This window comes from Pholis gunnellus (genome assembly GCF_910591455.1).
Source record: "Pholis gunnellus genome assembly, chromosome: 18".
NCBI classification, from domain to species: Eukaryota; Metazoa; Chordata; class Actinopteri; order Perciformes; family Pholidae; genus Pholis; species Pholis gunnellus.
The window spans coordinates 7,368,731-7,503,213 of NC_136545.1; the positions used below are offsets into that span (position 1 = coordinate 7,368,731).

Here is a 134,483-nt window from a genome sequence, read left to right on the forward strand (position 1 = left end):
CAGACTGAGATCTCATCAATGCAGAGATACTTGTGTGTAGAAGTCCAGTGTGAGACTTTCCTCTCGAGGAACCATGCAGAGGTCCCTCGGTGCTGCCTGCAGGGGTTGACATGAGATGTATTCCACAGACGGAGAGCTAAATATACATTCTGTAATGTCAGGTCTGAGTCTGGACCTGTGAGCAGCCAGAGGAGGGTTTGGGTGGAGGCCCCGCACATCTGCCACCTACTACTACTGTGTGTGTGGTATTCTGGCTTTAGGACAAAGATGAAACTTCACACTTGATGCAGGTTGAGGTGAAGTTTATCTACAGCTGTTGTGTTTGAATGTTTAAGATCTGGTCTTAAAAAAAACACATCAACTAAGTTACAGAGATGGAAAATGAGATCTCGTGCAAACAAGTTACCTGAATCAGTTATTTGTCAATTTCTCTACTTTCCATCACATTAATTTGTTAATTGACAAGTATGCCGTTTATATTATTAACTGCTCCATGCAGTGCAGAGTGAGAGCTTTTCAGAGATTAGCTTCCTGCTTAACACTAGACGGGTCACACTGTAATGGTGTTTACAGGACAAACTCAGCGTGTAAAAGTTTCATGAGAGGAAACACTGTCTTTTGTTGGTGGGTTTTATTGGGTTTTCCCCATTTTATTTGATGCTGTACTGGCTCCACAAAGCCACCATTTTAATCACTGATGGCTTTCTAGTTGGGCTTTCTTCAATTTCCTGAATTTTAGCAAAGCTTGTGAAAATCTTTTTTTAAGAGCTTGAGAAGATACGAGGAGAGAGAGAGGGGGAGAGGGACGAAACGGTGAGGTTGAAAAGGGGAGAGGTGGATGGATCTCATTTGACACATTGCAGGTGCTGAGCGGCTCCAGTATGTTTGCATTAAAAGTGAAACAAATTTGACAAATTGTTAAAGTAATTCTTTTATAATTTGACACTTATTGGGGTGTTTCTTTGCCATCCCAGGTCCCGCCTCTTCCTGCTCTCCTGCAGTAAGCCCTTTCCCACCTGATATTCCCCGCCCACTACTCACCTGCTGCTCGTTTCCTAAGTTAGTCCCGCTGTATAAGGCTAACTAACATTAACTCTTCCTGACAGGCTCTGTGTCGTGCATTGGGATTCTAGTCCGCTCTGTGTACAATAATATTGTTATAGTTCATTTTCATCGCTGCTGTTGTTGTAATTTAACATTGTACTGTTCCAGCTTATATTCTTTTATCGGACCGTCCTGAAGCTCTGTTAAGTTTTGGGTTTTGCACAAAACTGGAACTTTTTGAAGTGATCTGGAAATTTAAAAAAACATTTGAAAGCCGTGTGCGTATTGAGGTCTACCTCTAGCATTTGTAGAGTATACAAAGTACATATTGTCATCCCTGTCTAAATTGTCTGAGTGAATCATTTGACTGCATAGACATGCATAGTCTGCATGAAGTAGTGTTGAAGTTGTGTAATTAGCTAGTGTGGAGTTCATGTAATTTGCCACTAGATGAGGCTATTTTTTAGTTCTACGTTGACTTTTCTATTTGCTGTTCATGGGAAAAGTTGTATTCTTTTGGGCCTTATACCCCATTTGCCACCAGAGGGGAGCATCCACCTCTTCACAGCTCCCAGAGACCTCAGTAACCTGGTCAAACAAATCATGTGGGTTGAATGAACATTGTTACTCAAAATGTATTGTTTCAAAAACATTATATGATCCACCTAAAGGCAATAACTTCACATACTTTTGTCATGTTGCCGGTGTGAACTAAACTTTCTTCAAGTGTGAAGTTCATGTAGTGTGAGCGGAATTAAATTTCCTCCGTCAGCCTAATCTTATAGTCGGAAGTGAGACAAAAATCTGAATCTGGCGTGAAATTCCACCTGGGGCAAAGGTCGCTAATATACTAACAATAGGCTGGTGTGGTTTTTATGCAAGGAAACACTGAAACAACAACTCAAACTACCCAAATTCTTCTAAATACCCCTTTTCACATTTTTGTTCTGTTAATCAGTGGAAAGTAAATCACTAATAAGGAGTATTCTTGCTGTGATGCTTAAAACTTTATGGCATTGACGCATTTAGACCTCCAGAAATCCTGTCCACCACATTAACAACGAGCTGGAAGGAGAGTTTACTATCAGATGTGTTACATATCATGAAGAACAAAACTGTTTTCGTTAATGAGCACTCATATCCACATAGAGAGCAGCTCCTCCTCACTCCGTGTTTCACCGCCATGTTTCTATTCTTCTTCTTTTGCACCAATTTAAGCAGAGAAAGTATAAAATAAAACATTTCACCCTCACAGAGTATGCTCCAATGAAGGAGTCCTATTCTCTCCTTACTGAAAAAGCAACAACATATTACTACTTTTCTAAACTATTCAACTTTATTTTAGAATAAGAAAAACACAAATATCTGCACTTATAATCTTTATCAACTTTAAAGGCAGACAGAATCTACATCTGTTTTTTAACTCTTGTCATTTACATATTAACATATGTGACTGCACACTGATACTATTTACTAATCCCCCAGTACAAGTGTCCTACAAGTGCCCAGAAAGTTCTCCTGCTGGGGACTGAGGTCGCATTTGCGTTGTGAAAATAAGGAATATTTGAAACACTTGTGTATTACACTGTACAAACACCAAACAAACAACTTCCCAAAAGGCTACTGGTCACAATAGGTTACCTCAAACCTCGCATCTATAACAAAATGATGCACAAATCACTGAGGTGAGCTATTTTAGGAGGGGGACTCAGTTGGTTAGTAAATGAGAAAAAAGTTGTTTCAACATTTGGGCTTGGTGTTGAGCCATTGAAATGTATCCTTTATTTCAATTTGATGCTTTGTTCACCACAAACTAATTGAATTTGAGGTGGTACTGTCGCCTTTCAGCTGAAGGACACAGAAGATGGATGGATGGACAGATGGATATATTCAGGTGGCAGAAAGAAGCCTCACAGGCGGATATCTCTAACCATCAACAATCAACAAGGAAGTACAGCGAGGGGCATTTTGAGTTACGGTAAAAGAAACATGACCGACAAAAAGTAGACACACAGAATGTATTAAGAGAGATACAAAGATGAAGGGGGGAGATAAGCTTTCTGATAAACAGAAAGTCACAGAGGCAGAAAGACAGAGAGAAGGGCATCAGCCAAACAACAGAAAGGAAGAGATGAGTCAGAGACCGAGAGACAAAGACACCGAGTGAGAGTCGGCTGAGTTCGCTGGTGTGGTTCAGCATGTTTCCTGTCAGTGATAATAATAGCACTGTGTGTTCCTCTATGCGAGAAGCGTGGGAGGAGGAGCGGCGATGTGACGACGTGGGACGGCCGCTGGTTGCTGTCACTATAGGGGAAACAGCAACATCCTTTTTAACGCACACACACATACACACACACATACAGTACGTACGTACACACGCAAAGACACACAGGCTCTATGCTCTGACACGCTCACATGTTTATTTTTATGCAGCTTCTTCGGAATACCAGAATGCTCATGCTGATGTGGTTTTATGCAAGGAAACACTGAAACAACAACTCAAACTACCAAAACTCTTATTCTTGCTGTGATGCTTAAAACCTCTAAACACGAATCACGCACATACATTTATTTTTAATGCAGCTTCTTTGGAATCCCAGAATGCTCAGGGTTTTTTTTTCCTGAATGCATCATACGTCAATTAAAGGAGCAATACACAACCTTGGTTGGGTTAAATGATTATAAAGTAGTTGTCAAATGCACGATATAGTTCAGTCACATCAGAAGTGTAAATGAGTTGTGGGTTTAGAACAAGTTTATATTCAGCCTCCTGTGTTGGGAAGGCCAGCGCAGAAGAGCGTTTATTGTCTGAAGAGGCCACTGGGGGTTACACTTGTGACTTGTAACATGTTTGCAGCGGTTGTTAGCGAGCATGTCAGAAGTGAAAGATCATTGTTGGACCACAAGAGTCTTAAGAGAAAGACAAACTTTAAAACATGGAGAGGAGAGCATATAGTGGTGTGACAATTTTCAAGGTGGTGCATTTTTCTGCTTGGGCACCTTCATTTAGGCCGGTGTGAAAGCTGTCAGTTCAACTCTGAGGCGAACCAACCAACCGAATCAACCTGAGAGGTTGGTTCTCGGTTTGGTTCCAGGTGACGGGACCTTGCATTCTAGGCTGAACTTAACGACACATGTTTTGCACACAACAAGCCTGGTTCCAGATCTCTGAATCATGACTTACATATCCGATTTCTTTCAGTGATTCAAATAGAGAGGCCAAGTCCTGATGTCCCTTCCTGTCCGGCCTCTGTTCCACTTGCTGGTGTGCCTCAATGCGATCTCTCATTTAGCATTTCTTTCATTGGTAAAAAATAAAGCGTGATCATGATGTTTACTTCCCGCATTACAAGACACATTGTTACCCTTCAGCAGTTGCTATTAGAGGTTGAAATCTTTGTGATTTTAACAATTACTTTGTTGAGCCATAGACTGTACATAAGATGCATGTATCACAACACCTTAATTATGCTGCTCTACATATTTTATCTGTCGTTGTAACTACACTATCACTCTGTAAAGTTTTGTACTTTGGAAAATATATATGCACCATGCATGAATTCACATACACTTCTTTAAAAAGATGGACGGATGGCCAGATTGATAAAGGCCTCAGTGGTCAGAATCTGACACAGCAGACATTTTCGAGTACGGGAAGTCAACAGTTCTGCGGTTATTTTGGTGCCGTATGTCTTCTTGTGTACGTGGAAACACTCAAACACTCAACCACACGCGAATACATATATCAACCTGCCCCCGCCCCCCCCCCCCGCACACAGAAATGACCTTCAGACAACTATGTTGGCACTAAGAATACCTTTGAAATTTGAAAGCAACTTGTCAAACTGATGCAGATGTCATCCCATCCAGCTGTGTACATACATTTTAAAACTGAAGGTGATTTTAAAACCATTTAACCAATTTTTTTGTTCATGTTAGTTCAAACCGGCAAAATGATGCCTACAGTATATTTACCTTCCCATTCAATTCTCAATTTGTCTTTCTTAAACTTAATCTAGTTAAATATAAGAACAGTTAAATAATGTTTCTTCAAGATGGATCAAAAACAGTCTTGACGGTGCAGCTATGACAAATTGTTCAGCCATAGAAATGAATGGCAAACATCCATAAAACATGTTGTGTGTGGGCCGGACCAACAAGCAACATTTTAATCATCTGAGCATTCAAATATGAATTAAATTGGAGTGATGGACTTCTGACAAGCTGTTCTCTTTTTTCAATAGCTGCAAGGAGTCATTTGCCGTTACAGGAAGACGTCTCGTCATCATAGAAATGATAATCTATGTAACATTTCCTCAAAATGTGACAAAGAAGCAACGCGTACACGCACAGAACAAAAGTGGTCCAAGTATTGATCCCTGTGGTGTTTAAAGGTTAGAACTGGAAGCTACAGCATCAATCTATGTGCTGTAAGAAAAAAGTGGTGACGCTGCATTTTCAGGTCCAGCTGAGGATGCACAGTGGGTTTATTCAGAGGGCTTGTTGTAGTGTTTTGTTCAGCCTGCGTACAGTAAGTTGAAATATGTTTCATTTCAGTGTTTTAACTGCTTGTGGCGCTTTTGCCTTTTTGTAACTGCATTTTCAATTAGGTTTAGGGTTTAGGCAACAAAACTACTTGGTTAGGTTCAATAAATGATCCTGGTTTGGGTTCAAATAGGTTCAGCTGACAATTAAGCCTTATTGAATACATTACTGTTTCAACCAGCATACAGGAGGAATTGTAGGAGTCAAAGTGAATGAAAAGCAATACGTCACAATCCTCCTGCAGAACAGACAACATAGAAGGTCATCGTTAGAAACTGAAGTTCATCAAGTTTCTGTTAAATGCCTAAATAGTAAATTGCACCATGCACAAATAAACAAACATGGGCATAAATCATCACCATACTGTACAAATGCAGTCCTTATTAAACAACAATGAGAAACATGAGCAGTTTCTATACCCACCTGTTCCCATACCTACAGTACCTCTACATACACCCACCTCCCCACATGTTTGCATATACACCTACACCTTTCTATCTCCCAGAGCCCCTTCTTCAGAAAAAAAACTGCAACATGCAAATCAGTCATTGCATGGTAACTCCCACACACAAATATGTTGCTTTTTTTAATCTTTCAAAGCAACAATTTATTTGAATATTGTTTTGTCTCATCAAAGAAGCCGTAGTCACACCACCAGTGGTGCCCCCATAACTCCCATGACAGGTGTGTGGTTGACACTGACCTCGATCCCGTGGCAGTCGATTTAAACACTCAGAGTGGGAAACTACAGCAGTCAATAAGGGGACAGGATAGAGGCCACAAATGATGGAGCAACATTGATTTGACAACGTTATTAACGTTTACATTTTACATTTTGGTTCCTGTGTGGACTTTGAAATAGTTGAAGCCCAAGAACATATTGCGTCTGACTGATATCTCCACTGATTTTACGCTTCATAGTCTCTCTACAGGTCTTGCGGGGGCTAACATTTAGGTTAGCACAACACACCGGGGGTTTCCATAATACAGCTACGAAGCCGCTTTGCAATATGTTGGAAGTTTGAGATTCATCAAACTGCAATTAGCACTTGTCGTCTGTAGCTAAAGATTATGAAAATTTGGCTAAAAAATGAAAAACTCACTCCCTTCATTTATTATTATAACACAAACCTAAAAAGTAATTCACAATTTATCTTTCTAATTACAGTGTAACAGCTTTACATTATTGTCATTAACAGCCCAGGTGACATTGCCAGCACCTTCACTGTGAAACATATGCACAAAACATGCACATCCACATTTTATAAATGTAGGATGTACGTCTGTATTATATTACCATCAGCAACTAGATAAAAAATTGGGGTTGCATAGTTTTGCGGTAAAAACACAAGACTTCTCTGTGAGAATACCGTAATAATGAAAAGTAAGTGAAGTCTGCATATGTGGAATTTCCCTGTGTGAGGATGAAAGTGGGCTCTCTTTCTTGCGTTCCCATGAAGCCTCATTGCACACACACGGCAGAGAGAGCTGTGCACCAAAGAGGGGGAAACTAAATAAAACCGAGAGGCTTATGGGTTACCACTTTGATTCTGAGGCAGTGAGGTTCATACGGTGGAGTAGACTGGCAGACGTTACTGCAGAGCTGTAGGACGTATAATGACTGGTTGTAATGCCATGTGCTGTGTCTACTCTGGCTGGTCAGGCCGGTTCTGTCGTGGAGCTGTTTTCCAAATGGTTGAACGAAAATGAAACCGTTCCAAAAACCACAACATTTTACAGGGATCGTTGGCAGTGCTTCCCACAAAGCAAACAAGATAAGCCCGGCCGGAACACATTTGTGACCGGTAACTGCAGTGGAGATTCTTAGGTGTACTTTGCTCTTGCTTTTATCACTGCTGTCCTCTTTTTATTGCTCCTGAAGCAGCTGTGGTCACCATGCTGTGTTGGGCGTGTCCATGGTTTGCTCTAGAAGTCTCTGGCTTTCTGTTAAATCAAGCCGCTACATGAGGCAGGAGCTTAAACCCAGCAAGTCAGTATCCCCACATGTTTGCTCATCCAAGCAAAGGTATTTAAATCTATCATTTTAGCTTCTTAGCAGTTAGGATTTGTGTGCGTGTGTGTGTGTGAGTGTGTGTGTGAGAGAGAGAGAGAGAGAGAGAGAGAGAGAGAGAGGTAAATATGGCTTCAAGTCAATATTTAAAGGGTTTGCTTGGCATTTGCAGTACACTAGCTCGACTTTTTCTTTAAATCGTATTGCTTTAGAAGATGGATATGTTTATCCTGTGGCAAAGTGATCCAATTTCTCTAAACCAGCACAAAGGCCAGACGAGACAGCCGCTGCACGCAGCCGAGCTGCGGTGGAGGAGAGTTCAGCTTCGTTCACTGTATAGCTGCGCTCACATGGACTGTGTGATTACTCCCTTTGCTCTGACAAAGAAGTAAATATACGCTTCCTGTCAAATGACTGCTTTTAAAATTCTACAGTGACAAAAATTGACCCCATAAATGGTACCGAAGGATGTGCAGTCTGCCTTTTACACAAACCAGCGGAATTCATGGTCGACGCAACCGGCTGAAGTTATGAGGAACTTTGAACTGGTTATGAAATGTAATACTCGTGCCTCTTTATGACCTACATAAATGATCAAGACCACCAGCGACAAGATTGGCTCTATAGTTATCCTTCATGCTTGCCGTCGGTGCCACCGGATCAGATTACGCACAACATCAGACGAAATCATGCTGCTTCATCAGATACTGCTTCAGCTCAGACTCCAGCAGGCCTCCGGTAGCAAACAGCCGCCATCCACTTTCACCGCCGCCTGCACCAGAAAAGAAAAAAATACATTGAAGTAAATAATGCGTTTTTTTTACTTTTATATGCACTTTTAGACAAGTGCTTTTACTTTTACTCGAGTCACAAGACATGTGAGTTATAGCAGGCTGTAGAAGACAAAAAAAAGCACGTTATTTCATTTCAGTTGGACTTTCATGGAAAAACTTGATTCATGGCTCCCCAGAGGATGAACCTCACTGATTTTTAATGACTATAGTGCCACTTTTAGGGCAAACTTTATGTTTTAAAATTTTTTTGCATCAATGCGTTTTAGTCACCACACACACATACACACGTGGTCATAAACTACAGGTTAACTATTGTGTGTGTGAATGTGTGTGTGTGTGTGTGTGTGTGTGTGTGTGTGTGTGTGTGTGTGTGTGTGTGTGTGTGTGTGACATAATTGCTGACCAGATGTTGGAAGGAGTGGTCCGTTTACTCTGCAAAGGGGAAGTTAGTCATGATGTTCTGGCTGCAGTCATACAGACAGTGAAACTTGATCCACGGATATACAAAATGTGCGCACAGCTTTTTGATATGTGGTGAGGATTCAAGTCACCTCAGTAACAAAATGGGGGGCAAAGTGTTGTTAAACAGTTAATGCGGCTGAGGAGTGCTGTTCAGCCATGTTTCTTATTTGTGTGCTCAATGGTTTGTGTGTCTGCCTGTCTGTGTTTATAAGAGCGCTGCAGTCAGTTTCTCTTGTGGTTGGAGGGAGGGTGTCATGACACTTCATACAGTAGCTCTGAAGCGCCACGCCAGGAAGTGAACCGGACAGAAGCCTGAAGCGGAGTTCAGCAGGGCTCAAACCACTGATGACACAGACGGACACAGACAGAAGAGCTACACAGCTGACGCAGCACTCCATGGGTGAGTTTAATTCAACATTTTTACAAGACTTTATTCAAGACGTGTGCTTTTTATTTTCAGTTTCAAAGGGTAGCTAATGGCTTCTAGGTGTTCTAAAGCACTTGCTGTGTGAAGCACACTCTCTACAGATGCAGGTTGAATAGTTCATGTTCTGTCTTTGAACCAATTCTTGGACCCGGAGAGAAAAGCTACACAATAAAGTTCGGTAGACATGTCAGTGCTGTATTTAATCTGCCCAAAAATGATGCTGTTAGCTAATGATATGACAATGACTGGATAATCATTACATTACAGTCATTTAGCAGACGCTTTCATCCAAAGCGACTTACAATTCAGATACTTTGGGGTGAGGTGTCTTGCTCAAGGACACATCTGCATGCGACTATAGCGGAGCTGGAGCCGGGGATCAAACCGCCGACCCTCTGATTGAAGGATGGCCCTGCTCTCCACTTAGCCACAGTCGCCCACTACTGAACGGGGATCAGCTTTGAACCTCCGATTATTTTATATTTTTGCACCCATTTATCATACTGTGTTATATATTGATGTCACAAAACATCCTTGTTCATATTTCTGATGACGATTTTCCCGTGCCCTGCTGAAGTGTCACTCAAAGCGGTTTGTTTGTTGCCATGCTAAACTATACTGGTGGACGCACTGGGGTCACAGTTGTGTGTTGATCTGTTTTCACTCTCTCTTTTTTGTATTGAATAGTTTGTGGTAACAAGGTTATAAAGTTCTGGTTTATATGGAGCCATGTAAAGCCAGTTAAAGTGCAGGGTTGTGTGTTTCAGTGGCGATCATTCTGTTGCTGCCTCTTTTAAAAATGGAAGCCATATGTTTTGTGGGCATAGGCCTTTTTTTTATGTTAAGTGGTAAAATGTATGTAGGGTTGATTAAGTCATAAACCCCAGTAGGCTACTTTTTAATATACAATTCAAATGAATATGAGCGTGTAAGTTACTTTTTACATTTGGGAATAGTGCGTAAGAAAATAATCTAAGCTCTCAAGTCCACTTACTGTTTTTCTGAGCTTTCAGCCGCGTCAACCTGTGGAACGTCAGTCACATGACAACAAGTAGTCGTGTACTGTATTGGGAGGGGAATCATTAGCCTTGTCTCTGTTCATAGACGTTAGATGCGGTCAACTGACTCCTGGTCAGTTAATGCTGTTCTGGTCTGGACAGTGTGTACAACAGTGTCCCCATTTTTAAACAAATGTCACCCTCCAGAATCTCTCTGCTGAAGTTAAAGCTTGGATAGGTAACATTGCAGCCTGATTATTAATGGCCAACAGATGTGAACCACCCTGCATCTGAAACCCCTCACAAAAAACAATACGGTGTCCAATTTGTTTTGCCTCTTTTTATCTAGTTTGACACCCTCTACGACATGTTTCCTCAATGTAAACATGGAGAAGCCACGAAGAATGGTGTAGTATTTGAATGAGGCAGAGTTCTCCACGTATCCTCCGGCTGAATCAAGTGGTTCTCTGTTCGAGGACAGCAATGCCGTGGCCAGGTCACAATAACAATGTACGTCTCTACGATGGCCTAATTTGACCTGGTGGCCATCTCAAAAGACAAAAAATAATATGTGTGCTACACACATACAGTTAGGAAAAGAGAGGAGGAAGTAGAGAGGGAGTAAAAAAAACAACAGTATTAGGTGAGGTGGAAAAGAGAAGGGGGATTAAAAGGAAGGAAAGAAAACAAAAGAGAAGCTGTGTCCAGTTCCACCAGCAGGACTCTGTCACCTCTCTGAACTGTTTGTAACTTTGAGCTTCATGCTTTGATGATTACTTACTGTATTTTTCCATTTGTAAGAAAAAATGCAAGACAGATTGTTGTTAGAGGTTTGGTAAAATGGAGAATGAACACCAGCAGGAGAACACCAGTGACTGCACTGCCAGCTTTCTCGCTGACAAACATACAGCTTGTGGTTCCAGACTGGGCAGATGGCTCACTGTAACAGGAACCAGTAGTCCTCACTAATATGGTAAATCATATATCACACTGAACACTCCACGTGTCTCTGCTGTGTGTTCCTGCAAATCTTCCAAGTGGGCTCATACTGTAACGCTGTAATCTGAACTGAACATGTTTACCTTTATTAGTTTGATCATAGGTGGTGTGTGATGCCAAAGCATATGTGGGTCATTGCAGTAACACTCTCATCAGTTAAAGACAAACAAAGCCAGAGGTGCTTTTGCTTCATCGATATGCTGCAAAAAAACCATATCAGGTTTTAAAGTCAAAAATTGCTGGTCGAGGCTTTGCTTCCGCTTTTGAGCTGAATGATCGCAACGTCAGTTTACTTGACATAAAAAAAAAAAGAAACTGTAATGCCCAAATATGGGCCTGCAATTCTTTTCCAAATATGGAACCGACTGACCGATCAACTCCCTCCAGTTCAACATTTTAACAAGACTCTTTCTAAGAAGTGCGCTTTTTATTTTCTGTTTTAAAGGGTGGCTTATGATTTCAAGTTTTTCTAAAGCGCTTGCTGTGTGAAGCACGCTCTCTCTACAGATGTTCCGTTTTTGTTTTCATGGACCGATTGTTGGATCCGGAGAGATAAGCTGGACAACCAGACAAGCTCGGTAGACATGTCAGTCCCGAACAAGGCTTTACTTAACCTCCCCAATTATGACGCTGTTACTGTTAGGTTTACTTGACGTAAAAGAGAAAGAGCTGCAATGCCCAAATATGGGCCAGCAATTATTTTCTAAATATGGAAACGTTTAATTGATCTTGAAAAAGAGACCGATCAACCCCCTCCAGCAACAATCTTAACGCAATCTAACTGTATTTGAACAGGACGATTAAGGCAGGATGCAGAAAGCACTGGGTACCATGTCTCTTCAAACTTCCGATGAAACTTCCTCTCGGTCAACCGGCGTACGCAAATACATGACAGTGGCTTTTTTTTAAACTTGCATTTGACGAAGTCGATTGTCAGCCATGTGCAAAACAATCTGTGAAACTGTGCGAGTAGTCGCTGATGGTGATCTTTCCCAGGTGTTACCACAGACGACCACATGATCTAGAAACGCAATGCAACCACACACAGCCTGATTCGTCCACCGTAGCGTGCTGGCCGTGTGACCCTCATAAAGAAAGGTTACACGAGGAGTGACATAACATAGCCTTTCTGAACACTTGTTTAGTTGACTCATGATAGCGTCACAAGATACCCCACATTGGATGAGGCTTCTAACGCACCTCAATGCCCTCTTAACAAACATAATGAGGCTTCAAAAAATTGACATGACACACATGAGAGGACTTTTTTTCTATCAAGTAGTTGTGGTTGAATCACACTAAAAAGATGCTCAAATTTGGCAATGGATGACATGAATAAAACTCTATCTCTATGAATAAATGTTCTCCCTTCCCTCCCACAACGATCGGCATTCTGTTGCTTTATAGCAGGCGCCATAAAGCAACTTCTGTTAGAAGTTGCTGTAAAAAGGACTGTATTCTATCTGACACAGTCTCTGTTGGCCCTTAATGTCAAACCTGGTGATTCAGCTCAGCAGCAGCAGCAGCAGCAAGAGAACCTGCTCTTTATGTGGTTTCCAAGTCTAACTTTAGTGTGACACCTCACACTAAAGTTAGACTTGGAAACCTTAGAGGTCTTGCAATCAAAATAAGACTTTGCGCTGCTGTGTTGTTCTTTGTAATTTAACAGAGGTCCACTCTCATTGTGCAAACGGCAAAAAAAACTGAGTCGCTATTATGGTTTGAAGAGAAAAAAACGGTACAAATTCCATCACACGTACGCACACAGTGAGCACAATGTCAAACTGGGTCAATTAAACAAACTGTCTTCTTCACACTGGCAGTCTGCTAGGGATTCAGTATAAGACCACTGGTCTGCCAGCCTAATGACTCCATTCCCAGTTTTTAAGATGTTAGATATTTATAAGTTTTATATGCTTTTAAAATGTTGAGGGTGTACAGAAGATTGTTGGATGCATATAAAGCAAGGCAAATGTATTTGTATAGCACCTGTCATTCAAAGTGCTTAACATAAGACAGAAAGGCAATAAGAAAATATATACCAAAAAACACATGGCAATATCAAAATACAAATATATTAACAGGATTTAAAAGGATAAAATAAGATAAAAATATATGACTGGAGTCAACTAAAACAGAATAAGATGGATTAGTAGGTAGAATACAATTACAGTTTAGTGCAGGACTGCAATAAGTCCGTCGGATCATTTCATTTGGCTTGGAAGAAATGATTTGACGGGATACCTACCTGTCTACCTACCTACCTGTGCGCTCTCTGCCCGAGCACTCGTTGCTCTTCCCAAGCTGCTAACCTAACAGCTGTGAGCACTGACAATAGCCATGTTCATCGTTTCTATTCATAATGGTTTTGGGGGAGTGGGGAGGTCTGAAGGGACTCGCTGTCAGTGCTGCTGACTTGGTGACTTTCTCAACACAGTCTCACCCCTAACTCGTCAAATACCGACACTTGGTCAATGAACCCAAGCTTATGACGCTCTACGTACCCCTCATGCATCAGTTTTGCACGTGTCAGCAACGGCGTGTCACTTTTCTACTAGTTTCGTGCATAGTGTCTTTTCAAAATAAACTTCTGTGTTAACCGACAGTTGCAGCACTCATTTCAGATCTCCTGCAGCCTAACGCAGGTACGGTTCAGGTCATGTTTGTAACCATGTCGATAGAAGTGAATGTGTGTGTGTGTGTGTGTGTGGGTGTGGGTGTGGGTGCGTGTGTGTAGGACCTCTGTATTGTTCCGCTCTTAAGGGATGGAAACTCCCCCGACCTCTTTCTCAGGAACGCTGTGTCCGACTGTGCGAGGCATGTGTGTGTGTGTGTGTGTAGTGGTGTGGGTTGTATCCGGCAGCCAATCACATACTAGCTCTGAGGAAACAGGAAGGAACATGCTGCAGCCATGTCGACCAATGAGAAGTCGGGGCTAAAGGAGGAGGCCCCTTCAGGAAACCACTGGCAGAGTATCAGGGGTTCAGACCTCCAACAGACTTCCTTCAGACATCAGACCAACACGACTCATTGTTCTAACTTCCCATCCGTCCACTACTACTTGCATTTATTTTTCTATTTCCAGTCACTCTGTTCATATTTACTTCAATCTTTTCTTTGCATTCATCTCTATTCTTGCCAGTTTTTTTTCAAACCTTGCCAGTCGAAACCTAATCTTGAATCTGCATCCGCTCCGACACCTGCATCTGTTTGCCATCGTTTAAAAAGTATGGTGGTAAATTGCGCCGTGCCGCCGCCGACATGTCCGCCAACATGTCCGCTCCATCCATGAGGAAGAAGAAGTCGTTTGCGCGGAGCTGCAAGCCGAGCGTCAGGATGTGTATTCAAGAACAGAGGGATTTCATGTAAGTTCAATCTTCACTCTCACACTTTGTGTTGTTGACTTCATCTTGTGTTGTTGGTCTCGTCTCTGATGTGCACTCGTTGTTACTTTATGTATCGGTGTAGTCCCAGAAAAGTTGACCGGAGGTTGTCCTTATAACTGCCAGTTGTAAGACCTGTTTGTAGGTTGGTTTCTTTCTGTATCTGGGATAGCTTCTGGTTTCAGGAATCATTTAGTGGTTCTTTCGTTATCAACGTAGGTGTGTGCTTTGCAAAACCGTTCCGCTCCAATCTGTATTGGTAATTGTTTGATTTGGTAAAGTTTCTTCCCCTTTACAAAAGGTCAATGAAGCAACTGAAGGATGTCCTGTCATGACCTGTTGATCAAGACAGGTGAAACCTGTACATTTCAGTTTGAGATTCTCCTCAGTGAAGTTATCTTTCAATCTTTTCACATGACTATTTCATCCTCTTGTGCGCTGATGCTGTTGACCCACATTGTTCATTTGATGGCTGCTGTTTCTATCTTGGCACCTCTCAGTCTACAGTAGTGAGAACCAGATCAGCCTTTTAGGAAGTCATGTGGTCAGAAGTAAACAGTCACACATTTTCTCACAGCGCATATAGCGGCACGCTGACAGCTTTCACCGGACGTGAAACTTTGCTCAAAACAGTACCGAGCGATGTCCATTTCAAGCAGTGCCTACACTGCAGCAGCAACAGGGATACATACTGTATTTGATTTACTCCGTCAGTGTGCCGACAAACAGAAACACTGTATAGAAGCTAAAATAATAAGTCATGGTCAAGAAAAGTCAATTTATTTTGTTCCAAAACACTCCAGGAAACGGTTTGTTGTTATAGACGGCATTTATACAGAATCTACCGCAGCAGAGCGGAAAGGCACAAACACCAAAAGGGGAAGGTAAGAGGGCATTCAACCTGTGTACGTTTTGGTCATTATTCTAAATCAGGCCTGATTACAGGAGGCCGAATTTCACCACATTGCAAAGTACATTATTTCACACACAAGTATAGGCTGTGCAGTTGGTCATATCCTCATTTTGGATCTACCAGATGTTAGTGGGCATATTAATGAATGGTCGTCATTTTGTTCTGCCCAGTTTAATCCAAAGGGAGCCGTTATCTCTAAGAGACCCATGTAGACCAGGTTTTTATGTTGTATTTTATTTTATACATCCTCTAAAGGTTAGAACCTGAGGATAGAGTTGAGATAAAGCTCAGCGGTTTTTAAAGTTGTTCTAGTCATAGATCTGAATAAATCAGGAGGGCTTAAAGAGACAGGCGCTAAAACGGAGCATTTCCGTAGTTTATTGAAAATTAAAGCATGTAAACATGTTCCAGGAGAAACCCAAAACACAAGTATGAACCTAAAAATCAGCACGATATGTCTCCTAGAAGACCCTGAAGACGAGAATTCATGTCTGAGATGTGAGCAGCAGGTTAATTGAGGGAAAATACTCTTTACACTTTGGGGAGTTCACAGCTTTGTTTCCCACAGTAGAGGCACACATTTGGGCAGTTTGGACAGTTGACATCTGTGTGACCACTAAAATACCTTTGAAGGTGCTATATTTAATTCTCCCCCTAACGCAGTGTCCTGATTGAGTAAAGTACAAAGTGGCAATGTCACAATGGGGTTTGGTTCATATATGCACCAAAAAGTTGGGCGAAAACTGGAATATCTAAACAAAGCCTGAGGCAGGCATCAGACACAAATCACGTCAGTCTGGTGGTTTTTCAACTCAAGGACACACACATTTTATTTTCCAGTGGTGATAAGACTCCATGATGGGACTCCAATCACGTCAGCTGTCAGTTATTGTCAGCAAGGTTCATTTACAGGAAATGTGTTCTCATTCTCGACCCTGTGTCGGGGGGGAGGGAGGGTGGGCATGCAGTGAGGGCACTCTCTTCCTGCCTCTGATTCGCTCTTTCTCTGCCTGTTTACAGATCTCTCTCTAATTTACCGTCCGAGTATTTTTCTTATCTTTGTGGTTTTTATTTCAGACAGATTTCTTTTCATCTTTGTACAGTGTGTGTGTGTGTGTGTGTGTTTGTGCTGAAAGGAATCCTTACTCTAGCCAGCAGTGTGACAGTTCCTGTGGAGTAGAATTGCATTTGGACACAGGTAGTGATGATGCGTAGGGGAAGCCACTGGTACTATTTCAGATTGCAATAGCCCAGTGCTGCAGGTGTGTGTGTGTGCGTGTGTAAAGTCAAATTTAACTTTCTGTTCTGTTTTTGTGTTTTTGAGAGAGAACCAAAGATTCCCAAACACTGTGGGTCACTTCACTTATTAACGCTCCTCTAAATTCATTCAGTCAAACAGCACCGCCAGCGTACAAACTAAAGGTATTTGCAAATACAGTCCAACACCAAAATCACAATTTTGGGTGATTAAAAAAAACAAGGTATGGACTTCTTGTGATTCTTGCAAAACTTTGCTGGCACAAATGGGCACGAAATCTGTGTCTTGTTTGATGAATTATCTGACTCATAACCACAGGCTGGCATTACCTGCAACAACAACAATCAACACCGGTATTTTCGATACCATGAAAATGTATTTAAAAAGTAATTATTCAGATTTTCGGATTATTTTCCTTCAGTGCCTTCAGTGTGCAGACGTTCTGTCGCAAGGGTGTCAATCATCCATCTGGGTGAATAAACCAAAGTGAAATAGCAAACACTCCAGAGTTCAGATAAACGTCTCTAAACCTCCAAACTCCTTAGTTTCTATTCATGTGTTCAAAGTGTCAGTGAACGTGTGAAGCTGAACAGCAGTGGAGGAACCGTTGTGGTCAGCCGTCGAGGGGGAACACGACGAAAAAGCAAGCTCTGTCTGGCGGTTTCAGTTTCCTGGACCGGAGTTTTTACTGCATGCGCTGCAGCTCGGACCGCGGTTTACCTGAGACCTTTAGATCTGCTCGGGGTTTGTGTGTTTTGCGCATGTTGATTCGGGGAGGCAGTGTGTGCTTGAACATCAGCACTGAGCTTTAAAGCACACACTTTGCTCTTTGCACTGAAAGGGAATTGGTTAGCCACACACACACACCTGGCAGCTGTGTGTCATACCATCACAGATGTTGAACTTCAATAGATGTTTGGCCCATTAGTAATTAGATACACATTCATATACACACAGTTGGGAGATCCTAAACACTCCACTTCAGAGCTTTCTGCCGTATCACGCAGACTTAATGGTGATGGATCAGCTGATTGGTGATTCTGAATCTATAAAACAAAACCTTGACATGTGTGTGCTCATGTTTCCCGAAACGCTTTACAATCTTTGTTACAAGTTTTTAAAATGTAGTGTTTTTATGAGTTTTGTATGCTGTACGTCCAAAAAGATGCTAGAATCAGTCAAAATCGATTTATGGTTAAAGATGGAAATAATAAAATATCTACAGTTACATGCAAAGTCTTTGTCAATGGAGCGAAATGGGATTTTCCGTAGAGGTAGTGCATTGATCATTGGCCTACAGACGTCCTGCTACTCATACAGTGCACTGTATCTTTATATGTTACAATGAGATAATACAGGCTTAAATGTATGTCTTGTGCCCCATCCGGCCAATGTCATGCTGTCATTCAACAGTAATACTGTCCTGCGATGTGATTCATCAGGGGTTTTCCATCACTCAGCTGTCCAAGTTTCTATTTCAGTTTTTCTGGTCAGTCAACTGTTCCAAGGCGGTCTTCTTTCTTCTTTGTAAGAGACAACAGACACAGATAAGAGGTCTGCAAACTCAAAAAAAGCCTTTTTTCAAAAACACAACATCACTGGGTTGTGAAGTGTTTCGTGGCCTCTGTAGGGACTTCCAGGCTCCGTAGCCTCTCAGAAAGGCTCTTAGGAATGGGAAGACGTGTCAGAAATTGAGGTTTCTCTTGTCGGGAGTCCGAGTCACACCCCATCACCTGCCCGTCATTACTGACAAGCTGTCATCTAGCTTGTTATTACAGTTAATCAGTAGTCGATCTGGCCGTCTGCTCTGCAGCCACATCACAGAATTAAAAATCTCAAAAATAAACGCCGCTTTCAATCCCTGTTGAACCCAGACATTGTTTTACGTCTGTGTCTGTGTGTCCAGGGAGGAAACGTGTTTGAATGGGTCTGGTATGTGCTTCCCTTCCTGACAAACAGCTGCTCTCTGATTAGCATCTCTGGCTCACAAACGTCAGTTCAGGATGGAGAACTTCAAGAAAATTTAAAAAAAAACTAATTCTGTGTGGTGAGAGGGTTCAAAGCCTTAACGTACTTTTACACTCTTCAATCTAGATCAGTGGTTTTCAACCTGGGGGTCCCGAGAGATAATGCGAGATGAATTACGATATTTACCGATTAATGGTTTTCACATTGCATCGCCTGTACCAGTGGTATTATTTGCCTCAGAATAGATTTTGTAGAGTGTGTTTGTGAGAGTAAAACACACTCAACAAAATCTATTCTGGAGGGTCTCCGACACCAGCCTGATCATTCTTTGGAAAGTAAATGCACCAAAGTTTAATCATTTCTTACCGTTGTTGTTTCCGACATGGAGTTTCTCAGCATATTAAGAGTATATACGATGAATTACGAATGTAAGGAGAAGTAAATGTGACCTGCGGAATGTATAAGCTTTACGTGCAGCAGCTTCTCACGGTGGTGGCTTCATGTTGCAGTCAGAAGAAATTGTTTGGGTGAAGAATTCCAGTAACTCTACTGACAGAGACAGATTGCATGTCACTGTTTAATTTAGCGTTTCCTCTGAGTGGAGGAAGTGACCTCATCTTACACAAGAGCTTATTTGGGCAAACAAGAGTGAATCTACATGGATCTCATTCACAGGGTTCCCTTTTCTGTTTCCGCCCTATTCTGTTTTCCAAATATGTTTTTGTTTTGTATTTTTCGGGTTTTTGCACGTTGCCAGAAATTTACATTTTTATTATTATTTTATTATTAATTAATATTATTATTCAGAACAAAGACAAACATACTATGAGAAAATACAAAACATACAAAAAATATTTAAAGGAAAAAGTCAGGAGAGAATGGAGTCATAGTTTAAAAATATCAAATATTATAAAACAATATTATGATTATTTCTGATTATTGTAAAAGAATACACATAGATCATAATTGCAATGTAATTGTAATACTATTATTAGTTTCTTTCTCATATATTCTTAAAAATGTAAATCAATTTAAATAGTGACTCTGACAACAATAGGCTATCATTCAAAAAAAATATCAGTTGAAGCACTGAAATGGATCGAAGCGTAAGAACCAAAAGCATTTGGAATTTGAATTTAAAGGATAAGTATGTACACACTGAAGCAGTTGAACGATCAGTTGAACTGTAAACAGTGAAAGACACTGACATTACAGTTGAAAAGTAACAGATAGCGTGTGCACTGTAAGCAGTGACAGCAGTTGAGGTGTCATGAATGTAACTGTGACTCCTTCAGAAGTCCCTCCTGACCGCATCTCCCCTCATCTGTCGATGGAAAAGTTGCTGCGGCGTAGACTTTCAGGCCACTTCCTATAGAAAACATGGAAGTTGCACGGTCAGAATGCCATCATGTTGCTTCACTAGGACTCCAGGAAATCTTTGTATCGATGATAAGCAGCTGGTGAACTTTGACCTCCCTCAGACTGAAATGAAGTTTACTTAACTTTAAATGATCTGTGTGTATGTGTGTGTTGTGGCCTGCGTTCGCTGGTTATCAGTAACAAACCCACATGATAGCCTCCGGACACCTTCTTGAAGTCCTCACACACACACGCGCACACGCACACAGTTCACTCAGGGGTGACAAGCAGCAGCTCCACCCCTGTGATGTATTATATCTTTCTGTTCTCACTCCCTCTCTCTGTACACACTCCCATGTTTCTTATTTCTTTTTCCCTCTGTTTTAATTCTCGAAGCATGACGCAACATTGCACATTTTGCCAACAACTCAAAATGAGAGTGCTTGGTTTGAATCTTTGGAGCAGGGTGTAAGACTTGCCAGACTTGGTGAATATAATCGGTCTGAAAATGATTCGATGATTTTTTTTATTGCATATTCATTGCCAAGTGACTTGTTCAACAGCACAAACTTGCATGTAAAAGTTCACGAAAGTGGAACCAAGGGTAGCAAAGCCACTGGTTGCACAATTCCATTGAAAAAAGTTTATTTTGCTCAGAAATGCTGTTTCAAATGCTGATGTGGCTTTTGTGCTTCTTCACAGTTGGGGGAATTGCAAACTGCAACAGACTGTTGAAAGAGAGATCGAATTAGAAACAGAAAGGGGATTGTCGTGACTTTTTGTGTGTACAGCCAAGCGCAACAACATGAATGTTTTTGAGGACGGACCGTCCACAAGCTGTTATCCCCATCTGTACGAGCTCTTCGCGTAAACTGACTTTGACATGAAGAATCACTGAAGGGCAGTCGTATCACATGTCAGCCTGCCAGTCGCTGCATGTCAAGGTCACTTCACACATGAAACCGGTGTGGAGAAGGCAGATGTGTTTCAGTGTACAGCCAAACAACCGTCCCTGCAGGTTTTTATCTCAGGGAAAGGGAGTGGAATTTGGCAAGAAATCCGGGTAAATGTGGAGTTCCTCATTCCTGGGTTTAACACACACACACAAACCACTCCCTCTCTCTCCCTCTGAGGTCGGTAGATGCTGTTGATACATTGGAAGTAACACATAAACACATTAGAGGAGGAAGAGCTTTACTTGAGATGTTTATTTTGACAACTGCTCTCTCTGTCACACACACACACACACACCTACAGAAGCTTTGAACACATGATGTGTTTCCTGTCTGAACTAAATGTGTGTGTGTGTGTGTGTGTGTGTGTGTGTGTGTGTGTGTGTGTGTGTGTGTGTGTGTGTGTGTGTGTGTGTGTGTGTGTGTGTGTGTGTGTGTGTGTGTGTGTGAAAACGTAAGTACACTATCTCAGTTTGAGTGTGTTTATATGCAAGGGAGGGCGAGAGAGATGAAAATCAACAAAGGCAGCCAGAGAGAGAGAGAGAGAGAGAGAGAGAGAGAATTGAAAAAGAGAGCGTGATCAGATGAGGCAGAGAACCAGACAGACAGTTCCCTCACAGTTTTTGTTTTTTGATGAGACGCACTGAGGACAGAGAGAAAAGGAGTCTGATTCGTCTCTGTCATGGACCTACTGCCCGGGTTAGCGTCCACAGTGTTAGCCTCCACAGTCAGCCTGTTGAGGGAGAGCGCTGCCATTCAGAGCATCAGCAGGAGGCTCAACAGGAGGTAGGCAACACCTGAGCAGGTCACGCCCGAACAGGACGGTGTAAGTAGATGACTTTCATGAGAAAAAAATTATTTTGAGATTGAGAGAAAAATAAAAGGGTATCCCACTTTTAAGAGAATGTAATGAATACCGTGTTATGTATTTTTTCCTACAGTGTATATAAGGTAACTGTTCATAGCACCAGCCATTGTTCAAATTGGATTATAGAAAAGCTCCTGCTTTCCATGATAAGCATTTATGAATTCACTCAGCTTACAGTAGCAAACACCTGATGGGTGAATCATGCATGCTGGATTTCTGACGTCTCACATTTTATCAAAACAAAAGAATGAAAACAAAGTCACTTCAGATTTTGTTTGTGTTGTGAGAGACATTATGTGGACACGGTCGTAGCAGCTGCCGCATTGTGAGAATTTGGTCCTAAACGTCAAAGCAGTTTGTGTTTGGTCTTGGCCGTCGTTGGATGTGGTCTAAGGTCTGGGGATTTGGATTTTTTTGGAGTTTTCACCAACTTTCAGTCTTCCATGTGGGACAGCCCAAAATGATGGTGTACAAGGGGCCTGTAAGGATGTATACAACACTTTCATAGGCAGCACACTGTTCCCTGATACAGGGATGGGTCAAATGCAGAGAAAAATGTCCCCCTTAACAGGATAAATATAGTGTATAAAATAACTACTGCGCTTAATTGAATAAAATGTATGTAGCTAAGCTGGTAAGGAAGCAGATTTAAACCCACAACAGAGAGGTTGTGGGTTTGAATCCTCTCCGGCTCTTCAAATATCTTGTTTTTCTTATTTTATCCTGAAGATTTTGTGCGACTCCTGAGCCGACTGCCTTAACTGGTAGATCTGTCACGCAGCGATTCAACAATTATAACAACCGCTCCTCTCTTTTCCTCTCTGGCAGAACCATGTCGTCTCCAGAGATGTGCTGGCCGGTGCCGATGCCGGCCATCGGGGCTCAGAACCTCCTCACCATGCCGGGAGGAGTTTCCACTTCAGGATACCTCCACAAGAAGGGAGGCAGCCAGTTCAGCCTCATGAAATGTGAGTTCACAATAACAAGACCAAGTGTGGGTGGACAGAATAGACAGCATGTCCGAGACTGTGTTTTAACCCCAGATTATCTCAATGACTATTGCCTGTTTTACAGGGCCGCTGAGGTACATCATCATCCACAAGGGCTGCGTGTACTACTTTAAGAGCAGTACCTCTCCTGCACCACAGGGGGCGTTCTCGCTCAATGGCTACAACAGGTCAGTGCATATCTGATGAGAGTCCACATTCAGCAATGTTGTTTTTCAGCATACTTCCAGACTCCCAGTTTGTAAACCACCTGTGTAAGTGGTTACCGCTGTATACTTCGATACAAGTCTCCAAAATATCCTTTTTTATTAGTTTTATGTGATTGTACCTACATACATTGAATTCATATTCAAGGAACTTGGCTTGAGTTGCAGGCGTGAGCTTGTAGGTGTGTTTGCATTTAAATGTAAAGCATTTGTACAGGGCTTTTATCCTGAAGCGCTTTACACATTTGTCTGAGCATAACTCATTCGTCCTCTTCCACAGAGTGATGAGAGCAGCAGAGGAGACGACGTCCAGCAATGTGTTTCCCTTCAAGATCGTCCACTTCAGCAAGAAACACAGGACGTGGCTTTTCTCTGCGGCCAGCGAGGACGAGAGGAGGGTGAGAACAGCCACGCACGCACTCTGCACATTTATAAATATATGTATTGACACCTTGTGAGAATACGTTTAAACTGCCAGAGATGCTTTTATGCCTTGAGTTATTTAAGTGTCAGATAGACATATATGAGCCATTATTGGCTCACAGAGTGTACACTGGCAAAGGTCACTACCTGTCCTCTCATCTGCTCAAAATCTTTACACTCTGTATTGTTATTGCTTTCACAGAAATGGATGCGATCCCTGCGGAGGGAGATAGATCACTATAACGAGAGAAAAGAGTCCCACATTCCGAGGTAATGCACACTGTAGACTCTTAAGTGTCACACTGTGATATACAGAACGTTTTTGTATTGTTTTTAAGTCATAACACATACTGTTATCAGGGACATTTAATAGCTTTTCATTATACTGAGTGCCTGTGCTGCTCAGAGAGCCAGATCTCGCAGGGATGTCTTGAATTTAATTATATAAGAATAAAATCAGGTGTTCTTCCCTAAACTTAACTAAAGTGATCTTATTAAAAGTTTTTTGTAATTTGATAGAAATACGTTTTGTTTTTGTGGTTCAAGAAAACATATTTTAATGGGATATGATGCCAACTTCTTTGCATTTCATAATGGACTGCAGCATTTATGGCTGCATCTTATAAAGTAGTTATAAATAACAATGCAATAAAAAGAAGCCCAAATGTTTTCGGATGACATGTGAGCTTTCGGCGAGCTTGCAAACTGGCAGAGTAAATGACACAATGAATAACAAAATAAACATTTAAATTACAAAAACAACGAGATGACCATCATAATGTTTGAAGCTCAGCTAACTGGCTACCTCGAAAACTAGCTTTTAGCAATGACGGCTAGTTTGAAGGAGCAGATGGGCTAAAAAGCTTTCAGATTGCATGTTAACATTTATTTACTCAATGTCATGAACCTACAGCCAATAAAATCCACTTTAACTCGATATTGAAACCTTTTTCTGAATATCACGTTTTCATGATAGCCTTTTCTTTGTTGTCACAGTGACTCAGATTCAGATGCCGACAGTTTCTATGGCACGATTGAGAAGCTCATGGATATCAAACACCACGTCGATAACGCGGCAGATGGTGAGACCATGCAAATGACTAGATACAGTGACTCACACGTTGTACTTGTGTGTCATTACACTGTGGTATCTGTTCTTTCTGTGTGCAGAATACGGAGATGACGATGATGACGATGAGGAGGACTATCTGGAGCCAGACAGCGACTGTTCGTCGACATCGACAGGTGAGCCACCCAGCACACACACACACACACACACACACACACACACCGCTCTAGCTGACTCGTTCGTATACAGTCCGTTATAATGGAGGAAACAGCACAGTGTACTTCGACTGTTACATCAGTGACCTCAGAACTGATAGTAATGAGGTCAAAGGTCACAGCCGGACGCCGAGACCCCACAGTGTTTGTGTTACTTATCATATGAACGTGGAGTTCTTGAAAATGTTTTACAAGCTGAATTGAAAGTGACAAATAGAGGAAAAACAACTGTGTTGAAGGAAGCGAGGACAAAAGTGGGAAATGCTACTAGAAGTACACTTATAATGGAGTTTGTAATTTCCTGTGTGTGTGTTTGTTTTAAACACATCCAGAAAGTTAATGGGGTTTATGTCAATACAAAAGAATTAGTGAAGAAAAAATGCTACGTGAACAAAATTATACCTCTAAGGATGGACTGTGCGATAAACATATATGGAAAGAAATCCCCAACGAAGAAACCAGCCTGATTTCTTTTTTTTTTTCACATTTTTAGGTCGACCTACGGGGCCGCCCCCCTCTTACCCACCTCCCCCGGTGCCGGTATCATTTAATCTCCGTCAAGACTCCAGCCCAGGTTTCCACAAGGCCCCACCTCCTCCCATCCCGCCGCTACACAGAATCCCAACCAGCCCGCTCCCCAAAAAGCCCCCGCCCTGTTTCCCCCCTCCCTCCATACTGAAGGACTCTCGCAAAGGCTCGCCTCCTCCACTCCCCTTCGCCCCCCACCTGCAAAAGTCATTGTCTCCCACCCCCCCGCCTCCTCCTCCCCCCAACGCAAAGAGAGCCCCCCAGGGCAGGGTGACGTCCGTCGGGGGGCCTGGGAACGACAAGAGAGACTGGAGGCCTGTGCCGGCCGTGTCGGTCCAGTCCCCCGCCACTGTGCTTATCTGTGACCAATTAGAGACCAGGATGGTCTTAAATGGTCCCGCCCACTGCTCCCATAATGCTGGAGGTAGCAAATCAGTGGGCAACAACTACCAGGGGCCGGGGAGCAACCACCGCAGCAAGCCGAGCCTACCTCCTCAGTATAACGTCGGTGGGTCGTCCCTCAAGCCTGTGACGTCGGACTCCCTGTCCCTCAGCAAGTCGTCCTTCAGTCACCCACCACTGCCTAGCCACCCTCCGCGCTCTCCTATACTTAGACCTGGACTTCACAACAAGCCAGTGCCACCCAAACCTCCTCCGTCCATAGTCAAACCCCCGCTGCCTTCAGCCAAGTCCAAGCCGCCGGGAACCCCGCTGCAGTAAGTTGGACTCAAACGCACAAAACACTCGACACAGAATTCTTTAGGGTGCAATCATGTAAAAAAAACAAAGGTCAATCAGGTTGAAGCTACCACACTAAGGTGCATTTCCCCCCCAGAAGAGCATCTCCAGACGGCCAGAGCTTCCGTTCGTCGGGAGATGAGGTGCCCGCAGAGTTCAGGAGGAAGCGAGACTCGAACAAACACAGCGGAGGAGAGGAGTCCGACGACGACTACGAGAACGTAAGTGATGTCACAACCGATATTGACCTGCAGGCCGCACAATCACTGCGCATATAGATGCTTTAAGCCCTCCTGCAGACACTATCACCAACATCGGCACTCCAATAAACACAACGTGTTTAACCAGGTGTTTCTATCTGCAGGTGCAGCTGCCGGACTCCGTGTTCATTGATACGACCGAAACCAGCTTCATAGAAAAGTAAGACGGATACATTTTTTTCTTGTAATACAGAAGTTGAAACTGAAATATCCCTTCAGCAGGCCTCAGCCCTGCTGCTTTGCAGAGCATTTCTGCCATCTAGTGCTTTCTTTCATTTTATAGACGTGGTCTTTATTTATGAAGCAGATATGCCGTAACATTAGTCTCTACATTGTTCAGTCGTTAGTCATTTGCAGCATTAGTTCTCCATGGTTCATATCAATGATGTCAACATTATGTGTCTCTATTGATAACCTGTAACCTGAGCTGATGTTTGTACCCGCAGGTTGTTCAGAGAGAGCCCCATCCCTCCACAGGACGGACTGTACTGCATCCGAAACTCAGGATCCAAAACATCAAGGGTAATGTTATAATAATTCTTTTATTATATTATTATAATAAATAATTCTAATATGATAAGTTAAGTAGTCTTATTGTATTCAAATGATAATAATAATATGATAAGTCACAAGCTATGGATAGGACTTTTCTCAACCAAGTACCCTATGTGGGCATTCTTATGTTATATCTTTAGATAAGTCGACTAATGAAGGGGAATGCAGGTGTAAGACTAAATTAGTATTATGCAATAATCAAATATTTGTTGTAGTCCCACAGCAGTCGTGCAGTTTAGATGAAAGGTCATTACAGGTTAATAACAGAAACAGGAAATCTTATGTTCTGATATATTGTATCTTAATAACTAAAGTCTGTGTTACAAATAGGACATTTAAGTCACCTGATCCTGACAACTAATACAATCTGTCCGGTGTGTTTGCCAGGTGTTGGTGGTGTGGGATGTCAGTATAGGCAAAGCCAGGAACTACCGACTGTTTGAAGAGGTGAGAAGCTCGCCGTTGTATTCATACAATTATAATCATTCATGTGCAGAGATTAGGCAGAACGACAGCGTATCATTTTTCAATATTGAAGTCCTTTGGTTCGCTGTTGGTGTTTTTGCCAGGTGGACCGCATGTTTCTGGACAACGAAGCCACCTTCCCCACTCTGTCTGCTGTGATCGAACACTACTACAGCCACCCTCTTCCTCACCACGGCTCGCTCTGCCTGCAGAAGCCCTACACAAAGCCCTACACAAAGACGCTGAGCCTCTGATCAACGCAGTCAAACCGAAGAGTAGCGGAGAGCCGGGGCCTTCTCTGCGAGTGAAATCCATCTCCGTCGACCAACGGCGCGTGGAGATAGACTCACTCACACGGATGAAATAACTGCCACAGTAAATCAGAACAGACACACAGACTCACACTGTTCAGTGGAAAAGACCTGCTGTCGCACCAGAATATGCCATGAAGCTTCATGTTTAACAGCAACCACAGTAACCTTTCTAGAATTCTATATATTGAAGTAATTATGAGAAGAAGAAAGAAACAACAGTTAATGGAACATTATTTACCTTACTTTAACACACAAGTCTCTTATCTTAACACAGCAAGCCGTCCTAATCCTCTTCTGTGCACTGAAAACATCAGTTACTGTAAATGCTCTGTTTCTGAAACATTCCTGCTGCTTTATGCAAAGTGACTCAGTGTCATCGGGAAAGCGTGTCATGATAGTGATGAAGCACAATCCACGAGCCAGTGTGATGTAATTTGTCCTCAATGGGGCGCTGTGACACCATATGGCAAAAAAAAAAGAAAAGAAAATTCCCCCAGCTTCATGTGGGATGTGGGTTTGCCTGTGGTTCCTTTGGGTCTGTCCCATTGTGCCCACACAAGTCCCTGATTGTGTGAAGTATATCAACTGCTAAAAGCGAGTTGATGCGACACAGCGAGACCAGCTCATGACGAAACTCGGTTCCATTTCATTTTCATAAAGGACAATTAGGTAGAATCCACCAATCAGCATTACTGTTAGATTCAGATGACAGTCAAAGACAAACTAACATTCAGAATCATCTGTGTCTATGTATCTAATTATCTAATATATATATATATATATATATATATATGATATATATATGATTTATTAATCTAGAATAAAACGATTATCAATGAAACTATTCCACACAAAAAGTAGAATAATAGAACATGGTAACATATTACTCAACCAAAAAAGATAGCAATTGAAAAGGGAGGTTGAATCAACTGAAATAAACTTACAATCAAATCCATTTCGATGTTTGGAAAAGAAAGGAAAAGTGTCAATCAATTCAACTTTGACCGTTGAATTCTAATCAGTCAACCTAAATCATTTTCATAAGGATGTTGTTGATGTCCCCTCCACTTCTGGGGGTTGTCACGTGTCCAATCCAAGTGTATCTCAGAGTTAATGGGTGATGTTTTAGTGAGTTGTTCAAATGCACAGCCACAGGGTTATTTTCATCGTTACTACGTGTGTTACTACGTGTGTTACTACGTGTGTTACTACGTGTGTTACTACGTGTGTTACTACGTGTGTTACTACGTGTGTTACTCTGAAACACGGGTCTTGAGACAGCGTGTTGTTTTCAACATGTATTTGCTCATATAGATGGCTCTATTTGTGTTACAAGTAATGATACTGTTGATATTGAATGTTTTTGCCGGAACCTGGATGAGTAAATGAATGAGATTTAAAAGTGAAGTTACATCGTGCGCACTGTGCACACTTGTATTTACAATCTGGAATGACCAACACAATGCGTAGAGAATAAAAAAAAAAAAACGGATTTGATGATTTGGATCAGAATTCAAAATATGCCAGTGTTGCCGCCCGATCTCTTTTAATTCTGTTCCCAAAGGAGAGTAGTTTATAATGCAGAGGGTGCTTATATTAGCTGGATCATTCCTTCAGACCAGAATAATGTTCAGGCTGAATCCAACGTGTCATAACGAACTTTTTTTTTTATTGTGTTTATTGTCGGCAGACCTAAAACTGACTTGTGGGTGTTACTGCCAACAACTGGACCAGTATGGGACTGTTATGAGAGGACGGCAGCGTCTTTATATATTTCACAAATGTTAAACAAGCCTGTCGTCCAGACTTCAGTTGTCTCTGTGTAATCAATGGGCAACACGTATTTATTTACACATGCACCAAGTCCAAAAACTGTAACTGCGATGTAAGCATCCCAGGGGCTTGTAACGCTTCGATATGTTGTACTTTCTCTTGCAAAGTCCTTGGAGGGTAGAAAACATCTCACCTATTAACAAGAAATGAAACCAGACTGTAAGTGGTGCAAATTGTCAGATTGATCATGAAGAAATTCATTCTCAAATGCTTAAACGTTGACATTAATGCTGTAAATCACTATATATTTATATGTAAATGCTGTAAGTACTGTAAAAAAAATGTAAATATATTGTTTTCTACAGAAATATATGTTGAGAGTGTATAAAGGATTACTCGGAGCCTCCTGTTGTTTTGTCTTTTTTTAATTTGTGTCTAAACTTTGAGGTTGCAGCTGTCACAGGTTTGAGCTTCATAATGTACATAGACTGCGGATTGATCTGAGTAAGACACCACTAATAACTCGTCGAATGATAGAGTATTATTTATTTTGTATTTAAAAAAAATGATTATTCTATTTTATCTATCTATTTTTATTAATCAATTGTTTATTTAATCTGTAATATGTCAGCACTTCAAAAAGTGTCTCCAAACCCAAAGATATTCGATTTACAAATGTACAATCCTCACATTTAAGGGGATGAAACCAAACCAGTAAAGTACGTTAGCTTTTTTTCATATATTTCTTGCAAAACCATGTGTAGGAATGAAGACAGTGTAGTGAATATGATTACTTTTAAAATTAAATATTGCCCTCGTACATTTTGGGGTACCACCTTAAATAAATAAAAGGAATTCAACAGATTGATAACCAATGAATAAATCAGTCTCCATGTCTCTGAGTTCATTGATCTTTAGTTCCTATTTTAAAAGAATATGACAGAAAACGACACAAAGATAAATGTGTGATTTATTTATAATCAAGTCAAATCAAAGAATAAATGTGTTGACAAATGAACAGGGATACTAATGAATAAATGAACTTAGTTTTGAAATTGCAAATGGGAATGATTTGGGACAGTGAAGGAAGGATGTCATTTCCTATAAGATACCGACACTCTAACTTATAAATGTTAATATTTATAATTCAGAGCGCTATCCGACACCATCTCTTAATCATATTAGAAGATGTTAGAAGTTTCCTACTTCATGCAGCGTAGTCCCAAAAGCCCTTTGTTTCTGCTCCAGTTGGGGTCGACTCAAGTCTCTCAAGCGATGGATTCTGGTTGAAAGAGTCGGTGGTCCTCAGCCGGCCTCAGATGCCCTCCCAGTGGGACTGGCAACTGTCTTTGAAGTCGATACACTGCTGTTGCAAAGTGGGAAGCAGGCTCACGATATGGCCTTGCACTTCAGGTCTCGATCCGTGGCAGATGAATATTGGTCCGTCGATGAGCCGGGGTTAAATAATACTAATAATACTTCTTCAACTATATGTGAAATTTTAGGGTGAAGACAAACATGCAAACAAATTAAAGCATAATAATAAAGAATCGTATATACTGTGCTTTAGAATACCCATACTTATACACTATTTAGTATGCCAGAAAAATATTTAGTACGTCCCAACACATAGACAAATGGAAATGCAGTATGTCAAAAATACCAGGATGTCCTACCGCATCCGGTCGCAATTTGCAGTATGCAAGCCAGCATGCTTTTCATCTGATCCACAATCCTCTGCACAGTGGATAAATAAGCAAGAGGGTCAAAGTTCAAGGTGCCACGTTGTGACGAAGTACTATGTCGAAATTGAATGCATACTGCATGCAACAGTGCATACTTTGTAAGGGCAGCTGCATTGCGTGCACACAACTTCAGTTCCTTGCTGCTTGCTTCATTAGGAAGTAGCAACAACCCGAGAAGATGCTAAATTTCCAGATGAGCGTAACCAGCTTTGAGTGTCGCTGTCTGTGGTGCTGAACAGCAATTATGAGGCCACACAGAGACCACAGCAGTTTCCAAACTGATCACTAGTGAAATCAATGCAATCTAAATATGGTCCACCGATCCATGAATTAAACTTCGTGGATATATAAGCGACTGTGCATTCTTTTTTTGCCATTTTCCATGTTTCTGTTTTATTCCACCATCACTGTGCTCTATAGTAGACTTTTTTTTGTTATCTACTTATCATTTAAGTGAAAGACATTACTTTATATATTTCAATGTTGTGGTACCAATCATTGTACTCATTTTTTATAAGGTTGCGGCTCATTTTGCACACGATGAATCAGTCCGGTGTGGTATTAAGTCTCAGCATCACCTCCTCTTCCTTCTGCCGTCTCGCAGGGCTAAGTAGAGAAAATAAAAATGCTAAATGCCCCCCCCCCCCCCCACAGAGAGATAAAGAAGCTCCCCCAAACGTCTTCAGAAACCTGGCCCTGATCTGGGCATGATTAAATATCTGCTTGCAGCCAGTGGTTAGAGCCCCCGCAGCCTCCCGGTGAGACGAGGATAAAGCTGTTTGGTGTGAGGAAGTGTTGATATCTGTGGGCTGTGTGCAGTTCTCTGCCTTAAAAGTGTCGCTTCACTGCTGGATTTTAACATGATGAGATGAAAATGAAAACCTAAAACCCTGCCGGGCCTTGTTTTATAATCCATCTGAAGCTGAGTTGCTTCGTTTTTTTTCCCCCCTTTTGTAAGAGATGACTCTCTGTTTCAGCTTGTTTTTTTTTATATAACCAACCATAAAGTTTCATTGCAATGCTGGACGCTTACTCGACATTCTTCTCCGCTGTCCAGCTGGGACAGGCATTACAAAACCAACTGTTTCCAGTAGTATTAACGTGTAAAGCCTTGAAGCTAAAATATGTTGCTCTGGTCCTTTGAAAGACAGAATCACCTTGGTGACTATAGTCCTTAAAGGAACATTGTCATCGAGCAAGTAACTGGGATGTCTTACATAGAAAACCAAATTCTTCTTTTTGTGTTCCCACACGACACTGACACTAATTACAGTTTAACATGCATGTGGGAGAAAAAGTGGCTTAAATGGAGCCATCTGGTACTGTACATGTTCACCTTGGGTTGTGTGCAGGTTGATACTATGCTGTGACATCTAGCTGCCATGTTTAATTAGAGATTTTTGACAGCCACAAAATCATTAGCTTCTCTAAAAACAACCAATCAGCTTGCAGCCACCACAGACTGGTTAGTCACAGTGGTGTGCTCCGTTTTTTTCTTCTTCCTTTTATTTGAAAGCATTTTCTAAAGGTGATAAATTCAGAACAAATCTATCGCCTTCACACAGCTATCAACGTGGCGACGGCTGAGCTGGCAGCTATCGGTGCTGAAAACAGTGCTGACAGAGCTAACGGCATTTAACCGAGGGTGAAACATTATGTTTGTAGAGTTTTTGGTGTCTGACAGGCCTTGAAACTCATGGATTTAATAAAATAAACTAGGCTTTCTGGGTTGGATTTCATTGCATCTGTTTTATCTGTAGCAGCACACCCGCGCATATGCTGTTTTTGTTCTGAACACCCAATCAATGACAAAAGAGTTGTTGGTTTCACAAAATTCTGGTATGTTTTACTGATCAACAACCGCATCTCATATGCAGATCTATTGTGACCATTGTTTTCCATGGGAAATTAAAAGCACTCTTGTTTCTTCAACGCTCTTATTCTTCCCTGCAGTTACAGAGCTGAAATAAGAAGAATGGTTGGATTTAGATTTCTAGAATCATCCTCACTGTTCAGGTCCCTGACAGTGAGCTTGCAAATAATGATTTTCCACAGTTGTATTTTATAAGAGACTGGATTTCCAACCGTTAAGTCTGCCATCGGTGTGTGTGTGTGTGTGTGTGTATGTGTGTGTGTGTATGTGTGTTTTGAGGTGACTGCAAGAAAGAGATACTGACGGAGATGGAGACTCTTCCTCATAGAGAATTTTACAGCAGTTTGTGTGTGTGTTTTTTCGGGGGATGTAAAAATCTGGGACAGAATGAGCCTTGGGGTGTATCAGCAGGCATCAGCCATCACTGAAGATGAGGCTCAATCCTCTGATAAGAAGTGATGCGAGCCTATGAAACCTGGCAGCACGCAGCCCTCTGGAAAATCCAAAAGGCCTGGTGATCAAAATGGGGAGAAATGGCATCAGACAAACAGAGGGAAGAACATGTAAGAGCTGAGTTTGGTTACGAGATTTTCACCCTTTGAAAAATGAGACATCGGCAATAAAATCAAAGCTAAACACACGCTTTTGAACTCTTATAGATACTTTAACTCTATAGTTGCCAAAATGATAACTTGATCTTCTTTAATTTGGACATATTGGTGGTAGTTGTGATTGTTTTCTTATACATAATGCCTGATGAAAAAAAAAACTTGTACCTCTGTCCAGTCTTCGCTTTTGATGAATAATAGAGTAAAACTCAATCAGCCTCAGTTGTCCTTACTGGAATATATGTTTATTTCAACAACATAAATCTGTCTGTCACAGAAGTCCTCAGTATGGAGAGCACACATTGATACTGTCTCTCCACCAAAACAATTACATTCCTCTTACACCTGTTTCCACCTAAGCCTTGAAGACAGTGTCTCTGACGACCAATTGTTCTCATCCTTTTATGAAGATATTGCATATCCAAGGTCTTTTGCTTTTCCGCCAGACAGCCTGAGCCTCCTCACACAAAGTGTGCCAAGTGTGACGGTCCCTGAGTGTATGCCCGCAAGTCCTGTTTGACAGGAAAGTCAGAGAATCTTGGGAAATGTGGATTTCACCTTGTCCTTTAATTAACACTTCTGGTCACAGTGGCTACTGTTTAGCGAAACATAGGGCTCACTTAATTGTGGTTACGTATGTTCATGTTTGTGGATATTTTAGTTTAGAAAAGGAACTAAAGTCATCAAATGAGTAGGAAATGTTTATGGAAAACTAATTCTGTCCCGGTGGAGCTATAGTATGCAATTACAGTACAGTATATCGCTGCTGTGTGAATGTTTACAGATTTCCACCACAAGTAAGTGCACCTTTGTGGCTGAAGGTGATGCAATGTTATTAGTATGCAAATCAGGAAATGAAAAAAGTCCCTTTGGGTAGAAGCAGTTTAATCACGCCCTGTACATTGCTGGTCCTGAGTAATTGATAAATTAACTAAATGAATTAAATCTATTTCAATGTCAGAATAGATTGGATTGCTAAACGATGTAATTATTTACTTACACTTCCTTTAAGATTTTCCCTATCTATATGTGAGTAAAGTCTACTTTATTATTTTATTATTTCATGCGGACAGTGAAGGGTTAACAATGTTCCAAGACGTAGCCTACTGAAGGAGGAAAAATAAAACCGTCCTCAGCTGTGACGGGCTCTGTGTAGCACCACTCACAAACCGGTTACCGGGGCCGCTCGTCAACGTCAACTTTAGATAATGGATTTCAGCTTGAGAGGAGTGACCGGGAGCTCGGACGGCCCCTACGGCGCGTGGTTGTAGAGCGAGATCAAAAGGCGCGTGGTCTGCGCGGCTGCCGTGTCTCCGTTTCATTCTCACTGCCCCTCTTTGAGCACAGCCCTGTTCACAGCGCGTGCTGCTGATCGGTCGGGTTGCGTCTGCAGGAGCGGCGGTTCTCTTCTCTGCATGTGTGGTTTGCGCGTGAACCGACCGAATCAAAGACGAAAGCAGGCCAGCGCGAGCTAGCAAGAAAGAAAGAAAGGCAGGCAGGGCAGAGAGGCAGTCCGCGAGCGCTCAGCTAGCAACCCGCACGTTACGCTGCGAGAAATGGTTACGTCCGCACCGGGGATCCTTCTGCTGCCGATGCTAATATGTCTCCAGCACTGCATTGACGTCCACGGTAAGTCTCGAGTCCTCGTCTGTTTGTGTATCTGTGCCCTTATGCGTGTCTATTTGTGCGCTTATGCGTGCGTATTTGCGCGTGTGTGTTTGTTGAGAATCAAGGCGCTGGGAAACACGCACCATGTCTCCTGTGAGGTTGGCTAACATTACCCAGCTTGTACACCTGCCTTGGCTGCTTCTGAAGGAATGACCGTGCTTGGCTACACCTTGGGCTAGGCAACCTTGCGCCTCTTCCTTAGCAAAGAACCCCCCCCCCCCCCCCCCCCCCCCCCCAAATAACGTCTTTTGGGGGGCTAAAATGAGACCTGTTCTGCTTTGTGTGAGATTATAATGCATTTCAAATAAATGTGTTAGTCTTTTAAATTAGTAATTTATTATGCTCTGTCTCTGGAAATGAAAAGGGGGGGGGGATGGAGAGGCCCGTGTGGTTTGTGTCGCCTGCTGTATATCTAACGTTAGTGCTTGTCGCCACTCATCCATGGTCAATTAGCCCAGTGGTTAATTAATTTCACCCTGAAACAGACACGCAGCCCTTATGAATAAACCCATGCTTCTTGTGCCGTCTCAGCTTTTGTAGCATGTCCTGATTTATCATTCACTTCCACTGTGGGATTCTCTACTGCCTTCACCACCCCCAGCGATGCTGCTAATTTATTTATTTATTCCTGAAGTGGAAGCCGACAGAGGGAGAGGGATGGCAGGGGGAAAAAAGGGGGAGTTACAGTGGATTGACATAGAGCTATAAAACAAGGGTAGGTTGGCGCACCGCAGTCCCGGTAGTGTAGCGTCAGTTGAGGGCATGGAGGGCGAGGAGTTACCGCGCGGCCAATTACTGGCCGCAGGTGATCCCAATGAGGGCCTAATTAAGTGACCAAGGTTAATGTAAGTATTGCCAGCTGGCTGTTATTGAAGAGCAGTTTGCAGCAGTGCTACAGATATCAATTCATATCCGTTAACCACAAATATCAGAACATTATAGTTTGACTAGTCAGTGAAATTATCTAACAATATTAGTTCCAGCTTTACAAATATTAAGTTTTGCTGACTTCCTCCACAATATTATTGTTCATTTAATGGATTTTAACTGCTGTTTGATCAAAATACCACTTTGGGTTGTGACTAACTGGGATTTGTTTTTTCTTTTAACTCTTGTATTTCTCATAACTAATAAACTATACTGACTAGTTGTTTATGCAGCCCTTCAGAAATCTTCACATTTGAGAACCTGGAAGAACATTTTCTTTTTTTTTAATAATAGATTTGTTTTTATTTTCTTTTTTTTTACTTGATTGATTTAAGCAATTAATTGGTTCAGAACCAATTCACATCCTAAAACTTTACTCGCCTTATCTTAAGTATCAATCATGTCATTTTGCTGACTAACCCTTCTCCAGAACTGTTTATCGCTTGGTAAAAAAAAAGACATGATTTGTATTTCCTGTAAATATAAAAGATCTTTCTGGGTCTAGTTAAATCATGATCTTTAGTTAGCTTGCACTTGCCTATAATGTTATTTCCCCCTACCTTATGCCACAAATATTGTCCAGTCTATTGAGTTTGGTAGTACTGTAACAGATTTTATGAGCTGTTAAGTGACTCAATGTCAGAGTTCTTGGAGATAGAATTGCAGGACTGTGATATGTAGTATGATGGTCCTTGCTCAGGCCTGATTGCTCACATCGTGGAGGTTCCTTTCTGGCCCCCAATACATGGGATCTGTACAAAACATTGGCTCAGTTCTATTACTGCAGTTAATAATAATTTCAGCAGTAGTTTGCAGGCAGGCTAAATTATGAAACGGCTCCGAGAGGCAGAGACCTGTGTTGAGCTACTTGTGTCTTGCAGAGATTTCAGGCTTTTCAATTCCTACTGTAGAAAAATGTCCTTTGGATGAAACGGAATCAAAACTGTAGTGCTTGTAATGTGAACACTCTCCTCGTAGCATACACCCACCACCTGCTTCTCCGCTCCAAACACACACAGACAAAGATTGTGTGAGCCTATTTGAACAAGACGTAACACAAATTAGATAGCGGCAAGAGCAGCAGCAACGCTGGCCTGATTAAAATGGATGTATTTTTCCTCCACGGTTACTGTGATACGATGCGAGACCCAGATTCTCAGCTATGAGGGGGGGGGGGGGGGGTGCGCTCGGTTCTTGAAGTGGGCGGAGTGGTGGACACACACACACGCAGAGAGAGAGAGGGGGGGGGGGGGGGGGGTGGGGGTGTGAGGAGTACACTGCAACCATTTCTGTTACTGGGGAAAATTGCATTACCATGACCTCCAGTGTGACAGCATTTCTATAGCACACAATGATCTACTATTTTGGGAGATAGACGGTTCATTGCAGCCCCACTCCTGTTGAATCTACGGGTTCAAACACACGGGGAGTACTACCAGGGGAAATGGTATCTTTTGAAATGATCTGTGATTTTAAAGTCACACCTTCCATTAATGGCTGTCTCAAGATAATTGGCCTTTTAGGTTAATGTATACCTTTTTGATCAACATATTTACTTGCATGCAACAGTGAGTGTACTAGGGTCACTGTCAGCAAGAAGATCATTTAATTTTGAGTCATAATGAGAAAATGTTTTTATTTTAAGAAGTCATAACATTGCGGGAACATTTTTTAATATTTCAACAAATGCCAGCATACATTTAGAGTGATTCTGATATTATTACTGTCTTGCTATCCGACCAAGTGCATAACCTGGAAAATAAAGAAAATGGACCCAAACATCCACCCATACAAACCTGTTGTCTAAATATGTTTGTAGATCACATTTTTGAGGTTTCAACTTTGCAAATGGTAGTCTGCAGTCACGGGAGAAATAGTGATGTCTCTAGTTATGTGTTCTAACACGTCATGAACTAATCTTACAATAATTTATGCAAACCCACAACAAAAAAGACAGAAAGAAATTGAAGGCATAGAAGCAATGCCGTTCATTCTTTTGCAAGACAAAGGGCTGAAAGCTTCCTCAGTCCTTATGTGGGATCAGTATGTACAGTTTGAAAGTTCAGCCAACAATTGAGTGTGACACTGCAGGGAGAAGGAAAATACTCTTGTACAAGTTTTATACAGCCTACTTCAAGTTACTATTGAAGTCTGTTATTTTGCTGATTGGCTCAAAGTGCAGGGTGTGCAGTTTTCCAGACAGCAAGTCAATGGGTTTCTGTAGAGACGCTAAGATGGTAACCCCAGAGAGTCCACCCTTAAAGAAACAAAACGCAGTAACCTATACCGTTCTCGGTTACAGCGCTTTGCATGTTGCTTTGCACATTTACTTGTTCAAACCGTGCTTTTGTATTAGGCTGGATTTCTAGATGTATTTTTCAGGACAGGGAATTGGTAGAGTGTGACATAAACATCATTAGGGACGTTGGTCTGCATTCTACAACATGATGTAACTTTGGCAAATTAACAGGAATTACAATAAAAGCCTTTTAATGCAGCAAGAAACTGGTAAAAACTCAAAAAGGAATTGTTCCAGTAAGTAATATATTTTTTATAACTGACTTGGATAGCTTGACCACATTGTCATCGATACCAATCCAGATATTGTCGTCATTATCGACCAGATATTGATATTGATGTGTCTTTTAAGTAGTAATTTTAATATCGGTGAACCACAACAGGTGCTAACTCAAGACTTGAGCGTGAAATGCATCCCTGTTTAGTGTAGTAGTATTATGTAGACTGTCTGTTCACTAAACTCTGTTGTTTTGTAATGATGACTGTTGTTTAGACCTCCAAATGTTTTGATTAAACTAATTCATTAAAAAAATCCAAATATTGAAAGCTGGCATTCACTGTCAGATTTCTTGTGTACCGACACTCAGAAACTATCAACGTTAAAGTATCAAAGTTTAGATTGCATGTTATTTAGGCAACATCTTTCCTAAATGGCTGCTTGGTTTAGACAACATTTTTTAAACTGGCTTTAGTTAAATGACAAGGTTTAGCACAGCTCTAATAGCTGTCGTTGTGAACTATAAAAACAAGGGTGAATATCAATGGATCGACTCAGCAAAATGAACTGCTGAAAAACTGACCGATATTTGTTCCATCTGAAAAAGGCTGCTTTACACGTACAATACTTCTGTAGTTCACACGGGGATTTGTTTTTGATCAGCACAGGACTAAGTCACTGGGTGCCTGAGGCTGTCTTTATATGATCATTATCGCTCCGTCAGCACTAAATGTGCGTCAGCAGGTCAGGCTGAGATGAGTCAGGACTTTTATGGTTGAAGTGAAATATTTCCCTTATGTAACGACTCATGAAGATGACTAGTTTGTTTGCTTCTGGCTTGTCTAATATGTGTAAGTTTGTGCTTTTTGCAGCATAACTGTCAGTGGTCCTTTTCCTCAGTTTTTAGTTTGTTTCTGGCTTATTTGCATCATGTGGAGTTTGAATTGTGGCAGTAGGGAAATGTAGATTGCATCTGTGGATCTTTGAGCCGTTTCCCAGTGTTTCTGGCACCCTGGCAAACTTTTTCTCAAATTTACAAGATCCACCAGATTTTTTTTTTTTTTAATTGGCCCAGTGTGTCTGGAGAAGTCTAGATCATCGTAAAACCACAACAAGTTGCTGGATGAGGCCCAGCTTACATTAACAGTGGGATACTCTGATCAAAAGCTTGCAAAACTGTACTTCAGTTCAATTACTGTAACATTTTTGTTTGGCAATGCTTTTTACGTATTTCAGTGAAATCCCAGAGCACCTCTGAGCTCAACCCACTGCATGAATGGCAGAGAGCCTCTCCAAGCCCTTTATTTTTAAAACTAAAAAGACAACACTAATTAAATAAAGGAAGTTTCTCATTGTGCTTTGACTCATTTGTCTGTTTCCTCTTTACATGGAAAGGTCTTGGTCAGATAATTCTCTTTTTACAAAACATCATAATGTAAATAGAGTTTAGAAGGAGTTGTTGGAGTTGGCTGAATCCATATTTTTTGGCTTATGGGTAATCTTATCTGTAGCATATATCTGCTAACACACAGTTGTGCTGTATGGATGTTGGGACCGACTCGCTGGCCACAACAAAGGAGGGCGATGCACTTGTCAATGACTGACATTTTTTTAAAGTTAGGATAATTACAATGATCTAGTGGTTAATGAGAGGATATTGCTCATCATCAATGTAAAATAAGAAAAGAATGAAGTAGTAAAATCTTCCACACAACCTTTGATTCTGTTCTAACTTGTTTGGCCCTGTAGTTCCCTCTCTGCCCCAACGCTTTGGTCTTTGATAATTGCTGACTGCTCTGTTTCATTGTTTTGCGGAACCCAGCCTCTTGTATTGCAATTTTACCCAAACCCTCGTGTGCGTGTGTGTGTATACTCAAAAACTTGAGCAACCAGTCATCTATGTCTTGCATTTAATTTTGGTTGACATCATCAAAAAGTTCATTGTAAAAGTAATGACTCAAATGACAAAGCCAACATTCCAACTTATCCAGTGTGAGGATTTTCACATTAATTGTCACTTTTTGGCTTTTTAACTTCTGCTCAGGATATAAATAAGCAGTTGGAAGATGGCTCTCTGCGCTCCAGGAATTTGTTATGGGCAACTCTTCATATTTTATTTTCTGACATGTTTGAATAATGAAAGCCAGCATCTGTTGCAGCCAGTCAGCCATATTTAGCTGCAGCACTCTTTGCTATTTTGTTTATTTACTGGTCAGAGGGTCACATGGTGAGCAGGATGAACTTTCTTACTGAGGAAGGACTTCCTGACCTGTGGCGGTAATCGACAAGTTTGGTGTCCCATTTAGTCCCGATTCAAAATGCTGGTAGGTATGCTGTGATACATAATGCTTTGATTGTGGTGATTGAAATGGTTAATGTGGATGAAAGGTCAGCACACTCTCTCCTCTGTAACATGACCGTGGTGTACAGCTGGTGTAGTCTCGGTTGAATGGAAGTCTGCTGGCTGTGTGCTCTGTTGGCTCTAGATCTACCTCCTGTGCTGTGAAGTAAGTGGACTTGTATCAGGCGTACCAGCCAACAGTCCTAAACCCAAACATGGTCTCTGTACAGTGGTGTTAGTGAAGCTGAAACCAGATTTTATGACTAGAGGTTCCAAAGTGGCTCCAGTTACAGTCAGCATAACCATAGATTGTATAACGTGGGCACCATTTCATTAATGCAGGACTTCAGTTGTGTGTTGCTGGCTCAGTTAAAGGCCCGAGGCTCCTCAGGTTCAAATCGAATCAAGAGAGAATGTTTCTCTCCCTAAAGGAACTGCTGACCCACTTAAAACAGTTTCCTTCATAACGGCGTTTCAGAGACTAAATGCAGTTTTAAAAAGCCTTTTCCATCCTGACAATAACAATCGGTTTAGTACAGTTTACTCCTTTTGGCCCCCAAATCATTTTTGTGGCTCCCTGCAGCCAAAAAGTTTTGACAGGCAACATATGACCTCTTCAGTGGCACAGTGATTCAGCTGCATCTGCGAACTCTGCTGGGATTTTATTATCAGTGTGCTTCAGTTACCCACCTGGACAGACACACAGTCCAGACTAACACGACTGTCAAGGTCAGACGGTGTTATTTGAAGGCTGCACTACAAAAGCTACCTTCCTTCTTGTTGCAGGGGAATTACATCTTGTGACAATTTAGTTTCTACTGTAGTTTCACTGTTTTGTATTTACCAGACGATCGATTGGTGCTGTGACTGAGATCGACAATAGCTGCGTTTTCTTTCTCCCTCCCTTGAGTATTGTTTATTCAGCTGACAGTTGAACAGATGTTAGCCTTTTCAGGACACTGAGCTTTAGCTCTCCACTAAAATATGGATGTCACGTCGTCTTCAGTTGCAAATGCAAACACAGGGGAGTGTTCAGACATCAGCAGTGTGTGTTTCTAAGTGCTCTGACACAACAGGAGGATGCTTTTTCTCTCCTGCGCATTGTTTATAAAGAGATGTTTCAGCCAGTATGATGTAAGTGGAGCTGGATGGGAAGTTATTTCACCACAATTCTTGATTGTTAATGTGTTGGTTAACAGAGGTACTGCTGTAAAATTGTAAAGCATGTTTTGTCAAGAGACGAGAAGGACTTTTTTTGGAAATCCAACTCGTGGAGCTGCCTCAGTGATAACTGAGATCTGCTCTGAGTGCCAGCTGGTTATTTTAAAAGCAGTTTGTTTTGTTTTTAGCTACAGCACTGCAGGGAATCTTTCCAGGACTAAACAAAAATCTAATTACTTGAAACAAATGGATGATTATGAATACATTTTGCACTATAATCACTTGAGTTTTCCCTCATACCCCCCCTCTCTGTGTGTCTTCCTCTGCAGGTACGAGGACAGAATGTGAGGCCAGCCAGTTTCAGTGTGGGAACGGTCGCTGCATCCCGTCCGTCTGGCAGTGTGACGGAGACGAGGACTGCACCGATGGCAGTGACGAGAACTCCTGTGGTGAGATGCTAAACACGCGCTGCTCACACGCACACCACCTGCTATGTTCCTTCATTACCATGAACACACACACACTGTAGTATTACTCCATGTTGTAATACTTGCTAAAACACTAAATGTGTACTAGTCCACAACTGAAAATAGTCCCCATCAAATGCACTATTTACTCCTGTTTGATTAAAAACTACAATACAATGCTGAGCTGCAGTTTTGAAATCACTGAGCCTCAAAGTGAAACTCTATAGGTTTGTGAGCAGTTTGTCTTCGGTAGGAACACAAACAGGGGGACGTATTAAGAGGACTTACACATTGTTGGTTTGTTCATTTCTTGGGATTTTTTGACAATAATACAAATTTAACATATCCTTTTTACTTATCGTTAATGCCTCTTTTTACTTATTTGCCTCTTAAAAGTTGTGACGAATCATGAAACATGTTACAGTTTGTGCTGTTCTTGTGGATCAGTTGCCCTTTCCATTGCTGCTGTGCTGTATGTGAGCTGGAAATGTATCGTATTAACACAGTTAATGTGGCCTTTGATGGAGTGTGGGCGAATTGATGACAATCCATCATGGTCACCATTGAGCATGGTTTCCTGAGTGCCAAAGGGAACAATGTGTAAATTAAGTAGGAAATGGTGTCGGACTTGTATCTTGAAAGGTCAACTCAGAGTGCCAGATTAAGTTTCTACTTCGGTAAGACTGATGCAAGGAGTCTTTTTTTTTTTTCTCCCTCTAGTTATTGGCGCACCACAGTATAGGGTATTTTAAGTCTTTAAGCCTCTTCTTACCACCAGCAGCAACAAAGGCCTTTAGCTCCCATTTTAAACTAACTTAAAACTCAAGAGTCTGTCCTGGTATTTATCTGTGGTCATAAACCGAACATTAATGTAGTTAAAAGCATCTAGTGACTTGTTATTTCTCACTGATGTAATTTTACATGGTAGATTTCTCCACCAAATGCATGTATAGATCTGGTCACTAATGCTGGGACTTCAGGTTGCATTCTTGATGTTTGGTGGTTAATGCCCTCGCATAGTTTGACAAGCTGTTGCTCTCGGCCATACTTTCAGTACTAAACTTTACATTTATTTACGTCCTAATTTAGAAACTTCAAAAGGCTATACAGGCTTGCAGATGCAATCAAGCACAACATATTATATCTTTTTTTTTTTATTTAATTCAGTATTAATTGCCAACGAATAGAATAGCATGTTTTTTTCCACATTTACACACACAGATGTCGGCTGACATTCAGTATGAGAACCCACCATGGTAGCTTGGCCCCATCAGGAGACTTCCCAGCATCCCTTGGGACAGAATGACCTGGTGAGGGGAAGGTAGCAGGCAGAGCTAAATATGGATATGACAGAGTTGTGTGTCCAATAGATTTCAGATCTTTCTCCATTTTCTTTCATCCCTCATCTATCTGGGTCATATGAGACTGGGAGGGAGGAAGAACAAGTGAAGGAAATGAGTGAGGATAAAGGAAGAAAAAACAGCTGATCATACTGCAGGGCTGAAGGAGGGAAAAATCCTGATAAGCAGAAGACCCCCCTCTGATACAGGATTTCCTTCAGGAAATGAATGTGAAGTTTCCACAGCAGTTCCTGAAGTTAATGTTAATGAAGCCCAACAAGCGTGCCCGAAATTGGAGTAATTAGTGATGTTGAAACTAACATCTTATCTTACTAAATGTATCAAGACGTAAACGTGGAGGATGCTGAGTTTGCACCAAAAGCCAATCAAATGACTGAAGTGATGATGGACTAAAACAGATCGTGGCCTTCTCTGCCCATAATCTGTTTCACCCAATCACACTCTCACAGCCACGGACATATTGCTGCGTTTGAGTCTCTGTCTGCTATTCGCTCAGTGGGAGATCAGAGGTGCTTTGACTTTCAACTGAGACGTGTAAAAGATAAGAATCCAAAATGAATTCACAAAAGAAGGTTGTTAATGAGGCCCGCTGTCGTGGTGCAAATTGGTAGTTTGTGGTTTCTTGGGTTCTTATATTTGTATTCTGGTCAGACTGAGGGAAGGCTTCGAGGAGACACCAAAGCCCAGTGTGGAGGAGATTCGCTTGTGTTATGGACAACTTGAAATCTCTCAAGTTTGTCTTGATAAGCTGCAGGAGGTGGAGGGTTTGGTTGTTGGTGATTAAGTTTGCAGCTCCATATATGCTGTAGCAGACTTATTTACTTACCTGTAGTTCATTTTGCGAGTTGGCTGAACAACAACAAAACCTGTCGGTCGTCGCTGTACAACAGGAAGCTCAATATTTGAGCCTAATGGCCAACGGCAAAACAGAGTTGTCAGAATCTCCAATTTACTTTGAAGCACTGTGAAGCTAACGTTAGCTTAAGCTGCTTCAGTACAGTTATGTCAATAGTATGTTGACATAACTATGTTTAACAAGATATGAAAGCAGAAAAAAACTATTTCAATGCAAACATAATCTACCTTATGGTCAAGACTGAGTTTCTTTTTGTCACTTATATGTTTCATGCGTTTTCAATGATCTTCCTCCTTTTGATGGAAAATTCATACAGCAATCAAATCTCCAGAGGATAGTTTTGAATGTGTTTTGATTGCAAATGTGGAGCTTGGGCTCTTCTTAATCAGATTGCAACAGATTCTAAACTTGTGACCTTTTCACCTGATGGAGGCTCTGGTTCGGTGTAGTGCCATTCATATTAATGAGGTGTGGAGAGTATGGCTTTGGTCTTTTCCCCGTTCTCTTCCTATTATTCATGAGTTTGTTTCTTTGATGTGAGATGTTTTATTAAAGAACATGTCTGTCTCCTCTTCTCAGTTTTTAATGAATCTCCTTTCTCGCCCATTCCAGTTAGAAAGACTTGTGTGGAGGTGGACTTTGTTTGTCGCAACGGCCAATGTGTCCCGAAACGGTGGCACTGTGATGGGGAGCCAGACTGCGAGGATGGGTCCGACGAGAGCGTAGAAATCTGCCGTGAGTAGACCGTTTCCTCTTCTAAAAGCCTTGCATGTTTCATGTCAGAGTTTGATGATTGAAACTTGTTCACAGCAGTCTTCATATATCTATCATGCTTGAATATTTTTCCCATTACTAAATGTACATTACTGCTTTCCAAGACGAACTTGGGAACTTAAATTTTGCATTTGTTTTCAACCTTTCTGTTAATCTTTGAGTTCTATTAATTTCAGTACACTCTGTCAATCCACTTGTTGGCGGCTTGTAGGCTTTTGCCAATATACTTCATCTTGGTTGAAGTCCTTATTTATTAAATCCAGCCTTGAACTATAATGCTAAAAACAATATATATTTTTTTTCCTCAATTGTATTTTGCAATCATTTTTCATACCTCATACAGTAGGTGTGAACCAAAAGCAATGGCTTCCTAGAATATAAGAATGGAGGTATGCTTCTGGGTTGGGAAATGGTCCAAATATATCACCAGCAGGTTGAATATATGGCCTTTCTTTTTGCTGATTTTAATGGTGCTGTATAAAAGATTGTCTGCATATCTTTTGCCTCCACGTGGCTCAACATGGCGACTGCTGAGCCGGCGACTCGCAGCTAATGGTGCAAACAGCAACAGTGGTGACGGAGCTAAGCAGTGGGGCACGCTCTTATGGCTGGCTCACAAGATACAGAGTTCATTCTGCTTAGGTAGACATTACTCCACTATATCTTTACATGGTCATGCTCTGAATATCAAACTTAGTGCTTTTTGAAGGATAAGCCGTCATTATTCAAAATTGTTCTTGTTATATTATAATGTTAAATAGTCTTTTTGTAGCCATAGATGGATAGATAGACTGAAGCTATAACGTCACCCAGTGAAAGTGTTTTTAATGGTAGTAATAGATTTTGGGCAACAATGGAGTAGGGAATAGGATTTATCAGGCTTTGGCTACACATAGAGTACTTGTTTGTCGGCTACATTCATTGTTTTGTGTTTCATAGTATTTGTAAGACTGTAAGAAATATATGGCACATATCCTCAAAACGAGTGCCTTATCTTTCAAAGGCAAGTATTTAACTGTAATGCTATTGCTGCATCACACACTCCTAGATTTTAGGTATTTATACTTGAATGTTATGCTATTTTATACTTCCACTAAATTTCATAGGGAAATATTGTACATGTTACACCAAATGCAGCTTTTACTCTCAGACATTTACCTGATAGCTGTAGTTATTGGTTACTTACAGATTAAGATTTAACATCCAAAAACGCATCGCCTTATACAATGAGATGTATTGTTAATAGATCAAATCAGCCAAGTGTGTATAAAGTACAATTGGCACCTCATTGACCAGTTAGGCAGCAGTAATGATAAAATGCTAATATACAAAGGAATGTAAGGGTTTGAAAGGAGAGATACTGCATAATGAGTACTTTCACTTGCTGATAATAAATAGCTGCTGAACTGATGGCAGGACTTTTACTATTTTATTTGGTAAATTCAAATTTCAGAACACTTCTATGATTGACAGATTGCCTCCCGAGGGCTCCCGCATGGCAATGGCGGAGCTGCTATATTAATGCTCTGCATTTTGAAGTAAAGTTTTTGAACACTTCTTCCACAACTGAGATAATTTACTCTTAAAAACTTTTTTCCGTGAGGCCGAAAGCTGCGTAATCCATACGGCTGATTACTCCTGGAGTTGGCTTAGCAAGCAGCAATGTTTTCTAACCATCTGAGTGCGTAGTAGAGATTTCATGCAGCTTCTCACCGTAGCAGAAATTCAGAGAGCCACTTAAAAGCAGTCATGTTGGGTGTCCTGTGAGCTGCCCTGTCAAATGTATACTGCAAGTGGTTTAAACGGAACCAAGGAGAGCTGTTGAGCTTTAAATGTTCTCGCTGTGATGTGAGGTCTTGCCGGGGTGCTTGTAGGAATCAAAGAGATGAGCGATGATAGAAAGTGTTTACTGAAGTCTTTTTTAATGAGAATCTCTCGTCTGCGTTGTGAAGACAAATGGACTAGGGCGTCTCCTCAGGTACAAAGACAAACATCAGAGGGAAAATGAAAGCACTTCATAAAACTCATGTTGGTTTGATATTCATGTCTCTATCTTCAATGCTTAAAACATTTTTTAAGTCAACTAAAGGTACTGTAAGTAAATAATGAAGCTCATGATGAAACATGTACCAGTAGAAAAAAAAAGATGGGCTCTCTGGAGGGTTGAGATGATTTTGTTTTATTTATTTTTTTTATTACATACATCTTAGCAGTAGAAACCAACTGCCTGCAGCTTTCTTTAAAAAACATTTCAGTAGGGTTTCTTTTTGGGTGCAGAAGCTTTACTGTGTGCCAGTTCAACATACAGCTGATTGAGTTGATGACAATCAAACAAATGTTTGCTGTTTATACAGACTGATCAAAGAAAAGTCATTTTGGCTCACCATAGTGTAATTAAAGAGAAAAGAAATCTAGCGCACTGTAAGTACTCATAGTAGCTATATTGAATAGCTTTAGTGCAGCAGTCTTCATCAGGCATTTCATTTAACAAGTGACAGTGAGCACATACAAGGAGATCAACTGGTGACTATTGACCCAAACCATGAAGTGGAAATGAGGCAATCTCAACTAAGTTTTGGCGCCAGATCCATTTTCTTTTTTAAAATTTGGTCAAGTGAATAAATAAATTGCGGTCGATATTGACGGTATCTTGGCTATTTAAAAACAGCTGGTTTGTGTAGGATGATCACTTGTCTGCAGTGTCCTAACTCTTCCTCTTTAGTATTTGCTCAGCTAGCCTGAAATCTAAGATGCTGTTTCAGTTAGGAGAGAATGAGAACAAATGCAAAGATAATGCAACCAATTCTTGAGCCAGACATGGAATATGAAGTAGAACCTGAGAGTTATCCACACTGTGTGTGTGTGTGTGTGTGTGGGTGGGGTACTCCAGCTGTTTGTCACAGAGCAGTCCACCTGCAACAGGTTGAGTGCACAAACTTGAAAACAAAGCAAAAATATTTTTTTTACCCCCTGGCAGAAAACAAAACAAACCTTTCTTTGAGTCGGGGCTAATCCCTCCTGCACTCTTGGATGACTATCTTTGCTGCCAAAATGAGAGCAGTGCAGTCTGGGGAGTTGATTAAGAGTTATTCAAAGCCGTTGGCTGTGTATGGTTGCCAAGATCTACCCAGGTTTTAGTGTGAGAAAGACCGAATGAACTGGGTACTGTGCAAGATCAGTAGCTGGTGGATAAGCAATAGTGTTTCTATTCTTCTATTAATATACCAGATGATGGTTCGTCCCATATCTGCTCAAAGCCTTGGGGAGGAATTTGTATTATCCTTGAAAACCTCTGATTTGCGTCAGTCCTGCCTTCTGTCATCTTGATTTGAATGGTTGTTTTTCACTTTTTGAGCCTGTTGATGTTTGAGTTGAACACCTTTGTATGATCCACCCTTTGTCAAACAAGACCCAGCTGACTACCTGCTTGGAACAATCTGAATGACTAAAGTCCTCAGAGGCAAAGGATGACCTGATTGTTAAACCAAATTACTTTTGATAAAGCTTTTAATAGTTCAGCATGTGCGTGACGGTGTGTGGCTTCACCAGCAGCATAAATGCAATAAGTGACATCTCCCAATGCCACAGATTAAGGTTTATTCACCCAATTCACTACAAACATGGCTATCTGAGTTGGAATTTTGCATCTCACTTGTAAATCCGTGTCAATGCAATGCAAAGGGTTTTACTTATTAACTGCTTTTGCAGTTCATATTGTCGTTAAATGGCCATGAGATGTAGAACCTAAATAGTTCTCAAAATGCTTTTAATAGGTTATAATCTAAAGTTTAAATCAAATTCATCCCAATTTTAAACAGACTAACAATACGAGCCTTTATCAGTTTATTATGGCTTCTCCTGATTATCTTTTCCTCTAACAATCCGAGTTTACCATTTTCCCCTTTTGTTTCTGGTTTAATGTCATGTATGTACATTATTCTACGATAATGAAGTTGCCTGCTGAGCACTTCAGAGAATGAATGTGCCATTTGACCTTTCCCTCTTTTAGAGATGTTGACTTTGACATAAGTCTGTGCTTATTGTATTAAATAATACAACCTGTGTTTCCGCTTGCACTTGGAAGTGTGTGGGTTAACTAAAGGTAATCACCAGCATTCCAGTTCGTAGTCCACGGTGTGTGTATTTTAAGAGGTTGTGTTAAGTTCCAGCCATAGCTGCAGTGGTGTACGTGCAGGTCAACCGAGCTACTATAGCAGTTATATCACCGTAGTGTTTGATCAGCTGTTACACATGACTTGGCAGCTGGGAATGGAATCGTGCGTGTGTGCGCGTGTGTGTGTGGTAGAGGACTCGTGCCGTGGTTGCGTTCACGTCAGTTGTCTTGCGTCAGTGTTGAATGAAGGCAGTGAGCCTCAGCTTCTGTTCACTTAGTCCTCGATAGAAATACAAGCTGGATGTCAGTCCTCTAGTTTAAACCTGGGTTTTAGCTGACCATCTGTTTGTTTACAGTCTCACACAGTTGCTGCCCGGATGAAATCTAAGTATCAAAAGTTGAAGTCTCATTTTATTTTTTTCGCTTATACTTTGATCATATATTTAATACATACATCTGCAAACATTTTCTGACTAGAGAAACATCAGATACATGTGTCCAGTTAGACGAGATAGGTGTGATGCAGAGTAAGCAGTAGTGTCCTACCGTGACTTGATTGTAAGTACTGCACCAAACTGGATTCAGAAATATGGCAGCCTATTGTTACCTGGCTGTTATCAACAAAACTACATCCTCGTAGTCAATAATACTGCTTTTCTATTCCCGTTCATGTGGCGCTCCATTGAGCCGCTCTTATCACGGTGCCGTCTGATGTTCTGTGGCTCGCTGCTCGTTATCTCCCTCCACTGTGTACAATTGCTGGGATAAGAGGCAACCCGGGTCTGGAAGCTGAAACTTTATGGAAACCAGCACTGTGGGATGATTATGTATGCTCAGATAAAATGTTTGTTAATGATGCAGGAAGACCTCCAGTTTAACCTGCAGGTGACTTATATTAAACACGGATTTTATGTCCCTTAACTGGACAGAAAATCCTTTCGACCTTTTTTAATTAACAAATATAAAATCCGAAGTTAAATACCATTTACTGGAGAGAAACCTCGTTGTATAAATATGATTTTCTCGACCTCAGCTGTTGATGCTCCAGCAAACTGGATCACGTAACGGCTTGCAGTTCTTGTTGTCTGAATATTGAGTGAACAGAAGTGAGGAGTTTATGTTCTCCATCACTTTCTGTGTGACGGGTAACTCAACATCACCATTAATCTGCCAAAAGCTGCTTGTTATTTCCAACTTTTTCCAAAAGTCACATATGCTGTGTCCTTGTTCTGTCTTATTTTTGGCACTGCTATCATGGGAGGAAATGCACTCGATAGGCAACAAGTAGAGCCACTGCAGCTGTGAGACGACTCCAAATATGATGCTGCTTGAACATGTTTCTTAATTTTATTTATTTTATTAGCTCTATTTGATACAGCTGCAGTCAGTTCACTTTGGCCTAGAATCTATATCTGTTAGAATATATCTGTGTGCAAAAAGACTTCTAGATTCTGAGTTTTTATCTGATTGACACAATGACGTTTGTACTTTAAACTCTGCTTAGAATAAAGTATGAAGAAGCTTTTTGTACAGCCAGCCCAACAAGCCGTGTAGTGTCAGTTGAGAGATGTGTTCGAGCGGAGAGCTTGCTATATTCCACAAGCTTAGTGTTTTTTTTTAGTCTGAATAAACAAAATACACTCTCAAAATGTCAAGAAAATATTCGTCCACTTGTCCTACCCTAGTGGCCAGTTCTTTTTAGATCTGCATTACATGGCTTCTCTTAAATGCATTTCCTTTTTTTATGCATCCAATCGAACAATGCATACATAGTTTTGTGTTTTTGTCCGTGCAGACATGAGGACGTGTCGTGTGAACGAGTTTAGCTGCGGAGCGGGCTCCACTCAGTGTATCCCCGTCTTCTGGAAATGTGACGGAGAGAAGGACTGTGACAACGGAGAGGACGAGTTCAACTGTGGTAGGTGGACAAGCACACATCAACATGGGAGGACATTTGTCCACTAGTCTGTCTTACCATTTTCAGCTACACTAACCTTTTTTATATCACTTGACTTAATTCCTGGATTTTAACTTAAACGTATGTATGTGTTTTGATTATCTGGAATGCCTTATGATTAATATGGACAACTACTAGCGCTTATGCCAGACTCCCATTATTTACATGCATTTTGATTGAAAGATGAGCACTTGAAGGCAAAGGCATGTGCTGACCTACGATGTGGTCACGTGATACTTCAGTGACCTTTAGTTGAAGCAGATTGCCTGAACCACTTTCAAACAATTGACCTGCCCATTGGCACCACAGATAATGGGATGAGAGCTGCAAAACAATGCCACATAATTATAGTTGCTGCATTTGGACAAAACTTTGAAATGTAACTGTCCCTCTGACTCCTTTGTTCCAAAAATGCTGACGTCTTAGGGCGAGGCCTCTGTATTAGAATGCAGAAACGGAACCTAACTTCTCCGTAGCGCGTTATTCACTTCATGAATTTCAGATTAAATCTTTCTGGATTCCAATTATAGCCTCCTTGCAGCTGTGCTGTTTACCCTTCTGTCTGATTCATATTGTCGAAGAAACAGACGACCTTTTTGCACAGAAACACAAGACTGTTGTGGCTTGAAGCAGTGCAATGACACTTTTCTTTTCTTCCAGAGGTGATCCAAGTACTGCCTAAGCACTGAAACAGTTTATGGATGTGTGTGTGTATCAGTTACTTCTAATCCTCCAGCTGTTTATCCTAAACACTGTGCATCATAAACACACTGACAGCTTTTTGCGCAGAGCACGGAGCTCTGCCTGGACGAACTGTAAACTAAAATAATTGGATGTGACAGCAGCCTGTAGCATGCTGGTAAATTGTCTACATCCATCCAATTTCTTAGTAAGGCAGTCCAGCAACCTTTTCCCAGCACCTCCCTCCAGATGAGAAATATGAATTTCAAAAGAAGAAAAAAATGTTGATACACATAGATTAAAAAACAAAAACGACACTTTTACTTGGCAGATAATCAGTTAATTAGTAATGATTCATGACAACATTGGATTGCTATTACTGCTGACGATGGAAGACGTTAATCGCTTCAATGAATAGGACATTCCATCTGTAACATGCCAATGTTGAGTTGGTACAAGGAGTTGTATCGGGACTGATACCAGTGCTGTAGATAGTGTTTGTGCATCATCACTATGTAGATTTAATACTACAGCGTAGGAGATACTGATTAGCATCTTCTCTGGCTGAAGACGCTAATCGGTGTAATCAGCTGCTTAGTATGAGGAGACATTTAATTGCTGTCTCGTTTATTTACATCCAATCTCTGTACCAGGATGTCTTACTGTAGTGTGGTGTGCGGTTTTTTTAGGCAGCGAAGTGCAAACATGGCACGTCACAATTTTGGGTGAAAAGGCCTTGCTCGTAGTTGGTGTCCCAGGTCATACAAAAGGTTTTGGATGTGCAGAGCAGCCAGGTTCTCCCACACCAAACTGGGAAAACCATTTATCGACCTGGTTTTGTGCACAGCAGATTTATTATGTCAAAACAGACAAGGATCAAACACACATAGGAAGCACACTATTATCTAAATATCATTGTATTCTATAGCATTGGATTTCCCTTCATTGGAACTATTGAGCTCAAACCATAATAAACTGCCCCCGGCCATTATTCCTTCTCTACCAATATTTACAGTTGGCACTATTCAGGCATGTAGTGTTGTCCTGGCATCTGCCAAACCCAATTCATTTCTCAGATGCCAAGTGGCGAGCGCTCTTCCACTGCTTCACCATCCAACCAGAGTACGCTTTGCATTACTCAACCTTGGAACTATGCATGGTAATCGCAAGTTTGTGTGCTGCTGCTAGTCCGTGCAAACACGTGACATGAAGCTTCTGACAAACCGTTGTTTGTTCTTATTCGGGCTGTTTGGAACCATCTACTTACTGTTCCAACTGCGACATAATGTGATTTTTACTTGCTTCAGTACTCTGCAGTCTTGCTTTGTGAGGCCTACACAGCTACTAAAAGCATTTTTGCTTGACTGAGCAAATCAAGTTGGGCAGAAATTTGACAAAGTGACTTATTTGAAAAATGGCATCCCATGACTACATCATATCAGAGCTTCAGTCGGACATGGTTTACTGCAAATATTTTTCAATGAAGTTACGTGGAACCCACTTATTTACAAAGGGTGTCCATATACTTTTGGCCACACAGCGATACAACTCTTATGTCCTCATATTACTGCGGCAGGAAAAAGCTCCTCTATCGTGGAATTGTGAGTTCAATTTAGAGATGACTTGCCCACCATATGGAAAGTGACACAACAGTAAAACAGCTTTAAAAATGTAATGACTCCTGGCAATTTGTTAATTGTAACCTATATACAAGAGGAATAGGAATATGTTGGGAAATTGCTGATTTAGATAAACATTCAGACTGACCTTGAGCTTTTTTTTTTTTTTTTTGGACTGAGCTCTTAACCCTCACACGGCGCGCTCACATTCACTTCCTGTCCCCCCCAACTGCCTCCAGGCAACATCACCTGTGCCCCGAACGAGTTCACGTGCGCCAGCGGCCGCTGCATCTCCCGTAACTTTGTGTGTAACGGCGAGGACGACTGTGGCGACGGCTCTGACGAGGTGGAGTGCGCGCCGTCCTCTTGCGGTCCCAGTGAGTTCCAGTGTGGAAACTCATCGTGCATCCCGGCCAGCTGGGTGTGTGACGACGACGTTGACTGCCAGGTAAGAGGATGCACCATAAAATGACAAACATGCACACACGTTCTGGAAAAACGGCAGCTTTCCAGTCCAAATCTGCTGAGAAACCTGATTGGATGGATAATTATCACTGCTGCACTTGAGGGGCATGACGAGAAGATGTGGGAGTGGATGTCTCCTCAGCCAGTCTAATTTCATTGAGCAGGTCTTTTTCAGGGCCTCAGGGTCCATCTCTTCTAGTCTCAAGCCTGGACTCAAGACTTCTGCAAGAGAAATATGTTGTCATGAGGATAGTTTAGCTGAAGGTTCAATTTAAGGTTGAGGCTCAAGTTGTCGTCACAGGAATAGTGCAAACGTGTAATTTATGATTCATTGCTCCAAGTTTGGCTCCAACTGTCCTCACTCTGACCTGTAACCCGGGGTGACTAGTGTGGCAGAAGAGCAGCTGCATCAGGCACGATGTTCACCCCACTGGCAAGGTGCATGGATCAGGGAAAACAATTTGACCGTCATCTCTGGTGACCTTCGTTTTACCAAACCATTTCTTTTCTTTTTTTACGTGTGACAAACCCTATTGCTCTGGCTACTGTCCTCTTCTTAACAACGCTCCCTGAAAAAGAACGTAAACTACAACTCGACTGGTTGGCATGCAACCGCGAGGCGGTAATTCTAGTTTGAGTTTTATTTACAGCATTTTAAATCATTTTTAATCTATGTACATAGAAGGCAATATGCAGAGAGCAAAAGACCTTTCATTGTACTTAAAGAATACAATGATTTACATTGTCAAAGATATTGGTGTATTTATGTTTTTTTTAAATACAAAAACATAAAGTTGAGTATAATGTATTTTCAAACGTCCTTTTTGAACTTGCAGTTGCAAAATTTTAAGTTTCATATTTCATCGCTTTCTGTTCTGGACTGTTGCCACATTATTATTTTATCACAAAATACTTTATACAGGCAACACTCATTTGTTCAAGTAGATGTTGCCTCACCTTAACAAACTGTCCAGTATGCTATCCCTGGGCACACATACTGGTTCTGCAAGTGAAATTTTCACAACACCCTGTGGTTATTGACCTGCCTTACACACACACACACACTCATTGACTTTGACACTCCCATCACATTTTCACACACGGCAGAACAAGTTTCACTGAGTCTGCAGTTTGCCCGTTGCCTGTTAATTGGCTGTGTGGTTATCACTGTGACGGCCTCACAGGACAATGAGGGAAAAAAACTGACGCAAATGCTTGCGCACACAAATATTTAGACCGCTGTGTTTTAATGTGACGGTCACAGTCCTGCGTCAGTGTTAACCGTTCAGACACACACGCACACACATTCTCACACACATTACTCTGCTCCCACATGAGTCGGTGACTTTATGAGATGATGAAAGTGTGAGAAACTCCTCCTGCTGCTCCTTAATCCCATTTGATCTGATGGCAGAGTTTTGATACCAATTAAATTGGTAAGAGTGTGAGATCTGAGTCCTAAAAGCTCTTTGTCATTTCTGCCCTGCACATCCTCCAGATCACCTGTCATTCTGTCAAATCAAACATGGGTCGACCGTGTTGTTTGGATTCTCTGTTAATGACGTTGGCTCTTGCCTTCAGTAGCTGATAACTGTACAAAGCCTGGAAACTCTTGAAATCTAATATTGTAAAGTGATATTAAGCCAAAGATCAGACCGGTGCACCGAATCGTTCTCTGGTCTTAAAGTCTTGTTTAGGTAAAAGACTAAAACACATTGGCACATACCGACAAACTCATCAACATGATTATATTATCTTTAAAATAACTCAGTGTTTCAGGCTAAATCTGATCACGTTCTTACGTCTGTCCCTTGCAGGACCAGTCAGACGAGTCTCCGACTCGTTGCGGCCGTCACCCGACGCCGCCAGCCAAGTGTTCCTCCAGTGAGATGCAGTGCCGCTCAGGAGAGTGTATTCACAAGAAGTGGAGGTGTGATGGAGACCCCGACTGCAAGGACAGCAGCGACGAAGCCAACTGTCGTATGTACAGACCAGCTGTCACACTAAAAATGAAGCATTTCAGGTCATAACCACTTTAATTTGTGTGACCGCAGCAGCTTGATTGAGTCGAGTTTGTCTGTTAGTATGTGATCTTCCTTTCAGGGATATACTTAAGCTTGCCAGATAAGTGAATGAGTCGGTGATGGATGTGACGTGGGCCTGAAATCAAAGATGCTTTTAATTGACATAGAAAAAGGGGATTCAATTCTGTATCGTTCACAAGCAAGTTTCCAGATTTGTGCAGCTTACGTAATTTGTGTAAGTCAGCTGAAACTTGTAAAGTTGCATATATTTTCCTCGAAAAGATCAGTATTGGGGGTTGATTTGAAGGGTTTCAATTAAAACTGAAGAAATTCAGCCGTTAATATGAAAAAACGGATATTAAGTAATGTCGAATGGATGGAATGGAAGTGCAGCATGTAATGGATCACTCTCAAGCCATCTTCAATTATATTTCTGTCCAGTTATCTCTAAATGAATCCATGCAGCGAAGACGGGACAGCCGTCAATGTCACAGAACCCAAAGTTTCTATGAGTTTGATGTCCGTCCCAACAGTTCAAAATGTAGACCTAAGAAAAGCACACATCCTCGCTCCTCACAATGTTTGGCTTTCTTTCATTGATAACTAACTATATTACAATGGTTGTTTGATGCATGATTTCAATGAGCAAATTAATAATGCACTACTTTCATGTGCGACTCTGGTGTTTGTCCTTTGCAGCTGTGCGCACTTGTGGAATGGATCAGTTCAAATGTGACGATGGGAACTGTATCCTGGGCAGCAGACAGTGCAACGGCCTCAGAGACTGCGCCGATGGGTCAGACGAAGTCAACTGCAAAAACAGTATGTGCTGTGTGTGCGCAGCTTTGCAAATGCTATTTCTATTTTAATTATCAGGGCATTGTCAGAGTGAGAAAGTAGAATTCTTCTTCACCCGTTTGTGAATAGAAAAAATGCTCATTAATCTCCATTGTTTTAAAATGTATTTATTTAAAATACTGTTGGTATGGAGTAGCTTGCCTGTCTAGTTCTACCCAAGACAACAAGGTCACAAATGGTGACAGATGGCTCAGAAGAGCCTTACACGCCTCTAAGAATACAGAATCCATCAGCATGTTAAGAAATTGGTCAGAAGGATTTTGTGAACTTGTCTCACACAGTCTGCACCCACTCTGTCATGTAGAGCAGAGTTGGTAAAAGGGTCAGCTAACCAAGACGATGCAGAAACTCGTACATTTCAGAAACATTGTGTTTCTTCTCTTTGGAGGAGTTTCTTTTTGTACATTCTACCTCAGGCTGTCCTGAGGTTCAGAAGCTGTGTGTAGTTTACTGTAGATGCTGCAAGAGTACAAATATGTGGAAGATATGTAGACCAAAGAAAAACCATCACAATCCACCTCAGCTTGTGCTGAGGTACAAAAGCAGAGTGTCGGTTCACTGATGTCTGAAAGGCTTTTTTTTTTTTTTCCCCAACAATCCATTGCTGTTGTGTTTTTCTGTGCTCTTCCAGAAAGAAATGCAACTAAAACCCACCTGGTTATCTTGTTCCATGAGTTTGTTTGTTTTTGCTCCAGGAGCATAAATCTTTGCTTTGAAAAAAGACTTTAAAGAGTTACAAGTTGTTTCAGATTCTCACTCAGACGCTGACATATTACATGTTTGTTTGGCGAGGCTCAAAACATGATGAGGTATATCTAACGTACAATATATTTTCTCACACATTCAAGCGTCTGCTGTCTCACTTGCTAAAGTTCACAGGAAGTTGAAAAGTTTGGAGCTTTAATGAAATGTGAACTCTAAAGGAATGGACATTTTTGGGAATGCATTGATTGCGTTGATTGCGAAATATTTCTTTTGAGTGAGATGAGAAGATCAATACTGCAATGGATCGGTTGGTCGATTAGCTGAGCTTAGCATAAAGACTGTGTATATAAACCGCTTTCTTGGCTCTACACAAAGATGGCAGAACAACTGTAAAATAAGTTCTATCCTGATTTCCAGTGACGCATTAGAAGCCCTTTACTTGAGATTAAGAGGAAGGTTTTGTGTTGAAGGATTAAAATGTTGCATGTAAGCAGTCACTCCCCTTGACGTGTAAAGCTCTTTGCATCTCGCCACAGTGACCCAGTGTAACGGACCAGAGAAGTTCAAGTGTCGCAGCGGGGAGTGTATCGAGATGAGCAAAGTGTGCAACAAGGCCCGAGACTGTCCTGACTGGAGCGACGAACCCATCAAGGAATGCAGTGAGTAGAAAAGGCAAATCTGGCACAAACATCCATATGAACTGATCAGACTTCAGTGGTCAAAGGGTCTGAGCAATAACTCAAGTATTTATATGCTGATGAGGACATTTTTGGACAGACATTGATGTAACCTGCAACTTAAATGTTATCAGAACCATACAAACCAGGCGGCAAATGTATTTTTCAGCTGTTTTGTCAATGTTCTAGATGTTTGTAGAATATTCAGCTTTTTTACCAACAACATTGCAGCCTCAGAATCACACAACTCAAAGATGTTTGAGATTTGCCTTCTACATGCGCTGCATGTTTAGGCAAACAGTCTGACTATGTGAAGCTTCCTGGAGGCTTGTTGTCACACTGAGGCTTTCAGGTTTTGTTACGTTGAGCCTACATGAACGACGTATAACTGAAGAGATGCAGAGTGGTGTGCTTCCACAGATCCAGATGATTATTGGAATATTTTCACAACCCTCCCAACTAACTAGCAGAACAAATATAGACTGATCGACATGTTTGATTTTTGTATATTTATATTCTATTTGCGTTAGTCTGTGTAACCGTGAACGGTCTTGTAGTTTGAGCTGTGATCAACCCGCAGTGTTTGTCTACTGTAATCTGCAAATGTCACTTGTTAAAAAAAAACTGGCAGCTCTAAATGTCAGCAACATGACACAGTTTGAACTAAAATATCTGAGGTTGAAATCCCAGAATGCTGATTCTGTACTTTGGTGCGTTACACCAAAGCCAAGAAAGAAGACAGGCCACTAACACGAGACAAATTCCTTTACAATTAGTTCAGATGTCCTTTTCTGTGAGCAGGAAAATGTCCATACCTGAATGAGGGCAAACTACATGACATTCCTCTCTACTACACATTGATTTGTGCTGATAATATGTGGATTTTTAATATAAAAATGCCTCCTGCAGCTTTAATGCGTCCTGCACGTCAGTGTGCGAGAATGAATAGTACTTCTAAATAATTCTCCTTCATGGATCAAAGAACTTGGCCAGAAGTGATGATTCCTTCCACAGTCAGAATACTGAACGCCTGAGTCTAAATCGTACTCGTAGGGGACCGAGTAAAATAGTATGTCTTTGTAAGATCAAGAGAGCAAGTTATTTTTATTGGATTATATACAGACTCAATCAGGCACACAAAATAGCATCACATAATGTCAACTTATTTTAGTATTTAATGGTTAAAGCATGCATGTTGGACCATACTGCAACGTTCTTGTAATGTCAGTTTGAATCCACCGTCTGTTCGTTGTATCATCGCTCTCTTGTTATTTCTTGTCAACTGTCGATGCCTGAATAATACCAAAAATCAGTTGTAGCATTTGTGTAACACGTTCTAGCTGTTAACTGACAGTGTGTGTGTGTGACAGGATGACTCTTTCAGATGCTTTGTGTCTTGTTTTCATGATAACTGTCTTCTTAAAGCTACAACAAAGCCCCGTTTCCTTCATGCGCTTCAGATCTGAACGAGTGTCTGCTGAACAACGGCGGCTGCTCTCACATCTGCAAAGACATGGTGATTGGCTTTGAGTGTGACTGCACACCTGGACTTCAGCTCATAGACCACAAGACCTGTGGAGGTAGGTGACCTTTACGTTGCATTCATGTTTAAAGGGCAACTTTGGTATTAGTAGTGTAATCGCTCGAGGCAACTCCTCGCCCGTCAATGCACGTCCACTAAGAGCTTGTTTTTGACAGGCTTGGATTATTGTGTCACACATTATGGAAAGCACCCTACAGAGATTTGGTTGCATTAAAAAAATCATCAAAGCCTTCTCTTGTGTTGATGAAGCAGCATTTTTTCAGAGCTGATGGAGGGCCGACTTGGCTCCGATTGGTCACATCAACTGTTTACACTTGGTTTTAAAATGCATCTTGGGTGATCGGTTCACAAGTGGACAGCTCTGAACGTAACAGGGAAATGTCATCAAAGACGCGGCTTGTGTTCCTCCTTTTATCATCCCACGTTGTTTCTCAAATTGTGTAAGTTAGCTTTGTCCACGACATGTGACACACTGGCGCTTTACCTCTATATCTAATTTTCAGACATATTGGGCCATTTGGTTTATATTCCTGTGATAGCTGCGTAGAATAGTTTCCGACTCATGTGATCCATACATTTCCAATAGCTGCAGAGCATTGTGAAGTCCAAAACACAAAGTGTAGGGAAAAAAGGTGGATGTAATGATTTCCAAAATGTACATGGTTTTTATCAAAAAATATATTCTACTTCAATCTATATTTTTTGGCATTTTAGCCTTTAAAAAACATTTTCACTGTGGTCCCAAAACTGTTTGCTCGCCTGCTTGCTGCACGCACCGACACGTTATATTCATTAAAGTTGAATTAATAAAGGACCAACTCATTTAGTCTGATGAATCGCTTTATCCAAACTGAGGATTTATTTTGTTAATAAAAAACTCTGACTGAAAAGAATACCACAGCTCATTGTTGCTCACGGACATGCTTTTGTTTCAGGGCAGCCATAAACCTCAATTGTATGAAAAGTAGATCAGACAGAACTGTTGACTTTAAACATCACAAGCACTCACAAATGAATCAGAAATAACGATGCCCTGGACGGGTTACTGTCCTGGATGTTTTGAAAAGAAAGGACTGGAAAGACTGAGGCTGAAGCTGCAATATATTCTTTGTCTTGCCTAGAAATCACAAATCCAACAGGCTGGGTCACACGTACTGCAGACTGGTGTTCACTTCTGGCTGGTACATGTTGTTGTGCTCTTCTGGCCTCAGTGTGTTATGTGATTTTTTCTGTGTTATTTCTTTTTCAAAAGTAGAAATCCTCTGTTATGGAGGCACTTAACTCACACAGTTTTGTTATTGAGCCAATCTTGGCCTCAAGCACTGCTGTGGATATTGGGGAATGTGTATAATCCCATCAGGAATGAATCCCACTGGTTGCAAAGCCGCTTAATCTACTCCCAGGTATAAACTAACTACTTAAACTCCCCAAACATGTCGATTTACTTTTAATTCTGATGAGAGCAGCTTATTGCTAAAGAGCGTTCTGGGAAAACATCTATTTTTTAGTTGGGTAGGATTGTCACTTTGCCTACCCCAAGCTCACGATCTCATGCAATAGGAATAATGGGGATAATTTCAATAGTGTTTGGATTGCAGCAGGGCCGTGTGCAAACGTCTGATTGCCCAAATTGAAGCATTCAGCATACTTAATTATTGAACACGTCAGATACCAGCTGTATTCCCTCTGTTTTCTCTTCGTCATTCCTCCATCTTCCCGTCTCTCTCTGCAGACATCAATGAGTGTCTGAACCCCGGAATCTGCAGTCAGATCTGCATCAACCTGAAGGGCGGGTACAAGTGTGAATGCCACAACGGCTACCAGATGGATCCGACCACCGGAGTCTGCAAGGCCGTCGGTGAGTCAATGGCTCAGAATACACGGTTACTACCTGAAACGGTGTTTCCTGGTTGTGAAAATAAGGAAACTTGCATAAGCAAAATGATCAGCATCTTATTAAAATACAATTGAATAATGGAGAAAATTGCAATGGTTTGGTAGAAATAGTTTTACCCACCTGATTGAGAACCACCAGCTTCATACACGAAGAAGTCAGTATTTAAGCTGAGGATTAATAGTACTCTGAAAAGCAGCTTTGAAAACGTGGGCAAGTACATGATAAAAGTAGAAATGAACCTCAAATATCCTCACGTGATTGTCTTTAATTGATTAAGAAAATAAAAAAATAACTTGCATGTCATCGAAGAAGGTTCTAGAGTTGTCCTACTGCTGTAGATTTAGATGTCGTCCTCGTCTGATCACATGCTGTTTGGTCATTTCTGCAGTAACGGGACGATTGTGTTGCCTGTTGACAAAGACATCACTGTCTTTCAGTCTGATGGTTCTTTGTTTTTCCAAATCACTTGTCATCTAATCCTCTGAACTCTTATTTATAATATATTTACTGTTCTATCAATAATCTTTATGATCTCCAGAAAAGTCACTAATTTGTCATTTATTTTTAATCAAATGATACCCTGGTTATATGTGGCCAACAAATCAATAATTGGGTTGCTCTGTTCAAACAGATTCTGGATAACATGAACGGCTAGAAAAGAACGAGCCCACGCACTTTAACATGATTTAACCTCGTCCTCAGGTAAGGAGCCCTGCCTGATCTTCACCAACCGCCGTGACATCCGTCGTCTGGGTCTGGAGAGGAAGGAGTACACTCAGATTGTGGAGCAGCAGAGGAACACGGTGGCTCTGGATGCAGACTTCAATCAGCAGATGATCTTCTGGGCCGACCTGGGCCAGAGGGCCATGTATAGGTAGATTACACACACACAGCCGTCTGGTGTGGCTCTGCAAATAGCAATTTAGTTTAGTTAGTTGGTCCATATCTCTACATATTTTAGACTGCTTACTATTAAATGTGGTATACACGTACATGAACCCCTCAGGATGAATTGTAAACACTTTGGTGATCCCTTGACTTAGTGCCACGTTATGATTAAACTGAACGTTTTCCTCGCAGCACTGTGCTGGACAAACGAGGGGACGTCGGCACCCACAACAAAGTGATCGACAACGTCCAGACTCCCGTGGGAATCGCCGTGGACTGGATCTATAAAAACTTGTACTGGTCTGATCTCGGCACCAAAACCATTTCTGTTGCCAACTTCAACGGCACCAAGCAGAAAGTTCTGTTTAACAGAGGCCTCAAAGAACCGGCATCGATCGCTGTTGATCCGCTGTCTGGGTGGGTGACAAAGTTTGTGTGTTTTGAATTCAGGTGAAAACCTTTTAACTGTCTGTAAATTTACAGCTCTGTTTGTGTTGGTACTGTAGGTTTCTGTACTGGTCTGACTGGGGTGAGCCAGCCAAGATTGAAAAGTCTGGTATGAACGGAGTGGGCAGACAGGTTCTGGTGGCGACGGACATCCAGTGGCCTAATGGCATCACCCTGGGTAGGAACGCACACACGCACAGGAACAAATGACTCATCCTGAAGTATGCTTCTGCCATCACAGCACATTTTTCTTCCCTGCTGTTCCATCAGAAGAACAGGAGCATTCAACATAATAGACTGTTAAACAGCAGCTATAGTTCAATTCCATTATCTCGTTTGGTCCTCTTGTAGCCGCTTATTCAGCTAGTTTACACACTTGTTCTCAGCAGTTAGACTGCAACCTTAATGTGGACTCCTTAGTGTTTAAATTGTATCTTCCCCTTCAATTTAGTTCACTACTTTGTTTCAACTGCCACTTTACTTTATTGCAGTACTTGCGGTGATTAAAATGAAGACCAAAACTGTTAGACTTCAACTTCAGTATTTACATTTTATCCATACCATCCAACATCACAATGCTCCTTTTGTTGGCTCTCTTTTTCTTCCCCTCCGTGCATTATCACAGTAGAAAAGCCATCGATTTGTCCTCTCTAATGAAATGTTGTATTGATTTAGATTTTCTCTCTCCCTCTTTTCTTTCTCATCTCTACCTACCATGCCTCATCTTCTGTGTTCCTTCATCCCTCTATTCTTCCACTCTCTGCTCTCATTTCTTGTCAACACTCTTATATTCAATGTTCATCTGGGCTTCATCCCTTGTATCACTCCTTTCTTTCCTTTCCGACCTTGTGTAATTATTGTCCCTCCTGTACTTTTCTGTCATTTTTACAATCCACCCTTATTATTTCTTCAATATCCATCTTTCACATCTTGCCTTCTCTTATGCTCTCCTCTCCCGTTTCTTTTTACGCTTCATCTTCCTCCCAGATCTGATCAAAGGCAGGTTGTACTGGGTCGACTCGAAGCTCCACATGCTCTGTAGTGTCGACCTGAACGGCGACAACAGGAAGAAAGTACTCCAGTCTCCAGAATACCTGGCTCATCCCTTCGCTCTCACTGTGTTTGAGGTACTGCTGCTGTTCTATTCTCTTTCACACAGGACCATCATGCTATGTACAAAGGGCCATCTTGACATTCCTGAGTCAGGGCTGTGCAAACAATGACGTGTGTCGTGAGATTTTTGTGCAGAATCGCAGCTCAATCCAACTGGCCCACTTCCTTAAATTTAAAACCCATAAATTGTCGTTTCATTTCACGATGGACAAGTTTACACACAACATTACAATGATGTAAAAATGTGTTCATCATTAAAATACTTTAGAAATAAAATTTGGTTGGACATCTGACATGGCATGAACTAGTAACGTTAGCGGTATCTAATCGCAGTGTGATTCGTTAAAAGCAAAATGTTGAGTTTTGATTTTATCTCAACATCAAGATGAGAAAGAGACTTAAGACAACTCTGACTGGCGTAAAGTGGTCATAAAACAAACAGTCGATCACGGGCAAAACATTGGAAATTGGTCTGACTGTGAAATCGCTTGAAAAGTTGCTTGGTGTAAGGCTGGCATAAGTTCACCTCACTCAAGTTTACAGTCCTTCTTCACCTTCTAATCCACATGTTGTTTTTAGTGCATGTCTTTCACTTATCTGCATCTGTTGCAGTATAAATGAGCCAGGCTTTATGTGTTGGTACAGTCATACAATGTGTTTTCACCAGATTGTGGTGGTTGCCCACCAAATGCAACTCTAATCATAGTCCATTGTGTTGTCTGTATTTTTACTAAATTGTCCAATATGCTCCTTTTTGGCTGTCTTGATCAACCATGTGTGCGTAGTGTGACCCCAGCTTAAGAATAAATGTTAACATGTTGCAGCCCTTCATAGTTGTATCACACGGTTACATTTCTTTAGTTAAAAAATGGAAATGAACGATGCAAGAAAACTCAATCTTTTACTCCTAATATTATGAAGATGAGTAAAGCAACAAGAGTATGGCTTAATGTGTTCTAGTGAGCACTGTTTAAAAACGTATTGAAAGCAGCTGCCCTTTGTGGATCATGTCTTGTGTCTGAAAACTCTAATGGCCGAATGTTAAGGACAGCCCCACTAACAATGTCTGCTGGTTAAAACCTGGCTGTACATAAATCAGTACTGTGTCTTTCACATCTTTCTGATTCATGGAGTTATGGACATGTTTCTCCATCGCTGTCTCTCGCCTACACCCACTCGTACAACTGCTACCTCGCTCTCTCGCTCAGACGGCTGTCACATGCAGGCACATGTGCTTATGGTACGGCTCCAATCTGAACACTGTAGTGCACAATCTTAACAAAACGGTATCCAGTGACTTTCTAGTTAAAGTAACAGTTTTATTACAACTGTTTTGCTTCTTTCTATTTCCACCTAATAGAAATGTGATCTAACTTCTAATCAGTCACTTTTTTGGGGATAAAAATGTTTACATGAGCGGTGAAAGCCACTTAGGCTGAAAAGGCCAAAACAGAGTGCCACCTACATCGGCAGAAAATCAAAGGAGAATTTGATTGACAGGTGGTCTCTGCAAAGTGCAGCGCAGGAATGCAACTGCACTTTGCTTATGTCTTGGCACACAAATGTTTGAATGTGATGTAGAGTCCCTCGATCCCCCTTATGTGCACAGTATTTATGCTCTACAATTCCCTCATACCCATTTGAGAGGGAAAATCACCTAAACATAAGCAAATATCACGTCATATTTTGAAAGGGAATTTTTAAAAAGATACCGCTCAACTTTTTCTTCTCCTGGAAAACACTTTCTTGTGTTGAGGAAAATAAGCTTTGCAGGGATCAAGCTGTCTTAGTGCGTTTTGTGTAAAGAACAATTTATGTGAAATGATTTATTACTGAAGAAATAGTTGATTTTAGTGAAGCAAGATAATTGTATTGACTAGAGGTGTAGCGTTTCGGAGCTATTGTTCGGCAAGTGAGAGATGTTTGGAGTTTCAATTAGTGTCACCTTGCTGTATTTAAACATTCAAAGCAGTCAGGGATTGCGCTGTATCGAGCAGTAAACTGAACAATCAGAACTGCAGCAATGACTCTGTCCTTGATTCATACACAACCGTCTCTTCGTTGCTGTTGTAGCTGACCGCAAACCTGCAGGCGGATCTTCCAGCTCCGATGTTTCATGTGCCTCGCCACAATGCGACTGACTTGCACGCCAAATCGGCTTGTTGTCCTTACCACAGCAACCTGTTAACAGCATATGGCTATATGTTTCCGGGGCAGAACTCGCTCTTGTCAACTCTGGTTTCCAATGTGCTGTCTCTTCCTGTCCTCTCTTCAGGATCGAGTCTTCTGGACAGATGGCGAGAATAAAGCCATCTACGGTGCAAACAAGTTCACGGGCTCCGACGTGGTGACGCTGGCCAGCAACCTGAATGACCCCCAGGACATCATAGTGTACCACGAGCTGATCCAGCTGTCGGGTAAGAACCAGCTGAGAGGATGGACATGAATGATTATTGAGCTGGAAAATCTTATTATTGGAGTCCTGCAGACTTTTTCTTTTTTTTTTTTTCTGCTGTGATTTAATGAAGGTTAGGACGAGAAAGTGAATCATAAATTACTATAATTCCCCATGACACAGGTACAATCAGCACTAACTATTATAATAGTCAGCATCATGCAGCCATTATTGACTACTAGCCACTGATTTATGGAAGGAACCAGTAGGTTTTTGCTTTGTGACAAAACAGTCTTGTGTGCATACTTGCTATCACATGGTCATCAGCGTTTGGCGTTTGAAAATTCCAATATTTACTCAGAAAAATTGAAAGTTTGAACATTTACAGTTACGTATTAACTGAGCAAAAGACTTTGATGTGACAAACGTAGCAGAAGAGCTTAGTTTAGCCGTTATCATGCATATGTGTGAGATATCGGCCAACTCCAGCACTGGCTTAATCGTATGCGTTGAATGACAGATTTTCTAATATATTTCTGTCATAATCCGAGCTATTGACCCTTGTGTGCAGGCACTAACTGGTGCGCAGAGAGAGGCGAGAACGGAGGTTGTAGCTACATGTGTCTGCCTGCACCGCAAATCAACAAACACTCGCCCAGATACAGCTGTGTGTGTCCGGAGGGACAAGAGCTGGCTGCTGACGGCCACCGCTGCAGACCTGGTGAGTCACGGCACCACGCCGGTGAAACCCATTTATTTACCTATTTATCTATGTCATGTTTACACCTGAACCAGGACCACAGTGTTGCAACATGCAAGCTACAATTTGCAACGTTAGATTAGGAAATGTTTCAAGAAAAGGAAGGATGTTTAAAATAAACTTTAAGAAACCGTTACCAATTATCAATCTGACCGATCTTTTAATTTGCCTTTAGGACAGTGTGAATGGCATCATGGGAATGCGTTGTTGATTGTATGTTTGGAAGAGGACAAACCGGGGGCGGGTTAAACCACCAAAGGCACTATAAACCCTTTGCTGCTCAACGTTCTAATGTGCGTTATTTCAATTCCTGTGCACGCGTCAATCCTGTGGATTCCTCTCTGCTTCGTCTTCCCTTTGCTGTGCTGCTTGTCTCAAATGTGCCTCTTCTTAAAGAATTGATTTAAAAACAAAAGGCTAAAGGGAGCTGGGCTTTACGGTGGGTCTCATCCCCCAAAACACCGAATCATTTGTAAGAAACAGAATTAATTGAGTCTAATTCTTCGGGTTAAATTGGCTTTGATGCAACAAAGGAGACTTATTCTCGCTCACTCTACTTTTTCCTCTGTTTTCCATCCGCTCAAGCATGTTTCTCTGGAGTGTGTTCCCTCTGCGAGTCTAGTGTTCTATCAGTAGCCATGCCAGCCACAAACCCAGCTGTCTGTCCGCGTTAGTCGTCTGACAGCTCAGCAGTAGCTGAGTCGATGGTTGTGATCCAGTTTTTCATCTTTTTTTGGGGGGTGAAAGTCTCGTTGCCGTCCACCTTCACATCGCTGCTGCAGCTCTGTCTCCTCATCTCTTCTGTTTGGAAGTGTCTTTGCGGGACACTTCTCTGGACTCATGAGTGGGATGTGACTGCAAACAGCCGTATGTGACGGCTGAACAAGTCATTCGAAAAACCAATGGAAGTTCTTCTGCTGCTGTAACGGCCTCCACTGTTCTGGGAAGGCTTTCCATGAGATTTTGTGACTGGACTTAATACTGAATGTTTATTTGTCACTTTTGACCTGAGTGTTAAAGTTCTTATCAGTACTTGTTTTAACATTACTTTCAATGTTGCGTTCAATATGATCAAATCAGCGGTTTTTTATTTTTTTTTAAATGAAACTCAAACTGTAGCTCCGCCCTCCATCAGTCTCTTTCTCTTTGCTGTGAAAAGGTTGCTGGGAAACGTTGTCCTCTCTCTCCCTGGTCTACTCTGCTTCAGTTGTTTTTAGTCTTTAAACAGCCGGCTCCTTACTGCACTCCCAAAGATTAGCCTTTTCATACTGAAGCAGCGTCTGATAGGAACCTGACGGCTGAATTCAGTGCACATACTCTCCTAATTGGAAAACTACAGAGCGAGACACTGGCGTAGACGAAGGACTGGAACATCTCCCTGGAAACTGCAACCCTCCTGCCCGCCTGAATGAGACTCTGCCTAGTTGGCCTGTTGAGTTTTCTTTAAGATTTCTCTTCTTTACTTTATTCCCAGTGAGAACTGAGACTCTGTTTCCAGAGTTTGTGCAGCCTGTCCGCCTCTATCTCTTTTCCTTGCTCCAGTTATATCTACCTCAAATGTTTCTCAGATCCATGCTGTATATTGGTGAAATAAGTAGACTTTCTGGGTGTCTCTCTTCACTAACATCGCTCAAAAGTAAATAGTTTACTTTTGACTTGGAGACCAGCGTTTGTTGTGTTGTAGCTTTCCAAATTAACTTCAATATCCCAGAGATTGGATGCAAATGTATCATGACCCATAGTCTGAAAGGCCACAATTATAGGAAAATATACTGGAATTTTCCTTCAAACCCAAGCTGGCATTAAGAGTTTGTTTATGGATCAACAACTTATTACATTGGCATTTCAGGGACTATATTTTCACCATACTTCGTTTACTTCAGCCTACAACCAGAATGAAGGTGTCCGTGTGCTTGAAATGACCCCGTTTGTACAGCATGCCGGTGTTCAGAGCTTTTCTAAACGGCCTCCCTCACAGGTGAAGAGTGTGGGAATAATTCCACATATAAGACCGGCTCTCCTCGAAGACTCTTCATGGAGTTGTCCTTGAGTGTAGACACATAGTGACATGTTGTCTAGAGAGAAAAGTTAACGCCATGCTTGCTTTCTCACCTCTGAGTGAAGTGGGTTGTCTGATTGTCGGCTTCAGAAATGTGCAGAAATGATCGGGTGCAACAAGCACTTGTGTTGAAGCATACAGACGTCATTATTGCATGTATTTTACCAAAACACCAGACCTAATTTATATTATTAAAAAAAAAGTAGGGGAATAGAGGTATGACACCAGAATATGGTATGGTAGGAACAGACGCTCTCTGCACCAATAATTATTTTCCAGCTCTGCAGCAGGTTTCACAGCCTGCCTGCTCTACACAGATGTAATGGTCTTGGTGTAGTGAAAGTCCCTGCAGCCTGACTTCGCCTCCATATGGGCTGTTTGGGAATCCTGAGCTGCCTCCAGGCTTTTTACCGCTGCTGTGATAACGGCATGAACCACCCAGACTGTTTCTTCTTCTCTGCAGGAATAAAGACTCAAGCTGTATAAAATCAAGCTGTGTGTGTGAGAGTGCATGCATTCAGCTCTAGGGTGCGTTTGTGAGCATGTTGATGCATGCTCGTTTTCTTTTCTTTTTTTTTTATCCAAGCGCGAGCGTCTTGAGCGTGGGCACTTCTGCAACTTTTTGTGAGTGTTTCTACAGCTGTGTCTACACGCCTGTCTGTATCTCTGCTACTGTTTGAATGTGAGAATGGTGTGGGAGGAGTTAAAGAGGGATGCCTGTCACTGGCTGAATGCTTCTCCACTTTGCTCCCTAGTTGGGCCGGAGCCAAACTCCTCGCCGCTCTTTGCTAAACCGCCAGCTGACATATTTATCCCATTTTCCAGCCGTTGCAGCTGAAGCGAATAGGAACTGTGGAGCATTGTGCGGTCGCAGCTTTGGCCGGCTCTAATCTCGTTAGTGAAAGAAAGTAAAAAGCAATGCTCTTCACTTCACGGGTTGAACCTGAAACTACCATTGAGGGATTGAAATAACAGCCTTTAGAGGTAACTGGAGAGAGCTTTCCTTCAGGCTGAACAAACTCAGGATCAAATGGAGGATGTTGGGACTCCACTTAGTTCCACACTTTGTTTCCTAAGATATTATTCATCATTAGTCTAACCTGTCATTTTAGATTAAGGGTTTTACACTCATTCAATATTTTATCAAAGCTCTATTCTGAATCAAACATGCTAATCAAATACAAGTCCTTTCCAATCCCTTATTAAACTTCCAGCAGTCTCGAAGGTACCCTTATCATTTATTATAATACAAATCTCAAAAATGTTAGTTAAAGAGGAACTCCGCTAATTTCATACGCCAAAGTGTGTTTACAGGTCTTGGGAAGCACTACTGCACATGTGAAAAAGGTTGTATTAATCACTTTGTGGCTCGAGCTGTTGATGAGGAAGAATGTGTGGAACAAACCGGATGATGTCACTGGTTCTGCTGCGTTAGTTCAGATCCTTGTATCTCTTTTAACCTGTGCATCATGCATCCGACAGGGTTACTGGAGTGCAATGCTAAAACGTTGGAGTACTCTTAATGTTTTCCTTTCTTGCTTGATAAATGACTAATTGATTCGCACATTTTTTTTTTTTCTTCTGTTGATCATCGTACTGATCACTTGATTCAGCGCTAGTTTCCTGCCGATAAAGGCTTTGCAAACCGCTTTAGTCAAGAATTCGACTGTGCTTACTGTTTGGCAGTAAAAATAATGTGCATTCATTTCCACCTCCTACACAGCAGACCTAACAGCCCTGTGAATTTACAGTAAACAAAGCAACACTCCGCTGCCTCTGCTAATCAAGGCTGCATTGATTCGCCTGTAAGGATTTTATTGTTGCTGCAGCTGCCTCTCCTGAATGTAGAGCTGCTGATAGAGTGTGATCAATGCGGTTTACTGTGAGATGTGGCTTTAGACCCGTTAAATTCCGTCTGCAGGTCGTCCACTCACTTTCCAGCTTTTGTTTGTGTCTGGCTTTAACTGCAGGAAAGTCCTGAGGATTGTCTCCATGTCCGTATGTAAAGCTGCTTGTTTGTGCATATCGTCCATGGTGTGAGGAATGTAGCTCTTGTGTCTTATCTCGGTGATGGCTGCTTTCTCGCTGAACATCTATCGAGCGTTTATTTACTAGTTTAGTCTCCTGAGATCTGGTCCATTTTCAAAGAAGGCCTACTTTGCGCGTGTGTGTGCCCAGTTTAAAAATAGAGCAACTTGTGTAGCGTGTTTTGCTGTCAAAAGCTTGACTCTTGGCTCTCTCTGTGACAGAACATTCTTCCAAAGGTCCCTCAAAGGATGAAGGGAAAGCTCTGGTACGGCCACCCCCAGGTAAAACCGTCATCTGTCGCCTGCTCTCCTGCCCGTGTCTACTAACTTGCTTTAAAGAATGCTGTGTTAACAAATTGAATAAGTTGCTCTTCTCCTTCCTTGCTGTGGAATCAGGTGGCGTTTCCCCATTTTATTTGTTAAACTGGAAATCTGTCCTTTTGAATTGTTTTTGGCTGCAGCCTTAGTTGCAGTGCATTTGTCTCTTTCTTAGCCACGTCTGCTCTCGAATCACAGTGCTGTGGAGAGATTTTTAATATTCTGGGACTAGCATATCCATAATGACAGCTTCTGCCTGTGCTTTGGTGTGTGTTGTTGGGTTATGACGGACATTCAGATGTGTTGTGGGCCTTGGTGCGTTTCAGATAAATAATTTAAGTCTTATTCTGAATTTGTAACTTTGTATTGAAGGGGTTGTTCTATTCCAACTGTCCTCTGGTCTATTAGTCGGGTCTGAAAGTTGTGAGCCATAACAAGAGTCTATAGTGAGCAGTAAACTGAGTTTCAGCACAAAATGTGTTCAGCTTTGCTTCTAACTTTGACTGTTGACAACCTGTGGCTGTGTCCTTGCTGGTGTGCTTTTCTGGTTTCCAATAACGGAGTACGACGTCCTTGCTCTTATTTCTGCTCAGGCTACATTTTCCCTTTTTTCTGTTGTAGTTTGAGATTTCTCTTTATCTCACTGCAAAAATGTGTCATTTCTTGCTTTCTATTTCTCTTTGGATTTTATCACAATTCCTGTGTAATCTATTCAAAGATCAAATTAACACAGGCTTTGTGCCATGATGGAGTACAGCTCTGAATGTCTCTCAGCTGGTGAATCAAAACGTTTCATGTCCGTTACGTTTGTCCCTCCTGTTGTGCCACTGACGTGAGACCAGAATCTAATCAGGGAGGCGGCTCCCATTGTCCCATTAATGATGGGTTTTGTTTATGGTGTTCGGTTAAGTTTAGACACAACCTATGCACGAGTTAGTCTAACGTCAGCTGTATGTAGATTTAGCCAGAGTGCTCAGTCCTGCAAACATTTCAGACTCACAAAGTTTTAAAGTGTAAACTTGTGCTAGAATGAAGTGTTGGCTCACTACCTCTCTCCTAATCCTCTGAAAAATGCAGTTGGTGATTGACTTTCACAAGAAACGGGGCCCTAATCTGCAACACATGGTTGACTGAGTTCTTGTTTGTTTCTGATTACAGAACTTCTCATGACTTTAATTCAGTTAGTGACCGTTTTTTGTGTTCAAGCCATATTGGTGGTAAAAGCTTTCTGCTCTCGTCCCCCTGCTGCACATGCAACACTGTAGAGTTCTTAGGGTGCATCTGCACAGTGTGTTGAGCACATTTTATGTTCTGATCCGTTGTTACTGGTGAGGAAGATGTTCTGGATATTAATCCAGTTTAGCATCAAACTCTGTGAGCAAAGGTTTGTCTGCAAGAACGGCTCAGGAGCAGAGCAGCACCTAGTGGCAGACACTAGGAAGTACAAACGAACCAAAGTTCCACTCTGGCTGTAGGTGGATTCAAATGTGCTTGTTTGTGTGTGCAGTAATGCAACAGAACACAATAATGAATGCTCACACCAGGGGATAAAATGTTCTTGCAGACTTGCATGGTTCTCTTTATTTTTTAAATTCCTCCATGGAAACTCCAGTTACAGCCCTGGGTTTGTCCAGGGTCTACAACTAAAGAGGTACTTAAACATGTTAAAACCTCAAAATAGATTATCAGCAGACTTCTACTTTCTTATGCTTATTGTCAACAAATCTCAAAAAACAGTAATTAACTGAACGCACTAACCAGTACTGTGTGTTTAATAAAGCCTGATATGTCGTCTTCCTCTGTGCCATAGAGCTCCATTTTAATAACCCTTTAATAAGCCTCACTGTTGTATTGGGCGACATGTTCCTTTTTAATACAATGAACACACAATGCAGCTTAATTTGACTCAATCCCACGTACACCGACCTGCTGCTGGAAATACTCACTAGAGCACCAAATGTGTGTTAATCCGCTGCTGAAAATCCACCCCAACACATGTAATGTTTCCCCTGTTTGAGTAATGCTTGATAATGTTATGCATATATAGTTTAATTTCTTTCAAGGATGTTGTCATTTCCTGTGAGCTGTTCTGTAAAGATTTACTTTTGCAGCAGGAATCAATGGGCTGAAGTCGGTATGGAGAGACAGACTAACGCATGTTTGGTTTGAGTCTCTTCATTGGACTTGTTGCCAATAAGAAAAACAAAGGCTAACCAGCTTTCTTTTGTCTTCACGCATTACCATGTTGGCATGTTGGTTACATCATCAACCTATTTGGCAGCAGAGCAGACCGACTGGCAGGAAGAACATGAGTTAACAAACCCTGTGTTCTCTTTGTCCTGAAGTCTTTCAGCCGAGCTGTTTGCCAGTCGTGTCACTCACTCGTCGCCGAGACCAAAACTCAGACTGGATCATGTTTACCCAGAATGTTTTCCTTGTTTTTTTTCCTTGTTAGCTCAAATTTCTTTTTTTTAGGATTTTTATTATATCTTAACTGTTCATGGTGAATCCAAAAGGGGGGCATTTAAATATGTGGCTCACAATCCTTGTGGCCCTGTTTCCCCAGTATCCCTCTATAGAGACGGCCTTCCCTTGAGGCCTTTTGATCACGCGCACACACACTAACCATCTGACACAGAATATGTCGGTCTAACTACTGACTAAACTTTCTTCCTTCTCAACATGTTGTTGAACTGAACATTATGTCCTGAAAGAGTGTGTGTTGGGTTTAAAGTGTTGACCTGTAGTTTGTTTTGTCTCAGAAGCAAACGTGAGCACGTCGATCCAGGTGGACTCCACAGCCAGAGGGTCTGCTGCTGCCTGGGCCATACTGCCAGTCTGTGCGTACACATCCCACACACACTTCCACAAATATGCACACGCACACTCGCAAGACTATTGTAACACACGTACCATGTAAGGCTTGTAGTCAAATACTGTCATCAAAGCTTGAAATGCACTTCTGGTACTATAACTAGACCCCCACCCCCTCTGCCAAGCAATTTACTAGGCTACATACAACCACACACCCCCGACACTGAATATTATGGTTTATCTGACGTTGTTTGTCTTTGTCCCTCGGCTCAGTGCTGCTGGCGATGGCGGTGGGGGGCGGCTACCTGATGTGGAGAAACTGGCAGCTGAGGAACCAGAAGAGCATGAACTTTGACAACCCAGTCTACCTGAAGACCACAGAAGAAGACCTAAACATCGACATCACCCGGCACGGCGCCAACGTGGGTCACACCTACCCGGCGGTGAGTAAGCGACCTCTGAGCAGAGTGCATCATGGGAAGAGAAGGGTCCGAAAACTCTCGGAGGCTGGATGTACTGAACCCAAAACATGCTCATCTCCCATCAGTTACAGCACCTTTAGAGCCCTTTGCCCTAAAATCATGACACGCCCTCCTGAATGAACAAAATAATAATCTGTGTTGGGTTACATCAAACCACTCAAGCTAAGGTTGCCCTCAGAAAAAAATGAGCATAGCATGAAATCCCTAAAAGGATTTCCTTAAGAGATCAGAGGGGAATCCCTTAAACATCCTAAGCATTCGCCCGTATCTACTTAAGTCATCCCGTATGTGTTGCTAGAAAGTCCTTTGTACCTATTTTCCTTAGAACTTTTTAAGGAACCCATACCATTCTCTTAAAAGTGAAATCATTCTTGGAACATAAGACAATGGCTGAATTTATGGTATATAGACCTATTTTCTTTTAGGAAAGGGAAACTCCAAAGTTCTTGCCAACCTTAACACTGTTGGTGTTTACTTTATAGCACATGTGTTGTATCATGACAGTAGCTACTGTGACAGCCTTAGTCTAGACACTTAAGCAAGGACACAATTTAAGAGGCTCAATGCAACGCTCCTAAATACACTTTGTAGTTTAGGGAAGTATTTTGCATAAGGACAGATTAAATTTGACATTTAAGGTAGTTTAAGAAACTGGGCAGTTTAGATGATGTCATCCCAGCACAGACGACGGAGACTGGATGTCACTGACCTCTACTCTCATTGTGATCATGTGGCCCTCAGTAATCCTGAGTGCATTGAGAGCACATCGCTCTGTACACAGATTAGAGATTAATCTAAACCCAGAGACATGATGGACTCATGTCTACCTACTGCAGTCACCTCACAGCTGCAGCAGACATTTCTTTGTCTGCAAAGGTAAAGCTCAAGATGCATCATGTTGATGAACTTGGAGGTGTTGGTTGTTTTCTCTTTGGACAGAGCCACGCTTGATGCTTCCAGTTTTAGCTGATATCACACAAACAGCCAAAAAAAACATTTGAATAAGCCTATTTTTTGTCTCCCCCCCCCTCCCTCTCTCTCCAGATTTCGATAGTGAGCACAGAGGACGATTTATCATGATCGTCTTGGGGCTTTTTTGTTGGATTTTTCTAGAGTTGCATGGCGCCACGTCGTTCCCATGCAGATGGTTGTCCGTAGCTGCAGCAGCAGCCCTTGCAGTCCGACCACATGCCTTCTGAAGTGCATTATGTCATCATCTGTGGAGAGGATGACTGGAGTAAATGTTATTTATTATGTGAATACTACAATGAATTGCGTGTCCATAACTTTTAGGTTTTTGTTTGTTTTTGCCCCGCCCTCTCAAAGGCGTCAGACGCCATCTTTTCACTGCAGTTGAGAGTAACGCGGTGAATTTCCACACTTTAATCAGCTCTTACTGAGCGCTCTGCGTTCAAGACGCGATATGTTTTTCTGCAAACAGATTGACTCTGCTGGACTGTATTTCAATCTGGATCTGAACCGTCTGTATCGGACGTGTGTAGAGGGTTCAGGGGTCATTATGAGGAAACTTAATCCAAACTTTCTGTCTTGCTTCCTATGATCCAACCGGCTCAGATGTGATTATTTATGTACGGTCAGTAATATCATGGATAGAAGTTTCCTTTCATTTGCACTTGTTCTTTCCAACAGTACCTCATGGAGTGCATTCTTACAAGCTTTTCAGCCAGTGTTCATAATTATTATTGTTATAGAAGCTGCGTAAGGATCGCCATGGTTACAGCATTTGTAAACTTTGTATATATTTACCCGCCATCCCTCAAAGACATGACCGTCAATCAGGACTCTCTTCAATGCACTTTGTCAAATGTTCCTTGTGTAAATAAGATTGTATACATTTGACTTGAAATCAATTTTTTGCTATGGTCGGGCATCGTACCGGGGTTAGAGATGTATTTAACAAGAGAGAAAAGGCTGGGAATAAAACAACACAACTGAATTTGGTAAAAAATAACTATTTTGTATGTTTGTGTGCTGTTGCTGTGAACTTTTTCTAGCCTTGTACAGTGAGGGGGGGATACTATTAAAACTTCAACGCTCTGTATCTGTGAAGAAACTGATTTTGAAAATCACTTGAATTAAAACTTAATCTACAACGTTGTTCAAAACACGGTATCCTGTCTTTACTATCATGAATGTGAGGAAATTGTACGGACAGGTGTGTCCACATACCAGCTTAGTTTTAGTCTGGGGCTTTTTTTTTTTTTTGGTTGGGTCCAATAAAGGGAAATCTGAATTTGACAGAACAGTGATATTTATGACAAAGGGTGTTCAACATGTACTCTGATCCTTAACTCAATAAATGGATCTACAAATCTTACTTAAGTAGCAAGTATTATCAAAATGTTCATATCAAAAGTATTTCTTATGCAAAAAGGGGCTGATAAATTATTTGATCTTTAATACTGATGCACTTGTGTGTCAGTAGCTTTTTCTTTCAGTGGTACCAAACCTACGGGTCAGGTCTCAACAGTCGAACTCTAAATCTGAAGGGTGCTGAAGTAAAATGAAGTTCTTCTCCACCTGTGTACATTTTATAGACTTTGTTAAAGTTTGGATAATTTTAACAGTTATAGAAACTAAACCGTCTGAGAAGTTTAACGGGGAGATTTCTCCTTAGTGCTGCTGCTGCTAACAACTCTTGGATACCTGAAACATGACGAGACTTAACTTGATATCTTCCCCAAGCCCAGAGACTAAACGTTGAGTTATAAAGAAGTATGAATGAGGAAGAGTCAAATTATCAGTGGAAAAATTCAAACTGCAAAACGGATGCCCCTCGCTCCTCTGTCCAAAGTAGCAGGTAGAGCCAGAAAAAGCCACTGTCGGGTATCAAACTTGCATAATAATACAGCTGAAAGCTCCTCTGTGCATCCAAATCACCACTCTTGACTCTTCTGGGCCGGATCGCTCAGCCGAGGGACGAACAGGTGTGTGTGTGACGTCGGTCCAGGCTTTGGAACAGTTTCTTTTATTTATAGGAGTCGTCCGACTCCATGCATTCATTATCCCAGTTTAACTGCAGCAGGGATTATTCTCCACCTGCGAGACTGCTTGAGTCATCAGTGGCACAAAAAACGACAAACACACTTGGATTAAGGCAGAGATGTCTCATGCAGCTCTAAGGTTCCCATAATGCATTTTGCCTCTTTTGTGCTCCACGCGGTCTATTAACCTGCATTCAACCAAAGCCTGCTCAAAGGTGATTGGTTAATACAACTTGGATTATGAACAGAAGCTGATTTTTGTCCCGTGTCCTGCAAATTTTGCATTAAGAATACAATTTAGAGATTTAAATTTACAGGACTTTTAGCTTTTAGTGTCATTTAGAACATGGGTCAGTGATGCACTTGAGCGTCTTGTGGCCCAAATGAGTATTACAACAAAACCATTTTACTTGTTTTCAAAGATGAAATAAAGAGTAACATTATTCTGGCAAAACCTTTTTTACCTGTTCAGCCATAAACAGGTGAGACATTTTCCTCAGGGCTTCCGTACAAAATAAACAGTAATTTATAAACTGAGCTGTAACATATATCTCCATATTTAAAGGATTTGAAGTGCTGCAACAGCTGCAAAAAGTGACCAGTGAAGATGAGGAGCCAGCTGCACCAGCTGTTGTGTTCACTAAGTGGAGATTTAATTAAAATGGGTCGTGTCACACGAGCTAGTTCTTAACTACGGTTTAATAACCACTGCACATATACATTTTGCCGGTAACATTAACAGCTTTCAGAATACTTTATTCATTTTTTAAAAAAGTCCTGGAAAAATGAATGAATTTCCTTTGTCATTCTTAACTGGAATATTATGACAAATGTATAGTACATTTTGTTTGCAAATTGTTAGCATCCTTAGTGCTTAGCTCAAAGCACCACATTCTCACGCAGCGTCACTAGTATTATGTAGTAAACTCTTGTTTATGTTGTCACTTCTCTGCAATACATTGTATTTTACTTCCACTACACCGCCAAGCCCCGCGATAACCAGATTTGTAAAGTTATGAGATGTGGGAGGAGAGCAGGAGATCAAGAGATGGATATAAGAGGATAAGCTCCCACATCATCTCAGTCAGCTACATTAGAGGACAAGTCATTTCCTACCATATTAGTGTGTGTGTGTGTGTGTGTGTACACGTGTGTGTCAGCTGTACGTATGTTGACATGATTTCTCTCCGAATTAGTGTGAAAATGTTTCCCGTCCTTGCATGCATGTTTACTCGTTTATTTGCTACTGTGGTCTTGTCGATGTGTGTGTGATAATGGTTTTGTGCCCCTGTGCAAGATACCAGCTGTGTACGTATGAGATGGCGTTGAGAGTTACAAGGATGTCTCTCCCTGCAGTTTAAATTGGATTTTAGATTCAGGAGGAAACCATGTTGACCCACCTCAGAACCCGAAGCAGGAGTTTGTTCTCCAGCTACAAGCACGGCAGCCGAACTCAATCTGTGAAAGAAGCGGCCGACTATCTGGACTTCACCTTTGTTAAGCCATGGAACTCCATGCAGGTCAGACATTTCCTTTATTTATACATTAAGGGGACGCCAATCTGATTACACAGTCACATTGTGGGGACTTGCCTTCCTTACGGGGACAAAATACACATCCTCATAACATAAATGATTACATTTAAATGTGAAGACTTGGTTTATAGTTAGTTGTAGGTAAGGGTTAGGATTAGGCTGCTAGCTGTTATGGGTATGTTATGGGTAAGTCTCCAGGAAATGAATATAAGTCTATGTATTTTCCCCAGAAGTCATGAAAACATGACCGTGTGTGTTTTTGTAGGTTTTCTTTTTCTTTTGTAGGCTTTCTCAAAGCTCCCATTTTCTTCATTTTACAGGATTTTGTTTTCAAATGAGTGGAAATCCCATCCCTCTGTCTAGTTAAATGCAGAGCAAAGTGTTCAAAATGCAAGGCTGTTGTTGATGGATGAATGGATAGATAGTGCTGCTACTTATATATATTTTCATTGATTAATATTCCAGAGCCCAAGAAAAGCAAGAGTAAAGCAGCAAATTCTCATATTTGAGAAGTGGGGCGCTTCATAAACGATTTAGATGATTAATAATTATTAATAATGGATTTAGTGTGTTGCACAGAGAAATCAGAAACCATAAAAGACCATTTTTGATCATAGATCTGGGATTTCCATTTATTTTGAAATCTTTCTTTGTTGATAATTTTTTTCTTTTTTTTTTGTTTTCTCATTAATTAAGTATGACTCATGAGATATATCATAACTATTCGCATGCATGTTCCAATCTTTATCCCAGTTTTTCAGTTGTATTCTGCTTAGATTGATTAATTTTTAATTTTGTCTAATTCAGCTTGTAGACAAGCTTAAAATGCAGAACCAATCACCAGAGTTGTTTTGTTGTTTGTGAAGGATCTGGGCAGAGACATCTATGATCTTTATGCCGAGTATGAACAGGAGGAGGAGGAGGAGGAGGAGGAGGAGGAGGATCGACTCCCGGTGTCTCCCGCCTGCCTGCTGCTCTCTCCAAAAAAACACTTCACTCTCAACATCAACGTTGGAGGAACGGTAACTTTACTCATCTTCTACCACGAACATGCTGCTCAGCTGGATATGTTGAAAACCAGACTGATCTCTTATTGTAACTCACTCGCAAAGTCACTCATTCGCATTGAGCGGGCTGCACATTGTCCACCGGGGGAGCTGTTCAGTCACTGTCAGATCAGTTCTACACCTGCTGACCAGCACCATCTGTAGGAAAGTAAAGTAACGCCACCTGCAGTTATAAACCTGCGGATGTTGATGTCGCCTCCTACAGGCAAAGAAAGACATAGCTCCTGTAATTTGAACTCTTGTGCCTCCTGCTGGCAATGTGTGTTACAGCTGCAGTTACTTTCTTTTTATCGCTCCTGTTTCCTTTGAAATTTATCAAGCAAATTTGATCAAACCACTTTCTGATTCCAGCCTCTCAAAGGTGAATATCTGCAACTTTTCTCAGTTCTATGCCATTGTAAATTCAATGGCAAAACATTGACAAAACAGGCAATGGGAAGACAAGACCGTGGGCTCTGAGAAAGTGTACACAGTTTTAATATTACATTTGTTTTTAAATTTAAACAACCATTTTAAAAGCCTTCTAGTGTGTTCCAGCTTCATTCTCAAACAGTTCAAATTCTCATCTTTGCCATTATAAATATATGTTTTGACCTATTCTATATCTCACTCTATTCTCTCCTCCAGGTGTACCACTTGCCCTACAGGTTAGCGGCCAGGTATCCGAAGACACGGATCGGCCAGTTGGCCACCGACACAGACCACAGCAGGAAGTTGGACCTGTGTGACGACTACATCGTCCAGAGCAAAGAGTTCTTCTTCGACCGGGACCCTAAAATCTTCCACAACATCTTCAACTTCTACAGGTTCAAATAAAAGGCATTGTAAGATGAAAGATGAAGGGATTTTCCGTCTTCTTCATATGACTCCTTGGAATAATTCTGGACCCCCGTTCTCCTGTCTCTCTGTGCTCCCCATCAGAACTGGAGTGTTGTGCATTAAAGACGAGCTGTGTCCCCGCAACTTCCTGGAGGAGATAAACTACTGGGGCGTCAGAATCAGGAACAGCCAACGCTGCTGCCGTGTCTCCTTCGAAGAGAGGCAGGACGAGCTGAACGAGGAACTGAAGATACAGAGACAGCTGATAGCAGAGGTGTTTTTTATTTATTTATATAGTTTGTAAGGGTGATAAAGAAGCATGTAGCCTTCCTGTAACTCTGGAGACTTGCTGAAGATAGCCAGATTACAAATCTCTAAATTGTTGTCCACATATTTTTCAGTATAACCTCAAGTGGTGTTCTGGTAAATGGCCGTTGCCACAGTGGAGAAACAACTGAGATAATCGGAGCCTTTATGTGTGGCAAAAGTGTTTCAGACATTATTAGTGACTTCTTAAACACAGCATTAGTCTGTAACGGTCTGTACGTTTTCAGAGTTTCAGACTTTTTGCTCTCCATGAAGAATAAACGCATGATATTGCTGGTAATGTCAGTCATAATGTCATTAATGTGGTACAGAATGTCATGGTCCACTCAAATCAAAATTTTTAAATTGACTTTTTATCCATGTTCATGACCGGATACCTGAAAGCTATGAGGACATTTTCCATCAGCCACAGCTGTACTTTGTGTTTAGCGCCAATTAGCATATGTTAGCATACTAACGCGCTAAACCAAGATGGCGAAAACGGTAAACAATGGTGACTTGTGAGCAAGTTAGCATGCTGGTGATGGTTTCGCACTGACACTCTCGAGCTAGCGACATTAGCTAACGTTGGCCTATTAGACAGCTAAAAGGCCTAATTAGCTCCTGTTCTAATGTATCTATTTTTTTCACACACTATCGCAACTAATTTTAGTTAATGGTCGAGGTGGTAGGTGAGAATTAATTTCACAGATTTTTTCCACCTATCAATACATATAGTTTGGGTTTTGTTCTGTTGAGAGTCATGTCTCCACCCAAATAGAATGGAGGTTAACGGAAATTAATTTGTAAATTTAATTTATAAAAAAATAAAATGTAACTACTTACGATGGATATTCTCCAGGACACACTGGAGGCAGTTTTCAGTGTCAGTGAAGTCCTTATGAACTATGTAATTATTATTTTATTTTTTTACGCACTTCTTATTACTTTTTCCCCCTCCAGGCTCCAAAAATACTGCAAATAATAATGCCAAGAAGTCATCCCCTTCCAGCTTCAGTGGTTGAGCAGTTTATGCTTTTACATTTGTACCTGTGAGATTTTGTTAGTAATCTTCTGGCTGACTCTGAAACTGGCTGACCTACATTATAAATCACTGCTCTGCTCCGCCGTCTTGACAGATGGAGAGCGGAGAATAAGCTTTTTCTTGGCACAGATTCAGACAGACGTTTCCATCACAGAGGTCTCACTCTGCTGCCGTTTGTTGTACCAGTTTCTTCCCCGCTGTGCTCTCTTGACATTCAGTTTTCTCCTCTTTGCGCTTTAGTTTGTGATCTAGACATTTTGTTCGTCTGTCCTCCCTGTTTTTGAAACACTGTTTTATCCTTGAAGAAAGGGACTACATTCTAAAAAAGTAATTACATTTCTGTGATAAGCCATAGTTGGCCACTTATGAAAATGTAAAAAAGTATTTTTTTTATTGCCACTAAAAACAAAGTTTCTTCTGTTTCAATTCTGTGAATGGGATGCATTTCTGTCTGGTGTGGTCCAGCTGGAGATGGAGGAAAACGAGGAGCTATTTGACGGCTTGGCCTTCGGGCCGACCCGGAGGAGTATCTGGAACATGATGGAGAAGCCGTTCTCCTCGGTCACCGCCAAGCTGATGGCCGTCGCCTCCTCCATGTTCGTGCTGGTCTCGCTGGTCACCATGACGCTCAACACCGTGGAGGAGATGCAGTACAAGGTGTGTGTGTGTTGCACCTTGTGTGAGTGTGTATGAGAGGGGGGAACAAATCAAAAGCAAATGTGTGAAAACATGAAGAAGGGAGAATAAGTAAAACAAAAGCTGCCCCAGTTGAATTGCAGACAGTAGAGCACACTTCACAAATCATACATATTACAAGAAAACAATTTGATCAAACTCTCTTTTAATCATTTATTATTTACTCTTACAGACTGCGTCGGGCCAGCTCAGCGGCAGGTTCTATGGCGAGAACGTGGAGTCGTTCTGCATCAGCTTCTTCACCCTGGAGTACCTGCTGCGCCTGGTATCCACCCCCGACCTCAAGTGTTTCGTACGCAGCGTGCTGAACACCGTCGACATGGTCGCCATCCTGCCACACTACCTGCAGATGCTCCTGGAGTGCTTCGAGGACGAGGACATGCACCTGCACTCGGGGGACATTGAGGCCATGTCGCGTGTTGGAAAGGTGAAAAAAAAGGGGGCTGATGGGAGAGACGCTGGGATGAGATGATTAGATTTATTTTTCGTAGCACACACATTTTTCTCCTGTTGTCTTTTCTCTAGGTGGGTCAGGTTCTGAGGATCATGCGTCTGATGCGGATCTTCAGGATCTTGAAGCTGGCTCGTCACTCCACGGGCCTCAGAGCCTTCGGCTTCACCCTGAGACAGTGCTACCAGCAGGTCTGACTGTAACCACAGCTTGTGTCAAAGAATATTTTCTTATCCTTGGGTTTAAGTGATGAAATGTGTAGGAAGAGCGGTGAAGAAAGAGTTGCATATGTTCAAAATGCCAGAGAATCTGTGAGTGCAGAAACGGGCATGGCCTGTATGGATAGATGCTAATGGTTCTAAGACTTCCACGCCTCACAGCTATGAGCGAAATAATGACCTTAACGTACGGGGAAATTCAAAATAAAATTCCTTTTGTTTGTGTGCAGGTCGGCTGTTTGCTGCTCTTCATCGGCATGGGCATCTTCATATTTTCCGCCATGGTGTACACCGTGGAGCACGACGTTTACAACACCAACTTCACCTCCATGCCGAATGCGTGGTGGTGGGCCGCTGTGAGTCCACACACATAAACCTGCACACACGTCCAAGCAACCTGTCAATCATATTACTTTCTGTGTGTACCATCACCTTCAGCTAGTGAGTTATTCCAAAACACACCAGCCAGTTTACTCAGTTTAAAAAACACAAAGACAAGTGGCAGCATCGGTGACGTGCTTTCCTGCGTACTGGTTCCTTAAGGATTAAAAACTTAATCTGCTCCATTTTGCACAACATAAACATAACTCATCCTGGCAACACCTCAGGAGGTCACTTCACCATTAACAGTGCGATTGAGCACTGGTAGGGCACACTAGTGGGTGGAGGTCAGGTTGTGTGGTGCCGTGATGTCACAAGATTATTTCGACTGCTTTGGGCCACCCTCAGACCAGACCTTTTCAGAATGGTTTCCTTGAGATATGCTGATTAGACTGAATAAGCGTGGCATGTTGGTGTTTATGAGACCTGTTTGGTCCGGGTGAATTGGAAGAGATGTGACTGATTCTAATCTGTTGGGTGGTACTTTGAGATCACAGTTAATCAGGTGAGGGTTGGGTCCTCGCCGGATTTGAGCAAAATGGAAATAACAGCGGTGTTATATTTGTAGATGTAAATGAACCGCTTCGTCAGCGCCTAACCGTGGTAACAAATGCATCTCATTTCCTGTAACTGCTTCACAATAAAAGCCATCTTGTCTCTTTAATACTGCTGTAGGAGAGAGTACATGCATACATTGTCTCCTGTGGATCCCTCTGCAGGAAAGGCGTACCCCGCCACTAAAAATGAACTACGACAGCATATAAGGAGTTGATTACAGAACGCAGATACACTAGAAAAAATGTAATTTGTGTTTTAAAATGTATACATTTAAATTATGGTTTTAGCCTGTTTTTAGAAATGAACAGCTTTTTTAAAATCATTTCAGGAACCTGTGAATTAAAGAAATAATATATGTACATTACATTAAGGAGCCCTAGGTAGAAGAAGTGATCTGTATCAGTCTATATATATTTTTTTTTAAAGGAGAAATTATGATCTTATTGTGCCTTTTGTATTAAGTATTCTTTCTTTCTCTCTTCCATCCTTCAGGTGAGTATTTCCACAGTGGGCTATGGCGACATGTTCCCCGAGACCAACCTGGGCCGCATCTTCGCCTTCGCCTGCATCTCCTTCGGAGTCATCCTCAACGGCATGCCCATCTCCATCCTCTACAACAAGTTCTCCGACTACTACACCAAGCTCAAGTCCCACGAGTACGCCGCCGTCACCAAGGCCCGCGGCAAGGTGCACTTCAAAAGGAGGGCGGCTAAGAGGTTGGCCGAGTGCTACGAGGACGCCGCTCAGCCGCGGACGTCCCGCCTGCAGTGAGCCAGGTTGTAGATTCTCAAAGTCTACGGTGAGATTTGTCTGGAAGGCAGAAGCGAAAATGACCTGTGACATTCTGTAGAGGCCATTTTAACATGCAGACGCCTGTGGCGGCAGGAGTCATGGAGGTTTGAACCAATAACCTGCTGAGAAATCTCCCACTGTCTGGATTGCAGTGAAGACGATTTAAAATGTCACCCCATCGGTGGGGGAGTGGAGTAGATTGAAAAAGAAAATGTGTATCCTTTCTTACTTTACTTGCCAAAATGCTACATACTAATCCTTGCATTCTTTTTAATCTACATATTGTACATCCACGCTACAGCTGTCAGTTGCTCCCTCATCACCGACCTCTACTCTTCCTCCATCCATTAGTCTCTAAAGCTCACATGTAATCCAGGATTCAAGAGCCAACGTCAATTGGACTGAAATCATAAATTGAAGACCCGACATCTGGACGATGGATATAAGACCTGTTTATTTTCCCCATACGTCTCTCTCCCTAATAATAAACCTTTGTCTGTCAATCGTGTCGTCATTAAGCTGTGCAGCTCCCTCCCTCTGTGTGTGTGTGTGTGTGTGTGTATAAATGTAGTCACCGAGTCATCGCTTCTGACTATTGCAGGAAATGTTGAACACTGCATCCTCAAGCAGAACTGATAATACTAAGACATCAGTGTCACGGGATCAGTGGTTTGTAGCCGTTGCTCTGCTGTAATAAACAGTATGCTGTTACTTCCTTGTTAGAAGCTACATTAAGGATCATGAGGTGATCGGTGTTTGACATTTTGGGATGTAGTTATTTGCTTTCTTGCAAAGAGTTACATTAGTACTTGGAATGCCAGCAAGTGATTAGCCTAGCTTAGCATCAAGACTGCTAGCCAGGCTCTCTCCAATGGTAGAAAAAGTACAAAATGTAAATGTTTATGTCCAGTTTATGAGTCAACTGGAATGGCAGTACAAATGTGAGTACACTGACAATTACTTCATGGAGTTTATTTAAATGTTAGTTCCGACATAAAATTTCTTAATTTACTAACATGTTCTTTTCAGCTGATACAAAATGTTAGATGGCGCAAACCGTCAGGACAGATGTTTGCATTGTGTTAAAGGAACAGTTCACACAAATTACCACAAGGAAAACTTTAGGTTGTCTTTAGCCATAGCGATGGTTTTATTTGGCCAAGCTTTTAATGTGAAAAAATATTAAGTTTCATTGAAAGCAGCTTGACAAGACTGAATTACATGATGTGTTTTGTTGCTGCCGGCACACAAGAGGCATCTGCGTATCTTAACCTGTTTTCTCGTAGCATCCCGAGACACCTTTTATTTCGTCACTCACAGATACAATTCTCAACATTTACACACAAATGCATGTTTCTCCATCAGCGACGAACTTGCCAACGGTGCTTCGGGTTGTATCCACTTCCTGAAAATATTCCCGCTCATGTCTGCGTTTTCTGGGAAAAAGACCCACAGCTGCACAGGAAGTGATGCCTTTGACCATCACAAGTCTGTTTTGGAATCAAAAAGTCTCTACTTGTTCAGATTCTCCAGCAGGATTTCAGCTCCTTTATTGTTGCTGATGCTGCCGAGCTCTGCTTTAATGGACTCCAGCGCCGCCTTCAGCTCTGCCACCACAGACTTGTCGTAGCTGTTCAGAAGGCTGAGCATGGAAACACAGGCAGAGATCACAAAGGTTAGCTTGGGACCAGATATCCAAATATCAACCAATAAATAGCATCTCCTACATTCAACTAATTACATGTGATGTCATGGCTACTCACATTATTTGGTGAAAGTACACCCACAAAACCCTTTTTTTATTCAAGTTTATTTAAGTTTCATTCAGATTACGGCATTAATGCTAGCAAGGCAGAATAAAGATTGGTGGGTGATTCTTACCAGGGGGCCAGTTGCATAAAGTTTAAATCGTAACTTTGGTCCTTTTCAACCTGGACCCTATTCTCACATGACTGAGTCTAAGTGAAATGGATCCAGTATTAAGGGAAAACAAATCAGCTGTTAAACGGGCTGCTATGGTATATCTCGGGGCAATTTCTCAGTCAATGTACGTTCACTAAAAGTGCTGTTTTTTGCCACTGACGAGTTACATTGTTATTTCAAGTGTCTGACAACATTACGGAAAGGTCTCTAGAGAGAAATACAACGTTAGCCTGCCCACAAAAATACCAAAAGTGTGTCTTTAATGGCATCTCTCCATGCAGATAGTTCGGGCTTTAACTGTCTCTGATGGTTCTGCATTAAGTATTGAATAATTACCAAAATAATCCACAGACTCAATGTGCTCCACTCACTTCAAGTGTACTGAGAGGGAAGTTTGTGATTTGAGTGAACTGATCCTTGATGCAACAGCAGTGTATGATGCAATCAGAGTGTGTGTGTGTGTGTGTGTTCACACTGACCTGCAGAGCACCATGGCTCCTCTGTTGACTTTGACCCAGGTCTTCAGTTTGTCTGGTCCCACCGTGTCCAACAGTATCCTGCCGAACCGCTCTAGAGACGACAAGTGAGGTAGAGAGACAATGAACGATTTTTCCAACGCGATGATGTTTGTCGTCTTCGTCTTGGAAACATTTTTTACGAGCCTCTGACTAATAAAAGTTAGTACGTCTCTCTAATTTCCATAGCATGCTGACATGAACTGATCTGAAACCAGGCTTATGACGACCACTACGCTGGCTGGTAGGTGTGTCTTTACCTTCCTTGCCGGCCTCAGCCAGTGTCATGTCCTGCTCCATGAGCCACTTCAGCACCAGGTGTCCTGCTGGATGCTCCGCCATGTGGAGCTGCAGCAGAAACAAAAACTCAAGAGTGAACAACTGCCCTTTTAGTTTGATTACATGAGTAAAAACCTCAACCATCCCAGCAGCAACAATCTGTACCTGTCCGTTGATCCCTCCTGGTACCAACTCATGGTTGGCCAGCTGAGCCACGGCCGTCATGGCGGGACGCAGGTCCCCGCAGGCCGACGCCAGGATGTCACTGATGGTGACGCTGGACGCCTTGTCCGTCACCATGGTGGCGGCGTTGTCATGGAGGTGCTCCAGCAGCGGGGGGGAGACGACTTCCAGCAGCTCCTTCCGCCGAACCGCCATGTCCTTTTTACTGATGAGAGGAACGCGGAGCTGATCACTCGTTTGTCATCAAAAATGCACTCCAATAACGTATTATAAAAACTAAAATGATGAAATACTCATTTTCTACGGTCCTTTTGTGCTACATGCCAGTAGACATTGTACTTCCTTCCCTTTCTTTCTCACAGCTGTCTGATACCCCTGTTTCTAACAGCAACACAAAGCGGCGGTTACCTGTGTGTGTTTCCGTCTCCTTGCTGCAGCACCTTGATGATCTCCGGCAGCAGGTGAGCAGGGTCTCTGGGAGTCAGCAGGTACAGCAGAACCTTCTTACCGTATTTATTACCGATGACCTCATCCAGAGACGCCAAGATCTCCTGAACGGGTGAGACGAGAATTTTCCATATTAACTTCAAACTTTTCTCCCTGACCCGACGGTTTCATTAAACCATTTTTTCTCGGGAAAGTGCGGTGGGTATCTCAATCATCAAACCACATGACTTCACACTTACTGAGAGCACGGCCTGTTTGACCAGCTTGGTGTCGTCCACACAGTCGAACATGGCCAGAAGAACCAGGTGACCATACTCTCCCTGTGGACAAATGACAGGCTTGGTTCAGACCTTTCTTGGTAAATAATCATTTAGTTTCTGATCTTTTCTAAAAGTCCAATGAAGCATTGAAAGCTTGTTTCTATTATGAATGAAAGGAGCGGCATTGAGAACTCACCGTGGCAAACTTCACCATGTAGGTCTTCATTGTTTTGATGATGACTTTTCTGTCCTGAAACATGAAAAAAACTAAATGTTTAACACCATTAAAAGGCCAAATCTACTAATTATACAGTCTGGTGGATTCTTATAATATTCTGGATATTTGTCCCACAGTGAGTGTGAGTGAGTGTGTTAAAGGGACAATTCATCTTTAATGTGGATAGAAGGAGAAGTCGGCTTTCTTGGTCTATATAGAACGCACGGAGGACTTTATTGCTTCAATTGGCTACATTTACCATCAACACTGTTTGGACATTTACATGGAAGGAGGCAAATTCTTCTGTGTGTGTGTGTGTGTGTGTGTGCGTGCGTACACACCTTTGCCGTCCCGTGCCAAAAACAGTGCATTGCCACTCGTGCCCCGTCGTGTGTGTGAGCCATGTAGACGACAGACTCTCTGATCGACTCAATCATCTCCTGCTCACAAAGAGAGGAAACATGTCAGTGGTAAACACAGTCAGCACTCAAGAAACGTATCAACCTGTCTTTTATTTTGAAATTATTTTGTGCTCCTGTCAAATTAATATTTTTCTTCTTCATAGTTTCTGCAGATTTTTTTTGCTTTTGTCACATTTTGATTTATTTTACGGCACACTGTAGCCTCCTTCAAAGCAATACTAGAGAAATATATTACGACATTATGCGAGATGTCAAAGAGCTTCTTACCGTTTTGGGTTTGTCGGGTGCGAACAGGAAGAAGTCCAGGAAGACTTTGTGGACCAGAGAGTGTTTGATCACTTGTTCTCTGAAACACAACAACAAAAGTTGTAGTTGCATGGCTTAAATTCTACATAATAACTCAATGCAATCAATTCAAATGACAAAGTAGATAAGGAATAGGAGAAAAGAAAAGAAATAAAACAAATCCAAATAAAGTTGCATTCACAGAGCTCATTATCCAAGAAATGATAACTTTGTATTTACAAAACCTGAGGAAATTCATGTAACTTTGACTAAAAGCTTTAAAATGTGTTCTAATCTCAAAGCAAATGTTTTTATTCCACCACATACATATTGTGAATCAGTCAAATTCCTCATCTCTTCCATGTCAGTGTTACATTTACCTGTAACATGATTTTGCTTTGTTCTCTGATTGTGTTTTTCTATTATTTCTTTCTTCTGTCATCGTGACCTTACGTAGCGCTGCGACTAACAGTGAAAAATGCCCATCAGAAGTGCCGAGCGTGCGATTTAGGTTTTTCGTGTTCTCGTCTTACTTCTGAGCCATGGGTGTGAGAATCTGCTTCATCTCGTCGATGATGTTGTTCAGCTTGTCCGGGTTCGCCTCCATAACTTTCTCGATGGTGTTGCACACAGACGACTGGAGGCACAGGCAGTCAGTCAGTCAGCAGCAGATATTACACACACACACATCCAATACGGGATACCGTCAACATTATCAAATACCGTGGTGTGTGTGATCTGTGTGTACCTTGCAGACGGTGAAGGTGTTCCCGTACAGCCCCTCGGTGAGCATGAGTCTCTGTGCGAGCACAGCTTTGTCGTTGTAGGCGTACTCGATGATGGACGAGGCGGCGACGTGGCGAAGCATCGGGCGAACGTGACCTTTAAATGTCGGTATCACCGCCGCCACCAGCTCCTTGTTCCTGCGGAGGAAACACACACACACAACTGAAATAACATCTATAGATCTTTTACCTGGAACACACGAGTCTGATTCGAACATGGGGCGTTTGCTGAAAGCGAGAAGCAGAAGAAACCAATCTGAGCCGACTCACCCGTACATCAGCAGTTTTTTCACCACGTGTTTGCCGTACTGCGACTTACACAAACCGATGACGTCATCTGTGGGAGACAACAAAGCACCCAGAGTTAGTATTTGTTAATTCGCTGCTCTGCTCGTACGGCAAAAAATATCACAGCATAAAACTTGTATGCTCACCTTTGAGCTCCTCAAACACCTCCCGTCTCTGCTCGTGGCTGCCGAACTGGATGAAACACTGCAGCACTCGCACCGAGTCGTGAGCAAACGCCATCTGGAGGGGGGGGGGGGGGGGGGGGTGATCCAGTTGTGTTAGTGAGCACTAACTATGGAGGGAACGCACAAACAAAACCTCAAATCTGCAGTAAACGGATGGAAAGACGGAGTGAGACTCACCTGTTTGATCTTCCCGCGGATCAGATCGTGAAGCTCCGTCATCAGTTTCTTCTTCACATCGTTGTCGCACTTCTTCCTGTTGACACATACACACCACACATCACCACCATCATCACCATCATCATCACCATCATCAGGCAGCAGAGTGTGCTCGCACATGTTTGATTCCCTCAATGCAATGACTGGATGTTGTTGGATTGTGTTTTTGTCGCTACACTGTGACACCGCCACAAATGGAAGGGGAACAATATGTTTGCATTAACAATAGAGGGTTCAATGATCAACAGCCTTGAATGTTTTAACCTCTGGTGAACTACGTCCCTCTCATCCCTCCCTGCTTTAACTTGTCGCCACAAGTCATCAGTAGTCAGGTGTTCGGTTTCCCACAGGAGAAAGGGGGCGTGGCCCCGGGGACAAAGAATTGTTTGGGGAGGGAATTTTGGTTTTGCATATGCGGAGAGGAGGGGTGAAGTTGGAGTTATTTCCAACCCAACATCCGTGAGTTTGATTCCTTTTTGTGGGATGTATTGCTTTTCCTGGTTTATGATTTAGCATTTTGAAGGGAGGACAATGAGGCTTTTTAGTTGGATTTTTCTTTTTTTGTTGGATTGACTGTTAGTTAGAGAAGGCAGACAATCCAGTGGCCATTCCTCCGGTTCATTTTATTGTGATCTTATCTGGGGCGGGATTGTTTCTTAATAAATAGTGTTTATTTGTGTGCTTTCCTTTGGTGGGGTCACAAGGGGTTCAAAGGCAACCCAAAATATGTTCAGTTCCTCTCTTAACCAGGACTTAGTACCACAGTGGTCCTTGAACTTGAACATTGAAGCCAATTGTTAGAAATGGAGGCCCATATGTGGAACTACTGTTAACTGGTCAGGAAAAGGTCCCCGCTCTCCTTGACCTCTTGTCACCTTTAGGGAACCTGTAGCAGAGATATCCTCCCTCTTGAGTGACATGTCGTTTTACAACACACATGTGGTCTGTAGTAAAATCTTTTCATTAAACGTTCACTTTCTTTTTAGTTTACAAAGGTAAAAAAAGAACATAAAGAAGGTCAAACTCTCCCTTTCTGCGTGTGTGTGTGACAGAGTGTGTGTGTGTGTACCTCCTGAGGTCTCCCCACACTTGTTTGCACTGACGGATGATCTTGAACATGTCCTTCATCTCCGCCTCCTGTCTGCTATTCTTCAGATCCCTCTTCATCTGCTGCCTGTTCTTCTTGAGCTCCTCCTCCGACAGCTCCTTCATCTTCGGATCAAACTTGCCTTCCTTCATCCTCTTGACCACCGGACCTGATCACACACACACACACACACACACACAGAAATCCTTTAAAATGATTTCACACTGGAGTTTAAGTGTAGACGCAACTGCTTTGAGCAGAACAGCCAAACAGGCAACCAATCAGAAGCCCATGTTCATGTCGTTAATATCCCTTTTGTTTTGATATTTTAACATCTGTATATATATATATATATCTTTATATATATAGTATTTTATTGGATTTTTAGTGTATTATTTCAGTTGTTACAACAAGCAGTTATATTTAGTTGGCATGTGACATGAAGCACGAGAAGGATCCGTGAGTGGAAACACTAACTGGCAATGAAATGTCAAAGAATGAAATATGCAAACTCTCATTGTAATCTGACCGGCAAGTCAAAAAACCACAAGCAAATATTTTCTCACCTTCACCCTCCTCATCTTCTTTTATTTTCGCTTTAAATGGCATAGTCCTCTTCTGCGGCCCCCTGTCGGCCTTGGAGAAAGGAAATTTGTGTTCTCGCTTGTCTCCATCTCCACCCTTCGGTCGGCCCTTTCTCTCTGTGTTGTTGAAAGCTTTGTAGGGTTTATTACCGCCTGGTTTTCCACCAAGTTTGGTCCCCATGGAATCTGGACAGAGTGAGACATGCTGATGACAAACCTGGTTGAAAGTGATGATGTGCACAGCTGGCTAAAGTAAACTTACAGCTTACCTTTTCCTTTCTGTGGGAACTTCTTTCTGTCTTTCGGAGAAAAGTTTTTGTGGGATTTAGCCTCCATCCTAACGGGGCATCACAGAGGAAAATGGAGACGAGGACAACAGCAGAGAGACGGACAAGTAATCACAAATCTGGGCTCCAAAGAAAAATCTCACAAACCAACGCCCCACATATTTCCAGGCTTATTTATTTAGAGGCTGAGCAGTAAGTATCTAAGCTGAAGGTGTCTGCTGAAATTAAACTCTACAATATAATACATTTCAAGATCAAGTTACTGCTGTTAGTATCTTAAACTTACATTAATTTGGGCTTCAAAAATAAATAGTTATTTTAGAATCCATAAACAACAAACTTAAGACAATGTAATGACATAAATACGTAGGCGGAATCATAAAACGGGAATTCATGTTAAAAGTGAATATCACGTAAAGTTAAACACACTAAAATGTGCTATTAAGTAAATGTGTATCCGTCACATGTATCTGATAGCGTCTTTAAAGAGTCGGGCTACTTCACAGAGGGAGGTTTAGGACAAAAACATTACCAGTTTCTTACAATAAGAGGCACTGTTATAAAGACAGACAACAAGAAACTACCTCGGTCTGCTAATCAACGTTAGCTAACCACCCAGGAATACTGTAACACTGTTTCATGACCGACTGTTACTTAGTACTTTTGATACGTAAGCACGTTTAGCTGGTAATACGATAACGTTACGTGTTGCATGTGTAACGTTAATTAGGTTCCACTTGATTAGTGTTAGTTTTAGATCACTACTTCACCTGGATAATGTTAGCGTTTGAGTTTGGTTTTTTTTTCCCCCGAAGCAATAACCTAGCTTATAGCATAACTAAACAATACGTTAACGTTAAATGTCAACACATATTATTACTGTCGATAACGCAATGCGCTTCTTTGGTTTATCCCTTCCAGTAACGCGAACTATAACACAATATACATGTTTTTATTGGTGTAACTTACATTCCAGATGTACACACGCGACGTCTCAGCTCAGTCACATGCGTTCTGTAACCGGCACGGTTTACGGCACAAAACGTCCAATCAGACTAAACCCTCGCTGTCGTAAAGCGGAGGTCGTTGCAGCCGTGGAGGATGCTTTCCGAAATGTCTCAGCAGCAACTCTGACGTGGAACATTAACCCTTACCGTTTGCGATATTTTTTCTCTAGGACGTTGAAAGCATAATTTACCCTATTCTGCCTCTGGTTGTCTTTTTTAATCCCAAGATAAAGCAAGTCAAAAAGACACCTGCATTTAAGCAACAACCAAAAAGAGAGAGAACTACATTAACCAGCATGCTTTGCAGATGAGTGACTTTCCTTGTTGCCTGGCAACGCCTCCAAACTAAAACGGACCAGCAGACATTACTCAAGTCAAACTTTCACGTAAAGCGTTTAATTGTTAGTTCGATACAGAATAGCTGAAACTCCAATGTTAGCTAGTTGCTAACGCTGCGTTGTACTTTACTATCACACTCAGTGGCCCTTGGTCAGATTGGAGAGCAGCAGTTGATTGACAGCAGACATGTTGGACGAAAACACGACCTGTGTGGATGAGCGGGATGAGAGCGCACACACAGCGGCGCAGGGAAACATTGAAGGTAACGTTAGGGATCTTTCTCCATCAACAGCGTTTTTTAACCGAGGCCAGCGTATTTATTTATTTGCAATTGGAGCGCTTAAAACGTTTAACTTTGAGTAAAACGTTCCGCTCGTCACTGTCACTTTTCACCCAGCCGTCCAATCACAGTTGAGAAGGGGCGGGACAAATATTATTGTTGTGTGTATTTTGACTGCTGTATACATTATGGTGCCTGGACAGGATCTGGACACACTAAGTACAAATTATTAAAGGAAAAATGAACATGATGGTGGCTGGAAGCTGCTGTCAAATGTTTCCTCCTCCCCAGGTCAAACAATAAAGTTGTTCTGCACACTACAAGTGTTAGAGGAGTTTACCTCTTCAAATGTGTCTTCCCTCTCAATGAACACTAGTGAAGCAGCAGGAGCCTGAAGAGGGATCGAAAAAGCAGCGCTCTGCAGACATGTACTACAAGTATGAGGAACTCCACTCCAGACCGTCCATCACACCTGACTCTGAAATCCCAGAGAACCTCCTGTACCTCTCGTATCCTTCTTTAAAAATGACTTGAGTTTCATTAAAATCATTTGATGCCACATCTCCTCCGACTTTCTGTCTTCAGTGAATCTGATCTTGATCCTTAATCCGTCCTGCATTCAGTCACTCCTTTGGCTATGACAGTGGGCGCAGGAGGAACCTGCAGCTCCTGGATGACAGTACTCTGATCTTCATAGCAGGCAACCTGCTCGTCCTGCTGGACGTTTCCACCAAGGAGCAGAGATACCTCCGCTCCTGCAGTGGAGGAGGAATCGGCTCCATCACGGTAAGATGGCTGAGTGACCTCTGAGGCTCCAGTCTGTCTGTAAGTGAGTGCAGGAAACACTGAGGAAGTGGATAGACAGACGGACATTTAGGCCTACAGTCAAGTGCAACTTTGAAATTGTGGTACTTGAGTAGCTGTTTGAGGATTTCTACTTCGACGGAGCTATATCTTTTAGAGGAAAATACTGCAGTATCAACATACATGTTTTATAAGCAGAATTACAATTCCATTAGAAATTATAAGGCATTGCTAAAGTATCAAATAGGCAAAATAATATGAAGGATCACCTACAATGTACTTACTTTCAAGTGAACGCATCAGTAAATTAACACTTTTCATTAATACTTTTGCTAAGTTCACATATAATACAATATAACGAAATGTAATACTACATTACCAAAGTACTTTTTGTATTGCTTGTATAAAAATTGCGATTTAGGTCTCTATACTCATCCTCACTTTTCTGTGACTTTGACAATCTGCACCTACACAAAATGATGTGGATCATTCGACAAAATGTATGCAGACTTCACTTTGATAGACAACATGACTCAGTCAAGTTTAAAGAGTGAGCAAATGGATAATCACACCATAATGTAAATCAATGGCCGCCTGGAACTGTGGGGATCAATAGAGTTTGCAGCTTTGAAAATGGTCAGCACCCCAGGAGAAATATAGATACAACCATAAAACTCCCCCATGTTGATTAAATATATTAAGGCGATTATTTTATATATACATTTTCTCTGAAGTTTTACATTTACTGTAGATAAGAAAAAAAGGCATTATCTTATTACATATGTGCCAATTTGCAGACATTTCTATAACAGACATCTGAACATTGGATACATTCTTTGTTGACAGAGTCAAAGGTTTCACCATGTTCTTTCCAATAGAATATTTTGTAAATCAGGCTGTGATGTGAACAAACCCCTCAGTAATCACCTTCAGAATATAGTTAGGAATAAAACTGGAACGTTTGGTGTGTGTATAAGTGCTTCTGAAGTGGAGATCTGACTCAGAGTTTGAGAAAAAATAAACTATTTTTGAGAAAACAGCCTTTAAAGATATGTATTGTAAAATTCCATACATTTTGCAAGACACTAAAGGGGGAAATACCTAATAAATATCCCCATGAATCTACCCCAGTTGATGACTTACATTAAAACAATTATTTTTTATATTAAAAGTTTTCTGAAAAGTAGTGTTTAAATATGGAAATATGGCATTATCTAATGCTTTGCAGATTTGGTTTTACAGGTGCACGTATGAGCATCCCTAAGAGTATGCTCAGTGATCCCTCTTACAACATATGAGGTCACTGATTGAGCATAATACAATTTCTCAGAAATACCCATATACAAAAATGATTTTGTGATATTCTGCATAACATGTATGTGGAGACAAAATGCATCACTGACTATTGCTTAAAAATGATTTGTGTGTGTGTGTGTGTGTGTGTGTGTGTGTGTGTGTGTGTGTGTGTGTGTGTGTGTGTGTGTGTGCATGTCAAGGCCCACCCTAGCAAGGAGTACTTTGTTGTAGCAGAGAAGGGAAAGCAGCCCGACATCATAGTATATGAATATCCCTCGCTACGACCGTTCTGCATCCTCAGAGGTAAATGGGACCAAGATGCATTGCGATATACTTTTTTTTTCCAAATGTGACGTTTTTATTGATGATAATCTTTGAACTTTCATGTATGTAGGCGGTACAGAGCGGGCATACAGCTTTGTGGATTTTAACCCTGACGGGAGCCTGCTGGCCAGCGTGGGGAGCGCACCGGACTACATGCTGACGCTGTGGGACTGGAGGAAGGAGATGGTGATGGTGAGCTGCAAGGCCGTTTCTCAGGAGGTCTACCAAGTCAGCTTCTCCCCGTACAACCCGGGTCAGCTCACATCCTCAGGATCTGGACACATCAAGTAAAGGGCTTACTGTATCCTCCTAAAACCCGGCACCTCTGTTTTGTTTTTCTCAACTAATTTAGAAATACCTTCTGTCCTTGTCTCTCCCAGGTTCTGGCAAACGGCCGGCACATTCACAGGCCTTAAGTTGCAAGGACTTATGGGACATTTTGGGAAAACTGCAGCGACTGATATTGAGGGCTACGTGGAACTTCCTAAAGGAAAGGTCTGTGCCCTGATTTTCTGACAGGTTGGGGTTTTGCGAAAGTCAGGAAGGCCTCGAAATGTATGGAACAAGACCCTCACACAATCCTAACCCTAACCCACTAAATCCAGTTTGCAAGGTCAAAAATATTTTGGTTTCTAAAATCCTCTGTAAGACTCTACAGTTACTTCTGACCGTCTCCTCCTGTCAGGTGGTGTCTGGCTCAGACTGGGGCAACTTGTTGCTGTGGGATGGGAATGGCATCAAGGTGGAGATTTGCCGTAAGGAGGGGCGGAGCTGCCACACTGGGATGGTCCAGCCCTTCGTCCTGGAAGACGTACAGCTGATGACGATTGGCTCTGACGGAGTGGTCCGGGTAAGATCCTCGCAATAACACAACCTCAATACGCTTCACTTTTAGAACGTGTCTTGTCAAGTTTGACTGTCAGATGTTTTTCAAAATGATTTTTGCTAAACTGAACAATGAGCACATGTGAATGTTTGGTCATCAGTGGCGGATTCATTTTGTCCAAGCACAAACAGAGAAACACAACACAGTCATTTGGCTCCAATCTGAAGAGGCTCTGTATTTAAATTAGATAATTTAATTTAGGAAAAACCTAATCGAGCAGGAATGATGATCCATATGGAGATTTTCTGCATTCAGTTTTCTTATAAGAAGTATGACTTCTGCCACCATGCAGGGTTGGGACTTCGAGAGCATCGACACTGCCGAAGGTAACGGCGACGGCAGCAGGTTTGAGCTCGAGCCCATGAACGAGTTGGTGGTCGGGCACAACGTCTGCCTCTCCTCTGTGGTGAGGAGCTCCGAGCCGGACTCCTTCATCTGTTTTGCTCAGGTCAGAGGGCCAAAGGTCAAAGGTCACTAATTAAAACCATTTGCTATACACGATCCGCCCTTAACCTAATCCCTCCACTATGCCGTCTTATAGGATTCCAACGGAGCCATCTGGAAACTGGATCTTTCATTCACCTACACTGTGAGTTTCTTTTATAGAGACGTAATGTGTATGTTAAGCTTTGTATGAAGCAAAGCATTTTATTTTTGGCCAGCTAGGCCAAACATTGCAGCAACATTTCTCATTCTATAATTGTGATCTTTTTTAAAAATCGTTTCCTAACTGTGGTGATTGTAAGAAAGAATTGTGTGTGTGAGGAGAGAAAATTGCTTTAATTGATCTGCACCTTTTTAAAAAGTCAATGTATTTGTCTGTGAATAACCAAAACAAGAGTATACCGTGTGTATACCTGTTTTACATGACACTTTACTATTGGAGAGTCGCATCACATGTAGATGATTTTTGCGTCCTAATTTCGTACTGCAACGCCGTTCCATACATTCCGTTACTCCCCAAGCCTGATAGCAAACCATATTGTATCGTCACATGTTATGATGAATGAGTAAGATGAACGAACGCAGTGTCCTCTCCCAGTGAAGAAACAGTTGGCGTGTCATCTGTGTGTGCAGACTCCTGATCCACAGTGCCTGTTTACCTTCCACGCCGGGGCGATCCAGGGCCTGGACGTGTCGAGGAAATCTCACCTGATGGCCACGACCGCTCTAGACCGCGAGTGCCACACATTTCCACACCTGCACACCTGCAGTACATGTTCGCAAATACACGGACACATTTACACACACACACACGCATTATAAAAAGGTACTCTGTCTGCTTGTCCCTTGTCTCCAGATTCAGTCAAAGTTTTTGACTTCCTGGCCAAAAGAGAGCTGACCAGCAGTCGCTTCAATCAGGGCGGTACTGCCCTCTGCTGGGCTCCACCTTTGGTGAGTGTGTCGATGTGAAGATGTGTCATGCTCCCACATGAGCACTGACTGAAAACGGACCTGTGAGGCTCTGGCATTTTGTCCTTAGGTGAACCAGAGTGGAAGTCTACTGGTGACGGGCTTTGAGGACGGGGTGGTCCGGTTACTGGAGCTGTACGACCCTCAAAGGCTGCACGTGGTCACCGGGCGCAGCCCCAAAGGAGATGCCAAGCTGCGCCTCAAACAGGCCTTCAAACCCCATAATGCCCATGTAACTGCTGTTGCATATGAGCGAAATGGAGAGATCTTAGCCACGGGGGTAAGAGGTTTTCCAAGAAAACACCGGGTTTCGGAAAATGTATGTTTTGAAATAGACTTAACGGTTTGAAGGAATACCTTTTAAAACCTATCTTTTGAGTTTTAACACCTGCCGCCTGTGGGCTTGAAAGGTTTGTATTTTACTCCTTCGTTAAAGATGACAGCTATGGTCAGCCTGGACTCTGGAATTATTCTAAGCAGTTATGCGATATTTATTGAGGAGGAAGTCTCCTTAAGTGTAAGATATCTTTAGACCTGATAGCCGTGTGCAAATTTCCTCAGCAGTGAGTTACTACTGTTACTGTCAATTCAACTTAATCTGACAGCTTTTGTTGATATAGGGGATCTCAGCCTGTGCTAATGATGGATATGAATTATTAGCTCTTGATATCACCTCACCCTCAATCTCATAATGGCAACACACATGGATGCCATTGGTCAAACGCTTATTCTGACGGAAACACAATTAACGTCTTTACTTTGCAAGACGAAATTTAAAACACAAAGATCAAACAACTTGCTTGGTTTTGTGTGAATATCTAAAATCAAATAAATTCTGACTTACCATAGAAATACTAATCTGGTGGACATTACCACTGGTGGAGAGGTTTGAGAAGTTTCTATAGACACTTAATTAGCCCGTGGTTTTGTTTCACTTATTCATCTCACCTTTCTGACCTCTCACCTCTCACCTCCGCCCTTCCCCTCAGAGCTCCGACAGCACTGTGTTCTTCTTCACCGTCGGGGAGAAACACGACCCCATCGGCTTTGTCCACGTTCCTGGGCCGGTGCAGGCGCTGGAGTGGTCACCTCATTCCCACGTAAGTCTGGTCTCCCACCCTCTTGCACACAAATGTCTCTTGTGAGGTGTCGATGATATGTTCAACCGATTTCTGTTCCCATTTTACCCAGAGTGAAAGCAGGCTGCTCATCCTGTGTCAGAGCGGTCATGTGGTCGAGGTGCACAGGCCTGATCCAGAGGCCCAGAGGCCGACCAAAACCTTCCAGCTGCCTGAGCTGCCCAGCATATATTTCAGGTTCAGGAGTATCAAATCTCGAATCAAGGTCTGTGCTTTTTATATGTCTTAGATTTCGTTTGTAGGGTATTAATTGTTGATAGTGATAATGTCCTGTATTGGCTGTATTACGTCATACTGTATGTTTTATTTGTAATCTACACCATAATTACTCGTCGTGTGTCATTCAAGTAGTTTTCTTTCCTTTCATTTCTTCTTCTTCTTAGATTTTTTTTAAAAACGATATCTGCATGACTTTTGTGGAAATAACCAACTCTATGTCAGGTTTAGACCATTCACATTTTCATTTGTGTGTTTGTGTATTTCAGAGAGAGGAGGAAATTGCGAGACGTCAAGCCGTAAAGGAGAAGAAGAAGAAAGAGAGAGAAGAGAGGTTGAAGGAATCGAAGCAGCTGGATGCAGAGCCAGTGGAAGAAGAAGAGAAGGAGGAGGAGGAGGAGGAGGAGAAGGAGGAGGAGGAGCAGGAGGAGGAGCAGGAGGAGGAGGAGGAGGAGGAGGAGTTGCCCGCTATCTCCATCCCCGACCCTCCAAGTCCTCTCTACTGTGGCTTCTACTCACAGCCTGGACAGTTCTGGCTCTCCATGGTACACACACACACACACACCACACATGCCACTAACTATATCCCTCATCTAACCTTAACCACTGACCCAGAAATCAGCTTTTTCCCAAAGGCGACACAGCTTTTGTCCCCAATTGGACAACCCGTCTACCATTAGCTGGTCTTTAGTCTGAAATGTGTCCTCGAAGGCAGGAATGTTGCGCTGTTGCCGTTCTGTATAAAAGGTACGAAATGAGGGGAGTTGTTCCGCCGGCAGAGGAGGTAGTAACTTAAATTTCTGTGTAAATGAGGCAGCCGGCATTGTGCGACACGCTGACACTGTTGAGTTATAAGTGACGCCTCTTTTGCTTCCGGAATGACGGCATGCTTTCTAATAACTCACACCGGGGCAGCATTACTGTAAACTTTAAGTATTTGGTCCAGTGTCAAAATGCAAAGTCAATATATTAAATAACAACAAATTATATATAAAAAACACTCCAAAATTGTACGGTGTACCATAGCACGGGTATGTTTCTAAACTATTATCAAAGATCTTTAAACGATACCCAGGCCCACAGTTTAATTGAAACAAGATTAAATGATAACACCTTATCACAGAAACAATCCCAGAGGACATTTGGTTTTTCCTTAAAGATTGAATCCATTTCTCCTGCAGGGCGGCTTTGACTCAGGTTTCCTGTATCACTGTAAGTTCTCTGAGAAGCAGGACCAGGATCCGGACCATCGGCAGGATGAGCCCTTTGACTTCCTGCCTGTCCACAGCACAGATGACGACCCCATTCGCTCTGTCACCTTCAGGTAGCCGGACGAAAAGTAATACATACTGTATTTGGAGTTTAAGACCAAAACAGAGCTAAAAGGAGAGTGAATATTGGACTATATTGGATAACGCAGAAAACAAAACAATCTTCTTTAGCAAAAATTGTGTGAAATAAGGCCAGAAATCAAGGAACTCTTTAGAAGGCAAACTTTAGAGGCCCCTTCACATTTAGAGCCACAGTGCTCGTACCTGTATAAAGTTTCCCTCCTGGTGTTTTGCCGTGTAGCTCCAACAGGCAGCTGCTGCTCTGCGGCATGCACTCAGGCTTCATCAGGGTTTACCCTCTGCAGCCCGGTGACAGCAGCCTCACCTCCATGCAGGCCTACTGGGCTCTCAGTGTCCACGACAACCAGTACGGACACCTGCGGCACATCCGCTGCAGCCACGACGACCACTTTGTGCTGACGGCGGGAGATGACGGCAACATCTTCTCCTTCAGCCTGCTTCCTCCAGAGGAGCTCGAGAAAGGCCTGCAGAAAAAGGGGGCCAAGGTTCCTTCACCCAGGGTCAGTCCATTTAATGCATTGTGGCTCTATGGATGAACAAAGTCAATCTGCCAGTCGCTCCACCACTATTGGATGGATCGACAGACATAGAATGACATTTTTTAGACAATCATGTTCCCCAGAGGTTGAAGCTTGTCGACTTTGATATTTCCGCTAGTGCCACCAGCAGGTGAAAATGTTCCCTTTTCTGGGGGAGTATATCTACACATACTGAATTCATTGGCACAAAATGTGGTACAGACATTCATGGTTCCCAGAGGATGTATTCTAATAACCCTAGTGCCATCGTGAGGGTCACGTTTTGAGCTACATAACTATGCGACAGATTTGCATTAACTGTTCATCTTGTGCTGTCATCAGGTCAAGATGAATGACCTTCCCATCAGCCTCAGCTGTTCTTTTTGTTTAATGCTAATCAGCAAATATCAACATGCTAACATGCTGAACTAAGATGGTGAACAGGTAGAACATACCTGCTTAACATCAGGATGTTAGCATTGACATTGTGAGCATGTTAGCATGTCGATATTAGCATTTAGCTCAACGCACTGCTGTGCCTAAGTACAACCTCGCTAGCATGGCTGGAGATTCTTTGTCTTGCTTCTTGTTAAATTGTTTTGTGGACTTTTTTGATTTATCTACATCGAGGCTCAAAGGACAGAGGATGTTGTACAGGTTGATACTTAAATAAAATTGACAATGGCAATGAGCTCCTTCTACATGAGCCAGGTACGAGTATGTGGGCTTATAAATACAGTAACAAGTGAAGTTTGGTAAATGTGTAAAACATTTTGCAACATCTTCCTACAATGATATGTATTTCCTTCAGGAACAAACTGCCTTATTTCCTTCAGGAACAAACTGCCTATAAGATTAATTTCTGTGTCTGTTGCAGGTGAAAACCAAAGGACAGCGACACATATAGGAAAACAATGTTCTTCACATTTTGTAACCTTATGAGTTTTTAAACTGCATTAGTCTAGGACAGAGGAGAAGATGTTAATTGTTGTTGGACGGAGTGTTGCAGGTTGGCCAAATGGATGGTTGTAGATGAATATCAATGAAGATAGTAATCCTCTTGTTTACATGGTATTCTAACAGGTGGGTCTTGAGAATGAGGTGTTAGCCCAGGACATTGAGGACCCAGCTGCCTACAGGTGAGCGTGAATTATCCGTTTAGGGAAAATGTGGTCCTCTTTTATTTTGTCACTTCATTCTTGTCTTTTGTATCTCAATGTATCACTTTTGTTGCTTTCTATGTCTCTATTTGTGAAAGTTATTTGCACAGTGGAAAACTGTATTGTCTCTTTATTTTATTATCATTTTTTTATATATTATATTTGACATTTTGCTTCATCTATATTTAGATGTCACTGTAACTCCAGAAAAACATGAAAGTTCCATCTCATCTAACCCACCCCGGCTCTCCCTTGACTCCCTCCAGCATAGAGACGACCAAGCAGAAGCTGGAGAAGGACCGTCTGCGCCGGGAGGCCGGGCTGAAGATTGTGGCGAAGCGCAAGAAGCTGGTCGAGCTCCAGAAGAAGTTTAAACAGCTGCTGAACGTCAACCAAAGTCTGCCGGAGCATGTTCGCCTGAAACCTGCGGTACACACACACACACACATACACACACACACACACCGTCTTGTGGTTTGCCATTGAAGCTGCTGTTTGGTTTTAGTATAAAACTAAAAGATTCACGCTAGAAACCACACACATCATTGGTGCGTAAGCGTCTGTCCGTCTTATCCCCCATCAACCCTGACCTCCACTACAACTGCAACCCTGTTACTTAAGTGCACGCTAACACACCTTTCAATGCGGGATGAAAAGCTGGCCTTTAAAAATGAAACCATTAAGGTTTGGGATTAGGACCTGGTTTGTGTGCAAGGTTAGGGTAAGGCATATTATCACAACGGTTTGGATAAGTCTGCAGTGAATTAATGTGTGTCAGGGCAAGGTGCTCAATTGTGTGTTTGGCATGTGTGTATTTGTGTGTGTAGGAGCTGCAGCTGGACCGGCGTTTCAGTGAGCAGACAGAGAGGGTGAAGGCCCAGCGGGTGAGGGAGGTCAGAAAGCAGATGGGCGGGGAGGAGGAGCGCTGCAGCATCGCGCTCAGCAAACTGCAGGACTGGTACTGACTAAACACACACACACACACATACACAAAGACATCTAATTAATCAGATAATTGCTTTATCATTGACCTAAATACAGTTAATAATAGTTGCTAATTATTGTCTTTTAATTAATGGTGGGATTTTTTTTCTTTTGAGATAATGGGTTGTTATTTAGCTAATTTGAAACATGTCTATGTTGAGACTTTGGTAAATATGTTTTTCTAGTTTACTCCACATGTTTCATCTAAGATTAAGAATGGAACAAAAAACGTTTTTGACGTGTTTTTGGATGAAATGTTAAACCATCATCTCTTCTTCGGAGTCAACAGAAACGGAGGAATTCATTTATTCCAGCCGACTGGCATCCTAAGACGTTTTGATTTTATTTAGATTTCGCCCCTCTTGGTAGAAAGTTAGGAATACAACCAGCCTCCAGAATGAAACCCGCGTCTCTTGTGTTTGTTTTTCAGGTTCAAGGACTCTCTGGAGGCCAGCATGGTCACTGTGGTTGCCATCGGCACCGACCACAGAGTCTCCACTTACCGTCTGCCGGCACTCGCAGAGCCTTCATCTCAGCTCAGACATCAGAGGAGACCCAGCTGCATTGACGGATATAAAGCTGCTGGACTAGAACGCAGAAAATCAAGAGCCGAGCCTGCAAGAGACGGCAGCTTATTAGAAAGTAGGAAAGTGTTTGTGTGTTTGTTTCACCTGTCAAAAACATGCCTATTTTTTTGTAGAAATATATTAATTGGGAATTTGCAAAGTACAAAATGTGTAAGAAAAGTGCACTAAAAGTGTCATCAAATTCCTTTTTTTTTATCATAACACAAGCATAACAAAAGCAATTAAGAAAGACATAAGATATAAAAATAACTCTATATAACTATATAAGGGTTAGGTATGTGGAAGACAAGCTTGACCTATCGCCTGTGTGTGCTCTCCAGTGGAAGAGGTGCAGTGCCGCCCGCAGGCTCGTAAATCAAGTAAAGTAAAGCTGACAAATCGGCAGATCGAGAGGCTCCAGAAGGCTGCAGAGCAAGCTGAACAAGCTCGAGCCAAGATAGAGAAGAGGAAGCAGGAATGGGCCCAATTGTGAGTGTCGTGTCCAACAACATCGCCTCAGGCCTCTGGGCTCAAATTCAATGTACATGGCATCCTCCATTTTTCTTCATGGTTCTTCCAATTGTAGTGCCTGATTAACCCACTAGGGGGCGATGGGGTTACTACTGTAACTATTGCGAGGATGGAGAAAAATTGGAATGACTTGTTGGTGTCTCAGTTACGCAGAGAAGCCAAACGAGGACTGTGAGGATCCGCGGGATGTGCAGGCCATCCGCGAAGCCATCGAGAACATCGGAGACTTAAAACTGAAGTCAGACAAAGACTTTACGGTGCCGAAACACCTGAGGATGAATGCTGAGTGGAAGAGAGCAGATCTGATGGGCCTGGAGGAAAATGTACACAAACACACACAGAAATAATCAACAGTCTAATGAAACAAATCGGTTTATTAATAAATGATTACTTTACTGACTCCGTCCATCCCACTAGATCTTTAAAAAGCAGACTGAGATGAATCGACGGATCGTGGCGTTGCGGGACTCCAAGGTTCTTCTAGTGTCTCGGTTGGAGGCTCAGGCTCAGCAGGTCCAGAAGGTCCAGCAGCGTCTGGCGGCCCACCTTCACCGCCATCCACCTGCCCTGCCCGCTATGCTACCAGAGGAAACCCCGGAGAAGAAGCTGCAGTACAGCAACGCCACACTGAAGCGATACAGGGTTCTGAGGGAACAGAGGTACAAGAGCCAGGTTTTAGTCTGATCCAAGACCAAGTCTAGAGTCAGAAAAGAGTCAAAATAAGATAAATATAATAAGATAAATAACAAAGGTGAGTGTAGGAAGGGGTGACTACATTAAAAATAATTTAAAAAAATGGAAGATATAACACTAACGACCCTGGCCCGATTTGGTGTCATGACTGGTGTGATCACATCGCAAGATGCTCTCTTGTTTATTTTAGAAATTAATAAAATAATCGGAACTGTAAAAAATCAGCCCAGATACTGCACTGAAACCCTACTTCAACCAGGTCTGCAGCCGGTTTTAGTTAAACCTCAAATACAATGACCTGATAACTACAGGACAGTCAAACTGCAGCTTCTTAAGATACAGTAATGGGGTTTAAGTGATCTGACTTTAAACCACAGCTAAGCTAATAGCAGAGCAACATCCCCAGGATGTTCTAAATTGTTGCTGATTGTGTGGTTTTTAAAGGAAGGCATTTCGTTTTTTATTTTCAAACAGGTTCCAGACTACTGAGCAGGAGGGAGCCACACGTTTACTGGAGCAGCTGGAGAAAGAGATGGAAGAAGAGGAGGAGGAGAGAGGAGAGGAAGGGACTCCCAGTCTGTCCGCTTCATCTGGAACCAGAGAAGAAGAAGAAGAGACGGCACAGGAGGAAGGCACAGAGCTGAGCGAGCTCAAGGAGGAACTCCGGAAGGAGGAGGAGGTCAGACTGCTGCACGAGCAGGACTGTCTGCTGGAGCAGGTACGTTTTTCATCCAATAAAAGCAATTGACGTTAAATGTATATTCATGAGGAAAAATATCTTCTGGAACTCCCTGAACATCTCAGGCTAACGGTATATAACATTGTGGTATAATCCGTGGATGTGTGTTTTTCATCGTCAGATGGAGAGTTCGGAGTGTCAGTTTGACGCAGAGCTCATGCTGCTGCGTCACCAGAAGCTGCGTCTCGACTGGGAGCTGAAGATGGCCGACCTCCGTCAGCTGACGCTCTACCAGGAGCTGCTGTTCCTCAAGGAGTTCGAGAGGAGGGAGGTCGTCCTGCAGGAGAACCTCAACGGACGCATTGAGGAGGAGAGCAGCATCACGGTGGGAGAGTTTATGTACTGTACTTTTTTTCCACTACGTCAGTATACACGACAAATCAGTATTTGAATTACTGACTGAGTATATTTTAGTAAGTATATTTTAAAGTGAGTTTTAAAGTAACAGACCTGAGAACAGACCGGGGAAAAGGCGCTTCAGTCACGTTTTTCAGTCGTCCGCCATCTTTCTGACAAAACAAATATGCTTCTATTTTAATAAATCCAGCTATCACACATAGACGTGATTCAAAGCAGGTTTTGATGGTTCCGCTTTGCCTGCGTAACGACAGTGATTGTGTGTGAAGGTGCTCTGAGCGCTGCCAAAACTCTGAGCGACTTCCACTGAATGCTGCGCAGGTCCAACACGTGCCAATACATCGATAGATTCTCATGTACTTTTTCATCCATCCTCCCCCCTCTCTCGCTCTCTCTCTCTCCTCTCAGTCTGAGCTGGAGGACTTCAATGAAATGCTGGAACTGAAGCAGGAAGACATAGCTAGGCTGCAGGAGAAAGAGACGGCTCTGAAGGCTTCCTTCCAGGCCTCACTGGGCCAAGAAAACAAGTTTGAAGAGTTTCTGACCAAAGTCTTCAAGAAGAAGATCAAACGTGTCAAGAAGAAGGAGAAGACAGGAAGTGAAGGTACGCAAGTATGATTGTGTGATGCTGTGTGTGTGTGTGTATCAATGTGTCCTTTATGATCCAATTGGGTGTTTGCAGAAGAAGAGGAGGACAGCGATGAAGACGATGACTGGGATGATGATGATGATGAGGATGACTACGATGATGACACAGACGGGGGAGAAGCTGCTCTGGACGGCAGTGTTTGCCCACCAGGTCAGTATTTTTTCACAGTGAAGTGTGAACCTTTACATTCTTACCAGTGTAGCAGTTTCCTACTAACTCAAAGAGAAACTCAACCCCTGAGTTCAAATTGTCTCCAGAACTTGAAAAACGTATCAGCATAAGCAGGCTGGGCGGGGGAGGGGGGGGGGGGGGGGGGGGCTAAGACACACCCAGTCTCGTCTCTCGTTGCTGTGATTGGCTAGCACTCGTTGCCGATCTATTGAGCGAGAACTTTGTTCGGCTCATTTTTCCGTCATCAGTGTAGCATTACGATCCCAGCACAGCACAAGCCTTTTCTCTCTTTTGTGTGAGTCCGTGTTGATTACGAGGATGTTGTGTGACTGATTATCTGGCGAGCAATGTGCTCTCCTACGCTGTGACAAAGATTTTGAATATCATTTTAAACGCATCAATCTGGTGCACTTTGAGAGCAAAACTAAGACGCTTAATCTATGCAGAACTTTGTGCTCTTAAAAAAAGACATCGCAAGTGTGTGTGTGTGTGTGTGTCAGACTGCGACCCAGAGTTGTTTGAGGACACACTGCAGCTGCGTGAGCGTCGGCTGGACCTGGAGGAACTGCTGGTGGAGGAGAGGAAGAGTGCTGAAGCTCTGAAGAAGGAGTGCGAAACCCTCTTCAAGAAGGTCATACTCATCTTCCTGTCTCCTCATCTCATCTGGCATGTTTACCTTCTAATGTGTGCTCTTTTTGTCAGCTCACATACTGGTGTGTGTGTGTGTGTGTGTGTGTGTGTGTACATATTTCTGATAACACACACACACACACACACCTGGGGGAGAGATAAGTAACTTAGAGAAAATTCATCTTAACCATGCGCCTGAGACACAAAACTGCTTATTAATACATATCATCCACATGTGATTGTTAAATACAACCCATCAGAAATAGGAGACAAAACAAAACAGAGGAATACAAAAAAACAATAAATACATCATTTAAATACAAATGCAGTCAAAATCCCTCCCATTTATGTTGACAGTTTGAATTATTAGCTAGTAGTTCCTCCATGTGAATAACCGGAAACCAGTTTTTAAAGGCACGGTGGAGTTGATGTCTTCCAGTCTTTGAGAATAAGTAGTTTTGATAGAGCTGTTTGAATGTGTGAAGGGAGAATTGAAGAGTCCTCTAAATATCCAAAGAGAGCCTCTGTTAGGAGAGAGAGAGTCTTATGGTAAACCCCAGAAAAAAAGAAAAAAACTTCTTGACCAGAATGGATGAATTAGTGGACGGTTCCAGAATAAACGCAACATTTTATTTACATTTACAGATTGGAGACACAAAGGGGTAAATGTATGCAACATGACGTTAGAATAATGCAAACAGTGAATCACTTGGAACTGAATAAACCTGTACCTTCTGATTATTGAACAACTACTGTATGAATACAGGGAGGCGCAGTCGTCCATGTTTCACCAGGCAACGCAGCATTGAGTTCCCTTTTCCCAAATCTCGTTTAAACAGTTGACAGATACAGAAACCATTAGAGAGGTAATTCACTAATTTGGTGATAAGCTTCTTACTCTCTGGCGAAAGAGAAAGCAATTCCAAAAGAGTGTATCTCTTACAAGTGGACTCAAAGTGGGGGATGTTTTAAAAAAAATAGATTGCGGTAGATTGTACTTTAAATGACCAAAAGAAGATTGTCGTGTGTTTGTTGTGTCTGCTCGGCTCTGCAGGAGAAATCGATGATGGCCAGTCGGAAGGCAGCAGAGGACGACTTTGAGTTAATCAACAGGGAGAAGCAGCGGAAAATGAACGAACTGGATGTGGTGGTTCCTCTCAGACTGCACCAGGTATACAGTCCAAAACTGTGGAGGCTCACTGGTGACAAAACTGGTGTTTTGACTTTGTCATCTCATGCAATTACTCCATCCGTCAACCAGATTAAGTTTGTCCTAAACGACTCGGTGCCGTCAGACCTGAGCCCGGCGTTGGTGCTGGACGTGACGGAGCTCAACAGGCTGCAGGAGCGCATCAACCAGTTGACGACGGAGAAGAATGAGCAGAGTGATCTGTACGGTGAGGCGCACAAGCATCACGTCAGGCTCCTCCATGACCGCAGGGACATGGACGCCAACATCCAGGGTGAGCTCCCCACAGGCCAACGCCTGGTCCTGGATCTGGTTTAACCTGAAACCTCTGATTATGTGTTAGGGTTAGATACCGGTGAAATTCAGATGCACATCAATGATTATTGCCAGTGCTGGAAAAATGACATTGTTAGATACTGATCTCTGTGTTGTTGTGTGTCGGTGTAGCGCTGGAAAAGCGCTGCAACCAGCTGATGATTTTGAAATTTGGGAGGCTGGTGGATCTGGAGGCTCTCAAGATGCTGTCGGGGAACAGGATGGTGGAGGAGCTTAAGCAGGAGAAATTCCTCCGAGAAGCTGCCTACGCCAAGGAAATCAAACAGTGGGATGTACGCTGACGTGTGTGTGTGTGTGTGTGTGTGTGTGTGTGTGCTTGCGGGCCTTAGGCAATCTATTTTGTTCTGATCCTCTTTACCTGAAGTTAAACTTTAAGTTGTTTTTAAAACGAAATGAAAATGAAAAGCTTAAATTGGAGTGTGTTTATTGATCTTTTTCTGGATTTGTGTGTGATATCCAGATGAAGGTGGAAGAGGCCCATCAGGCTCTGATGGAGGTAACCAAGTGTAACACAGAGCTAGTGCTCTGCAAGACCAACCTCTTGGACAAGACAATGGAAGTGGAGCGTAAACTCAACGCCAGGCAGAAGAAAATGGTAAACTGCGTATTGAAATCATTTCATATGTAATATTGATCAAAGCTGGGAACCACATATGCTAATATGGTAGATTCCAACTTCCCTTTCGCTGACCTTACTTATGCTTCCGCGTCTGGACATCCTTGGCCGTCCGTCCGTCCATACATACATCTGGTCGATATTTATGAAAGCACATCAGTGTTTTTATATCAACAATGTGAAATAACTACACGTTATGTGATGAACCCACAGGGAATTATAACCAGCTGTGGAGCTCTACGGAGCATTGAGGTGTCTTTCATTTCATACGGCACATTTCTAGCTGGTGAACATAGCGGCGCATTCAGTAGCTCACGACCCAGATACTCAAAGACGCTGGAGGAGACACTTTGACCTCAGTGGGATTATAAAGTTGCTCCGTGTCTGCTGGGTGTGGAGGTTTGCAGCTGCTAATGTGCTGCCACTATATAAGGAGATAACATGTGACATACACCTGTCCAAAGGAGGCTTTTTTTATAACAAGTTATAAAATAAATCATTAAATTGGAGGCACTCTGGTAGCTCACTGCGTAGATTGTGACCATTGAGGTCCTTGCCGCAGTGGCCGGGGTTTGAGTCTGGCCCAGGGCCCTTTTTCCTCATGTCATCCCCTGTCTCTGTCTCTCACTATCAAATAAAACAATATATTGTGTTGCACCGCTTCCGGCTTGTTCGGCAGCCTCTAAGTGCCCAAACAATTAATATTTTTTGGGCACTTTCACCATTGTCTGTCAGATCCGATGACTATTGGACAAAGGTTCTGGGTCCGATTTTAAACCCAAGATGTCCTGACAGCCCTTTAGCCTAGCTGAGTGAAGGTGCATTGGTGACTATGCACCTTGTGTACTGACATATATGTGTGAGTTTGTTTGTGTCTGTCCATCTGTACACTGCATGTTTATTATGAGTATCTCTTTGTGTATTTCCAGGGCAGACAGTTCCAGGATAACAGGAGACGTGTGGATCAGGAGGAGATTTTGAGGCTCCATGGGCTGGTGAAAACCCAATCGCAGCAGGCCGGGGCCCTCAGGAGAGAGATTGCCCTCCTGTCCCGTCAAGGAGGCCACGTCCTGCCCCCGGGCCGGGCCCCGCTGCCCTCGCTGCCCTTTCTCGCCCCCTTGCCCACCCTCAGAGGCTGCACCCACACTGGCTTCGTGTCCCGTAAAGGAGGCCACGTCCTCCCGGCCGACCATGCCCCGCTGCCCCCGCTCACCCCTTTGTCCGCCACACCCACACCAGCAAACGAGGATCAGGGCGGCCGTCCAAACAGCTCAAAGTATAAAAGTCTCCCAGCAGACAGGGAGCTACTTCACTGAGGACAGAAAACGCATACTGTCCCTGTAAAGCAAGGGAGCTGTGCTCAATAATAGCACTTTCTTCGGAATTATTGCTATTCTTAGAATTAAAAAATACTTCAGTTGGTTGACTCCTGTGTTTGTTCATAATTCAAAGCTTTAAATGATGAGGGTGTTTACATTTGTATTTACTGAAAGCTAGTTTTAAACCCTTTGATACTTCTCATTTTTCTCAGCTAAATAATACAGTTTAATATTCCATCCATACATTCCGATTTAGTTAAACGTCTCGTAGCCTCGAGAAGCTAACTCTAGACCCAGGATTACTGTGACTGGTCTACCATCTACATTTCCACTCAACACCTTTGAATCCTTAGTTGTCAATCAACGCTTGATTACCCTGCTTCTATTAACCCCTTTGAGCATTTTCACTCTGTGTTAAGACCACTTAGCTGCACCCGAACCAAATGGTTAATGACCTACTTCTGTCAGCTGAGTCCGGTGAAGCCTCCAATCTAAATGTTCCATTTTACACACACATTTAACACATTCATAGGTATTCATAATCCAGCACTCTTCATGATTTAGGTCCTTTCTAACCTTTTTAATTCCCCTCCTATGTGGATGGCGTTCAGCTCTATGTTGCTACCAATCTTACTGATCATTCAGAGCTCTCTATTTCAGTGATAACGTAAGCCTACCTTTGAGTCTGACTGTATACTGCTACATTTTGTGTTTTGAGTCGTATTAACTGTGTAGTGTCTTGTGTTAGTTCAGCAGCTGTTTTGGCACTCTTACCTTTGTAACAGTGATATGACAGAAAGAAATGTTTCAGTCCCATGATTTAATATTTACTTTTGTTTGTTGGTTTGTTGATTGGCTGTTACAGCCCGTTGTACAACAGTGTTCACTTACCATGTTCAAATGAAAGTTTAAATGATTCGACATAGGGACTACCTGTCCTCCAAATGGGCCGACTTGCTTTGAAGGACTACATTTTCCCGTTTCCTATTGTAGGATCAAGTTCTGCACACTTGCCCGAAATGAAAATTACTTAATAAATGTCGGAGTTTCACAGACACCCTAAACCGAGTCTTTGTACAATCAGAATTGGATCCATCTGGTCAAGTTCATTTATTCCATGTCATTTATGTGTGCAGGGAGCAGGAGGTCAGCCCGCTGAACCGGAGGAAATGACTGATACACATGCTCTCAACCCGCTCAAAATCATAAACTAACGCACTGCGTACTACAAACTCAATCAGGATGTACTGCATACTGCCTCTGCCTACTAAATTAACGATTATCATCACCAGCAGACTGTTCACACTGAATTTAATCTCTATACACAGAATCTGGAGTCAACGGGACAACATTTTGGGGCGGTTGAGTATTTTCCAGTAAAATCACGTCTCACACTCAGAAATCCTTTGAAATCTAATAGCTATACATCCCAGAATTTTCAGAGTGCGACAGATCCGCCGTACTGTCGCACTCGGTTCGGCCATGCGCGCCGGATACGCCCCGCATGCAGATCTTTTTGTGTTTGAGTCACCTTAGCATGCTGTGTGTAGGTACATTTGATTTGGCCGTGGTTTAGTCATTATTTGCCTCCATATTCTATGACAAATTCCTCTATTTACACCTAACTCTACACTGACCTCCCTGATGGTGCAGTTTTGCCCCATGTTTGTTTCTTCTGCTGTTCGGTTGTTTTGATTTATGCAGTCTTTTAAGACATGCACTGTCAATTAAATGTATATTTTCTGTCGCAGTCTCTATTTCCAGTTTATTTTGGGTCTATTGTGGGTTTATTTGGCAATTTACATGTTTGCAATGTCATCCTCAGAGCTTTAACTCCGCTGAAAGGAGGTAACAGATGCGTCAACACTGTCGATCCGTTATATCTACAGACGCAGAGATGGGCAAAAATACATCAAAATGTATTTTGATACAAAATACCAAATACCCCCAAATAAATTTATTATAACAAAATACAAAATACAAAATACTGGTGCCAGAAAATGTAACAAAATACATGTATTTTGTATTTAAAATACAGGAAATACTTTTTTCTGGATTTTTCTGTTTTCTCACAATTTGGTATAGCAGAGCATTCAGGTTTGGGCTATAATGTACACAAAGCTCTGGTGAACCCCACAAAAAGGAAGACAGTCACAGAATGTCAGTGTAACTAAGCAAAGCTATTGAAAGACAACAACTTGATTGATTATGTATGTATATATATATATATATATATATTTGTATTAATGGGACTTAACAGCCCATACATTTTGGCTTTGAATCAACAAAAAAATATTCATCACATATGACATACAAGCTCCCAATCTCCCTCTTCCTATAGCTAGCTACTCGACTGATAAGTTAACTTGCTAAACACTGGCTATGCACTAGCCTAGACAGCATGCTAGCGTCATCAGCATGTTAGCATTGATTGATCGCTAGCTTGATATTATAACCATCACCATGTATATACAATAGGCTATGTAGCCAGACCCAGACATAAAGTATACATCAAGCTAGTTGACATCTGTCACACTCAGATACAATATTTAACTTGACAGACAATCTGTTGAACTTGAAGATCTGAAGACTGAACTCGTGAACTGTTTTGATTCGTGGAGAAAGTATTTTGAGTATTTTAAATACAAAATTACTCCACTCTAAAGTATTTTGTTACAAATTACGTTAGATTTTTAATCGGCCCTATCAAATACAAATTACAAAATACTCAAAAGTAATTGAAATACGTATTTCAAATACAAGTAATAGAAATACTGCTCATCTCTGTACAGACGGACCCCCCGCCGCATTTTAGGTAAGAAACTTTAATACACAGTTGTTTGAAGGAGCTAAAACTAATAGAAGTGTCCGGGTGGTATACAGTTCACCCACTGCAATGAGGCTTATTCCCTATAGGAGAATGATGGTATTGGGGTTAGGTATTTCTGGTTGTATTAGTTGTAGCTTTTGTGTTCTACTGTGAGCAGTTAAAATTGACGCTATAGTTTTTACTTGGTGGGTGTTAATGTGAAATAAGGGTCAGAGACTGACAAAAACTGACCAACTGAATCACCATAATCACTGTGATCTATGTGACACTGGATAAATCATTACATTTTTACAGTATACCTGGTATTTTCAAACACTAATTCACTTACTCCTGCCTATTGAGGATTTTTGAGTAGTTGCTGAATTGTTTTCAGAAGTTCTTGGAACAGAAAGTTATATTTCTGTGACTGACACCGTTTGTTTCTTTCAGGATGTTCCACTTGATAGAGTTTGTGATCAACAAAACAGTAGCAGTGGTGCCACAAAGCTGGTATAGTGATGGTGTCTGTTTTTGGCCTAAATACAAGCGTGACGACGGAGTGGACAAGGCTGTGAACAATGCAGAGGAACCTGGAACTGACTGGCGTCTGGATATGATGCCAGAAAAATTAGATTGTGCGGTATGCTAATTATCTTAATATTGTTATTCTAATAACAATTGGCAGTTTCAAACGGATATCGAAAATCATTTACCTTGTTATGTTATATACGGGGAAAATAATATAATTCTGTACTGTGTTTTTCATTCTGTTAATTTGACTTTAGATAATTACTTGGAGGCAAGACGATGGTTGAAGAAATCTCTGTCTTGCAACACATCTGAGCTCCAGTCAGAAGCGGAAGAAGAGGCAATTCCTAGAAAGAGAAAGCCAGTGGCGATGTGAGTAATGCGTATACGTTTTTCATTATTTTCTGCATGAACGTTTTTACCTTAATTAAAAAAAAAAAAAAAGCGTCCATTCAGTGTTATAGTATCAAATGAGTATTTTTATAACTCACTTTATAGCCATTTCTTCGGGGACTCTGACGACAGTGAGAAGGAAAATCTCCCCCAAAAAAAAGCCAGAGGTCCAACCAGCGGCACAGTTGCCCCTCCAACTGTTGCCCCGCCACCTCTTCCACTTACTCCATCAACTCCACAATTGGACAGTGGAAGACCAGAAGGAGAGCAAACACCTTCTAGAAGCCAGGGGCACAGACCTACTTGGCGAGGGGGAAGGGGTAGATCAGACACCATAGCCTGCTGTGGTGAGTAATAACTCAAACCGCTATGGGATTCAAATTGAACCTTTTAATCATTTCACTTTATAAAATGTTAACAATTGTTAATTGTATACCACATATATTACATGCAACACACACTGCAACATTGAATCCAAGTGAATATGATTTATTAGGATTGCATTACTGGAATTGTATAAAAATGTATGTTTCCATATTAAGTGAAATCTGTCTTAATTAATTTGTTAACCTTATTCTAATGTTTTTCAACAGCTGCTCAACCCCATATGATGACCTTAATGCAGAACATTAAACACCAGCTCGACCAATTGATTGCCAGAGTGAACCATCTCGCCAGTAAGCAACACACAACTGACCAAGAAGTCGAAGTGACTGACGACCAGTGCAGTTTCCATTTACGTCAATGGAGGAAGTGGAGCTTTTTGAACAACAGCTTCAAAATCCTCCAACTCTCAGCTGAAGAAGAGAGTGGTGAGTTTTTTTGTTTTATTAAGCATCTCTATCAAATCTGATCAGTGGTGGGCCGTCAGGGCCTGCAAAGCCTTCTCTGCTGGCCTTAACAGAATCACAAAGTTATAGCTATTTTATAATTTAATAATTTTTCTTAAATACACTACATGTATCATAATTTATAAAAATATTTTTCCCATTATCTTATTTTCTCATTGCACAGCTACTGTGCTCCTCAGTTGCTCTGCTTCCAGTGCAGCTTGTTTTAAGTAGAGCTTTTATCCAATCAGATTTCACCTCTGTGTCTCTAGGTAAGAAGAGAGGCCCGAGGCCTGCAGACTCACCAGTGCCTCCATGTGCAGTTTAAGTGAATGGGGACGATATTGTTGATTGGCATATTGTTCAACCAATCAGATCTTTAGTTTGAGATTCTTAGACGCACCAGAGCGGCCTGCAGGCCTACAACTACGTCAGCATCAGCAGCAGCGCTGCAGTGAGATTCTGTGCTGTGATTGGTCAGTGGGCGAGCACGTGACTGTCGTGAAACGAAACTTAACAGCAGAGGCTTAGTCGGAGTAGTAAGAGTTCATATTGAAAGATATGAATGAAATTATGATATTTTTTGCATTTTGCTTGGTGTAGATTTTACTTTTTTTTTTTACCTAGCTTTGTTTTTTAACACTCAATGGCTGAAGGAGGAGAAACGGATTTGTGAGTTGGGATTTAACTGTGGGATTAATCTTTGTCAACAAAGAAAAGAGGATGTGATCAGCATTTGGTAAGTCAACTGGTTCGTTTTTTTACATCTAATATCTAAATGGCCCTTGAGTGTGTAGCAGAATGCATGTTACTGCTGTTGTTTTTCCATTAAGCTAGTTAGCCTAGCCTCCCGGAACACTCCCGGAGCATCAGCTGTTTTTTGTTGTGGTTGTTTTTGTTCTGGTTCAGAGGTCACACAGACGCTGTCGCCTATTGAGCGCAGAAAACATTATATTTCCTACAATTTAAGCTTCTGTATTTTCCAAATGCACTAGTATTATTCAAACGTTTTGTTCGGTTTGTAATCCTCGTACCGAACGGTTTAATACAAATACGTAACGTTATATAGTTACAGCCCTAGAAACGAATAATAACCCTAGCTGTGGCGCTAGCATGTGGTTTTAAGGTGGTATTTCAGCAGTGAAGGCCCAGGTATAAAATGAACGGCCCGCCACTGAATCTGATTAAAATCAATCTTGATTTGAACTATTGTATGTAATTAACACTGGATAATACCCTGTTAGATGAAAATGTATTTTTAAACATTGTGTAAAGTATCAGACATTAACAGTACTTTTTTTTTTAACCCTTTTTAGATTTCCTCCCTGGCAACCATCGGGAGGACATGATGCCTAATGGGTAACATCCTTGCCCGCATGTTCAGCGATGATGTTGGCAGGAGCATCAACTGGAAGGGGATAAATGGAAAAAAGGCCTTCAGCCAGATGACGTCAAAGACTTTGCTCCTGCGTAAGTAACTGTAATATTTAATGAAAACAATTTTAAGTCACCCAGAGGTCGTAGGTAGTGTTCAAACTTACAAATTAGCATGTTTTCCAGATCTTCTCCTTTTTAACGGTGCTAAATTCAATATTTGAACAGCAACTTCATTCTCTGCTCAGGTAGATATTACTCGACTGTATCTTTACATAGATTATAGTTATATGATACATTAGCTCTGAATATAGCATAGCAAACCTTTTCAATGCCACTAGCTTTTAGACTGCATGTCTGCTATATGTTGCACTGAGGGTTCATGAGATTTTGTATCATCTGCTTGTGATAACAGATGCCATCAGAAAGAATCATTTTATCCGCGAAGCCACAGACAATGACATTCTGAAACACTCAATTAGGTGGTTCAACCTGGCAGCAGACTGGGGAAACTCCAGGCGGCATGCCACTGTCAACATCCCCCCCACTGAACAAACTTAAGTGTGTGTGATATTGTACATAAAAATCCTTGTAAATGGATGTCTTTTAATAAAAAAACTGTTTCTGATATTATCTATGGTTACATTTCTTTCTTTCCATTTACACAAAGAATGCATTTATGTTCTCCAGTGTAATTGTAGTTTTTATGTCTTGAATAAATTCAAGATTTTATTATTAGAGTATTCACACTTTTATAGAGCAATCTAGATGTTGGTGCAGCTTGATTTTAGATATTTCACACTTCATGAACGGGTCCAAATCAGACCCGGGCCGAATGAGCCGCTTCATGAGCAGATACGGACCGGATCTGTGCCAGATCTGGTCTGGATCTTTGACGCGTATCCGTTCCAGATCCGTCGCGCTGCGCAAGTAGACTCCGATCCGGACACGTTTTGCGGATCTGTTCCGGAGTTTATGATACCTCCAGGGCGTATCCGGAGCGGGGTCAGTTTGTTATCTGGGGTACACCATGCCTCGCTGAAACCACTCCCTAGAAACCCTAGAAAATGAATGTGCGTGAATGCGCTTCAGTGTTAGTAACATAACAGACTGTCAGTTTACTGGGATGGGGTTCAACTCCCTGCAGTGTCCTGCTGATTGGATTTGGACTTACATGAAAGTTAAGAAAACAGTGTCATTTGCTTTCACTTGAACACTTTAATTTAACACTGTTTTCATTTTAAGCTCTTCTGTAACTTTAGATTGTAGTGTGAAGCATTCATTGTAATATTTAACCTGATTCTCATGTAGAAGCTCTGGACAGATCATTTATACTAATGTCGACTGACATGGTTTGAAAACCCACTGTTATCTAACTTTTGCTCCCCAAACATCTTAGTTTGCACATATTTAGATCAGAGAAGTCTTTTTCTCATGGTGTGCCCACAAACCCTTTTAATAAGTTCAGTGTTTGGGCAGCTGTAATTATAGAATCCTGCTTACGTCCGTGCTTATCAGTAGGTGGCGCTATGACTAGGAGTTAATATTGGCATGCAGAAGTCCTAAAGTCATGACAGTCAACAACCATGTCAAGTTTGGGACAGTTTTGACAAAGTACAGTTGAGTTACAACAGCTTGATGGATGATGGTGAACCATGTGAAATGGCTGCCACACCAAATCCACGTCTTTTGATGCAACCTAAAGCTTTTAGTAACTTTTAATCACTAAGGTCTTGAGATTGTTCTGACCAAATTCTAAGTTGATCTGATTAATTCCCGAGGAGGAGTTTGTTAAAGTAGAGCACCTGGAAATTGCACAAACGACACTAGAAATTCATACAAAATTCAAAATGGCTGACTTCTGGTTGGGTTTAGGGCTTAGAGCCCAAAGACCTTTTTTAAGTCTACATGTGATACACCTGCTTCCCAATTTGTATACATCTAGGTGAGACGTACTGCGAGGGCTGCATCGTCGAAATATTGTAGGGGGCGCTATCGAGCCGACTTGCCACTCTGAAACATTAAAGTTACATCAGATAACTACATTCAGGGTTTTAAATGTGTGTGACAAGTTTCGTTATGTTTTGAGCATTTTTGGCCCCTCAAAAACACCTTCATTTTTTATGGCGAAGAATGCGTCGCCACGGCAACAGCTTTTCACGAAACAACAAGCTTTGAGTAACTTTTCATCACAAAGGTCTTTAGATTGTACTGACCAATTTTGAAGTTGATTCGATTATTTCCCTAGGAGGAGTTCGTTAAAGTGCAGCGCCTGGAAATGACAAAAACGACACTAGAAATTCATAACAAATGCAAAATGTCTGACTTCCGGTTGGGTTTAGAGCATGGTCCCAAGAGACTTTTATTTAAGTCCACATGTGATACATGTGCCCACCAAATTTTGTAAATCTATGTGAAATGTAGTGCGAGGGCTGCTTCGTCGAAGTTTTGTAGGGGGCGCTATTGAGCCGATTTGCCCCTCTGAAGCAATAAAATCATATTATATAACTACATTTTGGGCTTGTAATCTGCGTGCTGAGTTTGCTTATGTTTCAAGCTCTTTTAGCCTCTCAAAATGACCTTTGTTTTTCACGGCGAAGACTGCGTCGCCACGGCAACGGCGTTTGACGAAACGTCAAAAGCTTCATGAACTGGCATTATGAACTTCTTACATTTGTGTGGAAGTAGTTTGATGTTGATCTGATTTACCTACTAAGAGAAACAAGACAAAGTATAAAGACTTTAACTTACTGTTACCAGTAGGTGGCGCTATGACTATGATTAAAAATTGGCCTGCAGATGTCTTCAGGCCTGGAGTCTAATCAAACATGTAAAATCTGGTAAAGATCTGATGATGTGGAGTCAAGTTACATCAGTTTATTCGTTCATGGCGAAGGATCGCAATTCGCCGAGCCGCCACGTCGCCGCCATCCGATAACTTCTTACAATCTTCACAATGAAGCATTATCAAGGTCTTAAGGCTTTCCTGGCAACATTTGAGAGGGATCTGATTAATCTGTGAGGATCAGGATGTCAAAGTAGAAAACGTACAACTTCCAGTTGCCACTAGGTGGCGCTCTTACTATGATTCTAAGCTGTGATAGAGATATGTTCTGAGTCAGGATGACATGACATATGAGAGATTTGGAGCAGATTAGACAATGTACGGCCGAGTTACAACAACTTCCTTTTTCGTGGCGAATGGTGTTTTTTTGACACCACGCCACGGATACATAGTTCGATAACTTTTTGATCTTTGAGTAACATTTCACTGCCAAGGTCTCAAGAGCAGACTGAAAAAATCTGAAGTCGATCGGGTTAAATCTCTAGGAGGAGTTCGTTAAAGTATGATGCCTTGAAACGGTCCAAAAACGTCATACACTTCAAAATGGCCGACTTCCTGTTTGGTTTAGTGGAAAATTCCAAGAGGATTTTTTGTACACCCCATCACGTTCCACATACCTACCAAATTTCATACAGCTAGGTGAAACCCAATGTTGGGGCTACTCAATAGGGGGCGCTAGCGAGCCAATATTTCATAACGCAGCTGGACACCCCAATCAGACTGCAATTTTCGCAAATTCTGGCTTGCATGCCAAATCTCGAAAACCTTCCAGTATCCCAAGCACCTCCTTTTTGCGACGAAACATGAAAAATAATCGGAAGAATAATAAACATTAAAGCTGCAAGCAGCATTGACCGGGCCCTCGCACATTCACGCACGTCGAGGGTACTGGCAGGACTCTGGAGGACGCTGCCGTGCGTTTCTTTGACCATCAAACACTGCGTGCATGAGTTAGATGATATTTCCTGCGTCGACCAGCAGCGTAACAAGATCGCGTTGACAGGTCTTAAGCCTCAAATGTGTTGAGGGTACCTCCGATACAATCATAAATGAAAGCCTGTTAAGATCATCAAGAAAATGAATGTGCGTGAATGCGCTTCAGGGTTAGTAACATAACAGACTGTCAGTTTACTGGGATGGGGTTCAACTCCCTGCAGTGTCCTGATTTTATTTGGACTTACATGAAAGTTAAGAAAACAGTAGTATCATTTGCTTTTACTTGAACACTTTAATTTAACACCGTTTTCTTTTTAAGCTCTTCTGTAACTTTAGACTGTTTTGTGAAGCATTCATTGTGACATTTAACCTGATTCTCAAGTAGAAGCTCTGGACAGATCATTTATATTAATGTCGACTGACATGGTTTGAAAACCCACTGTTATCTAACTTTTGCTCTCCAAGCATCTTAGTTTGCACATATTTAGATCAGAGAAGTCTTTTTCTCATGGTGTGCCCACAAACCCTTTTAATAAGTTCAGTGTTTGGTCCGCTGTAATTATAGAATCCTGCTTACGTCCGTGCTTATCAGTAGGTGGCGCTATGACTATGAGTTAATATTGGCATGCAGAAGTCCTAAAGTCATGACAGTCAACAACCATGTCAAGTTTGGGACAGTTTTGACAAAGTACAGTAGAGTTACAACAGCTTGATGGATGATGGTGAACCATGTAAAATGGCTGCCACACCAAATCCACGTCGTTTGATGAAACCTCAAGCTTTTAGTAACTTTTAATCACTAAGGTCTTGAGATAGTTCCGACGAAATTCTAAGTTGATCTGATTAATTCCCTAGGAGGAGTTCGTTAAAGTAGAGCACCTGGAAATTGCACAAACGACACTATAAATTCATACAAAATTCAAAATGGCTGACTTCTGGTTGGGTTTAGAGCTTAGACCCCTAAGACCTTTTTTTAAGTCTATATGTGATACACCTACTTCCCAAATTTTATACATCTAGGTGAGACGTACTGCGAGGGCTGCATCGGCGAAATATTGTAGGGGGCGCTATTGAGCCGACTTGCCACTCTGACACATTAAAGTCATATCAGATAACTACATTCAGGATTGTAAATGTGTTTGACAAGTTTTGTTATGTTTTGATCATTTTTGGCCCCTCAAAAACACCTTCATTTTTCATGGCGAAGAATGCGTCGCTACGGCAACAGCTTTTCACGAAACAACAAGCTTTGAGTAACTTTTCATCACAAAGGTCTTTAGATTGTACTGACCAATTTTGAAGTTGATTCGATTATTTCCCTAGGAGGAGTTCGTTAAAGTGCAGCGCCTGGAAATGACAAAAACGACACTAGAAATTCAAAATAAATTGAAAATGGGTGACTTCCGGTTGGGTTTAGAGCATGGTCCCAAGAGACTTTTATTTAAGTCCACATGTGATACATGTGCCCACCAAATTTTGTAAATCTATGTGAAACGTAGTGCGAGGGCTGCTTCGGCGAAATGTTGTAGGGGGCGCTATTGAGCCGATTTGCCACTCTGACCGAATAAAAGCGTATTATATAACTACATTTTGGGATTGTAATCTGCGTACAGAGTTTGCTTATGTTTCGAGCTTTTTTAGCCTCTCAAAATGAGCTTTGTTTTTCACGGCGAAGAATGCGTTGCCACGGCAACGGCGTTTGACGAAACATCAAAAGCTTCATGAACTGGCATTATGAACTTCTTATATTTGTGTGGAAGTAGTTTGATGTTGATCTGATTTACCTACTAAGAGAAACAAGGCAAAGTATAAAGACTTTAACTTACTGTTACCAGTAGGTGGCGCTATGACTATGATTAAAAATTGGCCTGCAGATGTCTTCAGGCCTGGAGTCTAATCAAACATGTGAAACCTGGTAAAGATCTGATGATGTGGAGTCGAGTTACATCAGTTTATTCGTTCATGGCGAAGGATCGAAATTCGCCGAGCCACCACGTCGCCGCCCTTCGACAACTTCTTACAATCTTCACAATGAAGCATGATCAAGGTCTTAAGGCTTTCCTGGCAACATTTGAGAGGGATCTGATTAATCTGTGAGGAGCAGGATGTCAAAGTACAAAACGTACAACTTCCAGTTGCCAATAGGTGGCGCTCTTACTATGATTCAAAATTTTCATATAGATGTGCTCTGAGTCAGGATGATATGACATATGAGAGATTTGGAGCAGATTAGACAATGTACGGCCGAGTTACAACAACTTCCTTTTTCATGGCGAATGGTGTTTTTTTAACGCCACGCCACGGATACATAGTACGATAACTTTTTGATCTTTGAGTAACATTTCACTGCCAAGGTCTCAAGAGCATACTGACCAAGTCTGAAGTCGATCGGGTTCAATCTCTAGGAGGAGTTCGTTAAAGTATGATGCCTTGAAACGGTCCAAAAACGTCATATACTTCAAAATGGCCGACTTCCTGTTTGGTTTAGTGAAAAATTCCAAGAGGATTTTTTGTACGCCCCATCACGTTCCACATACCTACCAAATTTCATACAGCTCGGTGAAACCCAATGTTGGGGCTACTCAATAGGGGGCGCTAGCGAGCCAATATTTCAAAACGCAGCTGGACACCCCAATCAGACTGCAATTTTCACAAATTCTGGCTTGCGTGCCAAATCTCGAAAACATTCCAGTATCCCAAGCACCTCCTTTTTACGAGGAAACCTGAAAAATAAGAAGAATAATTAAAGCTGCAAGCAGCATTGACCGGGCCCTCGCACATTCACGCACGTCGAGGGTACTGGCAGGACTCTGGAGGACGCTGCCGTGCGTTTCTGTGACCATCAAACACTGCGTGCATGAGTTAGATGATATTTCCTGCGTCGACCAGCAGCATAACAAGATCGCGTTGACAGGTCTTAAGCCTCAAATGTGTTGAGGGTACCTCCAATACAATCATAAATGAAAGCCTGTTAAGATCATCAAGAAAATGAATGTGCGTGAATGCGCTTCAGGGTTAGTAACATAACAGACTGTCAGTTTACTGGGATGGGGTTCAACTCCCTGCAGTGTCCTGATTTTATTTGGATTTACATGAAAGTTAAGAAAACAGTAGTATCATTTGCTTTTACTTGAACACTTTAATTTAACACCGTTTTCTTTTTAAGCTTTTCTGTAACTTTAGACTGTTTTGTGAAGCATTCATTGTGACATTTAACCTGATTCTCGTGTAGACGCTCCGGACAGATCATTTATACTAATGTCAACTGATATGGTTTGGATAACCTACTGTTATCTAACTTTTGCTCTCCAAGCATCTTAGTTTGCACATATTTAGATCAGAGAAGTCTTTTTCTCATGGTGTGCCCACAAACCCTTTTAATAAGTTCAGTGTTTGGTCCGCTGTAATTATAGAATCCTGATTACGTCCTTGCTTATCAGTAGGTGGCGCTATGACTATGAGTTAATATTGGCATGCAGAAGTCCTAAAGTCATGACAGTCAACAACCATGTCAAGTTTGGGACAGTTTTGACAAAGTACAGTAGAGTTACAACAGCTTGATGGATGATGGTGAACCATGTAAAATGGCTGCCACACCAAATCCACGTCGTTTGATGAAACCTAAAGCTTTTAGTAACTTTTAATCACTAAGGTCTTGAGATTGTTCCAATCAAATTCTAAGTTGATCTGATTAATTCCCTAGGAGGAGTTCGTTAAAGTAGAGCGCCTGGAAATTGCACAAACGACGCTATAAATTCATACAAAATTAAAGCTGCAAGCAGCATTGACCGGGCCCTCGCACATTCACGCACGTCGAGGGTACTGGCAGGACTCTGGAGGACGCTGCCGTGCGTTTCTTTGACCATCAAACACTGCGTGCATGAGTTAGATGATATTTCCTGCGTCGACCAGCAGCGTAACAAGATCGCGTTGACAGGTCTTAGGCCTCAAATGTGTTGAGGGTACCTCCAATACAATCATAAATGAAAGCCTGTTAAGATCATCAAGAAAATGAATGTGCGTGAATGCGCTTCAGTGTTAGTAACATAACAGACTGTCAGTTTACTGGGATGGGGTTCAACTCCCTGCAGTGTCCTGATTTTATTTGGACTTACATGAAAGTTAAGAAAACAGTAGTATCATTTGCTTTTACTTGAACACTTTAATTTAACACCGTTTTCTTTTTAAGCTCTTCTGTAACTTTAGACTGTTTTGTGAAGCATTCATTGTGACATTTAACCTGATTCTCGTGTAGAAGCTCTGGACAGATCATTTATACTAATGTCGACTGATATGGTTTGGATAACCTACTGTTATCTAACTTTTGCTCTCCAAGCATCTTAGTTTGCACATATTTAGATCAGAGAAGTCTTTTTCTCATGGTGTGCCCACAAACCCTTCTAATAAGTTCAGTTTGGGCCGCTGTATTTATAGAATCCTGCTTACGTCCGTGCTTATCAGTAGGTGGCGCTATGACTATAAGTTAATATTGGCATGCAGAAGTCCTAAAGTCATGACAGTCAACAACCATGTCAAGTTTGGGACAGTTTTGACAAAGTACAGTAGAGTTACAACAGCTTGATGGATGATGGTGAACCATGTAAAATGGCTGCCACACCAAATCCACGTCGTTTGATGAAACCTAAAGCTTTTAGTAACTTTTAATCACTAAGGTCTTGAGATAGTTCCGACCAAATTCTAAGTTGATCTGATTAATTCCCTAGGAGGAGTTCGTTAAAGTAGAGCGCCTGGAAATTGCACAAACGACACTATAAATTCATACAAAATTCAAAATGGCTGACTTCTGGTTGGGTTTAGAGCTTAGACCCCTAAGACCTTTTTTTAAGTCTATATGTGATACACCTACTTCCCAAATTTTATACATCTAGGTGAGACGTACTGCGAGGGCTGCATCGGCGAAATATTGTAGGGGGCGCTATTGAGCCGACTTGCCACTCTGACACATTAAAGTCACATCAGATAACTACATTCATGATTTTAAATGTGTTTGACAAGTTTTGTTATGTTTTGAGCATTTTTAGCCCCTCAAAAACACCTTCATTTTTCATGGCGAAGAATGCGTTGCCACGGCAACAGCTTTTCACGAAATAACAAGTTTTGAGTAACTTTTCATCACAAAGGTCTTTAGATTGTACTGACCAATTTTGAAGTTGATTCGATTATTTCCCTAGGAGGAGTTTGTTAAAGTGCAGCGCCTGGAAATGACAAAAACGACACTAGAAATTCAAAAGAAATTCAAAATGGGTGACTTCCGGTTGGGTTTAGAGCATGGTCCCAAGAGACTTTTATTTAAGTCCACATGTGATACATGTGCCCACCAAATTTTGTAAATCTATGTGAAACGTAGTGCGAGGGCTGCTTCGTCGAAATGTTGTAGGGGGCGCTATTGAGCCGATTTGCCACTCTGAATGAATAAAAGCATTTTATATCACTACATTTTGGGATTGTAATCTGCGTGCAGAGTTTGCTTATGTTTCGAGCTTTTTTAGCCTCTCAAAATGACCTTCGTTTTTCACAGCGAAGACTGCGTCGCCACGGCAACGGCGTTTGACGAAACATCAAAAGCTTCATGAACTGGCATTATGAACTTCTTACATTTGTGTGGAAGTAGTTTGATGTTGATCTGATTTACCTACTAAGAGAAACAAGGCAAAGTATAAAGTCTTTAACTTACTGTTACCAGTAGGTGGCGCTATGACTATGATTAAAAATTGGCCTGCAGATGTCTTCAGGCCTGGAGTCTAATCAAACATGTGAAATCTGGTAAAGATCTGATGATGTGGAGTCGAGTTACATCAGTTTATTCGTTCATGGCGAAGGATCGAAATTCGCCGAGCCGCCACGTCGCCGCCCTTCGACAACTTCTTACAATCTTCACAATGAAGCATGATCAAGGTCTTAAGGCTTTCCTGGCAACATTTGAGAGGGATCTGATTAATCTGTGAGGAGCAGGATGTCAAAGTACAAAACGTACAACTTCCAGTTGCCAATAGGTGGCGCTCTTACTATGATTCTACATTTTCATATAGATGTGTTCTGAGTCAGGATGATATGACATATGAGAGATTTGGAGCAGATTAGACAATGTACGGCCGAGTTACAACTACTTCCTTTTTCATGGCGAATGGTGTTTTTTTGACGCCACGCCACGGATACATAGTACGATAACTTTTTGATCTTTGAGTAACATTTCACTGCCAAGGTCTCAAGAGCATACTGACCAAGTCTGAAGTCGATCGGGTTCAATCTCTAGGAGGAGTTCATTAAAGTATGATGCCTTGAAACGGTCCAAAAACGTCATACACTTCAAAATGGCCGACTTCCTGTTTGGTTTAGTGAAAAATTCCAAGAGGATTTTTTGTACGCCCCATCACGTTCCACATACCTACCAAATTTCATACAGCTAGGTGAAACCCAATGTTGGGGCTACTCAATAGGGGGCGCTAGCGAGCCAATATTTCAAAACGCAGCTGGACACCCCAATCAGACTGCAATTTTCAAAAATTCTGGCTTGCGTGCAAAATTTCAAAATGTTGCCAGAATCCCAAGCACCTCCTTTTTGCGACGAAACATGAAAAATAATCGGAAGAATAATAATAATAATAAACATTACGATTACAATAGGTCCTCCGCTCCGACTACGTCGGTGCTCGGGCCCTAATTAAAAATGGCTGACTTCTGGTGGGGTTTAGAGCTTAGAGCCCTAAGACCTTGTTTTAAGTCTATATGTGATACACCTACTTCCCAATTGATATACATCTAGGTGAGACGTACTGCGAGGGCTGCATCGGCGAAATATTGTAGGGGGCGCTATCGAGCCGACTTGTCACTCTGAAACATTAAAGTCATATCGGATAACTACATTCAGGATTGTAAATGTGTTTGACAAGTTTTGTTATGTTTTGAGCATTTTTAGCCACTCAAAAACACCTTCATTTTTCATGGCGAAGAATGCGTCGCTACGGCAACAGCTTTTCACGAAACAACAAGCTTTGAGTAACTTTTCATCACAAAGGTCTTTAGATTGTACTGACCAATTTTGAAGTTGATTCGATTATTTCCCTAGGAGGAGTTCGTTAAAGTGCAGCGCCTGGAAATGACAAAAACGACACTAGAAATTCAAAATAAATTGAAAATGGGTGACTTCCGGTTGGGTTTAGAGCATGGTCCCAAGAGACTTTTATTTAAGTCCACATGTGATACATGTGCCCACCAAATTTTGTAAATCTATGTGAAACGTACTGCGAGGGCTGCTTCGGCGAAATGTTGTAGGGGGCGCTATTGAGCCGATTTGCCACTCTGAACGAATAAAAGCATATTATATAACTACATTTTGGGATTGTAATCTGCGTACAGAGTTTGCTTATGTTTCGAGGTTTTTTAGCCTCTCAAAATGAGCTTCGTTTTTCACGGCGAAGACTGCGTTGCCACGGCAACGGCGTTTGACGAAACATCAAAAGCTTCATGAACTGGCATTATGAACTTCTTATATTTGTGTGGAAGTAGTTTGATGTTGATCTGATTTACCTACTAAGAGAAACAAGGCAAAGTATAAAGACTTTAACTTACTGTTACCAGTAGGTGGCGCTATGACTATGATTAAAAATTGGCCTGCAGATGTCTTCAGGCCTGGAGTCTAATCAAACATGTGAAACCTGGTAAAGATCTGATGATGTGGAGTCAAGTTACATCAGTTTATTCGTTCATGGCGAAGGATCGAAATTCGCCGAGCCGCCACGTCGCCGCCCTTCGACAACTTCTTACAATCTTCACAATGAAGCATGATCAAGGTCTTAAGGCTTACCTGGCAACATTTGAGAGGGATCTGATTAATCTGTGAGGAGCAGGATGTCAAAGTACAAAACGTACAACTTCCAGTTGCCAATAGGTGGCGCTCTTACTATGATTCAAAATTTTCATATAGATGTGCTCTGAGTCAGGATGATATGACATATGAGAGATTTGGAGCAGATTAGACAATGTACGGCCGAGTTACAACAACTTCCTTTTTCATGGCGAATGGTGTTTTTTTAACGCCACGCCACGGATACATAGTACGATAACTTTTTGATCTTTGAGTAACATTTCACTGCCAAGGTCTCAAGAGCATACTGACCAAGTCTGAAGTCGATCGGGTTCAATCTCTAGGAGGAGTTCGTTAAAGTATGATGCCTTGAAACGGTCCAAAAACGTCATACACTTCAAAATGGCCGACTTCCTGTTTGGTTTAGTGAAAAATTCCAAGAGGATTTTTTGTACGCCCCATCACGTTCCACATACCTACCAAATTTCATACAGCTAGGTGAAACCCAATGTTGGGGCTACTCAATAGGGGGCGCTAGCGAGACAATATTTCATAACGCAGCTGGTCAACCCAATCAGATTGCAATTTTCACAAATTCTGGCTTGCATGCAAAATTTCAAATTTCTGCCATTATCCCAAGCACCTCCTTTTTACGAGGAAACACCAAAAATAATAATAAGAATAATAATTAAAGCTGCAAGCAGCATTGACCGGGCCCTCGCACATTCACGCACGTCGAGGGTACTGGCAGGACTCTGGAGGACGCTGCCGTGCGTTTCTTTGACCATCAAACACTGCGTGCATGAGTTAGATGATATTTCCTGCGTCGACCAGCAGCGTAACAAGATCGCGTTGACAGGTATTAAGCCTCAAATGTGTTGAGGGTACCTCCAATACAATCATAAATGAAAGCCTGTTAAGATCATCAAGAAAATGAATGTGCGTGAATGCGCTTCAGGGTTAGTAACATAACAGACTGTCAGTTTACTGGGATGGGGTTCAACTCCCTGCAGTGTCCTGATTTTATTTGGGCTTACATGAAAGTTAAGAAAACAGTAGAATCATGTGCTATTACATGAACACATTAATTTAACACTGTTTTCATTTTAAGCTCTTCTGCAACATAAGATTGTAGTCTGAAGCATTCACTCTGACATTTAACCTGATTCTCAAGTAGAAGCTCTGGACAGATCATTTATACTAATGTCGACTGACATGGTTTGAAAACCCACTGTTATCTAACTTTTGCTCTCCAAGCATCTTAGTTTGCACATATTTAGATCAGAGAAGTCTTTTTCTCATGGTGTGCCCACAAACCCTTTTAATAAGTTCAGTGTTTGGGCCGCTGTATTTATAGAATCCAGCTTACGTCCGTGCTTATCAGTAGGGGGCGCTATGACTATGAGTGAATATTGAAATGCAGAAGTCCTAGAGTCATGACAATCATCAAGCATGTCAAGTTTGGGACAGTTTTGACAAAGTACAGTCCAGTTACAACAGCTTGATGGATAATGGTGAACCATGTAAAATGGCTGCCACACCAAATCCACGTCGTTTGATGAAACATAAAGCTTTTAGTAACTTTTAATCACTAAGGTCTTGAGATAGTTCTGACCAAATTCTAAGTTGGTCTGATTAATTCCCTAGGAGGAGTTCGTTAAAGTAGAGCGCCTGGAAATTGCACAAACGACACTATAAATTCATACAAAATTCAAAATGGCTGACTTCTGGTTGGGTTTAGAGCTTAGACCCCTAAGACCTTTTTTTAAGTCTATATGTGATACACCTACTTCCCAAATTTTATACATCTAGGTGAGACGTACTGCGAGGGCTGCATCGGCGAAATATTGTAGGGGGCGCTATTGAGCCGACTTGCCACTCTGACACATTAAAGTCACATCAGATAACTACATTCATGATTTTAAATGTGTTTGACAAGTTTTGTTATGTTTTGATCATTTTTAGCCTCTCAAAAACACCTTCATTTTTCATGGCGAAGAATGCGTTGCCACGGCAACAGCTTTTCACGAAACAACAAGTTTTGAGTAACTTTTCATCACAAAGGTCTTTAGATTGTACTGACCAATTTTGAAGTTGATTCGATTATTTCCCTAGGAGGAGTTCGTTAAAGTGCAGCGCCTGGAAATGACAAAAACGACACTAGAAATTCAAAATAAATTCAAAATGGGTGACTTCCGGTTGGGTTTAGAGCATGGTCCCAAGAGACTTTTATTTAAGTCCACATGTTATACATGTGCCCACCAAATTTTGTAAGTCTATGTGAAACGTAGTGCGAGGGCTGCTTCGTCGAAATGTTGTAGGGGGCGCTATTGAGCCGATTTGCCACTCTGAATGAATAAAATCATATTATATAACTACATTATGGGCTTGTAATCTGCGTGCAGAGTTTGCTTATGTTTCGAGCTTTTTAAGCCTCTCAAAACGACCTTCGTTTTTCACGGCGAAGACTGCGTCGCCACGGCAACGGCGTTTGACGAAACATCAAAAGCTTCATGAACTGGCATTATGAACTTCTTACATTTGTGTGGAAGTAGTTTGATGTTGATCTGATTTACCTACTAAGAGAAACAAGGCAAAGTATAAAGTCTTTAACTTACTGTTACCAGTAGGTGGCGCTATGACTATGATTAAAAATCGGCCTGCAGATGTCTTCAGGCCTGGAGTCTAATCAAACATGTGAAATCTGGTAAAGATCTGATGATGTGGAGTCGAGTTACATCAGTTTATTCGTTCATGGCGAAGGATCGAAATTCGCCGAGCCGCTACGTCGCCGCCCTTCGACAACTTCTTACAATCTTCACAATGAAGCATGATCAAGGTCTTAAGGCTTTCCTGGCAACATTTGAGAGGGATCTGATTAATCTGTGAGGAGCAGGATGTCAAAGTACAAAACGTACA

At 41.9% G+C, this 134,483-nt stretch overlaps 5 protein-coding genes across 7 annotated transcripts; 4 read left to right on the forward strand and 1 right to left on the reverse strand.

The window, feature by feature from the left end:
• The first annotated feature begins 14,512 nt into the window (after positions 1-14,512).
• On the forward strand, positions 14,513-28,309 carry sh3bp2 (SH3-domain binding protein 2). Its single transcript, XM_079178858.1, has 13 exons — positions 14,513-14,645; positions 22,811-22,950; positions 23,057-23,159; positions 23,476-23,593; positions 23,821-23,888; positions 24,615-24,700; positions 24,789-24,863; positions 25,396-26,146; positions 26,266-26,389; positions 26,533-26,588; positions 26,875-26,950; positions 27,371-27,430; positions 27,553-28,309. Exons 1-13 carry the CDS (start codon positions 14,542-14,544, stop codon positions 27,700-27,702), a joined length of 1,911 nt encoding a protein of 636 aa, XP_079034984.1. The 5' UTR covers positions 14,513-14,541; the 3' UTR covers positions 27,703-28,309.
• Positions 28,310-34,949: 6,640 nt separating this feature from the next.
• LOC306710529 (very low-density lipoprotein receptor-like) lies at positions 34,950-77,800 on the forward strand. 3 transcript variants are annotated; one of them, XM_079179134.1, is made up of 20 exons: positions 34,951-35,390; positions 42,703-42,822; positions 45,670-45,792; positions 51,741-51,863; positions 54,442-54,650; positions 56,485-56,647; positions 57,391-57,513; positions 58,791-58,913; positions 60,392-60,511; positions 62,207-62,332; positions 63,074-63,245; positions 63,452-63,676; positions 63,766-63,884; positions 64,694-64,833; positions 67,095-67,236; positions 67,786-67,935; positions 72,283-72,342; positions 75,141-75,218; positions 75,466-75,635; positions 76,719-77,800. In XM_079179134.1, the coding sequence occupies exons 1-20, from the start codon at positions 35,318-35,320 to the stop codon at positions 76,752-76,754; spliced, it is 2,595 nt and encodes an 864-aa protein (XP_079035260.1). In that variant the 5' UTR covers positions 34,951-35,317; the 3' UTR covers positions 76,755-77,800. The 3 variants fall into 3 exon arrangements, with proteins under 3 accessions (XP_079035261.1, XP_079035262.1, XP_079035260.1); XM_079179135.1 differs by lacking the exon at positions 72,283-72,342 and having other exon boundaries at positions 34,950-35,390; XM_079179136.1 differs by lacking the exon at positions 72,283-72,342 and having other exon boundaries at positions 34,950-35,390; positions 75,144-75,218.
• A 2,267-nt stretch (positions 77,801-80,067) lies between these two features.
• kcnv2a (potassium channel, subfamily V, member 2a) lies at positions 80,068-86,526 on the forward strand (the record flags this gene model as incomplete). The annotated part of the gene is made up of 9 exons (XM_079179053.1): positions 80,068-80,199; positions 81,081-81,236; positions 81,909-82,087; positions 82,203-82,374; positions 83,917-84,108; positions 84,320-84,574; positions 84,673-84,789; positions 85,047-85,172; positions 86,248-86,526. The coding sequence occupies 9 exons, from the start codon at positions 80,068-80,070 to the stop codon at positions 86,524-86,526; spliced, it is 1,608 nt and encodes a 535-aa protein (XP_079035179.1).
• Positions 86,527-87,569: 1,043 nt separating this feature from the next.
• Positions 87,570-95,532, reverse strand: pum3 (pumilio RNA-binding family member 3). The gene is made up of 18 exons (XM_079178855.1): positions 95,480-95,532; positions 94,493-94,560; positions 94,206-94,409; positions 93,622-93,808; positions 92,514-92,589; positions 92,298-92,391; positions 92,134-92,200; positions 91,827-92,001; positions 91,612-91,715; positions 91,061-91,139; positions 90,713-90,811; positions 90,351-90,404; positions 90,134-90,214; positions 89,856-89,998; positions 89,430-89,652; positions 89,246-89,333; positions 88,950-89,040; positions 87,570-88,189 (listed from the first exon to the last, which is right to left on the reverse strand). Coding segments are annotated over exons 1-18 (1,965 nt in total). The 5' UTR covers positions 95,482-95,532; the 3' UTR covers positions 87,570-88,059.
• Positions 95,533-96,562: 1,030 nt separating this feature from the next.
• On the forward strand, positions 96,563-114,021 carry cfap44 (cilia and flagella associated protein 44; the record flags this gene model as incomplete). Its single annotated transcript, XM_079179272.1, has 33 exons — positions 96,563-96,645; positions 96,760-96,922; positions 98,437-98,539; positions 98,631-98,847; positions 98,941-99,055; positions 99,246-99,410; positions 99,739-99,894; positions 99,988-100,035; positions 100,524-100,659; positions 100,747-100,841; positions 100,930-101,139; positions 101,849-101,959; positions 102,051-102,203; positions 102,484-102,759; positions 103,396-103,538; positions 103,787-104,066; positions 105,168-105,223; positions 105,511-105,673; positions 106,072-106,202; positions 106,659-106,870; positions 107,136-107,283; positions 107,471-107,648; positions 107,743-107,984; positions 108,493-108,736; positions 108,879-109,082; positions 109,523-109,718; positions 109,797-109,913; positions 110,435-110,565; positions 111,619-111,735; positions 111,826-112,027; positions 112,201-112,361; positions 112,550-112,684; positions 113,635-114,021. 33 exons carry the CDS (start codon positions 96,563-96,565, stop codon positions 114,019-114,021), a joined length of 5,478 nt encoding a protein of 1,825 aa, XP_079035398.1.
• Positions 114,022-134,483: the final 20,462 nt, after the last annotated feature.

Coding starts and splice junctions, on each gene's coding strand:
- sh3bp2 (XM_079178858.1), top strand. CDS start 14,542: ATGTCCGCCAACATGTCCGCTCCATCCATGAGGAAGAAGAAGTCGTTT. Junction 26,589..26,874: donor GAAACCAGCTTCATAGAAAA/GTAAGACGGATA, acceptor TTGTACCCGCAG/GTTGTTCAGAGAGAGCCCCA. Junction 27,431..27,552: donor ACTACCGACTGTTTGAAGAG/GTGAGAAGCTCG, acceptor TGTTTTTGCCAG/GTGGACCGCATGTTTCTGGA.
- LOC306710529 (XM_079179134.1), top strand. CDS start 35,318: ATGGTTACGTCCGCACCGGGGATCCTTCTGCTGCCGATGCTAATATGT. Junction 54,651..56,484: donor ACGACGACGTTGACTGCCAG/GTAAGAGGATGC, acceptor TGTCCCTTGCAG/GACCAGTCAGACGAGTCTCC. Junction 67,936..72,282: donor CGGCCACCGCTGCAGACCTG/GTGAGTCACGGC, acceptor TCTCTGTGACAG/AACATTCTTCCAAAGGTCCC.
- pum3 (XM_079178855.1), bottom strand. Junction 92,590..93,621: donor GTGTGGGGAGACCTCAGGAG/GTACACACACAC, acceptor ATGTGTCAACAG/GAAGAAGTGCGACAACGATG. Junction 92,392..92,513: donor TCCGCGGGAAGATCAAACAG/GTGAGTCTCACT, acceptor CCCCCCCTCCAG/ATGGCGTTTGCTCACGACTC.